At 43.9% G+C, this 143,846-nt stretch overlaps 3 protein-coding genes and 2 long non-coding RNA genes across 12 annotated transcripts; 2 read left to right on the top strand and 3 right to left on the bottom strand.

Annotated features, from left to right (window-relative positions):
- Positions 1 to 6,117: 6,117 nt before the first annotated feature.
- Sst (somatostatin) lies at positions 6,118 to 7,628 on the bottom strand. The gene is made up of 2 exons (XM_004834804.4): positions 7,380 to 7,628; positions 6,118 to 6,641 (listed from the first exon to the last, which is right to left on the bottom strand). Exons 1-2 carry the CDS (start codon positions 7,515 to 7,517, stop codon positions 6,429 to 6,431), a joined length of 351 nt encoding a protein of 116 aa, XP_004834861.2. The 5' UTR covers positions 7,518 to 7,628; the 3' UTR covers positions 6,118 to 6,428.
- Positions 7,629 to 33,159: 25,531 nt separating this feature from the next.
- Positions 33,160 to 36,926, bottom strand: Rtp2 (receptor transporter protein 2). Its single transcript, XM_021259061.2, has 2 exons — positions 36,675 to 36,926; positions 33,160 to 34,281 (listed from the first exon to the last, which is right to left on the bottom strand). Exons 1-2 carry the CDS (start codon positions 36,830 to 36,832, stop codon positions 33,777 to 33,779), a joined length of 663 nt encoding a protein of 220 aa, XP_021114720.1. The 5' UTR covers positions 36,833 to 36,926; the 3' UTR covers positions 33,160 to 33,776.
- Positions 36,927 to 53,989: 17,063 nt separating this feature from the next.
- Bcl6 (BCL6 transcription repressor) lies at positions 53,990 to 76,380 on the bottom strand. 8 transcript variants are annotated; one of them, XM_021255811.2, is made up of 11 exons: positions 68,279 to 68,442; positions 67,270 to 67,529; positions 66,066 to 66,104; positions 65,085 to 65,256; positions 63,293 to 63,514; positions 60,742 to 61,713; positions 60,035 to 60,219; positions 58,526 to 58,693; positions 57,322 to 57,452; positions 57,084 to 57,221; positions 53,990 to 55,193 (listed from the first exon to the last, which is right to left on the bottom strand). In XM_021255811.2, exons 4-11 carry the CDS (start codon positions 65,243 to 65,245, stop codon positions 55,050 to 55,052), a joined length of 2,121 nt encoding a protein of 706 aa, XP_021111470.1. In that variant the 5' UTR covers positions 65,246 to 65,256; positions 66,066 to 66,104; positions 67,270 to 67,529; positions 68,279 to 68,442; the 3' UTR covers positions 53,990 to 55,049. The 8 variants fall into 8 exon arrangements, with proteins under 8 accessions (XP_021111470.1, XP_004834856.1, XP_004834859.1 ...); XM_004834799.4 differs by lacking the exon at positions 68,279 to 68,442 and adding an exon at positions 68,067 to 68,246; XM_004834802.4 differs by lacking the exons at positions 67,270 to 67,529; positions 68,279 to 68,442 and adding an exon at positions 76,230 to 76,380.
- Positions 60,878 to 68,140, top strand: LOC106009376 (uncharacterized). The gene is made up of 4 exons (XR_001183443.3): positions 60,878 to 61,066; positions 64,010 to 64,117; positions 65,077 to 65,235; positions 67,954 to 68,140. It is a non-coding gene; the product is annotated as an uncharacterized LOC106009376 (long non-coding RNA).
- An 81-nt stretch (positions 76,381 to 76,461) lies between the features above and the next one.
- LOC147825404 (uncharacterized) lies at positions 76,462 to 84,089 on the top strand. The gene is made up of 2 exons (XR_015441035.1): positions 76,462 to 82,311; positions 83,859 to 84,089. It is a non-coding gene; the product is annotated as an uncharacterized LOC147825404 (long non-coding RNA).
- Positions 84,090 to 143,846: the final 59,757 nt, after the last annotated feature.

Below are 143,846 nucleotides of genomic sequence, written 5' to 3'. Positions count from 1 at the left end.
TTACGAAACCACCAAAGACCTAAAATTTTATAGCTTTTCACTCTACCTTCTACAACACTGACCTTGCAACTGCATTGCAAGTCTCAATAAGATTAATGAAAGCCCTCAGGAATACCTGCTTCCTCATTAGCAATAAAAAAGAAAGATTTCCCAGCAGTGCCTAATAAAGTCCTTAGGTTACTGTGATTGGTCATGTGACCAGCCTTGAACCAGTCTTTATGACCAGGGAATAATATATCCTAATTGGCTTAATTCATTCTCGTTCTATATCATTCCTAGACTGGAAGTGGAGTCAATCTCGATGCAGCGACATGACACGAAATTCATGGAAGGGCGGTTAACCATGACTAAGTTAGTACTCCACTGCCAAAAGGGGGGAAGGGTTTTAGTAGAGCACTGAGAGGAAAAGCAGAAAGAAGGAGGGCAGCAACAGCAATTTTAGAACTGCTCTTGCTGCAATGACAAATATGTGATCCATAAATAAGTATTTTGACAACTCAGATAAGGCAAAGAGCCTGAGAACCAAAGAATTTCAAAGACTTTGTAAAGGGGCCGGGGATTTAGCTCAGTGGTTTCGCTGCTTCCCTCATGAGTGCAAGGACCTGAGTTTGATCCCCAGTACCAAAAAAAAAAAACTCCAAACAAACAAAAAAATCAAAGACTTTGTGAAGTCTGCAGAACCTGATTAGAGATTTTATTCATGTGTACTTCATGTTGATTCAGGTATAATAACAAAAATGGTGACAAAGAAGAGGATAGTAAGGAATCTTGTAAAATCATTGCTTTCCATCCCAATTTGGGAAGTGAGTGGGTAGGAAGGGATGAAAAATTGGAAGAGAAATAACTCTATGCTTGTTAAGTTTGTAAATCTTGACTCTCATGATATGTACTGTGTAGTCAAATAAATTGCTACCTAAAGATAGTAATTTTAGGGCAGCTTAATGTTTTCCTCTATAAAACATGCCATCTGACCTTAATGTAGCATTAGAACTGAAAATGTACTCTTACATATTTTTATGCAGATAAGATAGAATTAAGCAGCAATTAACTGGGAGTGCATTATTTGAACTCTAATTTAAATGTCTGAATTTCTTTGAGATATAATTTGTTTTAATAATACTATTTAATATCTGGATAACAATCTCAGCAGCTTAAATTCTATTACATATATTCTATTCACATATATGTGAAGCTAATAGAATTGAAGAGACTACTGGCATGATCAAGAATATTTATCTGAGACCCTGAAAGATATATAAACTTTAGTGGCATAAATGCTTACTTTTTTAAAAGTTTACCTCATTTGTAAATGTAAAAGAAATTTCTCAGGCCCCCACATCTCAGCCTCAGGCCAAGTTCCACAGAAAATACCTCCAAAGCCAGAGGGTAGAAGACATGGTACCTTTGTTTGTTTTGTGTTGCTATAACAAAATCCCTGAGGCTGAACATGTTACAAAGAAAAGAAGTTTACTTATATTGGAATACTATGGGTGAAAGACCAATATTAATTGGCCCCCAATATCAATATCAATTTGGCCTCTGGTGAGGGCTTTCTGACTATATCACAACATAGAAAATGCTCTCCATGACCAATGCATGTGAAAGAGAAGTCATATAATGAGACAGGAAGTAGGAGAGACCCAGCTTGTGCAGAACCCACTTTTGCAGGAACTAGTCTATTTGAGATTCAACCTACTCCACAAGAGCAGCATTAATCCCTTCCTAGGGCAGTGCCTCCCTCTTATTCCACTATGTCTTGCCGCTTAAAAATCCACCACCTTTCAATCCTGTTTTATGGGGGAGAAGGAGACCAAGCTTCCAGCATAAGAACCTGTCAGGGATAAACCATAGTACATGGCTACTACCCTGATCATAAATGAGGAAGATGTCATGGCCTGTACTTAGGTCTATGACAGGTAAGTTTGCAACTCCTTCAAACCTAGGTTGCACTAAAACCTGCATGAGAGACTGAGTGGGAAAAGGAGTGCTTAAAACATGAGGTTGTTAATTTTTTGTTTTCATTCATTCATTTAGCAAAGCTAAGACTCTGGAGCTGACTAATGAAGTCACAAAATCAAATCTCAATCCTAGAGCTTAAATCCTTTCCTCCTCTAACAATAATAGAGCAGAAATACCCATTTGTATCATTTATGGAAGAGCTAAGTTAAAATGGTCTGCTTTTAATTTGCCTGTCAAGTTCCTGTCTTCTTTTAACTTCCCCCTCTCCCCAAGACACAGTGGGAAGAGCATTGGATTGAAAATCCGATGGCGTGGTTCCAAATCTACCTCTAATTACCTGGGGACATCTTGGACAAGCTACTTAATCTGATTCTCAGCTTCTACATCTTCAAAAAGAGGAACATCAACACTTTCAAACTAACCTAAATTATATTATAGAAGAGTGCACTACAGCAGACTCATTACATCTAGAATAAAATCACTAGACTTCTAAGCCATGAGCAAATCTAATGAGGAGAATATTTCAGAGAAAAGAAAGAGAGGGAGTTGCTGATGCCTCTCTCCTTTCCCAGTCTTTACTACGCTCTGTGATAGCATTTGGTTATTTCTAATGAATATGCTCCATCTCCAAGTTTGATTTCCAAGTCTGCAATAAGTCCTGATTCAGAGGCACATTTTGGGTAATGCAAAAGCAAACACCTGGAATTAAAGCATTCATCCTCACTTACTAAAAAGCTAGGAAAGGCCATGGAGATATTTTCTCTCCAGTCTTGAAATGAATGAGAACTTCTTCGAAGATCACCTCTCCTCACCATCTCCTTATTGTAAAAATGCATCTGCATTCCAGGGAAGTCTCTTTGTCCCCAATATAGGACGGAGTCATTCTTCACATCTTAGGTTTAATTTAGTGGAAAGCCATCTCCCTTGAGTTTCTTTTCCTCTCAATCAATGCCTTGATCATTTCTTCCTACTCTTTCTCTGAAAGAGAAATTGATACTTTGTGTCAATTGTCCTTTTCGCTCTCAGAAACAGACTGGTTGTCGGTGGAAGGTAAGGAAGCTCAGAGACAAAATCCACATTCTCATCAGACTAATGAAACACACCAGTTATCTAGAAGGGCAGATTCTTCGAGGAGCAGTGTAATAAAATAATAAAAAATAACCTTGAAGATGGATGGGGGAACCTAAGTTTTATCCAAACTCAGCATCAGCTTTCTGTGTATCTTACACAGATGATTTAACAACTCCATGCCTTATTTTGAGAAATTTGGTGATGAGAACAAGAGGGTCGCTGGACCTCCTTCCACGTTGTATATTCTGAATAAAGGGCATCTTTTGTGTCACTATACGACAGAGTTATCTGCATATCAAGAATATTTTCAGCCATAGCCAAGAAAATTAATCCTGTGTTATTACCAAAAAAAGATATGGATGATCTTGAAATAAACTGATGTGAGAAATGAGTCAGTGAATTTGCGAGCCCTGTGATTGGTGGACAGTGAATAGGCCTTCCCAGAGATTTTATAAGAAAGTTCTAGAGAATTGGACTGGCTGGAGTTTCAAAAAGGAGAACATCTGCTAATCACGTGTCTCAGTGGTTATTAAAATCACCATCATGGGCTGTATCCTACTGATGTCACACTAGCATTACATACAGTGGGCACTAATGCCATTTTCCCATGTCAATTAAAGCATTAAGGAAGAATGTTGTCACCTAGTAAATAGAGATTTGTTTCACTTGACACTGTAAGTTTAGAGATCATTCATTCTTACAGTGATGTGAAACACTGAGTGGAGATATATTTATCCAAAAGAAGACCACACACAAACGCCTCATCTCTTATCTGGACTCATATAAACATAAGAAACAGTAGAAAATGAAAAGTACACACTGTGGAAGAGATGCAGATCATTCAGAGAAGGCAGATATTTTAAGTGAGAGCACAAAACAGGAATTTTATGGAGCAAGAAGCATATGAGATGGGTTTTGAAGGCTGATCTAGGTTTGGCCTATGGAAATGGCAAGATATGGAAAAAGCAAAGAAAACACACGACACGTAAGAACAAAATTAACACTAGCATCTAACACTTACTTACCAGTTGCTTACCCTGGACTGAGATCTTTAGGTACATGGTCTTAGTGAATTCTCATAATTCTAAGGCATTGGTTCTTTTGTATCCATTTTCTGAAGGAGAAATTCGAGTTTAGAAAGGAAGACTGCTTTTCCCAAGCTCTCCCATCGAAAGAAAGAGCAGCTTTCTTAGGATTGCTGAAACATGTTGCAAGAAAGAAGGAAAAATGTCTGAAAACTTCAGTTTGGTTTGACAATAAACATGCTAGAATACTAGATTCTCTCAGTGAATCTCAGAAAAGAAGAATTCAAATGAACTACACAAGAAGTAAAAGAATTCAAAAGAACTACATAAGAAGTAAAAGGTAAGATTTTCTTTGTATTTAAAATAAAACAAAATGGGACAAAGCTATGCCTCATATGGTATGTAAGACAGTCCCAAATCAGTGTTCCTCAAACACCTTGGTCAATGTCAAAGCATAAAATGTGAGTCACCATCAGGAAGGGATGTAAATACCCTTCCTAATACAACTCTGCTTAGGGAGATGGAAAAACTGGGGCTGAAAGAAAAGTAACCCTGTTGACATGTTTCTTTCAATGTAAGTTTCAAATGAAGAATAAGTATTATAGGTACTTGTGCTGTATAATTCTTGCCAGATCCCATATACTATTGGGAACTGACAGCTAAACACAATAGTAAATACATAAATCCCCTGGGACTCATACAGTTTATAGATGGCTCAGAAAACAATTAAGTTGTTTTCTCTTCTGCGCTTTAATCATAGTAATGTGATTCTATTACTCCACTGAGTTGGTTGGTAACCAGATGTGCATTAGGCATTTAGCATAGGCAAATCCTTCAAGTGGGCATGCATTAATTCCCCACTAAAGTTTTGTAAATAAAAGATGCACCAGAACCTCAAAGAGTATTCTGTTTTCACAGAAATTATCAATATAGTTTAGATTTTTCTTCTTGTTTGATCAGCTGTTTAGGAATTAATACCCTCAAAGCCACATTCATATTTAAAATGAGCATTAATAAACATGACTATTTTTGAAAAGTATGAATTCCTTTTTATTGTTATTTCTTCCATCAGTAACTTCATGATTGCGTTTGGTTTATTATTCCAGCAACAGCTATGCAGAAACGTAGCTGATAGCTAAAATGTTTCCCAAAGGACATCTATTTCGGATCTCTATTAGTTAAATTATTAATGTTTTTATCCCCATTTTGAGTGATGCCATTTAGTATGTTGATATAATACCAGTACGCTAAAATGCTAGTATGTTGTATAATATTAACACAGCTATAATTTATTATTTTCATTTTTATTTTTGTATTTATACCTGACTCCCATTTTGTTAAAAATTGGAGGAGGATTGGAGATACCTGCTTTAGTTATTCTGTGGTAATTACTTTGAGTTGTAGTGCATTTAACATAGCATATAATTCAGTGAGGCGATCCAATGCCCATGTTTCTTCCAATCTCTGATATTCCCATAATGGAATCTTATAATAAAGGTGATATTTCTCTATGAGAAAAAAAAATTAGAAGCTTACCTTTAAAACAAATGTAGTCATTTTGCCTTTTTCAGTTAGAGAGAATTCTCAAATAAGTTATAGAACCAATGTCATTCCTACAGATAAATTTTCACAAACTAGAAACAAACTCTTTTGGGGCTTTTTGTTTGTTTGCTTTTGGTACTGGGGATCAAACTCGGGACCTTGTGCTTGCGAGGCAGGTGCCGAAGCCACTGAGCTAAATCCCCGGCCCCTAGAAGCAAATTTTAAATGTAAAATATTTATTTTAACAATTTAAGCCAGTTTATTTCCTCAACTTCTAAATGATTTTACCCTTCCATTACTAGCATGTTCTATTTTATTTATCAGCCTATGACATTTCAGTCAGCCTACCCATAAATATTAATCCTCATTTTGATAATCCAACATATAATTTTAAATGTGCTTAGTCTGTAATTGATGTTTATGGAACCCCCTTCCAATAATTACCACTGAATTGAAGTTTGAATTTATATAGAATTATTTGAAAGGATTTCAATATGAAATGATCCAAATTATAAGTTGTACCATTTAAAACATAACGTTTATTGCCACAGGGAATTTTAAACAGACGTCCATGAGAATGAAAGTGTGTATCTCAGATATGTTTCTTGATACCACAATTCAAATTCATCACACATTATTGAAAAGAAATGTTTACTCAATAAAGCCACCACATTCTTGTTTTCCATAATTTCACCATAATTTTATTTGATATTTACAGTCTTCGATTTCTAATACAAGGATCTTGCTGAGGATGTGGGGGATTCGGAAAGAGAAATGGGGTTTGAAGGGAAGGAATCAGAGGTCTGATAGAGACGCCAATCATTAATAAAGCTAGCAGGATGTGAACGTCTTCCAGAAAAAATTCTTGCAGCCGGCTTTGCGCTCTCGAGGCGCCATCGCCGGGTTGGAGTTCGCGGATCTCTGCAGCTCCAGCCTCATCTCGTCCTGCTCCGCAGCCTGCGACAAATCCTCAGGTTCCAGGGCATCATTCTCTGTCTGGTTGGGTTCAGACAGCAGCTCTGCCAAGAAGTATTTGGCCAGTTCCTGTGTGGGGGGGAAGGGAGGGGGAAAGAGAGGAGGAAGAGAAAGATGAAAAGCAGAAATGGAAAAAAAAACCTCCCTTACGAAACACATTCTATCACATCCCAAACCCAGGTCTCAAAGTTGTGCGCTTTGTTCACTTACAATCAGTTCCAATAGAAGAGAATAATAAAGGTAGTTGCTATACTTTAAAAGCTCAAATGTTTCTGCCAGTGTTCCGACTCTGCAAGCTTTAAACACCCAAAGAAACAGACGATAAAAGCAGTTCTGCGAAGATGAAAAGTGTGCCAGAATGTCACCTAATTTCCATATCCTGAGCTACCCAGTGGAATGACTTTTTGCGAAGTAAACGGCGGGGGGCGATACCTCTCACAATGGCAAACACGCCCGTCCTCTGCGGCGAGCCCCTCGGCCCTCGTACCCTGGCGTGGTCGAGGTCCGGGTTTCAGCACCAGGGCCAGCGACTCCCGTGGGCAGCACCGCGGATAGATGCCGTCATCCTTTCCCACTCAGCTCCCCGGGCCTCCTAATTTCTCTGGAGGAACTCACCTGGAGGGTGACCGACTGCCCTGATCGGGCAACATTAGAGGTAAAGGGAATCTAGACTTGGAAAGTTTTCCTGCAAGCTTTGAGAGCTGAGGGAGCTTAAAACCACTAGAACTCTTTAGACCAAACAAACACCTGTTAAGACAAGGCTGAGGGCAGGTGGGGGACCCGGGAAGGAGAAGGGAGATTCCTTACCTGCTTTCCCGCAGCAGCAGCCAGGGACTTCTGCAGAAACTGACGGAGCCGGGGGTCCGAGGGCGCGCCGGTGACGCCACCCAGGGCCAGGATGAGGGAGAGCGCGGCCAGCGCGCACTGAAGGCGGCAGGACAGCATCTCCGCGGAGCCGGGAGCGGGAGCCCAGCCAAGAGCGGCGGTCAAACTCCAAGCGGGGATCTGCAGGCAGAGGGCAGGCGACCGCGGCTAGTGAGCTCTCCACAGGCTCCCCCCTTTTTAAACTCTCTTTCTGACGTCAGGCTCACAGGCGCCCCCAGATCTCTCCAGCGCTTTTACGCACCATTAGCCTTGCAAAATCAATCACCGAAGTGAGGGGAGGCGACATGATCCAAAGTGGTTTACTTAAAGGGAAAAATCTGCACACAGGCACACAGGATTTCACATGCTGCGCTACACAGTCGTTTATTTTCACTCTAGTGCCACCAACATAAGCCTTCCATAATTCCATTCACACGTGCACACTCGGTTGCGCACAAAAAGGTTCAAATATTCTCCCTTTAGGGGGGCAAATGTGCTCTCAAATATGCATAAGTGTATCCAAGGGCTCCGCTTATCCTGCTCACTCATTTTAGGAGACCCACACAAACACACTTGTGCAGTGTACAGCCGGTAAGATTCAAAATAATTCCTCTAGGAACAGATTTCAGAGTGAACCATCTCCTTCCATTACCTCTGAACTGAGGATTCTGGACAGAGCCCCCCAGAAGATGTGCTGAGCTCCAAAACAACTTCACGTTTCTCTGTAGTGAGGGGGAAGATATCTTTGTCCCTCACTCTCTTTCTTTCTCAGTCACTGAGAGATTTCTAATCTACTTGCCTTTTTATTTTGACCAAAAAATAAAATTAAATTAAAAATAAGGACACAAGAAGAGAGATGGGGGGGAGAAATTGACTCCGTTTTGCTCCCTAGAAACTTGGAACTGGCAGTCTCCTATTCTGAATGACTAAGCCTTAGATATAGGCAGCACGGTGCTCTGGCTCACATACTAGATCTACTACATCGTCAGAGCAAAGACCAGAGCCCCATCTTCAAGGCCAGGGTGATTTCTATTCAACTCTGAGATTCCTAACAGAATCCTGGCCAGAAAGAGCAGTTCTAGGTTAGGTCAGGAATCCAAGAATGGATGCATCAAAGTCCAGAAGCCCCCTCCACATATGCAACCATTATTGAGCATGTGGGTGTGGGTGAAGGATCAATGGACTCAGAGAAATCTAGCCCTGTCCTCCCTCAACCAGAGAGAGAGCTTACGAAACACTACTCTAGAATTCTAGGTGTACTTGGGTTGAGTGTTTGCTGTCCAGACCAGAGTTGTGGCAGCTTTGTTCCAAACAGTTCTCTATCAAGGAAAAGTCAGTTCATTTCTTGGCATAGATCAATTGATCCTGGCAGGTGCTTCAAGAGCTAATATTTTATAAGCTTCAAAGAAGCCAATACTAGATTAAAATAATACTACTTCCCCAGAAATCACGTGAGGCAGAAAACTGTCCAATTCTGTCATCATGGATACATCATAAATTCAAATATTCTCAATATTTAGACCCAACCCAGAGTGCTGAGCAGTGGGAAGACTTAGGAGGCAGCCTGCATGGCTTGGATACTTCTCATTCTTTCCTTTTATGTCTGTAAGAAGAGGCAAGGAAAGAATGCACAGTAAGGGGTATGACAGCTTTCAGGGCCTAGAGTTCCAGGCAAGGCTAAGAACAAAGTATGGCACTACAAAGTTACTTTCAGAATAGTCTGAGAGAGCGAGAGAGCCATGAATCTAGTCTTTGACTCCAACCCTGGGGAATACAAGTTATAACTCTATAGATCCTAAAGTCCTCCCTGGCCCCTGACTGGGGATCCAGACTCCAATTATACCAGGCCAGCTGTCCCAAGGCACCTCCAAATGTTCTTCCAGCTCCTCTACCCAAACCTTGGTCCTTGGCAGCTTTGTGGAGTAGAAAAGGAGAGGTTTCCTCAAATGGGAGCCAACCAAAGAACAAACAGCAGCAGTGGGGCCATCTTGTGGGCTGGGATCTCTTCTCCCTCCCCCCCCCCTCCCCTAGGCCCTGCCTTTCTCTTTCTCCTCTGCACCTTCTCCTCTATCTTATCTCTTTCCCCTGACCTTTTCTAAGTTTCTGTCTCAGAATCTTCTCATTCAGTTCTTCTTTTGTCTTCTCCCTCTCCTCATTGCTCTTTTTCCTCCCTGTCGTCAGCCCTGTGCTGACTTCAATCCTGCCTTCTCCCCTCAGCTTCCTCCCTTTCGGGCTTGCTCCACCCTCACCGATCTGGGTCTTTGCTTCTAGGCCTGCCTCCCCTCTTGATGGCCTTCTTTCCTTTCTTCCTCTGCCCTCAGCTTCTGCTCTTGGAGGAGGCTCCTAGTCTCTGGTTGTTTATGTACCTGCTTGGAAGGATGAGTCTCAGTTCTCACGTCCCCTCTGAAGCATTGTGACTGTAGAGTTGACTTCCGGCATCTGTTTTTGTTTTGTTTTATTATCCTTGGATTGCTATGAATCTAAGATCCACTTAAAAGAGAAGAGCAGGACAAAAGAAGACAACAATTGTTCCTTAAACTCTCCCGGGTTTTAAGACTTTTCTACTCAATTTTAGCACATAGCTTGGTTTACGATTAAAGCACTTCAAACATCTCCAACCTGAGCCCTCTGCAGTTAACCCAAGGGCCTCTCTTTCAAAGAGAAAGTTATACTGGGTTGTACTGGGGGCCTTATTTCCCAGACCATGGTGGCCAGAAATCGCCTCCTTCTCCTTCCATCCTGTGCAGCCTTTCAGGGGTCACAAACTATCACAGAAAGCTAAGTTAGTTAGAAATTATTATAAGGCAGTTAGACAAAGCTGGGCTCTCAAGATAGAAAAACAACTGAGGCATATTCACCAGTTAGCATTATAAAAAGAATAGAGGTACTACTTCCCCTAGAGATAAATAGCAGTCATTGATATTCTAAGTGGACATCAATCTCCCTAGCCCATTCCCTTTCCAGAAATTCCTTGTAGGTGACTTATTTTCCTATTTGATCCCCATTTAATCAATATTACCTGGGTGACTATACTTGTAATCTTATTGGCTGATCATAGTTTTGTCCTACCTCATGTCCACCTTGTAATTTTCCATTGGGTCTTATAGTTTTGTCTCACCTTGAACCCATTTCACCTCAAGACTTTGCTCAATAAAATGCCTTTGAAAAGGAAGGTGGGTGAGCAACCCACTTTCTGGTATCCCTCTGTCTCTTTTAGACAGAAGCTATTTTTTTTCTCAATAAATTTTTCCTACTCTTCACCTCCATTGTTCTTAGACTTTATCCTTCAATTTTAGAGAACACAAACCCATAGTTTGAATATCTAGCAGGTTGGGAGCTATAATATTTTTCTTGTTTGGATTGTTTTTGCTTATTTGGATACCATTTTGGGATGACTTGTTACCCTATATCGAAACCACTCTGTCATCCAGCACACTGGGGAGAGATTCTCACCTCACAGGAAGACGCTGAGGTCCTGAAAGGGTAAATGCCTAGTGCCAGGGCAGCTTGGTGGCATCTTGCAGATGGGAAGGGGATCTAGGGATGGAGGGAGAGGGGAGGGAGGGAAAAGGAAGGGGAGGTAAAAGGGACCAAGACGTGCTATGTACGTGTACCAACTCCCCATGATAAATGGACCCATGATGTATCACAGATGTGTACTAATGAAATAAACAAATTCTGATTTGTGGGGAAATAAACAAGGGAACCCTGGCAGGAAGTAGTGTAACCAAAGGAGAATGTCACTCCACCTTAGAACGCTTCATTCAACTCTGACTCAGAGACACCAGAGATGCCTGGCTGAGCAATCTGAGGTGGTGATCTGAGTAGAAACTTACTTTAATAAGAAGCAATAAAAATCTGTGAGCAGACATGTGTGCCCAAAATTAAGAAATCGGAACAGGAGAAAGTATCTACGGAGGAGAAAGGCCTGAATTCTAGCTTGGTCTTGCCACAATCAGCTGTGGGACATCCTCTCCCACTCTGGTTTCCTCCTTTGCAAAAATAAAACCTCAGCAGGTCATCTTTGTGCTTCCTCCCAGCCATGATAATCAACAAGTTTAAAATAAAAGGGCAAATTAGAGTGTACTCTGAAGTTAAATGTCCTCATTTTTCTCTAATTAAGGTCTTTATAGTGGAAAGAGCCTAGTTTTTGTATAACATGGGAGAGAAGACTGGGTACTGAAGGCACTTCACAGGCTTGTGGAAAACTGAGTCTTGCTTCTACCACTCACCTGCCCTCCCCATGGAGACCCTTAGTCTCTCCCTTTGTAGAACTGATTTGCTCAAATTTTGTCGACAAGTAAGTATGGAAAAGCTGTACTAATATTTGAGATGTCAATTATACAGCAGTAAGCTAGGTAGACAAAGTCCTAGGAAGGAAGGCAAACAATAATAATTAATTTTATTAGTGCTCAAATAATAATATATGTTAAATTTTACATGGGCTAGAGCAAAGCACACAGCATGATAGCAGGTGGGGAGATGGCTCTGAGGAGAAACCCATGTGAAGGGAATGACCTGGCCACCCAAATATCTCAATAAAGACTCCAACCCAGGACCTGAAGCAGCATCAAGGCAGGAGAACTGCAACTGAGCAGAGAAGGCTGAGTGAGGCTGGTAGGAAAGCCTTGAAGGTCTTGGTATGGAAACCACTGAAAAATCTGAGCAAGGGACTGACCTACTTTGGTTACTTTTAGATAATGCCTTCTGCTCAGTGGAGAATTCACTGTAGATGGGCAAGAGGAAAAGCAAGGAGGAGATAACTTAAGGGTCTAAAAACCATTGAAGAGAGGAGCGAACGAAGGCCAAAGAAATTTATTCTCCTGTAAACACCACGCCCAAGCAGGTTGGCTGCATAAAGGCACCTCACACTTCCCCACTCTGAGATCTGTACCCAACCTCACCTCCAGGGCCCATCTCATCTCCCAGGTTCCGATGGCTGGGAGAAGGTAGGTGTTTTGTGGTTTTTCCTGGAGATCTATGCTCTGAATTTAGATAAGGTAAGAAAAGATGGCATTTGGGCCTAGAGTGGTGGTCATGAAGAAGATGAAGTTTGCCTAGACTTGAGGTTTATGGTGAAGCAAGGCAGATGAGATGCATTGATAGTTTGCTTGGAAATCAAGTTAAAGAAATGACAAGAACCATCAAAACCTACAGAGTCATCTAGACAATCTCTAAAACACTGCCAAGTTTCACAAATTCCTGAGAGCACAGAAATGGAGTTAAGCCAAAGAATTCTGGAGATTTTCCAAATAAGAAACCCTTTTACTTTCCAGATAGAAAGGTGAGGGATAGGAGCAACAGAGCATAGTAGAAGGAGTCATGGGCTGGATGTCTGAAGCCCTACACTTACAGGCTGTTTTTTCCTGCTTAAAATGGACCTGATAATCCTTGCCTCTTGTAAGACAAGATTTGAGAACCAGAAACATGGCAGGTGAAAGTGCTCAGTAATCCATAAAGCATGAGACTATCAAAGCTGGATTTTATTACTGTGACTCAGACAGAGGCAGCCAGTCCTAAGGCAAGGGGTAACATCCAAGGAGCCACTCAATCATTTTGAGAGCCCAGGTGTCCTGCCCAATGCTCTGATCCAACTGGACAGGTAGGCTTTCCTCCTCCTGAGGACATGGAGCCTGCAGTCTGGGGTCCAGGAAGAATTCTTCTACAGAAAGCAGCAGGTGGGTGCTAAACACCCTTTATTAGGAAATAGTCTCTTCTCTCTCACATATATTTACCTTAGAGACATGACATATTAAGATTTGGCAACTATTAACTTTTTGTGTATTCACTTGTTGAATTGCTTCCTAGATTTACATCTGGCTTAAATCAAGGTAAATGTGGAATAAACAACTCACACAGGGGAGGCCAGACTTAGTGGGACTTGTGGTTGGGATGGGGGCAGGCTATGTGGGCATTCAGGATTTCCTTCCCCAAGGAAGCTCATGGGGACCCTTCCTGCTAAGCATCCCTGCCAACATAGAGTGCGAGAATGAGAACCTGCAGTTCCCTTAGTGCTTCCACCCTGCTGGAAGAGGCCTGTTACTGCCCCTGCAGATGCTGATCACAGAAGAGCCGACTTTCTGGCCAAACTAGCTTTTGCCAATTTCCACAAAGCCTGGGCCATGGTAATAATAGAAAGTGAAGCCCCCGCAGGCTCAACCGATCCCATGAGGAGAGATGGGTGGTGATGCCATAGGCCTAGGCTCTTGCAATAGTCTCCTATCTGGTCTTTACCCTCTCAGCTTCCTGCTCCAAGGTTCGAGTTGCCAGTGGCGCCAGTTCCCACCCAAACACATGGGTCTGATGGCCATGTTTCTGCAGACCTTCACTTTCCTGACGAGTCTCACCCTGTGCTGCTGCTCATCTGCCAGCCTCCGGGCCCCCAGACACATGCCCTTCCTGCACACACCGTCTGCTCGCCCCTCATACACACTGTTCTCTCTTCCCGGAATACCTTTGACCCACCTCTGACTGAAGATCCCTCAGCTTATTCCAAGATGTTTCTAAAGGCCTCTCACTTACAATCAGGGTGGCCCTTTCCTGTCCCCAACAGTGTATCAAATGCACCGGTGATAGAGACCCTCACAGATCACTTTGTATTTCTGCTCTTTTAGCGTCTTTATGTCTCACCCTTAAGCATAGAGGCTCACCAAGGTCAGAAAACTGCCTCCACCGTGTCTGCATCCTCCCCTGAGAGCTGAAAAGTTCTGTGGACACGGTCCCTGTTGAAAAATGGTGGTTGAGCTGATGCCAAATTTCCTTTCTCTCGTGTGAGTTCGTGGGGTCTCTGTGGACTACAAGTAGGACAAGCATCAGGGATCTCTGTGACTGGTGATCACATCACTGGTGTTCCCACCCTGCTGTGACCCCAGTGGCTGATTCCCTCAAAAACACATATCTATGGGTCTCTTAGTCTTCTGAGCTTTGGCAAAATGAATAAATAAGTAGAAAAAAAATTTTTAAACCCAAAACATTGTTCAGTGGGATTGCTCCTCTAAGATAAGAACTAACTGCCATTGTCATATGAATACACTAATATAGTCACCGAAATGTCAGAACCATCCTAGCCACTGGAGGCCTTGGGGAGGAAACTTCACTGACCACCAAACCCAGCCATGTTCCTGGCATACAGAGGGCAGAGGCGAGGCTAACCCGGCTCCATGCAGGGGGCGAGGTTCCTGGGTGTGTCACCACCTCCCAGACCTGGGAGAGGGGGACCCCGGATTTACAACTACATCACAGCTGGGCTGATGTGGCCTCTTTCTGACACCCACCATGCTCTTGCAGGGAAAGGGAGGTAGACAAGTAAGTTCTGTTCTTTGTTCTCCAGTTTCTCCTTCTCTCTGTCTCTCCAGAAACTTCCCATTTTTTTCCCCTATGACTTATGCCTCAGGGACTCCCAAAGAAAATCAACTCAGCCATGTTCTGTCTCTCTGTGTCACCCCAAAATCAACTCCTGGCCTGTATACCTACTTTCCTCCTTACAGCAAGAAGTTAAACCTGAGATTCTCCAAGAGCCTGCCCAGTGCAGTCAGGAAGGGAGGAGAGGGCCGGGATTTAGCTCAGTGGTGCCACTGCCTGCCTCCCAAGCACAAGGTCCTGAGTTCGATCTCCAGTAACTGCCCCCCCCCAAAAAAGGAAGGAAGCAGACACCTTGATCAAACTTTTCAATCCATGGATCTGAGAAATAAGGCCAGAAATCCACGGTTCCCTCCCCAGAGCAGTGCAGAGCAAGGGAGATGGAGCTGCTCTCTGAGATGATTCTGAGAGCTCTGCTTAGAGCCAGTGTGAGAGGAGCCTTATAACACACAGGTGGCCCATGCAGTGAAGTCACCCCCACGAGACCTCTAGCTTCTCCACACCAATCCTACAAGTATCGCTCTTAATCCTGGCTCACACGGACATTGCCTGGGAAACATTTTTAAAGTATAGAGGCTTCGGCCTCAGTGGCAAAGATTCTAATTCAGAGATCTCCACTGGGCTCAGACATGTCTATCTTTTAAGACTTTAATTCCAGTCTACAAGTGGACTTCCACCGCCGTGGAAAACTATGGGGTCACATGATTCCCCTCCTCTCCCAGTCTGCTAGGCCTCTCTTCTCCCCTCTCCTTTTCATCGCTTCCTTCCTTCTCTCTATTTTCTTTTTCTCCTCCTTTCTGCCTCTGTGCTCTTTTCCACTCAGTCTTCTCTCTCATTTTCTCCTTTATTTCCCTCCCTCCCCTTCTCTCTTTTTGCTCAAGCACAGCTCTCCTCCCCCTCTCAGGAACCCCAGGGGTGACAGGCTTGCCTTTGCCTGATTGAGGCCAAAGCACCTGCTTCATTAGCTTTTCTGAAACTTCTCTGCAAGTTGGGGAAAGAGAGAGGGATAGGGTAAAAAATGGGACCATCCTCAGACCAGGGTTTTAAAATTATTGCACCTTTCTCCTCAGTTTAACTTGGAAAACTTGAAACCAAGCAGAGAGAAGGGTCTGCACTAGTAGCACAGTCACAGCCTCTGAATCCCTTGGTTCCGTGTATCCCTTGCGTGATGCAGATGCTCTGTGCAGTTAGATCCTTCCACTCAGGCAGTCGGATCACAGTGTGAGGCTGGCAAGTCCTGTCCTGATCTCTTGTGTCCAGCACTGTGCCCAAACCAAAACCCGGCTCCCTGACAAGGGCACCGTCCTGCAGAGGAAGCCTTGAGGATTTACATGCAGAGATTTGGGGACCGCGAAGTTTGGGATTTCACACCCTGTGTCTCCCTCCTTATCTTAGACAGCAGCCAGACCTGCTCTTCACTGCTGTGTTACTGGGCTACTTCAATCAGCCGGCAGGACCGGGTGCTGCTGTTAAACTGAGCTCTCCTGCCCCCTGCTGGCTCATTGTTAGAAGACAGTTTTATCCAAAATTTAAGGGCAGATTTTACTCATTGTTTGGTTTACTGGCTTTTTAAAAGCACCCACCATGTAGAAACCACTCTGCTTGGTACTGGAATTGAAAAGAAGCACAGAATAATTCTCCCTTCAAACCTGAAAGTTCTTGATCACTTTGTGCCAGAGGCTGCTCTGGGCATTCGGAGCAGATCCAAACATAATCCTGGGCTTCAAAAAGAAGCCATGGTTTGCTTTGGTAAATTTGCTTTTGGACAGACTTTCGTTCCAAGCCATAGAATCAGAGGGGTGCCATCAAGAGGGAAGACAAACATCTTCTAACCCAGGGTTATTCATTGTGGCCAATTGGGTCTAGGAGTTCATGCACACAGTCCTCAGGGCTGCCAACACAAGGAAGTGGTGTGTGGGCCAGGGAAGCTGTCTCGCTGACAAGATGCTGCCATGAAGTTTCATAAGGGAAAGAAAGGGGGACTCAAAAGGGAATCCAAGTTCTAAAGCAGCAGTTCTAGTACAAATTTTCCTTTTGGATGTAATCGGATCGCTGCTAGTATCATGTATTTAAATGGAGGTCCCATCTATAGTTCACGTCAAAATTCACTGATCCAATCACCTTTTTTCACCTAAGGTATCAGTAGAATCTTGCTTCCTTTTCAAGGTCACCCTGTGGCCCTAAGGCTGGGAAAGTTCCCTAAGGAGGTCGTGCATGTGTTGAGAGTGCCCCCCTGTGGCTATTCACGCCGCTGCTGCTGTGCCTGGGCAGGTCCGTCTAGATCAATCCCAATGTAGTAGCAGGACTCTTCCCCGACCTGCTGCTCTATCCACAGTCCCGTGCAGCGCTGGCTCTCAGACTTTGACAGCATCTTGGAGAATCTGGTATGTATTTCACTTATTCTTTTATTTTTATTCATGTTTGTAGTACTGCACGATGATCACGTTCCTTGTAGGAACTCTGCTCATATACACAGCATTTCACAATTTTCCCGCTTTTCTAAGTCTCACTCCGCTCCTCTCTCTCTCCTTTCCCCTAAGTTTCCAAACCACATGCCACAGAGTCATGTCATGATTTCCTATTTTCTGTCCTATTTTCTATCATTTATTTTGAACCTCATTTATACATCAAGTTTCTCACATAAGAGAAACCACGTGATATTTAAATTTGTGTATCTCATTTGTTTCATTTAACATTATGGTGTCAAGACGCATTCATTTTCCTGCAAATCATTCGAGTGTATCCTTCTTTATGGCAGAGTAGTACTCCATCGTGTAGAAATACCTCATTTTTTTTATCCATTCATCATTGATGGACATATGAATTACTGCCAAAATTTAGCTATTGTGTTGCTATAAACATGGGCATGCATGTGTCATTAAAATATGATGTCTTTAACTCTCTGGGGAAGATATCTAGGAGAGAAATATCTGGGTCAAATGGAATTTTTGCTTTCAGGTTGTTGAGGAATATCCATACTGATTTCCACAGTGGTTGTACCAGTTCACACAGCCACAAACAATGAAGAAGCGTTCCTTTCCCACCACAGTCACTCCAGCATTTGTTATTATTTGATTTTTTAAAGACAGCTATTCCTTCTGAACTGAGATGGCATCTCAGTGTTGTTTTAATTTGCATCTTTTGAAAGGCCAGCAATGTTGAAATTCTTTCACATATTTATTGGTGATTTATGCTTCTTTATCTGAAAAGTATCTATTCATTTCAGATACCCATTTTTGATTCGGTCTTTAAATTTTGGGGGTGTAATTTTTTTAGTTTTTAATATGTTCTAATATTAACCCTTTGCTGGGAAATCTTTTCCCATTCTGTGGGTAGTCTCTTTACTCTGTTGGTTGTTTCCCTTGACGTGCAGAAGCAGAATTTGCAGAATTTGCAGATTTTGCAGAATTTGTCCCTTTTGCCAAAAATAAGATAGCTAGGTGTGTCTTGAGTATTTTTCTATATCTAGTGGTGGTGAATCTACGGCATGTGTGCCACAGCTGACTCTTTGTTATCATTGAAAACTCTAAAAGGTTCACCATCACTGCTCTATTTGATTCCACTGATCCACAAGTCTGGGTTTTTTTTGCCAATTCCATGGTGTTTTTATCACTGTAGCTTTGTTGTATAACTTAAAGTATGGAACTGTGAAGCCCTTGTGGCCAAGAATTGCTTTTGCTATTCTAGGTCTCTTCCTGTTCCATACAAATTTTAGGATTGTTTTTTGCTAGTTCTGAGGTGCATATACGTTCATAGTTGTTATCTCTCCCCTCTGAATTGTTCCCTTAACCAATATGTATTGAACATCTTTGTCTCTTCTAATCAGTTTTGGCTTGAAGTACACTTTGTCTGGAATTAGGATAGCTACTCTTGCTTTTTTCCAGGTTCCTGTTACATGGAATATCGTTTTCCATACTTTCATTTTTAATCTGTAAATTTATTTTTAATTAAGTGTGTTTGTTGTATATATACACTGTTGTGTTTTGTTTTTTGATCTACTCTGCCAATCTGTGTCTTTTGATTTGGAGGATTGAGATTATCCACTTTGAGTGTTATTACTGAGAGGGATTGACTTATTCCTGTCATTGCATTCTTTTCCTGATGCTGATTTCCTTATTTTTTTTCCTTTTGCTTGGCTGCTCCTCCCACCAGGTGTATTTATTCTTTCTGACTTATTGGCATTGTTGGCTTCATTGTCTCTTTATAAGAAATCCTTGTGAATTTCTTTTAATGCTGGTTTGGTGGTCTTGAGGTGCTCCTTGTCATGGACATGCCATATATATATATATATATATATATATATATATATATATATATATATATGGGTTAATTGTTATCTTTTACGGCTTGAAACATTTCAAGCCAAGCCCTCCTGGCCTTTAAGGTTTATAGAGAATTCCCACTATAATTCTAATGGGTTTATATGTACACGTGATTCATTGGTTTCCTTAACAACTTCCTTTTCTTTTTACTTTTCTACTTTGGTACCAGGAATTGAACTCAGTCCCTTGTGTTTGCCAGGAAGGAGCTGTGCCACTGAGCTACATCCTTGGCTCTCCCTAACAACTTTTAAGATTCTGTCTCCATGATGAACTTCAGGTATTTGGAGTATAATGTGACATAAAAAGGTCCTCTTTTGGTTGTGGCTGTGGTTCTATATGCCTCCCTTATCTGTATATTTATATCTTTCCTTATATTTGGAAAGTATTCTACCATTATTTCTGTGAACGGGTTTTTTTATGCCATTTGTACTGTCTTTTGATTTTTCACTTATTTCAATTACTCTTAGATTAGTGTTCTTTGTATCATTTAGCAGCTGTTGGGTCCATTTTTCATGTTTGCTTGTTGCTGTTAAGGTGCATTTGAGTAGCTGGTTTTTGAAGGCATCACTGCCTTCTGGCTCTGAAATTCTGTCCTCACATGACTATCCCACCTATACTTTTGATATAATTTCTAATCTCTTGGGTTTCTGATTGAAACCTTTTTTATGAACTCTAATTCTTTGCTAAACTGGTGATTCATATTTTGTATCATTTTGTTTAGATTAGCTAGCTCTTAATTAGTATTTTCTGAAAGCTCCTGGATCATTTTGGTTATTACTTCCATTATCTGTTTAGTAATATCCTCTGTGATCCTACTGAGCACCTCTTTGATCCTCTTATCCTCTTATTTCCTCTCTTATCCTTTGGAGTAATTTGGCTGTGTGGCTTATGCTATACTCCCCTTTGATGCCCTCTGGATTGGCTTTGTGGGGGTTGGAAGTTTTGAGAGGCATTTTCTTATCTCCACTTCTTGTGTTTCTATTATTTTATTTGTTTTGTTTTGTGTGGAGGTTTCTGGATGCTTTGTGAGTCACTTTTCAGTGATATACTTTGGCCGTGGCTAACTATAGTCCTTTGCCTCTGCCCAAAGATCTGACCACCTCAGTGAATTTAGTAAGGAAAGATGTAGTGTAATTGGCCCCATACCCAGTTCTCTGGGAATGTGTCCTAGCATTGTTAATGACACAAATGTAATCTGAGTATTGTCTTACAGAGAAAATCCATTAATTGAAACAATTATGCCACCCAGGTAATATTGCGCTAAACTAGTTTCATCTAAGACAACTGGATATTAACATGTCATAAGAACCAATTATGTATGACCCTTAACCCTAGAGAAGAAATCCACAATTACAGTATAAACATTAAGACAACCCAGATACAGATTTACAGCTAATATGTACTAAATGGGACAGCTATATATCTGCTAATGGTAGAAAACAATCCGCAATAATTTTTATAGAATTAACTAACCATTTGAACATTAATAAAGTTTTATGCTTATACTATTAAAAATACAGGGGATTGGGAATGGAGGAATGTAAGAAGAAAAATTTAGAACCTCAAACTACGTGATGTGAGAAAGAGGAGAGAGAAGTGAGACCAAGAATTCTACTGGGAAGTAGAGGATGTCTTTAGAATTAAGTAAAGTTAACAGAAAAAAAAAATGATAAGAAATTGAAGATAAAAGGGAGAAAAATTATTTAAAGAATAAAAAAGGGAGAAAGAATTAAAGAGAGACAAATTAAAAGGCAGAAGAGGAAAAATAATGGAGAAAAAGAAAAAATGAAGTAAAAAATGAGATAGAAAAAAGAAAGAAGGAAAAAGTACCCCCAGATTCCCCAAACCTCAATAAATGAATGAAGAAGAAAGAAGAAAGGAAAGAAGAAAAAAGAAAATACACGGGGTCGGGGAGGGGGGAGAAATTCCTCTGTGATTTTGTACATGTTGTTTTCTTCCAGGTTCTTCTACAATTTGGGGGCAGTGACCAAGGCAAGATGTGTCCCTGCTGATTCTGGCAAATAAAGAAGGCAGTCAGACCCCCATCTACTCAGGATGCAAGTGAGGAAATAAGTGCTAGAACTTTCCAATCCAGACCAACTCAGGATGGGCCTGGCCTCAGGCTGCAGGACGGGGCCTGTGTCCTTTAGTTCAAACCCCTCAGGGGTCTCTCTCCAGTCTTCTCCCCGACCAAGGCTGTCTCCTGTAGCTGTCTCTCATCCAGTCTCGGTGGGAGAGCAACACTGTGAGTCCTGAAGTGAAGCTGCTCATACCTCAGCCGCTCTGAGTCCTGGGTTCAAACAATCAACCTTTCCCTGGAGAGCCACCTGAGCAAGCACTCTCCCCAGGGATATGGTGTGACCTCGGACTGTAGTCACTCATCTGGTGGGAACAGAATCCCGCGTTGTCCCTGCAGATCACAGCAGCTTCCTGTCTGGCCTCATTTCTCCCTGATGTCACCTGGGGTTCCCAGCACTCACTTTTTCTCTGTAGGTTCTGTCTCCCTTTCCTGTGAGCTGCAAGTCAGAACCAGGGAGGAAGAGCAAACTGTTTCTTCTCTTCTCTGTATTGTGTTCTGTCTCTTCAATTTCTCTGTAGCTTCTAATTTTCCTGTCAGGTCCTTCCTGATTCCTGGAGAGCTATTGCCTTTTCTTCTCCCCCCCCCCCAAAGTATTATTTTTCAGTGTCTGGATTAGGTAAAGTAACAGAAAAATTTTGAATCTCAGACAGGCTGAGTTGTTGTTTCTCAACACTCTATTTTTTTTTTTTTCTTCCTGTAGGATCTGTTCTTGGTTCCTACTGCAAAATCCCACCCTATCCCATTTCCTTTGGACAGACTCCAACTGTGGACATGTGGAAATTTTGTTCTCCAGGAAGTTCCTCAATTACATGTGCATCAGTTGTTAAACTAGAAGCTAGGGTAATCATGGCAGTAAGAGTCTTAGGTTGGGCGTGAGGATGAAAGTCCTCAGGAGTGAAGTAACTGTCCAAATCCACAGAGTGAATTAGTGACATGTGCATGTTTCTCTGAATGCATAATAAATATGAAGAGTTTGGGGAATTCTCCCCACTCCAACACCATTGTGGGAAGCATATTCTCCAGGTAGACAATGTCACACTTATATTCCTTTGGCATATTTTACATCTACTCAGCTGTCAGACTGTTTATATCACCATCTGCCTCACTTGCTTAAGGGGAATCAGTGCTGTCTCTTGCTTACCTTAGCTCTGCATTTTCCTCATCGGAAAAACTTTCTGATAAATTGATGAACCATTGCAATGCCTTAGGGAAAAAAACCAAACCATTGGCTAAGCAACATTGGACAGCAGGAGTCATAGGTAAGCAGATGCCAGCTTTGGATTCCTAACAGAAAGACTGGTTCAGCAGAAAAGGTGTTTTTAAATCCAAGGAGAGGTGAAAGGGGTTGTGACTTGGAAGGGTGTATCTCCCTCCTCAGCTCCTCCCTTCTCTCTTCCCTGGGTGCCCTGAATAGCAGCTTTCCTCTGCTTTGCTCTTCTTTCATTCCTTTTCTGCCCTGGAGCCTGCCGACCTTGAACTGTAACTCTGAGCCAAAATAAACCCTTTCTTTAAGTTGTGGGTGTTGGGTTTTGTGTCTCAGCAACAAGAAAGTGACTAAGACAAGCTTCAAGTCACACCTTTATGTAATTCTTGGGCTAACCTTTCCTCTAATCATCATTTCCCTCTCCTCTTTTGATGTTACGTTATCTGCACATGCCTTGGGAAATCTTGAGATGTGAGTTTCTTCCTAGCTTCTCTCCAGTGTCATAACTGGCCTCCACTGTAATTCAGGATTATACTACACCTCTTGTAAACTTCAGAGTTTCCTAGGTGGCCCTCCCATCATCTCTTGTTCCATTTGGCTACCACCAACTCAGTCCCTTCCAATTGATTCCATGCTCCATGGTCTGACTAACCTTCTAAATACACATCTGATGATACAATCGTCTCCTCTTAAAACTCCAAATAGAAATCATTGACTTCTGAGGGGAGGCACATTCCTAATGCAGGCTCCAGAAGCTCTAGGGAAGATAGTTCCAACTTCTCTTTTGGTTTCCAGTTGACACCTAACCCTTCCAAACATATGTGTGCTCCCTGTCTCTGAAAATGGCCCACACGTGTCAGTTGTTGGTCAGTTTAGCTCTGTCTGCAGCACATTCATGCCCATCTCCTGCTCCCAAAGTTTACTCCTTGCTCTGAGAAAATTTGTGATTTCATATCATCCACAAAGAAATGGAGATTATATTGTTTGGTACAGTGTGTGGGTCTCTCTTAAGAAACAGTAGCACAAAATTCTCTATCATTTGAATAGTTTAATAGGGATTCATAGTACAAAACATTGAAATATATTTAGCAACAAGACTCTGAAATACATGCACAGGAAGACAGTCAAGCAAAGTATTGCAAAGATAAAAAACAAAATGGTGGGCTGGGGATTTAGCTCAGTGGTTCTGGCGCCTGCCTTGCAAGCGCAAGGTCTCGAGTTCGATACCTGGTACCAAAAAAAAAAAAAAAAGAAAAGAAAATGGTTCTTACCTTCAAGAAATTTACAATACAACCAAAGATCACAGGGATGTGTGAACAGGTCTCATACAAGGTAAGATGAGTTCATCAAGGACAAGTTCAAGAAACAGGTTGTGAGCACGTGCTAGAGGAGGTTCTGATGTCCTGAATTCTGGTCTCAGGGTATTGGATACAGCTTCTGAAACAATGGCATTCATTGTTGGAGTTAGAGAAAGAGAGTAAGTCAGCTTTGGTGAAGAATGGGACCAGAGTGGCAGAGTGGGCCGGCGATGTAGCTCAGTGGTGCAGCACCTGCCTGGCAAGCACGAGGCCCTGAGTTCAATTCCCAGTACAAAAAAAAATGAATAAAAGAATGGGACCAGAGAATGACAGGCTTGGAGTCAGAGTGAACAGTGAAAACCCTGTGTGTTTAAGGAACAATACAGAGTGCTATGTGACTACAGCTCAAATAAGCTTATGACCTTGGGGGAGAGCCTGATGTATTAGTTGTGGTTAGGTTCACTTTCAAGTGAAAGAAACAAAAACAAAATTATGTGAGCTTTTGGTCTTTCATAGAAGTTTCTTTATCATTTGCACAAAATTTCAGGTTGAAGGTCCAGGGCTGTAAGGCACTTGGTGACATTAGGTTGGGTACCAGGGTAACTTGCACTTTGTTTTTCTGCCCTGTGTGGTCTGAACGAAATACTCAAAGATGACCATAGCTGATTTGAGACAGCAAGATGGCAGAAGACAATAAAGATGAGGATAGTGGAAGACACATGCCCATTATCTATAGGAGATGGTATGTTTCAAGGATGATTGTAGCAATTTTCCTCTTCCAATGCTACTTTAATGTATCTCCTACAGAAAGGTAAAATCTTAGCCCTCTCTCCTGGAATTGTGAGCAGCTTTTGTGATTGTTCTGATTCATACGGTATATTGGGGTCCACATTATGATTTCTAAACCAGGTCATCAAAGAAGTGTGAACTGTGATTCTTCTTTTTGAAGCCTTCCACAGTGTGACCATCCAGAGAAGGCCACGCGATAAGGAACCCTAGTAGCCCACAAGGAGAAATCTCAAGGTTGCATGAAGGAAGACAGCTACCCAGGCAGCCCTCCCCGTTGCCGGCTCCACCTCCTGTGTGCTGCAACTGCATGAAATTCCCAGAAGAGGAAGCGCCTGCACACATTCTAGAGCCACAGCAACCACAAGAGACAAGAGAACAATTGCTACCCTTTTATGTCACTAAATTGTGGTACAATTTGTTAAACAGCAATAGACAACCTAAAAATTAACCCTGACAGGATTTTCTCCAAACTTCACACATGTAATTTTTGTTTAATTTATATCCCATTGGCTAGAATTTAGTCACATCACCACGCCTAGCTGCAAAGGAATATAGGATACATTATCTTTATTCTGGAAGGTTATGTAGCTCCAATTTTATTTCCGTGAATAAAAAGGACCACATATACCAGGAGACATCTAGTGGCTTGTCATAGTGAGAAAAGGAACTTTGTATCAGAGATGTATGAATACAAAACACTAATTTTTAAAAATGATTATTTAAAGATCATCTAACATGCTTTTAAGTCTATAGCAATTATTTGTAATCATCTTGTTCTAGTGAAATTTTAAATTAGTTTACAGGAGATTTTTAAACGTAAGTTAAAAGTAGCAACATCACGTTCAAGATGCTGAACACAGCCCATTCATCTAATGTTCAAAGCTTCCAAACTTTCCAAATTCCCCATTGCAATAAAGAAATGCAAAGCAGAGAGATTCATATTTTCTAGAAATTACAGATGCTCAATAGCAATATTCCACAGATGTTAGGAAACATAAGATGCAGTACGGTAGCAGTCATGATAGGATGGGGTGTGGACCAATCTGTGGGTCTCCAAAAGCAAAGGGAAATTCCATCTTAGAACTAAGCAACAAAAACCATTTCCTCCACCCTAGGCCAAGAGCCCTAATATTCCGAACCTTGGAGTGGCATGGTGTGATGTTGTGAAATATATATATTTGGACTTCTCTCTTATGTTCTGACAGCTATCTCCTAACATCCTTGAATTTCTAGAGTGTTAAGTGTGTCTTTGATACACTAATGAGATTACTTGTCACTAAGGGATCTTAAATAGCTTCAGGACCAGGCTCCCCACTGAAAACACCAAAGCATGATTAGAGGATGGGAAATTTAAGGCCCACCCTTAAAACATCAAGGAAGAAAAAGGGCCAGTTATTTAACCACTCATGTCTGCAAAAGGAAGCTCCATGAAACCCCAAATAATCAGAGTTCAGAGAGCTATAAACAGTTGAACACAGGGAGATTCCTGAAGGAGGTGTGGAATCTCCATGACTTCCCCAAATGCCTTGCCCTATGAATCTCTTCCATTTGGCTGTTTATCTGTGTCCTTTGTCATACACCTTATACTAAATGAGTAAACATAAGTTAAGAATTTCCCTGAGTTCTGAGAGCCATTCTACAAACAGGCTGTACCCAGCGAAGCCTTGTAGGAACTCCAATTCATGGCAGGTCAATCAGAAGCCCAGACCATGACCTGTTGCTGGTATCTGAGTGGGGCAGCCCTGCAGCACCGAGCTTTTCATCTCTGAGATCTGACACCATCACCAGAGAGACAGTTTCAGAATAGAGGAGCCCCAGCTGCTGTTCCCTAAAGAAATTGCTGCAGAATCTTTCGGAGAAATGATTGGTGGAGAATGATCTCATCACTTGGGAGCAAAAAACAGGAAAAATCTGTATTCATTTCTTTCCCCTAAATCCTCTGATGGGATCTGGAGATGAAGACAGGTAGAAAGACAGTTGCCGGGAACAAACCTTGACCCTATTTCTGAAACTACACCAGGGCCCCACACAGAAAGCATTTGATCACTACATGAATTTCCACATTAAATGTGTAAGAAATAGAAACCATACTGCCAAGATTAACTCCTAATAAGGGTTTTCATGCCAGTCATGAGAGGCCCAGGATCCTACAACCTGATTCACAACAAAGCCTGGAAAAGAAATGATCTGTCCCCTAGCAAAGAATACTTTGGAGAATGAGGGCATTTTACTTCTCCCTGTGTCTGACACGGAGTAATATGAAGAGACATCACAGTCTCTAAAGAAACCCAGTTCCCTTCCTATAAAAATCAGCAGAGAAACGTCATTAAGCACATAAAAAAATTATAGCTCAGACACACAAAAACAATCTGAAGGATCAGTAAATGCCTTCCTGTCTCTTATGAACATGGTTACTGCAGGAAAAAGTAAAATAACAATAACAAAAAACCTTAGAAACTTTCTAGCTTGCATTGTCAACCAGACTCGTGAGGCCACTGCATCAATTTTTTTTTTTTACATTATATAAGGGGATGTCAAAAGAAAAAGGCACTAGGTTGATACTAGAATTTTTCTCTGCCAAAATAAATTCCAGAAGACATTGACATAACATCTTCATACTTTTGAGAGGAAAAAAATTAAAAATCATGGTCATAAAATGCAATAATAGCTAAGCTATTTTTTTTTTTTTATGAGGAAGAACAGTAGAAAACCCTGCCTAGGAGGTGTATCATCTACATACCTCCCTGAAAATACTACCCACCCAAGTGCTTCAAATGAAAGGAAGAAATTAAGTCAAAACAAAGAACTTAAAAGTGAAATGGGCTGGTATAAAAATGACAAGGAAAAAATAAATCTACAGAATGTAAAAAGCTGATTCCTAACTAGGAAAGATGGCAAAGAGCTGAAGTCCCAATTACTTGACAGGCTGAGGTGGGAGGGTCACTTGAGCCTGGGAGTGGAAATTCAGCCTGGGCAATGTCACAAGAGCTTATCTCAAAAAACAATTGCTTAAAAATGTTGGTTCTGAAATTTCTTGTTAATATTAGGAAAAATAATGTGTATGTCTAATAAAATTCTTGAAAAAGAAAGCATAAGTTATATAAAGTATTAGTTTGTGAATGTAATTATAAAATTCTAAGTTATTCTAAATATTGAAAATCCAGGTTGGTGAGGAACAAAGTATGTTACATTTCCTCCCATTTACCCATACCAAAATAATGGTAATAATGATAGCCTAAGAGATGCCTTGAAATAGTAATAAGAATATGGGTGGAAATATACTTTTTTAAAGATGCAAAGACAATCATGAATAGAATCAAAATTTGTTGCATACCTTTCCACAGGAAAATGACTTTTAAAAGTCTAAAAATACTACAAAATTAATTTTTTTAAAATTAAAATAATTCTTTTCCTTTTGACATACTGAAGATAGAACCCAGTGCTTTGGGCATACAAGGTAAGCTCTCCAGCACTGAGCTGCACCCCTAACTCTCATTATCTTTGTAAATTTCATTTGGGGACAAGGTCTTGCAATGTAGTCTAGGTTGGCCTTGAACTCACTCTTGAATTTGCAATCTTCCTGCCCCAGCCTCCCAGGCAGGCAGGATTACAGTATACACCAACATATCCAGCCTGAAATAATTTTTATATGTAAAGTTTTCCTTCTCCTTAATTTCCAATCCATGACAAATACATCTTATTTCATTTTTAATCCAAAGATTGAACACATAATTTTCAAATTTCAGGTACTTGAATTTTATTTTATTTTGATTAATATTTTTGTCTTAATTTCTTAGTTAAATATATACAGCCAGAAGGGAAAAAGAAGTATTTGCATATTTTTGTTTTACTTTGCTTGATTTCTTTGAGGCATCTAAGTGCCTCACAGACGCCAAAAGAAAAGATATGCTATTTGTCAATGTCATTGGTCAAAAGCCACCAGGAACACACCTGGCACTGAACAAAATTCTTTTGATTCTGTAAAGCCCAAGGGTGCACAATGAGAAGCACAAAGAATCTCATTAGGAGGGTGTCAGACAGGATATAATGGGGCATTGGGAAATGTGCGAGGTGATTTGGGGAAGGTTCAGTAACACCCCCCTCTGATGTTAATGGAATAAGGAAGACAATGAGGCTACAGCTGAGCTTGGTAGAGAAGTAGCAGTCACCCACACTGGCCAGCACAGGGGGATTTCTGGTCATTTCTATGGTCTAGACAAGGTTTATGTCTATATTTGGAGATAATTACAGAGTGCTCTGGCCCGGCTCTGCTCTAGCACCATGCCAGATGGCTCTGGGTGAGTTTGGTGTTCCCTGGAATTGTTTATGTTCAGCAAGGGAGCACCATGACTGTGAATGCCAGCTCAGCTCCCAAACTTCAGGGTCCGCTTTCTTCTTTCCCGTCTTGTGCATACACAGCTTGGCAAATGCACACACATGTTTATACGTATGGAACCAAATGCTGTCATCCAATAATAAACTCAACATTTCAAAATAGTGAGAAGAGAGGATTTTGAATGTAGTCAACATAAAGAAATGGTAAGAGTTTAAGGAAATGTGTATGTTAAGTTCTGAGTTGATGGTTACCCAAGATATGCGTGAATCAAAACATCACCTTCCTCATAAATACGTACAAATATTTTCTAACTTTAAAACCATTTTTTAAGTTGTCATTTATTTTGTTTTATTTGGAGCATTTCATGTCTCTTAATGAGTCTATTCTATATAATATGTATGAATATATAGAGATATATTCATTTGAGTCTTTAAAGAAGTAATTCATTTTTTATTGTACAAAGGAAAGTCACATCTAATTTTCTTGGTTAAATTCAACATATGTGAACAATTGAGACCTGAAACAAACTGCCTCGTTGTACTGATTATTAGTTAACTGACCTAATTTTCACCATTAAATAAACAAAGCTTTCTGTGACATTTGACTAAAGTTATTAGCTTTGTTATTTGCAGCCCAAATAATCGTGACTCACACAGCACTTGAAGAGATCATTCTTTTCTATACCTAAAGATGAGAGCTGAGACTATTCTCAGCTACTTGAGAGAAGAACAGAAGCGAGTGGAGAAAGAAGAGGATGAGAGGCAGAACTGAATGCTTCCTTTTGTCCATGCATAGTGCCTACTGCACTATTTACAGGCATTAAAATGTTTGTAGAAGGAATGAGGGTATAGTTGTCCAGTGCTTTTCTGTTTTTAAAGAAAAATTATTAAAATAATACTAATCTATCATAAATCAAAATGCACCCTCCAAACCATAGAACTACCCCTTCCTTAAGCTAAGAAAGCTAACCCCAGCTTACTTCATTCTTCAGCTCTATTTCTAGTCAGCACTCCCAGACCCCCAAAAGCCCCTTCCTCTAACTCCATCTCCTGCCTTCTGGTGCTTGATCACGTTCTGCTTCTTGAACGTGAAACAGGCTTTGCTTCTATGTCCACCATTTTCTTCACTTGTCCTGAGATGCACTTCATTCCCCGTCAGCCCAGCAATGCCTTCCAGACCTACTTCTAGGTGTCTTTCAGAACATACCTTCTTGGCTCTTCTCAAAAACCCACTCCTAACACCAGTCCCCAAGTCAGACTTGGCTTCCCTCCTTCCCTAGAACAGCACTGATTCTCACACTGCAAATCCCCCCCCCCACTTCAGTCCCTCCCTGTCAGGGACTATTTCTAGTTACATTTGCCATCCAGGAACTAGAAAAGGCCAAGTATAAAGCAGAGCAGAGTATACAAATCTTGAATTGTGAACGAGAATGAAAAGAAGACAGTTGTATTCCCCAGAACATATCCCATGCCCTGCTTTTACATGCACGATAATGGTTTCTCCTGACTCATTGTATTGGATTGTGAGACTGGAACTCAGATTTCTGGAGTCTCAGAACAGCACCCCCTCTCGTGCCTTACTTTCCTCTCCATCAGGTACTCTGCAAACCACTGCCAATGAGCAATCAGTGAAGACCACACTCACTTGCTCCATGGAGTGAAAACAGCACAAAGATACACAAGGGTGTTTTCAGAACAGTACCTTCTTCCAAAACCTACAACACAGAGGAAATTACAGGATATATACAGAAATACAAATAGATCACACTGGCCTCATGAAAGACAAGGCACAAATATTCATTCCATTTTCCAGCAACAAAGGTACATGAACAGTGAGTTCATCTCACATCCAGTGTCTGCAAACTTCTTGCTACCTCTTCTGACAGGCAATTTTGGAACGTCTCTCAGACATCTCTATTTCTAGTTTTCTAGAATCCCAACTCCCTCGCTGTCTTTAGACACTGATTTTAAGTTCAGCTGTCATTGAAATGTTGGTAAGTTGACTCTACTCTCTGGTCCTTGCTTAGTATCTGAACTGATTTTCAGTGTATGTCATGTACCTCTGTCTTACTATTTCATTACTGGGCAGTCCGGGCTCCCCTTTTCCTGTCTATCAATGTTAATAATGGAAGTATCTAAACAATGAGCTATTACTATTATTATTATTATTATTATTATTATTATATTTTGGGTTTTTTGAGACAGGCTCTCACTGTGTAGTTCAGGCTGGCCTTGAACTTAAGGTCTTCATCCTGCCTCCACCTCCCAAGTGCTGGGATTACAAGAGTGTCCCACTATGCACAGCTATAATCGGTTATTAAGGAGAAAAAAATCAAGATTTCCTCCAGACTGGGGGACTCAGTACATGAAATGTACATAATCTTGAGGTAAAGGAGTGTGTGGCAAGGAATATTGCATTGAACAAGATAAGAATTTAGCCAGTGAACTACTTCGATTAAACAGTTATTCTGTGTCGGGATGGAAAACTGAAAAGCAGCTGACAGTGATGGGCAGACCCATGCCCTCAAGCACTGGCGATACAAGACAAGGGCAGTAGCAGAGGTGGTCAGCTCTTAACACTGGCTTTGAAGGACAGCGTCACCAGGGAGCTAACGCTCAAGCTTAGACCAAAGGAAAACCAGGTGGAGCTTTGAAAAAGCAGTTGGAGCACAGCAGAGTGGGAAGAACATAGACTTGATCCCAGGGACAAGACAGCACAGTGACTGACTGAGAATTTGAGCTCTAGAGTAAGAAATTCTCTAGATTTTCACCTGAGCACTGTGACTCATTAACTAGGTCACCGTGAACCAGTTTCTCAACCTCTCTATGCCTCAACAACAGAGTGAGGATAATAATACTACCTGCCTCAATGGGTCGCTTTCAGAATTAAATGAGACAAGGCACAGAAAGTGTTTAGGGAAGCATCACATGGAGTGACTAATTATAATAGCCAATACTGATGGAGTTCCTTGTCAGAGTGCAACATACTATTATTATCTGGGAACTGAGGTGTGCTTGGCTCCTGAAGCTATATCTCATCCCTAAGCAGGAGGGAGCTCAGAGGAGTCTAACTAGGGGAGTGTGCTGGTCATATTGTGTTATTACCAGATCACTCCAGGTTGGCAGCAGAAAGCAGGGGGTGTTGTAAGAAGAGAGGCTGTAACCATGAAGGTCAGTAAGGAGCAAGAGACTCCAAATGAGCAAGTCTGAGCAGCAGTAAGTGGGAATGGAAAAAAGGAGATCAATCTCAGAGGTACTTGGGAGGAACATCAGCAGGCCACGGAACCCGGTGCCAGAGGAGTGTGGGAGAGGGCAGGGTGGTGGAGGGGGGTTGGGGATAACATCTGCATTTCTGAGAGGTCGATGGCGGGTATGGACGGCCACATGGGGAGCTCAGCTTCAGCCATGCTGCTTTTGAGAGGAGCGTCAGTGGCCAGATCAATGAGACCTGGAGCTCAGTGTGAATGCCTTGCAGAGATGTGAAGCCCAGGAACTTCCATGCAGTGAAAACCTAAGGCATCAGTGGGTCTGTTCCTCAGGGAAAATGAGCAAAGCAAGAAAAGAATCCCAGAAACCTCCAGCTCCTAACCCGTGGTGAGGAGAAGGTGTGGAGAAAAGAGAAGTCAAAGACAGCGGAGCAGATTCCCGGAATCTTCAAGGAGGAGCATAAACTGCAGCAGATCCATCATGACACAGAAAAACTGCCAACCATTTGGCAGCGGGGCTTGGGGTGGCACTTTGGGGAACACAGAAGTGAGATTTCTGTGGATTAAGGAGGGAATGAGACATGGAGATGAATGTAATCTACTCCTATCTAAGAAACTTGACTTTGAAAGTGTTTTTCTTTACATTACATAGCAATTGTTGGAGGAAAATGCAGAGTCCGGGAAGGGTCTTTCTAGATAAATATGAAAAAGACAGATAAGCTGATAGAGAAGAAGCAGAGCGAGTTTATCTTCTGGAATTTTCCCGGACCCCACCCTCCTCAGCTACTCAGCTCCCCCAGCTTTCAGACTGAGTCACGCGCTTCCCTCGGGGCACAATCTTGGCAGTCTGTCCCCAGGCCCACAACCCACAACTTTAGTAGGAGAAGCTGGCTGGCGGCACTTCGTCGCAGTCCTGTCCCTCCTATTGCCTTGAGAGCCCAGAGTGGACGGAGGCAAAGGGCAGACAGACCTCTGGAGGCCGTGAGGGTCCTCCCGGAGCTCCTCCCACTCATCTTCCCGATGCCACTGCAGTGGAGCAATGGCCCCGTGGGGCATGCGCTCTGTGCGAGCCCGGCTGAGCCTGGCATGACTGAGAAGCTGAATTTCTTATTTTATTTCATTTTCATTCATTTAATTGGAAATAGCCACATATGGCCCGCGGGCAAACGTATTAGACAGTAGGGCCCTGGACAATCCCAGCCAAGCAGGCCCTGATACCAGCGTAAAACTCCAAGCATCTCAGCATGGTGGGAGCAGACTTCCCCAAAGACAGACCAGGTGAGTCCGCCCCTGTGCCCTGGTGGGGCCACTGCTGCCCACCAAAGGGATCCGTGGCGGGACACACAGAGAAGGAGAGCATGAGCCAGGGCCAGGCAGCACCTAACCAAGTATTAACTTGTAACAGGGCAGAGATATGGAAATAAAGAAAAAGGAGGGCTAGGGATGGAAGAGGAGGGAGGGAAGGAAGAAAGTTACCTTCCTGTGCATCTCCTGCTAATGCCGAACTTACAGGTTCCCAAGCCTCCTCCAAGCCTTCTCCCCTTCCTCTCATTACTGTACAGTTTACTCCAGGGACTATTAAATATCGCCTAATGCAGACCTGTCATTCTACAGAGCACAACCTGAGGTCAGGAAAGGTGGCTGAATGGTTTGCGGCGCCACACTGACTCTAACAGCATCAGGACCGGACTGAGTCCTCCCTGGATCTCTGGACCCTGTATCCTCTCCCAACCCCTCACCCGGCCCCCTAAAAGAAGGTGGGGCTGCGGAAGAAGAACTGCAGATAGGCCAAGAGCAGACACAGGGCGCCCCACAAGATGCACCAGCGAAGCGAGAAGAAGTTGTAGCCAAAGGCCTGAGCCTTCTGCTTGGACGCATCGGAGTAGGCGGCCTCCTCCTCCAGCAGCTTCTCGCTGGGCTTCCAGTGCACGATGCCCTCCTGGCAGGCCTCGCAGAACTCGCTGCGGTGCGGCCCGGGGTCCGGGCGGCTGGCCACGTGGATGCGGTACTGGCCGCCGTCCTCTCCGTAGCACTGCTCGCGCAGGCTGGTGATGAGGTTGTCCACCAGGCTCTCGATGTTCTCCTCCAGCATGCTGGACTCGTCCAGCCGCCCCGAGCCGCACTCGTAGCACAGCTGCTTGAAGACACGCATGCGCACCGAGCCTATCCTCAGGGTGCGGTCCAGGTACATGTGGAAGAGGATGACCACGTGGGCCGACTGCCAGGTGTGCCAGCACCAGGAGCAGTGGAACCTGCGGGGAGGAGGAGGATTGGAGAAAGTGCGGCTCCCAGCCATCCTCCCTGAGAAGCCCGAGCAGGAAAGGCTTCTGTTCTTGAGCCCAGAAACAGATATAGCATGTTTATCCCCCTGTGGGTTCATTAGCACTCTGAAGCCCCCAGCTGCAGTCCCCTCCTGGTGAACACCCTTGTGGCCAGGGTAGTGTCCTCAGGAGCCTCCTACTGGAGCCATCCTGCATCCAGCATGCTCTCCTGCAAGCCCCCTGCAGCCTTAGCTTCCAGCAAGTCAGCACCCCTCCAACCCCACTGCCTGCCTGTGGAGGGCAGCGTGGCGGTGTCCCATAGAGGTCCTTCCCTCCGCTCAGACCTCCTGCCACTCTGATGAGAGGGCTGACGTACACTACCTGACTCACACAGCTCCCCTGCTCTTGGAAGAAGAGATGCCAAGCACAGGCCCTGGCACCCTGCAGGTCCTCAATCAACTCCCGAAAATGATGGGATGGACGGGTGGATGGTGATGGACTGGCCCAGGGAGGGACTGCTAAGTTTGGCCCATGCATCTTCACAAAGAGCACTCCCCTGTCCCTTGACAAGTCATCCCAAGAGCCCACTCCAGCCCTGCAGTGAAGACCAGAAGTGTGAATTCTGATCCCTAACACACACGCACATGCACATACGCACAGGCTGCTATGTCTAACCTGGCCCCTGGGGCCCCAGCCCCAGGAAGCACGCACAGAAGGAGCTGGCATGTGGCTCACTTAGCGGAGCTCACCCTCCCAGGTCTGCCCCCATGTTTCCGCACACTTAGTGATGGAGCCCTCGCTGCCTTTTATCCCAGAGGTGAACCTCCCCCAGGCATAGTCAGAGGCAGTTGAGGGTCCACTGGGCTTACTGTACCTTCCTCACTTGCTCTTTCTAGGCCTTGAAGGACTTCTGATGAGGAACTAGAGTGGATCCCATAGCAGCCCTCAGCATTTGCCGAGTGCCAAGCACTACTCAGCCCAGGCTGTGAACAGACCCGAAGCCAAGCCACCCCACCCCACAGAGCCACTGCAATATGTACGAAGAAGTGGACCCAGCACCACCCAGGCAAGACTGGCAGGGCAGAGGCCCTGATGAGTCCTGAGCCACAGCACCAGAGCCTTCAGCACTCTGAAGCAAGAGGAGCCATGAGCCCCGTCACCCTTGGGGCTCAGCCCTTTGCACCTCCTCCTCCGGGCAGCTGAGGTGCTTCCCATGATCAGTCTCCTTCCACACTTCTCTAAATGAGCCAATCCAGAGCTGCTTCCCCTCCCTCCAGCCAGACCTGCTCATCACCCCTTGTTCTACTGGAATGAGAAGGAAGCATACAAAGTGAAGGAGCCATCGTGTGCACACAGCCAGGCAGAAGCATGCCAGTGTCCAGTGCATGGCCGGTGCCCAGCAGATGCTTCCTGAATGAATTTGAGTTGACTTTTGTTAAGACAGGCTCAGTCGACTGTGCAGCTGCCTGTCTGCCTCCGTTTCCCACCCTCAGCAGCGTCCTGTGAGGTACATGAGGGGCTTCACATGCACACGTGTGTCAACAGGGGAGCCTCTGCGTCCAAGTTCTGTCCGCACATCCAAGATACACCTATTGGCTTCCCTTGAATCCAAGATCTAAGGACCCAGACTGTGCTGACCCTGCAGTTGGGCTTGAGGCAGTTTGGGCCAAGAATGTTGTGGTCCCCATCCCAAAGCAGTCTAAAAGGCGGAGGGGTATGAGGCTTCAGAAGGACATGTCCCCTTCCCTTTGATAGGAGACCCCAAGCCTAAGAACCTAGGAGATGTGTTGCCCAAAGCTACACATTTAGGTCACAGACTCAGAGATAAGAGAGGTGGAAGGGATTGGATTGATCATCAAAAGTCAACCTCTTGTTTTGCAAATGTAAAAGCTCAGAGCCAGGAAAAGTTGACAAAAGCAGTTAGGCACAAAGCTAGTTCCTGACACATAAGTCGTGGTTAGTAACTGTCTCTGCATTCAAATCAAGTTGCATTTAATTAACTGAACAGGCAAACCTGGGACCAGAGTATGCCCCACCCTTCCCTCTCCTAGGTTGAGGTCCAGTGGAGCCCCCTGCTGTCTGTTCTAACCACTCTTTAAATGTCAGAGGTTGCAGGGTCAATGGAGATATTATTGCTCCTCATTTAATGTGGAATCTGGAGACTGACACAGAGAACAGAGCTTCCCAGTCACCCCGGGGGTCTGTGGTATAGCTGTGGTTAGAACAAAGGCCTCTGTGACCCACCTGGCTGTCCTTTCTCTGCTCTCCCATTTGATCTGACACAGAGTAGGACCTAACAGAGCCAGACTCTGTCTCTTCTTGCAAGGTGCTCCGTGGCTGTGACCCAAGGCTACCTGCAGGGCCCTCTTCACTGGATCACTCACCTGCCTGAGGCATGCTGCTCCACATACTGCTTCCAGCCGGGAGCCAGCTCACTGGGCTTGAGGTTGGGGTCCACGATGAGTTCCCAGCTGTCGGCTGGCTTTGCCACCTCCATCTTCTCATAGAACACTTTTTTCCACTCACACGTGGTCAGGCTCATGCTCCTGCTGGCAGGGATAGAAGTCTGAACTCTGCCAAGTGAGAACACAGAAAGATTCAGGGAGTGCAGGGCAGATCTATCTCTATGAGTCTGAAAATCCTCATGGACAAGACTCAGCTAACCTCCTTTGTCACCTTGGAACCTGTTGCCATAGCAGCCAGGCAAGGCTCTAAGAGTCAGGGCTGGGTAAGAGGGAAGCCCCAAGGGGCCATTAAGGGCCCTGAGCTAGGCTTCAGCAGCAGGGTTGGGTAGTGACACTGGCTAAGTGGAGCAAGCAGGGCGGGAAGCCCAGCCCCTGGCTATACTCCCCCAAACCTCCAGCCTCTGGGAGGCAAGGACGATGGAGTGGCCTTGCTTTGCTCTACTGCTTTTCTAGGCTTTCTCCATGCCATGTGCAATGGTAGCCATGACACCCTAGGCAGTCAAGGAGAAACAAGGACAGACAGCCACAGAGCCTGCCACTCCCACACCCTCTAATGTGCTGTGACCCCCACTTATGTGGCAAGCACAGGCTGCCTGGCCTGCCTGCTGGCCAAGCCCTATGTGGCTCATCCATGACTCAGATCTAAATCCATTGGTTGGTTTATCCCTGTGCTATTGAAGTCCTAACCCATGCAGACTGAGCGACAGGTAACATGTGGTCCTTTTGCTCTAGACCTCAGGTAGGTGAGATACAAAGTAATTTAATACACCCTAAAAAGCGCAGCAATACCATTCCCAACTCATAGAGTCACAGAGTTGTTAGTGCTCATATTCACTTCCTGGTCCCAAGCCTTGGGAAGGTGGCTGCTGGAGAAATAAGTTTGCTCTGAGCTGCAGGCTTCTGCAGCCTCAGCTGCTGCAGATGGCACGGTGGGGTATCACAGCTCCCCGATGCCCAATTTAAATACTTCAGAGACTACAGGCAACTTCCAATCCAAATTTGCATGCTGCAGGGAAAAACAGTTCCCTGGAGGGAGACAGTTTCAGGCAGGGAAAAGACTAGCCCTTGTGGCTGCTTACTCAGTCTCTGCCTGCCGGCTGCGAGGCCCCTCTGCCAGCTCTCATCATCTTAGGCTTCCCCAGATCTGGAGATGCATCCAGATGCAGAGTGATCCCCGGATCTGGAGATGCATGCAGATGCAGAGTGAAGAGTACGCAGAGTGGACAAGGGTTGCTAGGAGCCAGAAGTTTTCCGTGCTGTGTTCCAGACGTGACGCTTGCTTCCAAGTGGTTTTTGCATGGGCTGAAATCAGGGACAATGTCATTGAATCCTTACTGGAAAGGGAGCAGTGTTCTTCCACTAAAGAGCTGAGAAAGGACAAAAGTATGTACTAGAGCCATTAACAGATAGCTCTAGAAAGGAACTCTTATTTTTGTACATCTGACTTCTTCATGTGGATGTAGCTCAGTGGTAGAGAGCTTGCCTGCCACCGTAGGAGCACCGGCTTTGATCTACAGCATCACACACACAAAATTATTTCTTTATTGAATTCTTTATTTCTAAATCAAAATCTCTTGACACTAATTTAAGGCAATGGAGGCTCGGAAATGGGAAGTAGTCATCCAAGGCCTCAGGCCACACATCATGGCGGACTGTCTCAGAAGTCTGGTTATCAGGCCAGGGGGATGGCGGCTCTTGAGTTCCTAGCAATTCAGCAAAGCCCAGAGCAGACTGGGCCCGGCCTAGAGCTATGTGGCAGAGTGAAACAGAGATTTCAGAACGCTGTTCCCAGAACAAATAACAATGAAAGCAAAACAAAAAGACAGTGAGAATTATCAGGGTTTATCGGCTTTGTTTTGTTGTGTTTTCTCTCAAATGATGCAATCCCCTTAGGGTTAGTATCGGGTTTAATTTAGAGTAGGAACCCTCTAAGCAGAAACTGGTACAATTCATCTTTCTGTACAACAGCACTGTTTTCACTCAAGAAAAAACTTTGTTGAAATACAATGAATGAGCACAATTAGCTTAATTTTCTGGAAATGGCATGAGATTGTTCCAGAACTCACAATTCAGGAGCTAATATATGAGTCTAGCTGCGGCCCCATTACACACTGGCAGTTTTATCATACATTGCTGCCTTATTTTGAATCTAGGTGGTATTTTTAAAAACAACCAAATTTGTATTCTTTTATAAAACAAAATACTGTTTCCTGTATCCTACAAACAAAATTGGCAGGAGTAGAGGGTATGTGACAGCTACTCCTCCCTCCAATATAGATTGTGGGTTAGTAAATACTTTTGTAAACTCTTCATTATTCAAATTTTACTTGTTAGAAGAACATAAGAAACATCAATGTGGAGGCTAAAGTGACAAAGTAATGGACAGCTGGAAAAATGGGTAAATCAAAATCACCTGAGAACTTTTAGAAACAACCTATATTTACCTCTATCCCAGAGATGTCAGTGCCTGCTCTTGTTCTTGAGGGAACATATCCACCCACCCACCCACGCCAATCCTGGGAAAAGATCTCTGCCATTGCCAGACACTGTTACTGTTGTGAGAAATATAAAATATGAAATATTATATGTCCCAACCTGTTAACTACAGGATATGCCAAGTTTTTGTTCTCTAGAAATCAAACGATCAGTTCTAGGAATGAAGGAGGTTAAAATTAGGAAGATATTTATTGATAGGAAAGCTCCCGAGGGGTAGGAGGGGTCCCGAGTGGGCAGCCTGGGGATCCCACTTTACAGAGAAGTTTTATAGGGTGAAACTCACATGGGTACAACGTGGGCCACAGCCATGAACATCCAATAAGGTTGCAGTATAGTCACTTAGGCAATGACGCTCCAATGGGGAAGGAAGCCGTGTACCAAGCATGGATGTAAAGAACAAGGATTCTCCTAGGAGGCGGTGGGTCCAGAGGTCTCTGATCACCCCAGGGTGGCCGATGCCTATTTATTCTTCACTAAGCCCAGTTCTCTGCAGAAGTATGTGGGTCTACTCATCTTGTCTCCATCTTGAGGCCTGGTTTTCAGCCGATGTGTAGCTGTGGTGTGGTTCACCTTTGTCCTGGCCCTCTTGAGGATTTAGCTCTATCTGACTGCCTGTAATATTTTTACCTAGCTCATCTATCTATAATATTACTAGTGGGAAATTTGTCCCACAGGTTACCAGAGGCAAATTTTTTTTAAAAAGTAAAATATGTTAATGGCTAATGATGTTTCATTATTAAGAAACAAATCCAGGGAAATAAAAGTTATTTTCTACTGTCACTATATCTCCACAATTCAAAGAACCATAGAAAGTGCTATACGAAAACACAGTATCTCCTGAAAAAATCTTTTTCAAGAGATGTTACAAGGTGGCATGGTCCAAGCCCCACTCTTTGGGTGAGTGGAGATATCTGAGTCTCAGGGAGAGTTACACGGCAGAACAGTCCACAGCTCTCCAACGGTGCTGCCTAAGCTTCCAGGGAAGAGTTCATGGAGCCCTTTTACAAGGGGCGGCCAGAGCAAATGCAAGCAAGTAACCTGCTATTCCTACTAGTGTTCCAGGGCCAAAATTCCACGTACTCTGCTTCCCAACACCCCAAAGGCTCTGGGTCCTGCCCTGAGAGTGGTCATTATCATAATAAGCTATGGTTGGACAGGAGCAATTAGACTCCTGGGTATACGTATCCTACAGAACGCTTTCACTTTAGCACCTGATTACATGTATGGTAAAAGTCATAGTGCCTAGCAATGGCTCTTCCGAACTCCTTCGTCAAGATGGTCAGAATTTAAAACTGAAAGAGGCCTAAAGAAACCATCAGCCCAGACCCTGGTAAAGTCATGAGGAGAGAAGCAAAGGAGCAACCAGGAAGGAAACCCCAAGAGACAGAGCCTGACAAATAGAAAGCATTCCATAAATATCCTGGTATTTTCTGTCACCAATGATTTGCTGTTGAACTCCAAGTATTATTGATGGTCTTTAAATAAATACAAACACTTATGAATTTACCATTGTTTTGAATTCTGTTCCAAGAGAAGTTCATAAAAGATAAATAAATTATTGCTATCAAATTATCACACAATTAACATTAGGAATTACTAGAGAATTATTACAGTTATAAAATTATATCTATGAAGAGAAAATAAACATAAGAAAACATCCAAAATATTATTAGTCATCAGCTGTATTCAAATTAAATCTACAATGACTAAAAAACAAGAATCAAGATGTGCTATATACATACACCTGTTCCCTAAGATGATTGTAAACTTCATGTACAGTAAGCATGTACTACTAATAAAAAACCTACAATGACATATCAGTGCACATCCACCAGGACTGCAATTAAAAAGACTGATAATCCCAATGGATGGCAAAGATGTAGAAAACTAGAACTCTCAGACACTACTGGAGGGAATTCACAACACCAGTTTGCTGGTTTCTTGCAAAGTTACACACTTAGCATATGATGTAGCAATTCTAGATATTTACACAAGAGAAAAAATAAGGTGTGTCCACACAAGTATTCACAAAAAAATTACAGCAGCTCTATTCATAATAGCCCCAAACTGGAAACAAGCCAGACACCAATTGACAGATGAACAGATAAACCAATTGTGTCAAATCCATTCAGTCTCTTACTATTTAGAAATAAAAAGGTTAAGTCTTAGAAGGGATGTGGAATCACTGAATTGGTTTAAGTCTGTACTGCATGATCAGACTCATATATTGATGCCATTTTAGTGCTTTGAATTCTCTGTTCCCATGAACTGACTAGTCCCAAACAAGGCTGTTCCCATGGCACAGTAGCCTTGGCTTCTGGTCTGCCCTTCTCCTTGCAAATCTGTACTCCTTGAAGAAGTGTAGCAAGCACCTTCACTTCATTATCCAAAAAGATTCCATAGGGTGCTCTGCTGTACACTCCCAGTTGAGACCTATCACATTAAATGTCCTGAGAAAATGGAGAAATAAAGTTTATAATATTTATATTAAAAATAATACTCATTATTTAGATTGTTAAATTTTAGAAAATTAAATAGATCATTAACATTAAATTAAGATTTAGAATATAAAATTTTCTTAATGAGCTTATGTTGTCAATACAGCTGCTGTGGACCTTTTTTCCCAGTGGAAGAAGATGTGAACACGAAATGGATACACTGATGCTTATAAAGCAAATGAACACAAACACTGGTTTTTGAACTTTCCCAGAGTTCATGCATGGGAAACTTCATCTTCAACACAACAAATTTGGGAGGTGCAGCTTAGTAAGAGGTGATTGGGTGGGGTGGGTCTGGGCCTCATGACGGAATGCACATTGTTTCCATGGGGGTGGGTTAGCTATCATGAGAGTAGTAGGTTTGCTATAAAAGCAAGTTCAGCCCCTTGTTCTCTGGCCTTCACTTTCACTCTTCCACTTTCTACCATGGGATGAACAGCTTAAAGGCCTTACAGATGCAGGCATCATGTTCTTGGACTTCCCAGCTTCTAGAACTAGGACCTAGATCAACTTTTATTGTTTATAAATCACCTAGTCTCTGGTATTCTGTTGTAGCAACACACTAGAACAATCACCTGCAGAATGTACCCACCAAACCATCTTAAATCTCTTAAGTAGTTTTTTAAAAAAATTATATCAAAGAAGAGGACAACCTTAAAGTGAATCTTTCCTTGAAAGGGGAAGAGGAAGTTTGAAAATAATTTGGAAAGTAATTCTTTTAGAGTAAACTTGGTGATGATAACATAGAACCTCCAGGTAGGCACATGAGCCATAGCAGTTACTTAATCTCTGACATTCGATAAAAAGCAAATAGGCAAGTCCTGGTGGGTGAGGAAACTCTAAGATTCAGTGCAGAATGATTTCAATGTCCAGAGGGACATACTGGTGGAAACTGGTCAGGACACAGCATCACACTCGTTGGTAGCTGCAGCTTCCACAAGGGAGTCCAGGTCATTCTTGCTTTTTTTTTTTTTTTTGGTACTGGGGATCGAACTCTGGTCCTTGTGCTTGCACAGCAGGCAGCGAAACCACTGAGCTAAATCCCTGGCCCAGTCCAGGTCGTTCTTGCAAAAGACTTCGTATGATGCAAGACACAGCAGAAGCTGCAACATGACTGGACCTCAGGACCAGGAACTGGGGAAGGATCCAGCAGACTAAAATACTAGTGTGTGTGTCTGGGGGTTCAGTTTACCTCAATTAGAATAAAAGTTAATAGTGATAGAGTGCTTCCCAGGTACCATGAGTTTTTCTCAGTACTTTAAATATATTGACTCATTTAGCCCACAAGAACTCTTTGAGGTAGTGTGCAGTATAATTATAATCTCTGTTTACATAGGAAGAAGCTGAGGCTCAGAAAGTCTAAGTAATTTCCTAGAAGCCACAGAGTTAATAAGTGATAGTTCCAAGATTTGGACCCACACAATCTGGTTTACCAACCCTCTATGTTTATCCACTAAGCCCTTCCCTAGGCCCAGTTTTAATGTTAATAAATTCATTGTAAAATTTCAGACAATATAGAAATATATTGACTACTACATGGAAGTTCCACATTCTCTTTATCCCATCTCTCCCTACCCTTCATTTTTTATTATGTTATCATTAAAAATTCAGAATCTATTTGATTATTGAATATATTTAATTTTTAAATGGATCGCACTATTTTATAGTATCTACAATGTTTTAACAGGTTTGTAGCAGTGGTATCATCCCACTTTGGTACACAATGGTCTGGGAAACACAGATCTGCACCTTGTTTGTGAGGTTGTGTTAGCTGGTGATGCCTCCATAAAAGCCAGATCAGCACCTCCCTTTTCAATGTCACCGTGCCCTACAGACTCTGCTGCACAAGGACTCAAGCACCTTACAAAGCTATTAAAATACTGCCTTTGTATCAGAGATGATTGCCAAAACAGGCATTAAAATGGCTAAAGTGATAGGAGGACATGCTTTGGCAGCCGTGTGTGATGCCAGTTTCCTGGTCAGTGTGATGGGGCCACAGGCTGCTGAGATGTGGATTAGACTCTGTTTCTGGGTGTGTCCATGACGGCACTTCTGCCAAAGATTAGCATGGGGATTCATGAGTTGAGGGAGCACACAGCTCTCCCCATTTCGGATGGTGGGCCCTGAACAGACCAAAGACACAGCGGAGGAAGGCTAAATTCACTCTCTGCCTGTTGAGTGGGACTTAGGGTAGGATTTAGATCTTTCTTCTGCCTCTGGCTCTCTGGCTCACACTGCACTCTACATCACAAGCTTTCCTAGGTCTCACAACGATAGTGTGAGGCTTTTCTCCCTCTGGGATTACATGAGCCAGTTCCTCAAAATCAATTTCTCTCTTTCACACACACACACACACACACACACACACACACATACACACACACACACACACAGATGCACATGCCTCTAGTTCTGTTTCTCTGCAAAATCCTAGCTAATGCACTATGATTCTCTTTAAATGTGATTCCAGTAAAAGCCGGTCTTTACAAACATTTCTGTTTTTACTTGGAGGATTCCTAGATGGCTAGGCAAAAATTCTGCACAATGTCAAGAGGCTACTCTGTTGACTTACAGCTCTCCTGGGAGCTGGAGGCGTCGGTTCTCAGCTCCAACTCCTGACAACCCTGGGTGACTCACTTTAGTTCCTGAGCACTCGTTTCCAAGTTTTGAAATTCCATGCACTGCTGCAATTTGGGTGTCTAAAGGAACCGTGAGGACCAAAGTACTCTCACTGATCCTGACACAGCCAGTCATTCTTTCACAATTCCCATGTGTCCCTGTCCTGCTTTTGAGTCCTTTTGTTTTCAGTTGCCAGCTTTGCTGCACTGAAGGATACATGGAAATCTAGGCAGCATTCCCTAGGGAGTCTATTTTTAAATCCACTGGGTTCCATTTGTTACTCCCCTCCACCCGGGTAGTACTCAGGGTTAGAGGAGGCTCTGGGGGTATCAGGGTGCTTGAAACATGGTCCTCCCTGCAGGGTTCAGCCTGGGGCTGGGCTAGCATGACCTTCATCTGAGTTCAGCCGTGAGGCACTAGACACCCACATGCACACCAAACCGTCAGTGCCACATGGCTCTCCAGCCAGAGCTGAACTCCCTGTTCTCTTCTGACCTATGAGCTGTTTAGAGATAAAATTTTGTAAAAAATTAAAAAACAGGTGGAGTTGCTCTAGTTCCTTTTTAATGATCGTATTTAACTTAATTGCATTGTTCTTGGAGAAGGTAGTTTGCATGGTACCAACCCAGTGAAATTTTCTGAAGCTACTACTAATCTTTCTTAACCATGATGTTCTTTATTTTTTAAAAAACCCATGTTGTTTCCGTTTAGAGAGACACTATTTTATAATTAAAACCTCAGAGTCTAGGGTCAGATCTATACGTTAATCCTAGATTTGTTAGTTTCTGCATAAAATTAGGTGATAACTTCAGTCTCCACACCTGTAAAGCAGTGTAGCTAATAATAGAGGCAATTGCAGTGGATTGTGGAAAGTATCTCATACTTACATGAAGCTAAAAACAGTTCCCGGCATTCAGTTAGTGCTCAATAAATGATATTCAATATTATATTTCACAGTTACTTCATTTACAGAACATTCTCAAAAAGAAAAACAAATACACAAATGGAGAACAGATTAGTGGTTGCCAGAAGTCAGGGATGAAGAGGGAGAAAAGGATGACTGTGTAGTGAGAGAAATGCTGCAGGATTTATGGGTAGAGAGATGGGACACGAGGTCTTTTCCCCAGGAAGCAGCTTTACTCCTGGCGGCCCTGACTCAGCAGATTCGTGTCCAAAGGCTGAGTCCCGAACATGGCTTAGCTGCACCCTTTTACACAGTTTTTATGTCTTGGTCTCCCTTATATGGGCACACACTAACATTCTACAGTCTGGTTGGGTATGATTTATGTTACAGAGTTACATCAGAACTACATGGGAGGACACAGAGGCTGATATTGCTACACTGTAAAACGTTCCTGTTCAGTCTGGGAGAGAACCTACCAGGCCCAAGAGATCTCAGGGGTGATAGAACAATAGTGCATCTTGATCGTGGTGGTGGCTATACCATGGGAACTAAAATTGCATAGGTACACACACACACAAGTGCATGTAAAACTGATGAAATCTGAATAGGGTCCGTGAATTATACCAATTATTTCAACTACCTGGTTTTGATATTGTGCTATAGTTATATAAAATATCACCACAGGGAGAACCAGGAGAAGGAATGCATGAGGCCTCTCTGCACTAGGTTTGTAACTTCCTCTGAATCTAGAATTATTTCTAAATTTTGCAAAAACTGTTTAAATCCTTCTGGAACATTATAGTTGTTCAATAAATGCTGTCTGTATGATTGTTTTTATCATGGTTGTTCTTCAAATTTTTCTACATTTAATATATATTAATTTTAAAGTTAAACAGATACAAAATGTAATTTTAAAAAATAAAGAATGTCGGTGAACAAAGCCATGTATGTAAGAACTTGGAGTCTCTTGTGAACTGTAAAGGAATTTCATCCTGATAACTGGCGTCACTCATAAGCCCCCTCTGAATTGTGATTTGATAGGAAGCCAGGGAAATCTCCAATACTGGGCACAGAAATGTTGGTCTACTGGATGCAGGAAGCGCTGGGACTAGCAGACGAGAAGGGCTGGCCTCCAGGAATTAGAACTCTGTAGTCTCCTTGAGTGGTTCCTATTTCCAGAACCCCCTTGGGAGTGCAGTGTCCTTTCTGTCTCCCAGTTACTTAGACTGCAAAAGGGAGGGTCACCAGCTCAGAAGGGGGTCCTGGAGACCAGCCTGTGAGGTTGTTTCATCTACAATTAGAAGCCAATCCCAGGGAGACTAAGTTTCCTGGCCAAGGCCAGTAGCTGCTCAGCAGTCTGACCAGCCTCACAGTGTGCCCAGGCAGGACTGGGGAATGCTTCCCCCACACGCCCCTGGTCACTGAGTATGATCTGGAGGTCACGTCTCCTGCCTCTGGGCTGGAACAGTGAGGGTCTCTAGGTGCGCTGGGGTGGTGAGCACCAAGGCAGGCCCTGGTGGCTTCCTCTCTGTCTCCATGCAAAGTTTGCAATTTCGACCCTAAGAGAATTCCCATTCTGAAAGCCTCAATTCTCCTCCTCCTGGACGATGGCTGTGCCATGGGGAAACCTATGCCCGGAGTGCACTGGACAGGGGCACAGTACACAGCCCCGTCTGTGCCTGCTGGACCCTGGGCTGCAAGTCAGGACGCGAAAGTTCCATGCCCACTTCCAAGCCGTGTGTCCTTAGGCTCTGCTGTCTCACCTGGGTTTCTTCATCCCCCAACCGGGATTTTTTTTTCTTCCTTAAAACCAGAAAGGTTGGTGTGAGGATTAGGAAGCATTTGGATATCATAGCCTTTTGTGACTTGTAAATTTCGTTATATTTATCATTAGTATCATCTCATAAGTCCCTGCCTGCCTCCTTTCAGGGTTCTGTTAAGGACTGGCCTCTTTTGCCTGAGAGCTGAGATATGACCTCCTGGTTTCAAGGACAAGTAGAAACCTGAAACTCAAAGGAATGACTTGCAATGGAAATTTACACACCTAAGTAGGTCTCCAGAGGAGAGATTTTGGAGCTAGAGAACCTCAAATCATACCCCACCAGCCTATCTGTTGGACAGAAAACAGACACACACAGGAGATCAGCAATGGCCCACTTCTTTGTCCCCTGCCGCTAACGAAGTAGCTCCTGCAGCCTTCACTTTTTGCCCTACACTGCCACCTGCTGGTTACCTGTTAGACTGCAATAGTAAATTCAGGCGCCAAAGGCTCCAGGCAGACGAACTGGACCGCTTAATGAGGCATTCCTCTCCCGCTCCACCATTCAACAAACCTGTACCCATGTTCAGGGTTTTCCAGGCTAAGAAAATTCGCAGTCTGAAGGAGATGGGGTAGAAAGGGGTAAGTGGAGAAAGGGCAGAGGGCGGGAGGTATACAGACACAAGCCCTACAGGTTTGGAAAGGGCATGTGTTTCCCTGTGACGAAGGGGGAGGACTTAGTGGGCAGAAGTACCCAGAGATGAGGCCGTCTCTCACTACCAAAAAATGATATGCATGAGACCCTGAGCCAGGGTATGCCTGGAAAACAAACAACATGGCCTCAGCATGCCGCTCTGTGCAGCCCTCCTCGTGCGAGCCGACCTCGGTGGTGCTGGTGCCTCTCTCCCGAGACTCACGCGCCTTGCCGGTGCAACTAATCTCGTCGCAGGATCGGCTCCAGTCTCAGGGCTCCTGCACAGCCCGAAGCAATGAGGTCAGCTGCTCATCACGGAAGCTTCTCACTGTTGTCCCTAGTAAACCCTTTCTCTCTCCAAGCAGATTATCTAGGGTATTTATTGGAGTCACAAAGAGCTGACCAACAAAGCGTCACCTGGAGCACAGTGCACCTTTAGACATCTGCTTGGAAATCCTCTGCCCTGTCAGGCGAAGTCTTGCCTTTGTATCATTCCTGCCCTTTTCTCCTTCCCATTCCTGAGCTTTTCCCCTTCAGGGCCACACCTGTGTGAAAGTATATGAAGAAGGCAGGCATTGAGGGGAGGCATGAGGCTGCAGAAACAGGAAATCGTGGCAGTGTAAGGAAGTGATTTTAATGGAAATAATGTTGGCACGGGAACTAATACTGTGTCCCAGCTCTTAGATGATATCTTTGGTTAAGGTCACGGGACTTCCTGTTCTGAAGAAACAAAAGAGTTGGGTGAGATTGGAGATTTTCACCTGTAGCTATACCTAAAAATCCCCTGGGGAGCATCAGCAATGTATCTAACAGCCCTCCTACAATGGCAAACTACTGGAGAAGATCCTAGCAAATGTAAATTCTCCGTTGTACTGCTAAATGCAATGAACTAGTCTCAGTTGGTGCTAAGAGCTTTTTATCAAGGCTGTGATGCCCTGATATAGAAGTTTCTGGTGGTTCTGCTGTCATAGAGACCTACCTGGATCTAGTTTTTCAGCTGTCTAACCAAAGTGTGGTCGCTCACTGAGCACAATTATTATGACCTCTAATGGTCTTTTGGGGTGAGACCCATGAGTGACATTAAAAAACAAAACAAAACTGAACTTGTTAGAGGATGAGGAAGAAAAGCAGCCCTTGCCTTGGCTGAGTGCCACAGCCATTCTGCTTCTCCTTCTGCTCCCGGGGAGGAGGTGAGGCCAACCGACCTGGGTGAGCTTCTGAGAAGCCTGTGAGGGGCCTGGGGGACACGCCTAGTCACACCTCTCATCCTCCAGGGCAGAGGGAGGACACGGCAAAGAGCAAGGGTAGCAGGGCTGTTTCAGAGAGCGTTTCAGGGTCCCTCCCCCATACACACCCGCTCTTATGAGTTGGCTTCTGTCTTCTCAAAAATGTACATGTTTAAGTCTTGATCCCTGTCACAGTGCTAGAACATGACATTGTTTGGAAATAGGGTTGTCACACATGATGAGGGTGGTGCTTAGCCCAAGATGTCTGGTATGTCCTTATTTTTTAAATTTTATTTTAATGTCATTTTATTTATTTATTTTTGCTTACATTCTTTTATTGGTACATTTTAGGTATACAATACGTTGACATTTATCACTGGGTGCTTGCACCTGTACATGATGTATCTTGGTTCTTAATTTTTCCCCCTTCCCCTGCCCTCCCTTCACCCTCTCCTCCCTTCCCTATTTACAAAGGCTTTGTTTCCATTTTTTCCTTTCCAGTCCTTATTCCTGATGTGATCTAAGAGTCACTTTGCAAACCAGTTCCAGGCACTGTGTTGCCTCTCCTGAAGTGTGGGCGACAAGTGTCTGTCTGAGGGTCGTCTTGAGGGCTTACTAGAGTCCTGTGTGGTGGTCTTGGGTTACTCTGTAGATGTTGGCGCTTACTGGTATAGAAGTGGGGGCTCCTTTGCTTATCTAAATCTACAGTGCCGGATCTGTTTCGCCAGCCTTTGCCCTTTGTCCTGAAGTTGTTCCTGGTATGTCCTTATTTAAAATGCTTTTCTTCAACATTTTTATTTTGGCTTTTAATTGGCACAAATATTTTATACATTTATAGGATACAGTGTGATGCTTCAATGTATATGTTATATAGTAATCAAATCGGGGTGCTTGGCATATCTTTCACCTTATTCATCATTTCTTTGTGTCAAGAGCATTCAAAAATTTCTCTTGTAGCTACTTTGAAATATTCAATATAATATTGTTAACTATAGTCACCCCCATTGAACCATAGAACACTGGAATTTATTCCTCTGATCTTTCTGTGCTTGGACCTATTGATCATTCTCTCCCTATTCCATCTCCCCCTACTCAGTAGGAGGTAACCACTATTCTATGCTTTACTTTCATAAGATCAACTTCTTCAGATCCCACGTATGAATGAGATCATGCAGTATTGGTTTTTGTGTTCCCAGCTTATTTTACTTAACATAACAATCTCCAGATTCATCTGTATTGCTGCAAATGACAGGATTCCATGTTTTTAAAGGCCTAACTAGCATACCACTGTATACACATACCACGTTTTCTTTACCCATTCCTCAGTTGATAGTCACTTGGGTTGTTTCCATTTCTTGGAAATTTCTTGCTGCAGTAGATCTTGGAGTGCACAGGACTCTTCATCATGCTGATTTCATTTCTTTTGAATACATATACCCAGCAGTGAAACTGCTAGATCACATGGTAGTTATATTTATGATTTACTGAGGAAACTCCCTACTGTTTTCCATAATGGCTATACTAATTTACATTCCCCAAAACAGTGCATAAGACTTCCCCTTTCTCTTCATCCATGCCAGTGTTTGTTATTTTTGGCCTGTCTGATCATAGCCATTCTAATTGGGGTGAAAGGTCATTGTGGTTTGAATTTGCATTTCCCTGATGATTAGTGATACTGTATATTTTTTTCATGTATCGTTGACCATTTGAATATCTTCGAGAAATGTCTATTTGGATTTTAGACCATTTTTTAATCAGATCATTTTTCTTCCTTTCTTTCCCCTGCCCCCTGCTACTGAGTTGAGTTCCTTATGTATTCTAGATAGTAACCCTAGCCATATGCATAGCTTTCAAATATTTTTCCCCATTCCACAGGTTGTCTTTCACTGTGTTGATAGTTTTGTTGGCTATACAAAAATTTTGTAGTGTTCCTATAAAAGGGAGCTACGTTTGTGTACAGATGTAGAAAACGTCATGTGAAGCAAGAGAGATGATGCTTCCACAAGCCAAGGAACTACCCAAACCTAGGGAGGAAGCCGGAAGCAGACACTTCCTCACAGCTGTCAGAAGAAAGCAGCGCTCCGAACACCTTGTCTCAGAACTGCACCCATCCAAACCGTGAGGCCATACATTCCTGTTGTTGGAACACTCTGTTTGCGGTACGTTGTTACAGTGGCCCCAGGAAACCGATATCCCTCCAGAGATGAGACCTGTTGGCGCCATTGAGGAAGACAGCTCTGTGCAGACAGGAGGTACTGCAGTTCCACAGAAAGTGTGCGAGACACCAACTCACTGAAACTGCTTCTCCACGGGCTACCAACTCAGTGAGATGCAACCCTTTGAGGGCTGGGGCTATGTTACCAACCTAGCTAGGAGTTAAATATTCTCTGATAGAAATTCTTTGTGGCACCTTGAAGATGTCAACTTTACTTTCTGGGACTGGTGTCTTTGACTGTTGGGATCCCTAAATTCACATTCCAGTATTCTGTGGTTCTGGCTCCATATATGCATATTCCACCTCCTTGCCTGGAAAGCAAAAGGGAAGGAGAAGCCTCACTCTCCCTATAAGTACGCAGTCAACTGTGGTTATTTGAGTCATTTAGTAGGAGGTAGGCCCCAAAGCCTTGGGGATAACATGGTATGTTAGAGGTCTCCAAACTGGGACTCCAAGGTCCTCCTGCCTCGGCATCTGCCTTCCTAGAAGCCCACTGTCCTAAGGATTGCTGAAGCTTTCTCTTGTTTTCAGGAAGGTACCATGCATGCCCCTGGCTGTCAAACTGGATGTGCTAGGTACCTAGGTTTAGAACCCTTCTGTCACTGCTTTGGGAATTGGAGGGACATTGTCTTTCCAAGTCACCACAGTATTTTGGGTACACTTTTTTTTGGTTTACTTTAGATGGATGCTCAGCCTTTCACTATTAAGAACTTTAATCTAGTCAAAGAATATTTAAGTGTCCTCCCAATGGCCACTCACACACACACACACACACACACACACACACACACACACACCAGACCAGAATGCCCATAAAGTACACTTTTCTGGATCCAGGAAATAGATTCACACAGACCAGTCCAAGCCATCAAGGTAAGAATGAGGGTTGGAGTCTGGGGCTTTACTGTAAAGTGATTTAAGAGAGGTGGAATCTCTGAGAAATTTAAGATGAGAAGTCCCCCAAATAATGATGACCTTCATGGAACCTGGTACTGGGAGATCACCCCAGTCCCGGGGAGCCTCATTCTGTTATGCTGTTAATGTGACCCTGCCCCTCTCTAGGGCTCAGCTTCTCTCTGCTTTTCTTCCCCATTCCAGTTCTCCTAGTGTTTTCCAAAGAATGACTCTGGTAGAACATGAGACAACCTATTATTAATCTTACTCTGAGTGATACAAAGAGAAAAATGGAAACTCAGATTCCAGGGAAAATAACCCATGTTTCCCAAGAAACCTAAGACTTAATGACTGAACTAAACTGGTTAAAGTTCTACCAACAAACAGTTGTGTGGATTCAGCCTTGCTAGACACTGTTGGCTGTGTGACTTTAGACAAGTCCTTGCCTCCGTCTCCTCATTCCTGACATAGAATATTTGTGTGTGTTCTTTCTTAGGGTTGGAGTAAGCGACAGGACCCTGCTGTCCACTCTGGCTCCAGCGCTGGGTGGCAGGAGGTGGTCTCCTGCCTGTCCTGTCTCAGTCCCTTCATGGCTAAGATGAGACTTCTAGGCTAAGGATCCCTTTCACTCCATCCCTTCCAACTCCTAAATGGCTCTGCTTGCTTCTACTCCCATCCCGATCAGAGCCTATGTCCAATGTACACTTCTTCCTGAGCCCTTGAAAACCTTTCCTCCAAAGTCTCCACATGTTTTTGTGCAAATTTGTGCTCTAGTCTGCTTTTATAGTAAAAGTCTAAGTTCCCTCTGCCCAGGGTTATCTGATTTGAGATGTGTTCTTTTCACTTCTTATTGATCATTCATTGGCTGCTGTCACTCTTTGATCTTCTCTTTTCTTGGAATGCCACCCACAGCATCTCCCAGCCCCTGTCTGTCTATTAAACAGCAATGACACATAAACAGGCTCAGAGGTGCTCTGGCAGCAAAGGGACCCTGGGGCCAGCCTCCCTGAGCCCGGCGACTGTCATTCCTGAAGCTGTCTGTTCTGTAAGTTCTTCTGCCAAGTTTCTATGGGAGCAGAGGGATCATTTTCTCCTTTTTCAAAGAGCAGGGTGAGGTGAGGCCTCAAGCTTGCAAGTCCTTTAAAGTCACTTTCAAAAGAAACCTGAGCTGAAAGGCCATGCAGCTGGCAGAGGGTGGTGACTTTCTGAAGCTCTCTCTGGGGTTTTGGGTGGTCAGCTCTCCTAGGCCTCCTAGCACGTGCTTGGAGCCTGTTGCACCACCAGTGCCAAGGGAAGACACTGTCCAGCTGGGCCCATGGGCCCAGGAAAGGCTCCGCCTCTTCCCCCTCCCTCCTGCCACCCAGGAACAGGAAGGGGGTGTAGACTTTCTGCACTGGGCTGGTGACCAGAACCGAACTTGTCCTCCCTGTCCCCAGGCCCTGTCAATCAAACTTGATCCTTGGGGTTTTCTGAGGTAAAATACAAATCAGTGCCAAAATAAGCCACGGTCTGAGAACTTACGTCTGAGTCATGGGATCATTAGTGGCCTGGTTAACCCAAGCTTCTCACGAACAGGTTGGGAGGGGGAACCAGAAAGGACACGGTTGTGCCAAGTCACACAGGAGGAGGTGACTGAGTTGTACCTCAGGGCCCTTTGGACAAAGCACCTCTGCAGGGGTCAGAGTTTGGTGGGCCATTCATAAAGCTCCTGAGGCTACAGGTGTCTGCCAGTCACCGAAAGCCTTCAGAAAGTCTCCAAAGGACCTGAATGAAGGACCAGCACCTGAAAGCTGCAATGGGTGCAGGCCAAGGTCCCTGGAACACCACCACCTCCTCTCAGAGTGCCTCTCGTGACAGTGAGAGCCAAGGAAGCCAGACCACTTGCGTTCTTGCCCCCCACCCCCCCAGGAAAGACCCTCTGGACAAGCCAACTTTTCAAAGTTTTATTCTGATATTTATACAGCTATATTTTACAACACGGTAATGCAGTTTAGACACAGCCAAACCCTGTCTCCGGAGTAGTTATAACACAAGCATGACGCAGAATGGGATGAGACAAACACTCCCAAAGAGAGTTTAGTTAGTGACAACTTCAAGTCCCTGTGTCTGCCTACACTTCAAAGAGGGATGGCACACTCTCGTCCAGCGTTAAAAACTTCCGTGAAAAAAGGCACCGTGAGGACACATCGTACAGGTATATACAAACTGAAAGCTAGAACAAAATTACACATTTCTCCTTCTTCAGCTTTTTTTTGTTCTTTGCATTTTTTTAATACACACTTTGTAAATTGTAAACCTTCACTTGCAAAAAAATACAAATACACTGAGGCATTTTAGACAAAATATTTTCTTACTTATACAGAGGCAATACTTAAAATATTCTCTTAAGTGCTCTTTCTCAATAAAGATTCTCAGATCCGTGTCTGCCTGCAGATACAAAATCGAGCCTTTAACGCGGTTTTATATTTTAATATATCTTTTTAGGTTTATATATATTTATATTATATATATATTTATATATTTACAACTCTGCCATATATTCCTTCACCTTTGGTTAAAAAAATTAAAGCCCTCTCTTTGATAACATACTGAAGTCCTGTCTTTTAAAAGAATGCTCATTTACATACAAAAGAGACATCTGTTCCCACAAAACATATACATTCCTCCTTCTGCAGACTAAGTCAAGTCAGAACCTGTGCATACTCCCCTGTTTTGATCTATAAAATGATTTTGCTTTTTGCGGACGTGGTTTGCCGTACACATAGGAGAAGAAGCAATATTATTTTCTTAACGTTTTATGGCAGTGGGGAAGGGACGCTGCCCCAGCTCCCAGCCCCCAGGTCCCACCCCCCCACCCCACCCCAGCTAGGATTCGCACTAGTGGATGAAAGAGGCACTACATCATGGGATGAACGCTGTAAAGTGTCACAGTACCCTTTGGGTCGATGCTGACAAGGGGCTGGAGAGGGAAGCGTCAACACTCCATGCTTCAGCAGGCTTTGGGGAGCTCCGGAGGCAGGTCGGTGGTCGACACACGGTATTGCACCTTGGTGTTGGTGATGGCGCCATGCTTCTGGCGCAGGTGAAGTCGCAGCTGGCTTTTGTGGCGGAAATGCAGGTTACACTTCTCGCACTGGAGAGGCAGCAGAAGCAGACTGTTAGCTGTCATCAACCCAAGCCCCGGAGAAGGCGAGTCTCCCTGTGAGAGACTCACGAGGCTCTTCGGGTGCCAATTCCCCTAAGCACTGAGGCATTTCTGAATCTCTCTAGGATAAAAAGAATCCCTTTTTCCTTCAGATTCCAGATTTATAGCCTAGCCACGTGGCCATCCTTGCGTATTAACAGCCCTATCACTAAACTTTATAATCAATCTTTCTAGGCCTAGGAGAAAAGTACACAATGAATCTGAATGCATTTAGACAAATGTACTAGACCAGTCTGAATTCATGGATAGTCTAGACTCTAGGATATTTTTATCGTGGTTATATTCCTTGCTGGGACATATCTCTTAGATAAGCCAGAAAAGCATTAGCAAGTAGAGCTGCTTTTTACTTTGATTCAATGAATGCGTGGTAATACTGCTAGTGGAAAAAGTTACTTAAAAGTAAATTGGACTAAATGTAATGGAGTGACTCAGATTTGATCCCGGCTCCACAAACAGGCATTTTTAGGTAAAAACTGGGCAAATCCAAATACAGTACGGACTTTATTACTTTATTACTTGTAACAAATGTATCAAATGTGGAAGATGTCAATAATATGGGAATTTTCTGTATAACCCTTGCAAACTTTGTCTAAATCTAAAACTATTCTAAAATATTAGGTTTTGTAAACTATATTCAGATGCAGAATATGTTTTAAGGTAAAAAGAGAAATAGATTTAGAAAATTAATAAATAAAATGGGCAAGTCAGTGAGTAAAGAGCCCTGGTATTAGGAGACCCTGGTCCGTTGTTTGTATTGCCACCTACTGTTTTGGGTTCTAACCATGCTATTTCTCTGAGTCTTGACTCTCCCTTCTATAAAGGACTGGGTCGATAAATGCTGAAGGTCATTTTTCAACTCTGATATCTTCTGCATCTAAAATTCTAGCAAATCACGATATAGAAGATACTTGTTGCATGCTTATTGTATGCATGAGCTATCCTGAAGTGCTTAATATCACCATTCTATAAGGGAAGTACTATTTTCAGGTTCATTTTATAAATGAGGACATTAAGGCACTACAAGGATAAATAATTCGCCCAAGAACAAACAGCAAGCAAGCAGATATTCACTCAAAGCCTTATAAATAAGTGAACAACTAGATTTTGCAGGGTAACCTCTGAGATGTGGGTGAACCATTCACTCACTATTCTTGTGCTCATTCCCACCTACAGTTATGTGAAAGCAGCCACAGACAATATGTAAACAAATCGGTGTGGCTGTATTCCTGTAATATTTATGTTCACTGAAATTTAAATTGCATATAATAGATAATCTCACAAAATGCTATTTTTTATATTAAAACTCACTTTTAGCTCATAGAATATTAAAAAGCTAACCTGCAGGCCATAATTTCTGCTGTCGGACACAGTTCCAATGGCCTGGTTATAGCACTATGCTCTACAGCTGGCCCTCTCTACTTGCTTAAAGTTGCCTTTCTCTGTTTTTTTCTGTTTTTCTCTTAATAACATCACATTTTCCCGATTCTCCGCTGTAAGGCAGTTCCTTTTCAAACACTTCAGCTGCTCTCCAATGTACCTCTCACTCAGGGTACAGCTGTGCTGTAGGCACCCAGTAAGTATTTGTGGAATGAATGAATGCACGGCCTCTCAATCTGTGCAACCCTGACTGGACTGCTCTCCTAAAGCCAGTGCCTCTGCATTAACGAGACCTAGGCTGAAGTCAAGCAGGCTGTTTGATAATCAGCCCCCGGCCCATCCTGGTCCCCCAAACCTCACTGTGTGCCTGAGATTGGAGCCAACAGTCCTGCTGCTGCCCCAGGCCCCCGCTCCCCGGCCAGCCGCATGAGGCTTACGTACGTGGTAAGGTTTCTCTCCCGTGTGGATTCGCAAGTGGCTCTTCAGAGTCTGAAGGTGCCGGAAGCGGGTCCCACAGATTTCACAGGGATAGGGCTTCTCCCCGGTGTGGATGAGCACATGGGCCCGGAGGTGGGCCACCTACGGAGGAACACAGCATGGAAGGCTCTGCTGGGCTGCAGACCCTCCGCCCGCTCACTGGCAGAGCCCCCAGGCCCGTTCACCACGCTGCTCCGCTCACCTGCACGAATCTGGCTCCGCAGGTTTCGCATTTATAGGGCTTCTCTCCAGAGTGAATCCGAGTGTGGGTTTTCAGGTTGGCTGGCCGGTTAAACTGGGCCCCACAGATGTTGCAACGGTAGGGTTTCTCACCTATTATCAAAAAAATAGAGGAAAAAGGAAAGGCATGTCAACAGGAAAGGTCTCTGATGGATTTCAGGCAAACTCCCACCCTCTGAGGCTGCCTGCGCTTTTCTTCCTCTTAGGAGATGTCTGACAGCAGACAGTCCAGGCATCTGCTCCTGGCTGGCCACCTTCCTCACACACATACTGGCCCCACCTGCAGGGGACCAGGCCCAAGGAATAAGCAGTGGCACGATGGGGAGGAATGAGGCTGGGCATGGGATGAGAGGGGGCAGACTCCAGGGATCCCGGGCTTCAGAACCGGTGCCGTCACCAGGGTCACCTGCCTGCAGGACTTGGGCAAGATACTGCCTTTCTCTGGGCCTCAGTGTCCCTCTCTGGATGTGCGAGGTGAATTCCGATGACTGGGAAGGCTCTTCTGCCCCCTCCATGGGATAAGACTGATGCCACAGCCCACTCACTCAGCAGGGAGATGCACTCAGCCTGCTCTAGTTTCTCCCTTTCAGAACAAACGTGCTTTTCTGCCTGTGGCGACTACAGCTGTATTCCATTTGCAAGTGGGGTGGGCTCTGGGTCTGAGGAGAGGCTCAGGCAGAGGAAACCAACCAGAGACCTGAGCCTTCCTCTATGGAAAGTTTCTGGGATGAGGAGACCCCTGAAAGATCGAAGACAGTAAACTGTGGACAGCAATCAGGTGGTAAGGAGTTACTGGGTAAGGAATGTGAATTGATACGAAACAAGTCCCTGGAAGACATTAAAGGGACTTTCACTTTTTCCTGGCTTTCCAAAAGCACACCACTTAGTCTCTGTCGGCCTCAGTTTCTTCTCCTGTACGACGGGAATAACCCTTCTGACCCCAGCAAAGGCAGAGAAGCAGGACAGAATCTCAGAGGAAAGACAGACTATGGGGAGTGGACAATGCCCTCAGCAAAATGGGACAGGTCTGAGCCTCTCATTTGGGCCAGGGCCGGGCCTGCTCCCTGCCTTACCCAAGCAGGCCCAAGGCCCCATGCTGCTGGCTCTAGGAAGCTCTGGCATCCTCCCCTAAGGACCCTGGAGCACTCAGATGGAGCGGGCCATACCCGTGTGGACGGTCTTGTGGCTGGCGAGGTTGCCCTTGTAGCGGAAGGAGGCCTGGCAGCGGTCACACTTGTAGGGTTTGTCACTGTGGGTCTGCAGCGTGTGCCTCTTGAGCGAGGCTTCCTCAGAGAAGCGGCAGTCACATTCATTGCAGAAGAAGGCCCCGTTCTCTGTCGGGGGGCAGAGGGACACCACTTCAGTATGAGGTAAGGAGGGAGGTCATAAGGCTCCTTCCCCTGGAGCTGCCCTAGTGCCAAGCAGAGCCCCAGAGCTCCCAACTAATGCTCATGGGCTCTCAGAGAAAAGGGCCAATGGAATTTTATATTTTTCTTAGCATTAAGATTCTCATGCATGGAGGAGAAAGGAGGCAGCCTGAACATTAAGGCCGAGAAGAGCAGTGCAAACCAATGATGTTCAGATGGCCTATGCCAGTTTGCCGGAGGCTCAACAGCTTTTCCTTCTCCCAGGACCTCTGAGAGCTCACTTTTCTTATCAGCGCAGAGTTTGTTCACCTTCCAACTCAGAAGCTCTGGGCCAAGGCCCTTGACTTCTCTGAGCCTCTCTGGGCTCTCTGTCTCCAAAGTCAGAGTAATAAATCCCTCCCCTGCCTGCCTCACAGGAACATATTATGTAGCACAAAATAAAACACAAAGCATTACGGGGATGTGAGGTATAGGTCAAATCCTGGTGTACTCTGAGGTCACTGAAGTAGGAGTCAATGAGGAAGACTCCACGGTCATCCTTACACCTATCTGGATTTTATGTCTCCAAAACACTTCTGTGACACTGGGAGACTAAAGATGACAGTGGAAGTAAAAAGAGGCTCAGAGAAAAAGGAACTGGAATGCAGAGCAAGGCACAAGGCTGGGGGACAGAAGGGGACAGTCCCTGCCCCCCCCCCCGACTGAAGATCTGTAATCTGGGGCCAAATCTCTCTGAATAAGCAACTGATTTCTATTTTTTCTTGCTAGAAATATTTGAAAATGGCATGCCATGGTGAATTAACCCTGATGATGTCTGACTGGGCCATAACGCAACAGCCAGTGTGGGAGAAGAGTTAAACCCAAACTGAGGACCACCAACTGTCCAGAACCATTAATTTAACCATTTGGTTCAACTAACTTCACTCAGCTGCCTCCTGCACCCGAGGGACTCACTAGGACCCGCAGAGAATGCCGGAAGGACTGAGGTCAGATGCTTCTCCTCAGAGAACCCAGAGCCTAGCATGGCAGACAGGGCAAGCTCTGGAAGCAAGAGCCAGCTTCCCAGCTGCCTCTGCTTTTTCTTTTGTTTTGATCACACCAGAGTCACTCCAATGCCCCATCCCCGGCTCTGGCCAACCATTTCCTGAGAGGGGAGGAGCAGGGTCACCCACTGGGGATGTTATGTGCCAACGGATTTCTATTCCAGCACTTCTCCCGGTTAGGGAAAGCAACACATATAAAATGGAAACACAAAACCCCGGGCGTTTCCTTCTCCCCGACAAGCAGAGGTGGGGGAAAGGGACTCACCGCAGCTGGAATCCGAGTACTCGGACTGCGTCTCTCCCATCTCCTCGGGGAACGTGGGGCCGGCAGTGTGGAGGCACATCTCTGCGTGCTGTGGGGACTGAGAGCCGCAGGACGTGCACTTGGGGGGGTGCAGGTAGAGCGGCGAGTGGCCCTCACTGCTGCTGCGCGGAGAGCCTGTCAGGGACCTGCGGGCAGGAGGGAAGACAGCCTCAGCACCCCGGCAGGGTGAGCCCACCCACCTCTCCTCCCTGCACCCTTCCCTCTCTGCGTCAGGCAAGCCCAAGGCCCTGGGGCTCCCAGCCACCCTCCAGCCTGCCTCCAAATAGCATCTGCAGGGTCAAACTGGGCCCAAACCCTTCTCTTGGGCCCAGTTTCTTCACCGAGGTACTGCAGCCAACACCTCGCTCAGGATAAGGGAAGCAGGAAGATCCCTGGTCATTATCAAGACCACAGGAAGTGCCTTTGGAATTTGTGGAAGGCTCTTATACCACAGAAGGGAATGATCTCTTGCTGTAAAAACATACTTAAGTGTAACATACTTCCTTACTTAGGCTAATTCATCCGGTAGGCACTGATTGCACTGCTTCAGGAGGCTCAGTGTTTTAGGCAGAAGAACACACGCAGTCCCTGTACCCATCACAAGCTCTAAGCCCAGACCTCTGCCTGGGTAATTGCTGAGCTCAGTCCCTACCAGCCTGTGAAGTCACCTGTTCACGATGTTATTGAGCCGGCTGGCTTGGGGGATGGTGGAGTCTTCCCCGCTGGCACTGAGCTTGGTTGGGGACTGGAGGTCAAGGTTCTCAGGCTCCATGGGTGGCTGGCAGACAGATGGGGCAGTGTAGGCTCTCGGGGAGAGGTGGCCCAGCTCAGCCTGCTCAGGCCCCTCTGGCTTGGCATTCTGGTTGAGACTGTTGAGCACAATGAACTTGTATTTCTTCCAGTTGCAGGCTTTGGGGTCAGTGGGACTCTTGGCTGGAGGGGAACCAGAGGCCTGAAGGATACAGGCATTCTTGCTGCTGCAGGACTCCGTGGGTGAGTTGGGCTGGCAGTCGGATTTCTGCGGGCTCTGGGGACTGACCAGGCCCTTCCGGTTCAGGGGTGCACTGGGGGGCTCAAAATGCAGACCAATCTCATCCTCTGAAGAGGGTCTCTCTTCTTCTTTGCTGGCCTTGTCACAGGAAAAGTATGGGGCATTCCGGGCCGAGGGGGCAGCAGGCTTGGGGCCCTCAGCCACACTGTAGTGCACGTCGCCTCGTGCCTCCTCTGGCACTGCCTCCTTGGGCGAGTAGAGGCTGCTGTGGCACATGCTGGGGGACGCCTCCAGCGCCGGCCGGCTGTACTCACTAGGGACTGGCCTGGCACTATCGCAGGGGAGGGCACGCTCCTTGGGGAAGGGGTTGGCCACAGGCATCCGAGCATCTCGAAGCTCCTCATCAGAAAAGAGGAAGGGGCTGACTGGGAGGTGGCTGTACATGGCGTAGGAGGCTGGTGGTGTGGACAGGCCACCATACAGGCTGGGAGCAAAAGCTCTGCCCTCACACCCAGTGGGGTTCCTCAGTGGCAGGCTGTTCTCCACCACTTCCCGACCCCGATAGGCCATGATGTCTTGGGGCATCAGCATCCGGCTGTTCAGGAACTCTTCACGAGAAGGCTTGATGGCAGAAACCATCTCGGCTTCACTGTGGGAGAAAAACACCGGGCACAAAATCAGCACCATTAAGCAAATGACCTCCCACTGACACTGTTGTGTAATCACATCTGTGCCTGAGTCAGGGAGAAGTAGGGGATGTGGCTCTGGACTAGGAAACGCAAATAGAAGACACAAACATCTACCCTACAGTGGGGGGGAACTGAGGCCTAGGGAAGGGAGTAAGTTATCCAATCTGTGCTGATGAGACATGGTTTTTGAGTTTAAGGTACATCTATGCTCATGTCTGTGAACCTGTAACTCTTCTGATGTTACAGAATTCAAGGGCTTTCAGACCCCTTATCTTACTCAGTTCATGCGTGCAAAATCCTGCAAGGAAGGAAAGGCAGGAATTTTACACACATAGAAACAAGGAGGGAAGAATTTACACAGTATACTTTCAGAGGGTCATAAACAAACTAGTTCCCTATTAAAGAAAGAACCTGCCCCATATGTTAGACAGCTTTGTGGGGAAGTTTATGATGGAGAACAGGCAGGAAATGCCAGTGCAAGAAGCCCTGGTCTGCAAACCCTCCTGTGCTATTTAGTAGCTGTGGGACCCGGAGCGTGTTACTTAACCATTCTCAGCACAGGCCTGACCTGTAGAAAGTACCCATAAATGACAGCCACAATGACCTCACTACCATTATCATCCACAGGAGACAAAAGACTCTGCGTGTAGACACTTGAAGGGACATTATTATGTGGGGGAAAAAATAGGCCAGCTCAACAGGCTCACAGTTAACAGAGCTAGAACGGGGGAGCAAAAGTTAAGGGAGGCAGATTTTAACCTGCGACAAAGAGGAGCTTTCCGACTCTCCAAGGGCGCTGTGCATCCCTGGGAACACTGAGTTCTGGACTCAGATCAAACTAGGCTGGAAAACCCTTCTGTGGAGTAAGGGTGCACGCTCCCCAGGGCAGCTGGGTCAAATGGTTCAGAAGAAATTAAGCCCCCAATCTCTGTTCCACTCAGCAAAGCTCTTCACTTCTTTGTACTTGAGGTTCCTCACCTTCCAACGAGGATTATGTCTTACCTTCCCTTGGGTAGGAGCTTGGACCCAGTGAACCCAATTTAATTCCCTATGTGTCCTCCCTAAGTAGCAGCTGGGACGTAAAAGATGAGTAAGGCAGCCCCAGAGTGTGGTAGGGAACTAAGGACTAAGGTACGTGTATAAATAGTTGTGACAGAAATCTAAATGAGAACTAAAATATATATGCAGATAGTAAAAGAGAAAAACGGTGTAAGAACAAGCAGAGTGCTTCAGACCACAGAGGGAGAGCTGACAGAGGAAAAGTGGTAATCAGAAAAACATGGAGGAGCAAGTATCCAACCTTGGTCTTGCAGGATGGAAGAGAAGAAAAGGCATATTAAATGATTTGAAGGGAACAAAGGGGGCAATGCACAGGACATATCTCGACAGCTGTGGGGGAGTTAAGTCTGCCTAGAAGGCAAGAGTTAAGAAGGGCAGAAGTGTGCAATAATAGTGGAATGTAGGCTGTGGCATAGCATGGAGAACTGTGTTTTTGCACATGCAAGAGGTATCAAGGCTTCTGCCTAGGTGGCAGCTTACCTGGCCTTGATAAACTTCCGGCAAGTGTCCACGACGTGCTCCATCTGCAGGTACATAGCGGTAGCCATTACAGCCATGATGTTGCCTTCCCGCAGGTTGAGCCGAGATGTGTACATGAAGTCCAGGAGGATGCAGAACCCCTCGGGGTTGATCTCGGGATCCAGATTGATCACACTGAGGTTGCACTTCAGCTGGTCTGTGAAAATGCTGTAGAACAGGCCGCTGTAAAACAAACACATGATCCGCTCTTGTGGACATGGTAAATCTGTGATCATCCATAGCTACTCAGTTCGTGTCCCAGGGCTTCACTGCAGCACTTTCACAGCAATTAGTAGTAACTTGCATTTATGGAGCACATACCAAATGCCAGGAATTCCGTAAGTCTTTTGCGTATGTCATTATCCTGTGTTCCTGTAAGGTGGGCGCTACCGCTCTCTGCCTTTTTGTGTGGGACAACTAAGATCTCAGAGGCTAAGTAATAGGCTCAAAGTCACAGAGCTTGTTTTCATTTTAGTCTTCACTGCGTGGATTGGCAGAGTTAAATTTAGTACACATTCGCAGTAACTATTCTTAGTCTGTATCTTTGGTGTAAGTATTTCCCTTCTTGTTGTACTGCATTATCTTTCATTTTAAAAAATCTATTTTTTAGGAGTCAGTTGGATATAGATGTCAAATAAATAAAATGCCTAGAACTACACTTTACCACTTTTCTCCAAGTCCACAGACAATCAGAAGAAGGTCAATTATTCCCAGCAGATTCCAGTAGAAACCTCAAGCCAGGTACCAAGCTTTCGAGTGGAGACACCTGGTACTCAGCTGAAGAAGGTACTGAACTGAAAGCTAAAATTCTAGGTCGTCCTCTCATCTGTACCCCTTCTAGATGGGTTACTAAGATGAGGTGGACTTTCACCAATAAATAGCTGTACAACCCTGGCTAAGACCCTTAACTTCTCTGCATCTTGGTTTCCTTACCTGCAGATAAGCAGGAATAATAGCGCCTGCCTTACAGGCTTGTGGCAATAATGAAAATGTTACAGGGATAGAAGGATGCCTGGGCCGAACTGAGCACTCGCCAAACATTAGCTATTATTTTTATATCCCTGCAATCCTCCATTCTCTCCATTACTTAAAAGAAAGTATTCATAAAAGTTGGATAAGTTTTTCAACCACAATAGGGATCTCTTGATCTACATCATTCTACCTGTACCTTGCTTTTGTCATCTGTAAAACGGAGATATAGTGCACCTACAGCAAAGAAAGCTACCAGGAAGGTGTAGGGAGACGATTTAACATAATGTTGCTCTGAAAACTTGAACGACTTGTCAAATATGAAAAATTAACTTTCTCTAACTCCTAATGTATTCTGAACACCCATGGAGATACAGTTACAGTATAAAATATATATAGTTACAGCATGAAAGAGCAAGAAATCTCAGATTAATGTGCTTACTCTAGTTCAAGATTCTTTTTTTCTTTTTTCTTTCTTTCTTTTTTTTTTTTACTGGCCAACTGAAGTCATTCTCCCTGTTTGTCCCAAACACATTCTTTCTTGAGGCGGTCTATGATCTCTTCCCCTGTCCTGCCCACAGAATAGAAACTCTTTTCCTTTCTAAAAGTGTATTCAGTCATTAGCTTCCTGGGAGTTACAAAGCCAGACCATGGTGGGCTTCGATCTGGAGACAGAGGGACATCACCCCAGACGTAGTAGAAGGCCTGCCTGTTCCACTCACTGGCTGCCAGCACCTTTGTTCTCGTGTTAGTAGTTACCCTTCCTTCCTTTGCAGACCCTCACCTGCAGGCCATAAGCACTGTCTTATGCGCTCTAAACTGTTCACGGCCAACCACAATGACAACATCAGTCAAGATGTCGCGGCTCCGGAGGCGATTAAGGTTGAGAAGAACATCACTGGCATGGCGGGTGAACTGGATACAGCTGTCAGCCGGTGAGGCCATCTTGTCTTCACCTGAACAAAAGAAGTCAAAATCCTATTAGTCCTCAGGAACTGTCCTTACCAGGGGGACCAGGCAGGTAGCTTAGCCTGATAAGGTATGGCAGCAATTCAGGTCACGTGTGTTTGATTGTTGAAAAACTCATAACCTATCTCTGGGTATTACTTTTCAGAGCTATAAAATATAGGGAGCTCTGTTGGGGAAAGGGGAAGGGAAAGATTCTGTGGAATGTTTTTCCCACATACTAAATACTCTGCCAAGCACCGAGAGCCAGTGAGTGTGCTTCGATGGAGAGAAACTTCATTTTGAGGGCTACCAGGCTAGCTCTGCCTTTGGCCAGCTGCGTGGCTTGGGCCAGGTTATTTACTCTTTCCAGGCTTTGGTTTGGTTATAGCTATACTTGTTGTTTTAAAAGTTAGAGATAGATGCCTAGACTATAGTAGGTTCTCCCCCCAAAATTATAGCTATTTTCATCGAAATCTAATTTCATTATCCCAGCCACACTCCGACTCTCTCCGTCATTGGGGCTGCAGAGTTGTTTTGCTTTGTACTTGAAATACCTGGCACCAGTACATCCTTAAGGCATGGTAGCAGCAAAGTTAGTCTGAATAAAGAAATGAGTCAGGGAATAACTGAGCATAAAACAGTGTTAAAATAGTGTGCAGGGAAAAGGGGACAGGGCTGGAAGAAATATAGAGGGACTTGTTTATCTTTGTCTCTTCAAACAAAAGATGTCAAAGTTCACAGAAATGCATGCATTAGCAAAATTAAAAAGGAACAGTTTGTCCACAAAATTTTAAAGCATATAATTACATCTACTTACCCAATGCCTTGCTTCACAGTGCAAAACTTTGCTTAAAAACTGCAAAGAAGAAACAGAAATTGATTTAATGAATGTAAGATTGTCCACTATAGTCTTATTTTAAGACACACGTATTTCGTTTTGCTTTGATAGTTGCAGCCTGCCAGCTGGTGCGGTTTCACCACAAGCTAGCAAACATATTCCAGTTCTGCTCTTACAGAAACAACAAGCACCCAAAGCTATGTGATATTAATGTCTTCACCCAGAGTACTGGCAATACTATTGCGCACATTAATTACATGGACATACAGATTTCCTTTCTCAAGGTAAAATGTTTATACCATCCAAAGGCCACTTGAGTTTCTGGGAAAGAAACAATAAGAAAAGTATTCCTTTCAATATCAATGATAATGATCCTTCAGAGGTTAAAAACACTGGACACTACTCAAAACCTGCTAAAATGTTATCTTTCGAGTCTTAGAATGATTCTACAAGGCTGATAGACTCAGTATCTTCGTCCTTATTTCACTAGTGACGAAACTGACCCAGGGGTTCAAGTAGCTTGCCTAGGACAAACAAGTAGGCAGTATTTCCTGACTCTCTGGAACACTTGAAGACAGAATACAGAGTCTACAGAATACAACCTGGGATGGCATGTCTTCACATTCCCGGGGTATCTTTGCCCTCTTTTTCAGAGTTTCCTCTCCCTTCCCTCCCGGGTCTATGACCAGTCAGAGTGCTACAGCTTCCCAGTTTGTGCTTCTGCCTCCTGGTGAAAGATTTAACTGTGCGGTTTAGCTGAGAACTAACTGGCCGGGGAGCACTAAACCTTAAAGAGATTTAATGAAATGTGTACTCTTTTCAAATTGGTTTCTCCAAAACAAAAAGCATGCAAGGCATAGGTGTAAGACTCCCGTTTATGATCGAATGTGAGCTGTAAAGGAAAACCATATCATATCGGAACTCTCTTGCCCCATTTGAAAAAGCATAGCTCTTTAGAGCTATTTTCCTGGGAAAAGGGCCTGAGGCCAGCGAGGTCATGTCGGGTCCTGTAGATGGTTGACGGCGGGGCCCTAGGTCTCCTAGCTCAAATTCCTGTCCTCTATCCAAATTGGCCTACGTGCTGTGGAACACACAAGGCAGCACCCTGAGGTGGGTGAATCTCATTTTTAAGTTCCTTCCCCCACACAGATACTTTGCTCCATTCCAGGATGCTGAGTCTTACCCAGTGTACACTCTAAAATGAGGTTTCCTTGAGTCTGTAACCAGACACACCAACATTTCTCTGTGGTTCCAAATGCCAGTCACTCAATCTCATGGGCTTCAAGGTTAGGGTGTGTATGTGAGTGAATCAGGATGGGGGAAGGACACACAGGAAGGCAGAGGACAGAAAAAGAAGCTATTTCCTCCTCTCCCCATCCTAACTCAAGATGGGCAAAGAGAGAGACACTAACGTGGTCCTAGCCAGAGTTCCTCGGTCATCTCCTTGGAAAAAGAAAGTTGAAGACACATGAAGTTTATTTAGCAATTCCTCTTCCTTCATGGAAGAGGTCCTCAAACATTTCTGGAATACTCGGGCTGTCCTTCAAACAGCTTTCAACCGCCAGCTGTTTTGTGGATTTCCAGTCCCAGACTTTGGGAACCACAGGAAGCCGAGATTTGCCATTTCACCATGACAAGTGGCAATGACTCATTCCAGATGCCGATTGAAACAAACAAAACAGTTCCCCCGTGTCCACTGCTAGCTCAGACTTGGGTTTTTCACTTTAAGCCTTTGCTTGGCCTGAACAAAAGGAAATGCAGCACAGTGGGCTGCATCCTTATGAAGTTCACGACTTTGTAAATTCCCTTTAGGTGTTGCAGATGTGGAAGCACCCCTGGAATTTGGTTTGGGCTTTTTCTTTTACAGATCACTGGCCTTTCTCACCCGTGACTGTATCTTGATAACAGCCCCGGTTTACTGTAGAGGAAACTGGGAATAAACTTCACCCAAGATTTCAAAGCCAATCCTCTAAGACAAACCTCGTTGTCTCCGGGCAGCAGCCACACCGATGCCACACACAAGACTCAGCCCATAGAAACAACCACCACGAGAAAAGAGCCATCCCCGGAACTACAAACTGCAGTGGTCAGGCTTGGACACGACTCCCCCGCCCCCACCAAGGAAGAGCTAAAGCGGTCTAGTGGAGTTCCACACCCTTTCCTCCTCCATCGAGCTTTCCTTGGGTATATACCATTAAAGGAGCTCCTCACGGGAGAAGAAAAAGGGGAGTCTCCCCGCCTCTCCAAAATAGGCAAAGAGAGAAAACAGCAGAAGTGGAAAGGAGCGAGGCCAGAGCAGAGAGGCGAGACTACGAGCAAGCAAGCCGTCCTTCTCCTCCCTCCTCCCCTGGGCTGGGACCAGGCAGCGCTCTGCGCCTGCTCGCTCCTCACGGCCACGGCCCGGACGCAGCGCGCAGATTCGCCCACCCCAACGCACCGTACCTGTCTTCCAGGCACCGCCCACCCCCGGGCGCTCGGCGGGCACCGCAGGCACCGCAGCCCAGCCGCCTCACAGCCCCCGAAGGCGCGGCGAAGGCCGGGTGGTACGACCGTGGCAGCCCTTAATTTAGCTGCCCTCAAATAAAGGTTGTCCTGCACTCCGGCAGCTAACATTGTGTGCCCCCCTCCCCGACGCCGTCAAGGCAGGGGCAGTGAGGGGGACGGCACAGCCCTCTCATTCCCGGAACGGAGTCGATCTCGGCTCAGCGGATTTCACAGAACACTCTCTGCCTAGCGCCCGCTCCAGCGAGAAGCAACTTTCCAGGAAGCCGGCGGCCCGACGGCAGCCAGGACCGCTGCCTGCCGCGGCGCGGGCCCCGGGGGTTCACCGGGAGAGGGCAGGCTCTCGGGGAATTTGGTCCCCTTTCCCCTCGATCACTCGGCCCGCGAGGGCCAGGATCGGGGCTCCGGGTTCACCTAGTGCGCTCCCCTCCCCTCAGGCGCACACACAAGCAATTTATAGACGGGGAAGTCAGAGTTAGTAGCAGAGCCTAATATAGAACCCCGGAGTTTGGATGCGATCCGAGGCTCAGTCAAGGACCGGGTTGCCCAACTCTGGGTTTGCCGGGTGCCTCCTCTCCCTCCTCTCTCCTCTCTCCTCTCTCATCCTTTGCTACCCTCTCCCTCGCTCTTCAAGGCGATGGGTTAGGCTAGACGTCAAGGTCAGAGCTGGAATTCCTGAGGCTCAGCTCTCCGTCCCGTGCAACGCGGCCGAGTCGGAGCAAAACTAAACCGAAAGCCCCTTCCGCCTACGTCGGCAAAACCGGAGAACCCAGATCGGCTCGGTTTCCGCCCAAAGTCTTTAGAATCCGAGCTACCAGGCGGAACCTGGCCAGGTCTCGGTATTTCTGAATCCTATTTCCTGGAAACCGTAGAGATAGGGTTCTGACTCGGGAGGGGCCGGGGCGCCGACCCCAGCGCGCGCGCGTGCGCACTGGCGCGCTCCGAAGTTACACGGCCTTTCCCAGGAATGAAACTCCTGAGTGCCAATTCCCAGCTCCAGGAGACGATGGGGGGGTGGGGGTGGGGGGTCTAAGAGCGGGACAGTCTCAGCTTCAGAGGCCTCAGTCCAGTCCTAAAACTAGGGGGTGACGCACGCACGGCGCCGCGCACCCCTTCTGCAGCGGAGGCGGGGTCAGGGTTTGTTCTCAAAGGCTGGGGCTTCGGGCCACGAAATGCTGTTTTGTGGCTTTCTCATCCCTCCTCCCGGTAGGATAAAGGCGGAAAAGGAGGCTGAGATTCTAATACGGGACAGGGGTGACACTCGGGGCAGTTAAAATGAAGTAAAAGGCACTTATTGTAAATTAGGCAACCCGCGGTTGGGGAGCGCAAACCTAAGTGTGTTTTTACCACTGCCTAACACTAGAGAGAGCCGTGCATCAAGGCCTGAAACCCGCAATTCCCCTTTCGCCCCGCCCCTGCTCCTCATTGACCTAGTTTGGCGGCAGTCTCCCGATTTGGAGAACGGCTTTACCCCTTCCCCCTCTCCTCTCTCTTCAGGCCGGCCATCCGATTATAGGTGCAATCTAATAACTCCGAAATCTCGCTGAGAAGTCCGAAGGGGCATCTGAAACCAAAGCACTCCTCAGGGGCAGGGGCAGGACTTTTAACAAGGCTGGGGCTGCCGCAGTGAACGGGCATCCATCCGGGCGCCTGCCGGGCCGTCCTAGGGTCCGGCACCCCGCTCTGGCGGTGAGGGTGAGGGCCAGCCCGCGGGGTGGAAAGGGGACACTCTTCGTGCTTTTGGCTAGAGGCTGGAGGAGGCGACAGTAGATAAAACGCGTTTGATAGCACGATGGCCTCAGCAACTGCCTTGGGTAACCGAGGTGTTCGAGGACATCGTGTCCTGACTTTCATTTCTATCACGGATCCTGTCAACAGCGCTGCTCTCGCAAGCCTGTAAGCTTCTAGGAAATGCAATAAAATAGAGGAATGTGTTTTATCACACAGATCTGAGGAGGACCAGCGAAGGGACGATCCCCGGACGCCCAGAAGGCCGGAAGACACTGCCAGAAAACAACATCCCCAGACACTTCTCTCCGGGCCTTGCGGATTGGACTGGGCTCGGCTTCTGCAAAAAAGGCTGGCGGGGGAGGAGAGAGGCATGATCTCCCCAAGCAAACAATGCCTTTTAAAATCTGATCTGGACCGAAATCAGGCAAAGTCTTAATTCACGTTAATGAAGATGGAAGGCACTAATTGTCCTTGGAAAGCGATGAGTCAACCTCACCGCACTTCAAACGCGTCCCCAAATTTGTTTCCAACACGGACAGAGGCGCATTTCTCTGACGTCCTCCGACAGCTCCCGCAGTGGGAGAGGCAGAACTGGATTCCGGCGGACTGGGGCGCCGAGAGCGCTGCATCCCTGCCGGGTGAGCGCGCCGGCCGCCGCTAGAGGTCGCCAGCACGCGGACGCGCGTCTGCCGTCTGCAAAGAGCTCTGAGTATGAAAACTTTACTGAGATGTGGCACAAATTCTGGAGGATTATCCTCTGCCTATCCATGTGACGCTCCTGCTGCTCCGCTCACACAATAGATGCCCACACTAGGCTTCTCGTCAGGCCCCTGAGCACAGGACAGAGGGAATTTTCGGAACCAAATGTGAGGCTCAGGATCAGTGTTATGCCCTGCCACAACTCTTAGGCACCTCGGAGCTTGGAGACACCCCACTCCTCAGCACCACCGTAAGCCTTTCATGTCTGTTACCAAAAATCTTGGGCTAATCTTTCTAAACAAATTTCTCCAAAACTGCTTGGAGCTCTTTTCCAGTATGCACTGGTCACTATGGTAACCTAAGAGGTTAAAAATCGGAGCTAGGACTGCTGCTTCTTTCTCTTGGAGACTTAAAGGAGCAGATATAAACTCGCGTTTGGCCATAAGTCATTTGCAAGTTTATAACCTGGTTCTGGCTAGGGCACTAGCAGCACTAACATGCCCCCTAATCGTTCCTGTTTCCTCAACTGCAAAAGAGTTTAAGTCCTAAAGACCCTGGGCTTTGGATGGCATCCTTCGACCACTATCCTAAGGCTGGGGGCACGGCGACAGGTACAAGATATTCTCAAAGAGGGCTGTTGTTTCTCTTAGCTGAGACAGCTGGGGATTGCTGAGCAACTGCGTGCGGGGGCAGGCATCCAGGACCTTTCAAATTTTCATCCGTCTCGTCCAAACTTTGGTGGTTGGATGCCATCCCAAAGTCTGATGAGTAGAAGGGGAGACCCAGAGGTGAAAAGATCCGGCCCACCCCAGACCGGGATCTTGACCACGACCCACCACTAGGTGGCAGACTCAGTCCGTCCGAGAATCAACGCCTGGCCAGAGCCTCCGCACCCGAACCCCAGCTTTTTTCATCTTCTGTGTTGGGGTGGGGGCGGGGTTGCTTCCCAAACCAAAGCTTGAAAACATTTACTTTAGTGGATAGCAGTCCCTTCTTCCCGGTGCTCACGTCTCTGGTCTCTGGCAACCACAACGCAGTATCTGGAGCTGCCTTCATGTATTTTACGGGATTTTTTGTTGTTTTTCCTCTCAAGAGCTGAAGGTAGAGGTAAGAGAAAGCGTGCACTTGTCTTCAAAAAGCAGAACAACAGCACTGGAAGGTATGAGAGGAGATTTTTTGCCAGACATTGGTTGGCTGGCAAAAGAAGAAAAAAAAAGTCGGGAATGAACTCTTGGTCCCCACGGAAGAAAGCAGCGCGGGCCGGGGAGGGGGGGCAAGAACCGAGTCCCACCCGGACTGACTGCGCCCGCCACGGCGCAGGGCTGCAGGACCGGGAGGGTCTTGCGGAGGCCGCTGGCTCGGGCTCAGGCCGGGAGGGTTGGCAGCGGCATCAGCTCCGGCTTCCGCGGGGGCGCGGAGAACCCGACTGCTCGGCCCCTGCGCAGCACGCGCGGGCCCACTTGTTGCGCAGTGCAGGAAAACCCGGCACGCACTGCGCTCTCCTGACTCCCAGGGAGGTGCAGGCCATGCGCTGTATGCCGTCCACAGACCTGACCCCCACCACCGCGGAAGGTGAAATTACTGCACTTCCAGCCAGGACTTTTTTTTTTTTTTAGACACCAAAACATTCCTCCTTATCTCAAAGTCAGACAGCGGCAGTATCCAGAAGCCCAGAGAAGTCAAGTCCAAAGGGAAGGGTGCTACCACGACCTGGAGAACTGTCTACTCAAGTCCAAGGGGCACCGCATCTTGCGCCCCTGCCCCTAAAGCATGGGACCTGCGTTGCCTACTGTGACACCATCCCTAGCTGGAAGGCAACGTTTTCTTCCCTCTTGGAGAGATCAACTGCGAAGTATTTCTTTTAAAAGTTGGTTTTATCTCCCCTAGATTTAAGAAAAAAATTTTCCCCGGGGGAAAAATGTCTCATTAAGGTCATTACACAGTTATTTTTCAAATATTTAACTTTTTCCAATAGTTTCACTCACCGAGGGGTGGCGCTGCCGCACCACCTCCTCTGAAACTCCTAATGGTTTTTTGCACAGCAAAGTGGGTTGTGAGTGTGGCTACTCAGCAGGAGATAGAGGGAAGGAAGGATTTTGACATCTAGTCATGGCTACCATTTACTCAACTCAAGAACTCTTCAAGGACTCAGCAAATGACAGCTCAAGAATTGAAGAGTTCCATCCCTGTCCACCAAACCCAGAATAAATTAGACAGTCTTTTCAAGAAAGCATTAGAGATTACAAAACCCTTCAAAACTGAGCAAGAGAAGAAAAGACAATTGGAGAATTCCTGCTTTGTCTGGCTGTCTCCTCCTTTAAATCACCTATTTTACAGAACAGCATCTGGCTTTATTGTCACTATCAACAGAATCTTAAAATCAGCCAGTGCTCAAGCCTACAGTATTGGAAAGTCTTCCAAATAGGATACTAGAAACTTCTATTTATAAACTTGTGGGGGGGGGTTCCCATCTACAGGTTTCTATTTTGGCCTAAAGACTCAATTATAGTTATTTTAGCAAGAGAATATCCAACTCCTGGTGCTCTCTCTCCATTTCCTCCTCCCCTAGAGACAAACAGCATTTCTTCTTTTTTTGAAAAACAGCATATATTTTAAAGCAAAAATGGGATTTCACCTTGCTCTTTTGAGCTCATATTTGCTACCTCCAGGAATAGCATGTGGACGAAGGCCAGATGAACTTCAATTTGGGCTGCAGATTTACGAGGTTCTGTTTCAGTGCCAAAGGCTCTTGGTAGTAAATAGTGAGCAAAATAGATACCTGTCTCTTGACAGATTCATTCTCTCTCCCTCTTTCTCTCTCTCTCTCTCTCCCTCCCTCCTTCCCTCCCTCCCTCCCTGCCTCTCCTATTATTTATGAAAACCGCACACACCTTGCAAAGAAAAAGGGAAACTGGCTGTCTCTGTAGAGGAAGCCAGTGGCATTACTCAGAGCCACAAACTGTATTTCTAAACAGCCCTTTCTCTGGTTTCGTCTCTCCTGCTCCACTTTTCTTTCTTTTCTGGACAGTGAAAAAACCTACCTACTGACATTCACTTAGAATTTTTTGTGAAGTAAAGCATCATAGGATTTCCCTCCTGGAAACTATAAACTGATTGAAACACAACAACAACAACAACGACAACGACAACCACCATAAAAGATGACATGGCTTTCCTAGGAGAGATGACGGGTCTGGGAGGTGGTCAGACAGCTTTCAACACCAGGTCTGGGGTCATCCTCCCAGCTCAACTGTCAGGATCTCCACTATGCCCACCACTAAGTCTTATCCTTTGTGGTAGGGGGCACAACATAGAAGATCTTTTTACAAAAATCTGTTGGGTTATGTTCTTGTTTTCCATGGGGGAGTTTTAAAACTCATTATTGCAACACGAGTTCCATTTTTCTTTCGCCAGCGTTCCAATAACATGCTAGCATAAAGGTAACGAGGCCCATCGTTCTCCAAGACATTTACAGTACCTAGGTCACTACCTCCGGGACTGGAGTGGCCCCTCGCTCCCCCCGGCTCCAGCGCAGCCGATTTCAGAAGCTCCAACTCGCTACCCACTCCCGCCCTGGGCCGCCGCCGCCGCTGCCTTCCCCCACTTCTACTCCCTCGAGGGGAGCTACAGGTTGCAAATCCAACCAACCTCGCAATCTTTTCTTTTCCTCTTTTGCAAAATCACTCGCAGGGCTCTCCCTTTCCCTCACCCACTCCTCCCGCGCCGGGTCCCCCAGTCTGAGCCACCCAGTCCCCTTCTCTCCTCCCGGGTCTTGTACAGTAAGGCCCCGCGGCTTGGGGCTCTGTTTGTCTTTCCCTTCGCCCGGTGCAAGGACCCTGAGAATCCGAAGCCTGGAGTCCGCTATTCTCAGGCCCACAGTTTGCCTTTTTTTTTTTTTTTTTTAACAGACCTTGCACCATGGGAAAAATAAAATAAAATTTAGGAAAGGGAGGGAACAACCACGGAGAGCCAACACGGTCACGCAGCGCCCAAAATACAAACACCGCCGCTGCCAGCAATCCCGCCAGCTTCTCCCTCTCCTGGGCTGTCCTGTCAAGGTTCCCCGGGTCCCTGCAAGCCGAAAGGCGCCGCAGGTGCAGCCGCGCACCCCTTTCCCGCCCCCACACCCCCAAATCCCTGTCCCGCCACCAGCCTCTCTGCATGGGTTAGGCAGAGGGAGCGTGCGGGGCGCCCAGAATCCCTCGACTACAACGAAGAAAGAATCATTTTCAAAAAGTATTCAACACTCCCCCCATCCAAGCTAAAAACCTCCCCAAAACACAAAAGGAAGGGAACACCAAAAACATTCGTCTCTCATTTAGGAAGATCACGGCTCTGAAAGGAAAAGAGTAGACACAGTACTTCATCTGGGTTTATGACCAAAAAGGAAACAAACAAACAAACAAACAAACAAACAAAAAACACCAGCGGAGCTCGGTTGCATTTTTCCTTCCAAATCTCAGCTCGGCTGGAAGACAGGGAATCTAAGGGACCAAGGCCGGGGGAAGGGAGCCACCCCGGCGAGCCAGCAATTGAGCGGGCAGCCTCGCGGAGTTGCCCAGGAGGACCGGATCAGGGAAGGAAGGAGAGGCCGGGAGAGAAGGGAGGGAGGAAAGGGGAGACGGCAGCCGGGGAGCAAGGAAGGCGGTTTGCAAGCGAGCAGAGAGGGAAAGAACAGCCGCACGAATCCAGCGCGATCGCAAGCCATACGCAAGCAGCAGCAGAAAGCGAGCGCGCGTCCTCTCCGCGGTCCGAGGCCAGACAGCCCCCAGACTGGCCCGGATCACCCCTTAAACACTGCCTCGTCCTCTCCGCTCCGGCCGCCCTCTAACTCCCCTCCTTCTCTCCTCCACCTCCTTTTCAAAAACCAAAACAATCTAAGGGAGGGTGGCAAAAGCCTCCCCAAACCGGCCGATTCACTCAAAGACAACAAAAATAATACTAATAAATATATATAAATCTATGTCCTAGAGTGGGAGAGACGTGGGACTAATCTTCGGCATTTATTTTAACACCTGACAGCTAGAATAAATAAATATATACATTTATATCAATAGATACATATAGGAAACTTGGAGCCAAAGCATTTGGCAAAAGCGGAAAAAAAAAGAATTAAAAGGTAAAATAATGATCATGAGCAGCGGCGGCGACAGCAGCGGCAACGGCGGCGACGGCAGCGGCAGCGGCGGCGGCAGCAACAGCAATAATCACCTGGTGTCCGGCCTTTCCTAGAAACTTCTTGCATCACCACTTCTAAGAACCCCAGTTCTAAGAATCAACAGAGCTCAATTCTCGGAATTTGAGCTGCAGACTTTACCACTGCTACGTAGCAGGGGAGGACTCTGTGTCAGCTCCCCGCAGTTTTTACCTTCCTTGGCCCATAAAATTCCTCCAAGCCACAATATTTTCTCACTGTTCGGCATGTTTTGAGTTTCTCATAGGACAAGCGCCTTAGATGTGAAAGTTGCCTTCCGAGGGTCGAGGGAACAGAAAGTGGCTCTCCCTCCCTGAGCCCTGCATAATGGTATGGTCTGCTCCGCCACCGTCACGTGGGCTCCTCCTCTGTGACGTCACGTCTTCACTGTAGCAAAGCACGGCCTCTGGAATTCTGAGAACTAATTTGCTATTCTGTGACATAAGAGGGGAGTGCGCTTTGCTTTCCCGGGGTCTGAGGCTAATTCTTCCCCTCTTACCCATAAACTCAGCTCCTCAAGCTAAATGCACAAAAGGGAGCGAGAATTTTGAACCATTGGAACAATGATGTTACGTACAGGAGGTTTAGAGAGGCGAGTGTAAGAGGAAAAAAAAAAAACCAACAATAAACACTACAGCTCTTTCCAGCTAGAATATTAGGCACCACGAGAAAAATATTTGCCAAGCAGTTTTCGGTGGGTTCATTTGCTTTATTTTTATTTGGGACTGGGCGGGGAGAGGTGCGGAATGTGTTTGGTTTTTGACTTTTTGTTTTTGGCTTGGTGGCTTGGGATTGCTGGTGGTTATATTTTGATGATTTTCGGATTTTTGCCTTTTGCAAGTTTGTGGTGTTACGTAAATCATAGGATCCGTCATCAGCTGGGTTTTGTTTTGTGTGTTTTCTTTCCCTATCTAATCGCTCAATCCTTTTTTAAAGATGTATATTTCAATACTGGTACTATTGGAAGAAGCTTACATTTTTGGTTATTTGTGACCATCCCAACCCCTGCTTTTTTTCTTCCTTCGGTGCAATTTCCTTTTTCACTTGGACTTTTACTGAAGGGAGCCTCTCCTGCACTTAAGAGAATTGTTCAAAAGATTTGTTTTAATTTGGTTTGTTTCTTCCCAGGACAGCGATCAGTGGATTTGCTCTGTTATTGTTGACTCTTAGGAAATTTTTTGTTGTTGCAAGAAATGTGGCATTTGGGTATGTGTGTGCGTGTGTCCTACAGAATTCTTAGCCAAATACATGTTTGTGTTTTGCCTTTCCTTAAGGTCTTGAATTTTTTTTCTCAAGCTCAGTTTCAAGGTCGTTGTAAAAAAATCTCTTCAGTCTGTTGAAGAGGGAATTCTAAAGGCCTGGCGTGGCTGTATCTCAGATACTGCGTGTATTTAGAACAGACTGTGCTACAACTCAGGCGCACTGCTTGGAGCACAGTCCTCTCAGCTTTGAGCTGAGATGAGGGGAAGAGGAGAGGAGGAAATCTCTTTCTCTTTTTCTTTATTCCCTTCCTTTAAAAAGCATACACAGTGCAGAATCATTTCACTGTGGGCCCTGGTTTGTTTGTTCAGAGATGCCAGTTTCCCTATTTAAATGTTGGTTGGGTTTTTTTCCCCCTCCTACTCATCCTTGAATGAGGGAGCCTCTTGTTTCCTTTATATCTCTCTGTTAAAAGAAGGATGTGAGGGGAAAATAATATTTCAGATTCCTCAAGAATTAACCCAAAATGTTTGGACCAGAAGCAGCTTTCAAAGATCAGGCTGTTCTGAGCTTTGGCTAGGAGAGAGTCCTTCAGGCAACTCATTAAATCGAAGATGAGTGCTTAAAGGTTCCAGAAAATTTCTTCACATATTAATTTCTAGTAAAGGTATCTCCCGAAATAGTCTGCCTATTGCAACCCAAAATGTGGGTTTATAATGGGAAGAAGATTGCTGCTTGTTTGCTGAAATGTTGGGAACCTCTTAGGCTGACAGCCGCTTAAGAAGTTTCACCTATCCCAGAGAATGCTGTTATCAGTATACCTCTACACACACACACACACACACACACACACACACACGCTTCTCAAGAGGCTGTGTGTTGCAGGTTTTAGAACCAGGGGAAGTCCAAAAGGGTTGATTATTTTCCACAAGGGCTAGAGCTGAAGAAATATGCATAAGCGCCTGTCCCTGTGAAATCTGAATATTTTAATACTTATTGACAGATGGATTACTGCAGCTTCTGCAGAAAAACCCGTCTTGTGAAGGATTTCTGAAAAATATACTAGGCCTAATCCTGTCACTGTTGTTGCAATGAACATTTTACCCCCAAAGACACATGACTTTGTCCACTGCAGATTTGCTCTGCCAGGTGGCAGAATACCTGCCTTTTTATTTGAGTCCCCTTCCCCCTAGTTTTGAAGAGTTTTAAATGAATCCACTGGACCCAAAATGATATCCTGATTTTGCTGAGGTGGTTTTCTTTGTGTATTTATATATGTCTGATTTCTACCTTTTGTAAGGAATAAGCACTTTAGAATTTCTCAGATGCTCCTATATGGTTTGGCATGTGAATTACATGGCTCTGCTATATTATTGGTCCTATAATAGGATTACTTTTGTGATCTTTGGCCACTTTTCTTGTCAAAACTGCCATCTATTTCATCCCACTCCCAACTTTAAACACACACAGCGGGTGCCTCTTGTGTTCCCGTTGCCGCTCCACTCTTAGCCCCATGGGGGCGCTGCCGAGCAAAGGGAAATCTGCTCCCTCAGGCAGTAGAAGAAGCCTACGTGGGGGCTGGGCAGGAATTCTCCCTTCTCTGGCCTCAGCCCTCTTAAATTTTCTGCGGGGAGACTCTGCAGGGAGAGAAAACCCACCAGGCTCGCTCGCTTTACAGATAGTTAACCCCATTACTAGACCCTCAAACCTTAGCATTTTGTTTCTGGTACCAAGTGCCAGAGCCCCACGCTTTTACTACTCCCCGCAAGTCAATGTGTTTACATGCAAAGAAATTGACCAGAACAGGACATGCATTGAAAAGAGACTGGGTAACGGGGAGAAAGATCATTGAGAATGTTCTAGACACTTACTTTTGGCTGAGCCTCTTTTTCTCTCAACTGAATAACTGGTGAGGAAGATTACGCACCCCGGACGCTACCTCCTCAATCCCTAGGAAAGTAACTTCATCGAATTCATATCGATTGAATTCCTTCCCGAATGTCCTTCCTGCCACTGTGGGTGGTCTCGGCCCACTCAGTTCCCATTGGCATCGTGATGTGGGCCTCCCTCCCTCAACAGCGTTATGTTGTGGCAGCAGAGAAAGGACTGACTTGAATATATTCAAATTCTTTTAAATCATCTTCAGAAGCCCTGAAGAGTGGTTCCGTGTCTGGGGTCTTGTGAGTGCTTCCTGCAGACTTGGAGACACTGTGTATCAACTAATGTCATCATTTAACGGTCCCTGGTTGTTAGTACTCTGAGGACCAGGCCAGCTACTTGGCCTCATGGATTGAGCCCAGGAATAGGTCCCTGATTACAGCTGCTGGATAAATACGAACTTTATTACAAAATTAAACACCCTGGTCCTAATATTACAGCTATTTAAGGAAAGGGACACATTTTACATCCAGTTCCCTTCACAAAACCTTCCCCATTATTCAGTTCTAGCTGAAAAGGAACCTATCCTTGGAATAAACATGGTCTGGTCTGTCCTTCCTCTTTCTCTTCTCTTTTCTTTTTCTTTCTTCTGGTGCTGAGATTGAACCCAGGGCTTTTGCACTGAGCTACCACCACAGCCCGTCGGGATTTTTGTTTGGTTTGTTTTTGTTTTTTGAGACAAAGTCCTGCTAAGTTGCCTAGGCTAGGCTTGAACTTGCAACCTTCCTGCCTCAGCCTTCCTCCCCTCTACGGAGCTCAAAACGGGAAGTGGGTTTTACCTGTCAGGAACCTCTAGTACCTTGGCAGGCCTTTAAATGAACAAATCACAGGATTATAGATTTGGGTGCTGGAAGGAAATCTCATAGATCAATCCCTCCTCCAAGCTTCCCTCTTTCAAGAGAGTGAAGTGAGCCTTCACAAGAGTTGTGTACAGCCCTCGGAACACAACTGAAAATAGACCCGTGTGGCTTGAGAGTCTTGTGTTATTTTAGAAAATCAGGTTGAGCCGATGTCTGGCTTTGGAGACAGGTATCTTGTTTTTTTTTTTTTTCAAGAGTAAGGAAAGCAAGGCCGCATTGAACCCTGTGTAAACTCCAAACGGTTCTCAGAAGCAGCTCCTGCTAACAATGAGTATGGGAGTCTCCATGGTGTTCCGGCTTGGTTATGCTTGTGACTTATGCTGCAGTACTCGACACTGTACTTTTGATGAATACTAAAGATATTATCTATCTGACTTGTTAAATTTTACCTCTTTATTTCAAATCCTTCATTTAGAACTGTTTTAAAACAAGCTCTGTGTATTATCCTTGGATAAAAAAAGAGTTTCTTCGTAAGTTGTAAAGAAATTGAGGAGACTGAGGATGTAGATTAGTGGTAAAGCACCTGTCTAGCCTACTTGAGGCCTTGAGTTCGATTCCCAGCACCTCCAACAAATTAAGATTAAAAATAAATTGAGCAGAAAGTTCGGAGACATTTAAAAAGATAAAGAGGATGATTTCCAACTACTGAGTTCTGAGAAGGAGCCACGGATGTTTAATTTTGATGCATATGTTGCCAGCCAGCGTTCAGCCTTTATTATTCTGAGATATTTTTTCCCCTTTCGCAAACTTTTTCATCCTGGTTCAGAGCCCCCCCCAGCATTGCTTTTCCCCACTCCTCTCACCTATTTAAAGTGGAAATAAATATCTGCAGCTTAAAATAGAGAAGCGAGGGGGTTGGGGGCACACGTAATCATTTGTTTATTGCATTTGATCACTGTTTTGAATAACAAGGTTTTCACTTCCTATGAAACTTTAGCATGAGGGAAAGCAGCAGCTGGACTCTGAGAGAGAAGAGGGGCAGGAAGGGACTGGAGTGTTTGTAAACAGGAGAGTGGCCCTCTGCTGCCTGCTGCTCCTAGCTCTCTCTACTACCTAAGGCTAGAAGTGGAAAAACTTGATTTGCATGTTGTGCCTGCATTTTTTTCCCTTTCTTCTTCCCCACACCGCCCTCTGTACACCTGACCGTGCACAAGCCTATCTGGTACTGGCTCCATGGCAGGGAGCGCTGGAGAGAGGAAGAATGTGCCCAGGGAGGGAGCACTCGGTACTTTTCCATTCACATCTCCACAGTGGCTTTTCTTGTTTATTTCAACCTCCACCCGCAGAAACCTTTCAGCTGCCTGAAATTCGAGTCATTAAACTGTTCCCTGAGGTCAGACTACAGAGGCTGGTGCATGTTTCCTACATGTCAGGGTCCAGTAACCTATGTACATACAGAGACGCAATCCTAACTCCGAGGGAGTGCGGTGTGACAGAGGAGAATAAAACTGGACGCGTTGCCAAAAAACCCTTGGTTTCTAATTACAGCTCTGCCTGGAACTTTTTATGGGACATTGAGCAAAGTCACTTGTGAGGACTCAGTTTTCTCAACTGTACTAGGTGTGACCTAGATGAGCGCATTTCTGCTCTGAGTCCTATACCTGAGCATCTAGACACACATTTACATAATTTAGGGTGAGGAGGAAGAGTTGTGTGTATCTGTGTACAGGGGGTGGGGAAAGGGGTTGAAATATAAACTTCTAAGGAGGCAGTCCTGGAATCCCTCGCTCTATCAATTTTTAACCAATTATAGACCAAAGTCTGGGATTATGCAGACTGCAAAACCGATTGAAGATTTTAAAGGTTAAGAGTTGAAGGAGGCAGGTTTTTAAGACCTTGTACTTTTGATCTCCAGTATTCATAATCAGAAGTGACACTTCCGGGTGCCTTTTCCACCCCATAATAGTTCTTCTCCTTCTCCCTTTTTTCTTTTTCTTTTGGGCAACTGTCCCAGTCAGTGATAGGAAGGAGGTGATCCTTGTGAACTGGGTAGTCTTTAAGCCACTAGGCTCTATGTGGATGTGGAAAATATTTCATAACATCCTGAAGAAGGGACGGAAGGAGGAAGGAAGAAAGGGAAGGACTTAAAGAGATTTTCCAGGTAAGAAATACAGAACTGGCTCAAGCATCACTGCATAAAAAGTAATTATTTGAAGTCAGAGGAAATAACAGATGAGGAGTTTGCCCTTAAAATATAAAGAAGAGAAATAAAAAGAAGCCGTTTTGATCTACCAGACGAAACTTGAAAGCAATGAAATAATAGTTTCTATCAATATTTCCTATACATTTTCAATTTCCATTCTTTATAAAAAAAAAGGTCTAAATGTTTTCAGGTCTGATTGTGGATGACATAAGAAGGTTAAGAAATCTCATCATCCTCAGAAAACAACATCGTGAGCTTCCTCCCCTTAGACTGCCTGGGATATTATACCTATGAGTAAGCAGGGGTAAAGCCAACTGCCTTGCCACAGTGTAAAACCACTGAGAGGCTAGAACCAGGAGGGTCCTTAGCTTTATGTAACCCAATACTACTGATGTTATATCTTTGGAAACTGAGCCCCAGTCAGAACACATTTGCCACAAGGACTGTCGTTCACAGAGCTGTATCCAGAACTTTGATGGCTGGGTTCTAAATCCACTATGCTTTTTAAACAGTATATTATGGAAAGAGGATTACAATGGGCAGTCTCACATAAGAGTATAAGAGTCGTGTGCTGTAGAATCACATTCAGAGAAGGCCTCAAATTTAGACCCTTGACATTATCTCCACTGGGTTCGCACATCAATCCAAGCGGTCCATCAACAGGACTGAAAAAAGACCTATGAGTCCCAGTGCAGGACCATAGTGTCCTATAGTACTGTGATCTAATGCTGCTCATAAATCTTATGTGTATGCTGGTGTTAAAAATGTAAGATTTGAAATGTATTTGGCCTAGAAGAGACAATAAGCAGCAAGCATGGCTAATGCTCAGATCTGGGTGTCCAATGCCATTCCCTGGTAACAGGAACCAAGGCCTCCTGGGAGAAATGGCTCAGTAGACTGGGCAGGGAGTATACAAAATAAGACTGGAACATCACACAGTACCATACAGAAGGGAATTACTGGAACCAAAATGACATTGTAGGAGATGTTTCAAGGACACAAGAGAGCCTCTTGAAGCACTCCCAGGGCCAAAGGTGGAATAACTGAGCAACAAAATAATTCTATGTTTGGATTATAACCCAGAGTATAAAATAAATATCCACAAGTCCACAGTGATATAAATATATCATAGGATAAATTAATAAATAGGCAAGATGAGACCAATATCCCATGCAGAAGCATGCCAAGTAATTTATATAGATACACTGTCTTCTAAGAAGGGAAGCATAAATCCTTACTCTCAGCTGTGAGCTGGATATAGTAATGTCCTTCCAAAGAGTTCAGTGTAGAAAAAGAGTAAGAGCAGAGCAACTTAACAAACAAAAACCTGACAAACCCCATCTCAGCCAGCCAATCAAAGTCAACGGTGATAAATCATATTGATAGTAAATCCCACTGACAGTCTTCTAATAATACTTAAGCTAATCATAAGAGAAACTTCAGACAAATACTAGTAAAGGGGCATCCTACAAAATGGTTGACTAACAATCCTGAAAACCATCAAGGTCATCAGAAACAAGCAAAGTCTGAGAATCTGCCACAGCCAACAATAGCTGAAGGAGACGTGACAACTTGATGTAATGCAATGCCCCGGATGCAGTCACAGACCACGAAAAGACACAAGATAAACTTCAACAAAACTGAATCAATGATGGATTTTAGTTAATAATAATGCCTCAATATTTTTCACTGTTATAAATGTACTAATTTCAGATGTTAATAAAGGGGAAACTGGCTGCAGTGTTGTTCTCGGTACCATTTTATCAATTTTCATGTTAACCTAAAACTTTTAAAACGAAGTCAGTAAGTTGGAAAAATATATACTTATAAAGTTTTGGAATTTTTTTTCAATAGTAGAAACCTCCTAAAAGTGACTTAGACCTCTGAAAGGCTCACTTCCCACTCAGTCATTTTCCTAACACAGAGTCAGGAAAGTGGGGGTACCATACTCATTCTTTGAGTTTACTAAATTGAAAGCAATTTAGTTTCTGAATGCCACCATCTGTATAATGAACCATCAGAAAAACACTAGGGCGGCTGGGCATTTAGCTCAGTGGTTTCTCTGCCTGCTGCGCAAGCTCAAGGATCCAAGTTTGATCCCCGGTAACCTCTCCCCCCCCCAACAAAACCCACTAGGGAGGCACCAAAGACCAAATGTCATTTTGGGAGTAGATGACTTAAGCTACCTCTTCAATCCACATAATCAAGATTTCTCTATGGAAAAGGTCCGGTGAAAGCAAGGCCCTAAAAGATCTTGCCGTCAGTCCACATGGAACATAGGGATTCATTGCTGAGGTTACAGGAGACCCAAGTGCTCCCCAGAGTGTCTGCTATTCCATTCAATAGAACTTGGGTCTTATCCGAATTGTAACTCAAGATGTCTAGAGAGGAAGCATGGATCAGACCCCATAACATTACAAATTTGTCTTCATTATCTGCATAAAACCTCATAGTCTGAATTCTGAAAGCCTCTATCCTCATCTTTCAATTCACTGGTTCTACAGTTGAGAAAGGTCCTGAGAGGGAAATGATTTATGAAGACCACTGACAAATTAATAGTGGAGTTGATTCCCATCAAGTCTACCTTGAATCATTTATTTCACTGCAGTATCTACTTGAGTACAACTGAGAACTGCTACTACATTGATATACATTATAATTTGAAAAATGCTTCATTAATTTCTAACATAGTCTAATGCTGAACCGGAGTTTTAAGTGTCTTTTTCCTTGTGCCTTTCACCTTCACCACCCCTACCAGCTTCTCTGCCAAGTATTTATGAGATCTTTGAACCATCACGTATATTGGTGAAATTCAGAGAGATGGAGTCCTGCTACTATGTCAATTAACATGACTATTTTAGAGATCTACTTGGCCCGTGTATCAAGAATCACAAGTGTGGTCATTCTGTTTGACCCAATAATTCTACTTCTAGGAACGTAGCTTCAAGGTACAGTTCCACATTACAGGGAAAAAGATATGCATCCTAGCATTCTAACAAAAAATTTGAACAATGCACGTGTCCCATTAGGACTGGGTTGTGAGAAGGGGTGTCAGGAGATAAATGATTAAGTAAAGTCCAATAAAATTAATTCTGAAAAATATAATTGAAAAATATGTGTGACCTATAAGTAAATAGGAATAGGATGTGTATATATACACATATGCCTACTATATGTACATATATATGTGTGTGTGTGTGTATAGGATATTCACAACTATGTTCAAAAATACTCTTCATAGAAAATAGGCTAGATATAATAAGAGTGCATAATAAAAATATTCACATTGACTGTCTGAGGGTAGTACGAACATAGATACTTATCTCCTTTATTTTTGTATCTGCCAAAATGTTTAATATCTATCTATTGTCTATCTCATGTGCACACACTTAAGACATGAAAAACCTGCAAACAGTTATTCACAGTTACGAATATTTGACTTAAAGTTGGAGCCACCCACAAGTGTAGGGCCCACAGCAAAAATAAGAGCGTCCCACACATTCTTGAAGAGTCTCTTTCAATCTGGGTTACACTTGTCTCTACAATAACAAAACAAACAACAAAATGTGACCCTTTTTGTGTGCATTGACAATAACAAAATGAAGTAGACTCTATCCCTTTGATCTGACTCTCACCCCCTTGGTGGTAGTGTGATTATCTTGTTTGTTGGTGTCTCATGGCATTTAGAAATGTCAAAGAGTTTCCTGGTTACTGTGCTATCTCTATGAGGCCACTCATATGCTATCCTGGGAGACAGACCTTATTTGGGGTAGTCTTAGGCCAACAAGTCATTTAAAAAAATTTTATAACATATTTGGCTAGTGAATGCAGAGGAAAAACATAAAAAATAATAATCTCAGTGTTTCATCATCAAAGAATCACCAAGTTGTTAAGAACTTTAGGGGATATACCATTATTTGGGTTGCTGGCTCTCAACCAGGAGCATAGGCATAAACATCAAAATCCAGGGGTGAAGGAAAGGAATACAGGTCCAAGAAGCCTTTTTTCCCTTAACCCACTGAGGTGTTTTCTCATTCTGTTCAGACGTGAACCTCCTTGTTCAAACACATAACTGTCTTTTGTGGGGCAGACACTGTGCAAGATGCAACAGATATGACTAAACATAGACTCTTGAGCCCCAGGGGATACACCATCTACCGAGGAAATAAAGATTGGGAAAGCTTCTGAAATTTGCTGTAAATTACACAAAAGATGGTGTCGGAGCCAGGATTACTGGCCAGATGTCATGATTCTGAGCCTAGTAAAATCTCCACAGCGTCTTTGCAGAGACTGTTCTCTGACCCCAGAAGCATCAAGTCCCTCCCAGAGCAGGTTCAACCTCTTTAAGTGATCTAGTATCGATTAGAACAAAGTGTAACCCAGCCACCTCAATGTACCATCCAGGAAAAACCAATACCCAATGTGGGAAGATCTGCAAAGACTTTGCACATACAGCCTCAGCTTTCTACACCATCGCTGCCATGTTAGCTCAGCCTTCAGGTGAGAGATTCCCAGCCAGGCATGAACACAGGGTTGAGTCCATGCCTAGACTCCCACTTAACTCTTGACAGCCCATCCTCTTCTTGGAGAATCTTAGCCCTGATTTTTATATCTTCTTGCATTCAGGATCTATTAGGCAGCCCTATAGACAGACCACTCAGCATTATGCTCCTCTAAAACATACCACCTCAAGTGACAACCAGAGTGTGGGCTCCAGAACCCAACACTGCCTTTAGCAGGAATTGGGCGCCTGGTAGATCTTGATGCCTATTCAACCAAGGCCATACTCACTTTAGCCCTATGGGCTCCCCAGACCTTTGGGTCATCAACTCCTAGGTAGTATCTTCAGGTTCCAGCCCTGCATCCAGACCAATTTCAGTGACACCCTGGACAGCAAGACCCAGCCTGCCTCAGGGTTGGGCCCATCTGCCAGGAGTTGGTCAGGCAAAGACAAGTTGGATATTGTGTTAGTCAGCTTTCTGTTCTTATAAAAATACCTGTGACAATCACTTTATAAAGAAAGAAGGTTTGTTCTGGCTCACAGTTTTAGAGATTTCAGCCATCATTGATTGCCCCTATTGCTTTGGGTCTGCAATGAGCCAGTATATCCTGGCAGAAGTGTGTGATGAAGCAAAAAACTATTTATGCCATGGCTGGGAAGCCAAAAGGGACAGGAAGTGGAAGGGGCTGGAGTGCTCCTATGTTCTTCAAGGGTACACCATGAAGACCTCCAAGTAGGGTCTACCTCTTGGAGATTTCACCACTAGTGCTAAGCTGAAGTTCAACTCTTTAATACACAGGCCTTCAGGGGACTTTCTGGAACCAAACTGTCAGATACAATGATACACGCATCATGCTGCCCAACAAAATTTAGCAATATTAGAATTAGTTGGAAGTTCAGCAGTTTTCAGTGTCTAAACATGAAATCATTAACACCAACCTTGCCTTTTGGAGGCACAAGGACTAAAAATGCTCAATAGAAACTGGTACAGAAAAAGATTAATGATGATGTTAATAGAGGCCATAAGAAGACTTGATGCCATGTGAACCAAGTGAAGCACAGCAAGTCTCTGACTTCTTCCCACACTCATTTCCTACCACAATCCTCCACACCACACTCCTAAGCATTTTCCCTGGGACTCGTGCACGTTCTGCTACTCCATACCCATGCCTGATTTCTGCCTTTCCCTGAGAAGCTATACCCTCAAGGATAGGGTTACTTCGCTTTTATTTTCTTAGAATTGTGTCCAACACATGATGCTCATTTAGAAAATGTTGACTGGGTGAAAGTAGGTAAAACTGAGAAAAAAAATTTGATGTGAAATCTGAGGATCTGAGTTCCAGTTAAAGTTCCACAACTGACTAAATTCTGTGGGTCTCAGTTTCTTGTTCTCTAAAATGGTAATTTCTGTTCAGGGAGTGCATCAGAAGATTCCCATGAGAGTTAAGTACAGTAAAGGGAAAAGTGCTTTGAAAATTGGAATGCACAGTACAAAGTGGTTGTTGAATGACTGAATGGATCATCAAATGAGTGAATTATTGCAGTTGTGTAGTCATCAGGTTATTTGGTAACACATTTGAAGACTCAGATTATATCTGAGGAACAATGTCATTGAAGAAGTACCTTGTCTTGCCTTTGTAACCATTCTTAAATATGATGATTCCACTTCCCCAAATATGTTAACTCTTTAGGCACTGGAAGACATAAATGGCAGCTAAGGATTCATACTGAACCAAAGAGAATACAAAAGATCATCAGAAAGTCGTCTTGTTCTTGAAATGCAGAATTGGAAATGAACCATTTTTCAGTAGTGGGAACTGAAATCCAGTATTAGATCCTCCTTTTTGGTACCTTCTTCCTCTTTCTTTCTCCTCATTTTACCTTAGCTCTTCCCCACCCCTCTCCTGCACCCAAATGGGGGAAAAAAATTAGTTACTTTGAGCTAACTTCAGTCTTAGAAAAAAGTACAAGCAAAATCCTAATTTATTAGGGCTGTTTTCTAGGATCAACAAGATGACTCTTTGTAAGATATTTTTTAAGCAACTGAGATGATAGATGAATTATCAAAATAAGGACTTAGGATAACTGTCCACCATAAAAAAGCCTGAATGACAGGAAGAGTCCTGGTCTAATTGCATCCTGATTCTCTAAAGAATCCCTGAATTTATCCTTCCTACCTCTGCAACAAATGCAGAGTGGGTCCCATGAACATTGAGGTGAATCTAAAAAGCCATTAAGAGTAAGCTGGCCTTCAGAGGAAGGAAAGAAAAAAGGAGCATACGTGCTGGAAGGAGCGAGGCAACAAACAAGCACACGAAACAGTAGATGTTTGTTAGGGTTAAAAAGATAAAAGAATAACTACGTACAAGCTCATCTCCCGCTCTCAGTCTGTGTCAACAGGCACCTAAATGGAACAGAGGATGCAGCGTCCTCTGCAGGTGTAGGTGCACAGCAAGTTCTACGGGAGCTGGCGGTGGGTTGTGGTGGCATCGGAACTCCCAGAACTGGGAGCCCACCCACTCATCCTTGCCAGTTTTTCCAACTCCAAGCTCATTTAGTTTTGGATTTCTGCAGGGGGCAGAGAGAGAATACTGACATACATGTCATTAAAACTGCAATCTTGGTAATGTGAAATAGGAAGAAAAGGGGCAAAGGGGAAGGGGAAGTGGGAGGGGTAGGGGAAAGGAAAGAAAGGAATGGAATTAATATGAGAAAATATAAAAAGGAACCAAGTCTCTGTAAATAGGGAGGGATGGAGGGGTTGAAGGGAGGGCAGGGGAAGGGGGAAAAATAAGAACCAAGAGAGATTATGTAAAGGTGCAAATTTCCAATGATGAATGTCATTATATTGTATACCCAAAATGTACCAATAAAATGATATTTTTAAAAAACCCTCCAATCTTGGACTCAACTGCAGAGTGGGTGAGCTAGGAAAAAACCAAGAATCCCAAGCAATGTCCATGCAAAGTGAGGACAGCCATCTCCCCTACACGGTTAAACACCCGACCTTTTCCTTTTTTCCTTCCTTTCCTCTTTTCCTTTTCACTCATCCTGCTTCCAATACCTCTCATCCAACAACACCTATGGAAGCCACATTCCTGCACAAAGCTAAGTATCTCTGGAAGGAACAAAGCAAAGGAAATAGCATACCAGGATGCTTCCCTTTGTAACCCTGAGCACTGGCACAGTTCAGTAAGAGAAATGAGGAGAGCTATAAGATTCAAGGATGTAGAACTGAAAAATGTGGAGAACCAGGACATATTCAACTATATTTCCTTATTTTATCACTCATTAGGATGTATTTTTTTCAGCACAAAGTAAACATGTTTTCATATTTTCAGGTCTTACTAATATGCAACCACAAAGGTCATAAACTTAATTACCAATTATGAATTGAGGACTTAGCTGGGGCTAAGCTAAGTTCTGAGCTAGACTTTGCATATATAAAAAAACGATACAGGCCCATTCCTAAAGGAGCTTGTACTTCTAGATGAGTAGACAAGCATTGCACAAGTACATCCACAGAGAGGCATATTATCATGAATGATGATAACTGAAATACACATGATAAATGAGGTGTGATGAAACTGGTAAAGGACATAATTTACCCAGAAGTATAGAGTAAACTTTAAGCTGAGATTTAAGAGAAGAGGATGGGTTAGTCAGGCTAAGAGTGTGAGGGAATGTGTGGCAGGCAGAGGGCACAGAGGTCAAAAGTGAATAAAACTATGGAATGTTCAATGACCTGAAAGAGGCCAGCACAGTAGAAGACAAAGTTGGAATGAGAACAAGGAGCTAGATCACATAGCTCTTCATAGAGCAGGGGCAGAGGCATCATGAAACCATTTAAGGTTTTTATACAGGGTGGTGACATGAGCTGATTTATGTTTTAAGGAAACCATCCTACCTGTTACGTGGAAGAAAGGGGCAAGAGGAGGTTCTTTAAGAGACTATTATAGAAGAGCTGGTGAGAGATAAAGTAGTTTGGGCCAGGGAGGTGGCAGTGTAGGTGGTAGGTGTAGAAAGACTTGAGACACGCTTCAAAGTTAGAATTGACAAGCTGTGACAGTAGGTCAAGCTGGGCAAGGTGATGCATGCCTGTAATCCCACCACTCTGGGAAGCTGATGCAGGAGGGTCACAGCAAGTTGGAGCCCATCCTGGGCAATTTAGCAACTTATCAAGACCTTCTCTCAAAAAGAAAAAAAATCTAGGAATGTAGCTCAGTATAAACACCCTGCGTTCAATTCCCAGTACCAAAAAACAAAGAAACAAAAACACACACACAGTAATCAGATTGAACAGCAGTAGACGGAGGAGAGAGAGAGAGATATCAAACATGAGTCCCAAGTTTCTACATTGGGAAGCTAGATGGATGTGTTTTCTCATTCACTGAGTTAGAAACAGAGCAAAAGAAAATCTTTCCTCTGTAGAAGGTAATTGTTCAAACTCAGTTTTGAACATGGTACATTTGAGACAGATGCCACTGAGGTAAGTATGCATTAAGGTACCTCTTGGGTGGATATTTGAGTCCTGAATTCAAGAGATGTCAGTTTGGAGACATAAATGTGGAATTCATCAACATAGGGGAAGTATTTGAAGAACTGAAAAACAGTAAAGGTGAAATTGTCCTTAGAAATGCTCAAGTTCAAACTTGTTTTTCAATTTACAGTGCAAATGGGACCTAAACAAGTAAAGTCACTGATGGAAGTGGTGCTGGTCAGAGTGGGTCTCTTGTTACCAAGAGCACTGCTTTTTCATTTCATAATGCATTCTTGATGTTCGACCTCAAAACGGTTGAGACTGATAAGCCCTTTGTGTGAGATATAACTCTGTAGATGTAGGTCATAGTACTACCCTATCCCCTATTTCATAGTCTCTCTCTCTCTCTCTCTCTCTCACACACACACACACACACACACACACACACACACACACACACACATGGTACTGGAGGTTGAACCCAGGAACTTCTCACTGAGTTACATCCTCAGCCCTTTTTTACTTTTTTGAGATACAGTCTTGCTAAGTTACCCAGGCTAGGCTTGAACTTGTGATTCTCCTCCTGCCTCAGCCACCCAGAGCGCTGTGATTACAGGCGTGCGCCACCACACCCAAAAGGTTGTGATTTTTGTTCAGTGAAAATATAGTTATGATATAGAAGGTATTATTAGTTTATGTACGTCCAACATGCGTAGGTTTATTTATAGGTATACACTTGCATACCTTTCATCCAATTCAACAAATATTTAATGTATACAGAGATAAAAGGCGAAGTGTCTGTCCTGCAGTAACCCAAGGCTACTGCGAAGGAAGGTATAAGCACACACACAAGCAGTGTCTAGTACTGTTACTAAGCTACAACCAATATACTTTGGTTGACTATAAGAGCATAATTGCTTTAAACTAAGAGTTTTCAGAAGGTGTGGGATTTGAATAAAATAATAAAGTAACATCAAATAGTGAACATACTCCTGAAATCATAGATATCAAAAAGATAGGCATAGCGTTGAAACAATAAGAACTCACAATTTATGTATACTTAGTGTATCCTGTTCTAAGTACTTTATATTTGTTGATCTATTTAATTATTACAACAATCTCATAATATGGGTGTGTTATAAAATAAGACATTCAAATATGGATCTCCATTTTACAGACTGTAAAGTGAAGCACAGAACGTATCAAGATCAAACAGCTAAGAGCAGCTAAGAGTTGGGATTTGAATCCTAGCCATCTAGGCATTGTTCTTAGCCAGTATCCTCTACCACCTTAGGAATGGAGGGCACAGCTTCAAGACAGGGTAAGGAGAGGGAGTGTGTGGAGGGAGGGTGTTTCAGAGAGAAGAGCTGAGAAAATCATGCAGAGACTGGGCATGTATGGTTAAAGCTTTAGACTTTTATTGAGAACAGTGAGCTATTTAGCTGTGGAGGATCAAAACCTGGGCATTTGACTTTGTTTAACTTCCTGCAAGTGTCTTTTCTGACATCATGATACTAACAAGTAAGTGTACTCCCTGGTCGCTAATCTGAGCAAAGCCCAGTGCTGTCCTTCTCATAGGTATTATAATTTCATCCCCACATGGCCCTGATAAGTAGGTGGTATGGCATTTCAAAAGGAGAAATAGCTCCAATTCTGCCTCCACTTGACCTCTTTTTTGAGAATGCTAGTGATTTCCTATGAGACTTGTCAGTTTCAGCTTGGTGCTTTGCCCACTCTGTGATGCCCAGGAACCCCCAGGATTGGAGTGTACCTGTGCATCAGCACATGTAGCCTCTTTGACAGTGGAAAATAGCAATTCATATCTTTGCCAAAATCTTCCAGTCACCCTTGCAGTTGGCTAAACCTTTGCCTCATGGTGAAAGTCAACATTTAAATAAAAACAGGCTTCTGTTTCCAAAAATTTAATTGCATTATTAGGAATTAGTTGAAACTGGGCTTTGTTTTATGTGGAGAAAGCTAGGAATAGGCCTGGCGGTAATACCCAAGCCTGGCTTGAAACTCAGAGCAATTGCTAAAACGCTTGATGCAATCCCAGACTGCACTGGCAGCAAGACCTGGTCCAGCTCTGTGAGTACCCATTGTGTAGGGCACAGTTCCACGTCCTCCGGGGAGATGATAAGTCCCTGTCTACAGAAAAGGACCAGCTCTGTCATGGATCCAGTGGCAAGTACGTCAAATGTAAAGAATGACAATCAAGTAAGAGCTGGGTAAAAATTCACAGCCAGCCCCAGGGGCAGCCAGGGCTGAATTCCTAAGCATCAGCTTTGTTTATGCATGTTAAATCTGGGAAGAAGGTAGACTCTGTGTTCAGTCCTGTTGTCTTCCAGATTGGATTAGGCCTCTTGGGAGAGTCACGACCCCAGCCCAGAACAACATTTAAGAGAGACAACAAAAACGAAAGATAAGATAACTGAAGCTTTCTTTTAGCACAGGAGGAGGGAGAGTGGATGGAGTGAAAACTGGGATATTTACTCATCATTTTCAAGGCCAGGGGCATAATGAAGTACATTCTCGAGTGCTGTTTGGAAAGAGTTCTTCCCTACATGCCAGTTACTAAACCATAGGAGTGTGATTATTTCTCTCTGTGCCTCTTGCCTTGGTTTGTCCATCTGTAAGAGGCAAGAGCAACTGCTACCTTGCAGATATTCTTCTGAGGATTAATGTAGTGAAGTACAGTGAATGGTTTGTAAATACCAGTGTGCAGAGACTGCACTGTTTTCTATACTGCCCAGCTAGCCTGGTCTTTGGGTAAAGAATAAGCCTAGACAGATTCATTTAATGGAAACTTCAAGATCATCTGGCCAACACCTGAAAGTGACAGATGAGGAGAAGAGAACAGGCAATGTGAGTCTTACCCAAGGGCTCTCATACCGCTCAAGAGTGCTCAGGAACTGAGACGCCCAATATTGGAATATTGGGGGGATGGATGAAACGCTGAGAAATACTGTGACTGGGAACTCACTCTGCTAAGCCTTTCCAACACAATCTCATTTTACTCTGACAAGAGACATATGAAGCACATATCTTCATTTTATAAGTCAGGAGCCAGAGCTTTCAAATGTGAATTGCTTCCCTGGGTCAAAGGGCCAATAAGCAGAAGTGGGGCATTCAAACTCAGGTTAAACAAAATCCAAGCCTATGTCCTTGACCCTATACCATCTCACCCAAGTTATCTGCCTCCTCGCAAAGACCTATATCTGAGCGTTTCCATAGCACCTACTGAAAATAGTGGTGGCTAGAGAGGGAATGTTTTTGTTTTTTGGTTTTTTTAAAAGTCTGCCTCTGAGTCACTGTATAACCGTCCCTTGTGCTGCTAGTTTCTGTAATCTAAAATGGCTAACTGCACCCATGACCAAGTCCTCTTTCACCCCTAGCACTCTATAATTGGTGAGTCACTCAAAAGGAAAATTGTTCTCCTTTGCTCTGATTCTATGTGGTTCTTAACTACAAAAATCACTTCTTTAAGATTGCCCATATGTGTTTCTTAGGGTTATCTGAGCTTGGAGTATCCCTCCATCTGTACATCCATCATCCCTCCAAATGAACTCATGTGATTACCAAGCCATACCATTATCACACATATCAGATATAGGTACATGTATACTTTCAGTGAACCTTCATCATGTGACAGGCACCCAGTAAGTAACTGTAAAAGTATCTCCAGTAATTTAAAATCCTGGGATTACCAGTCATTTAAAAAAAAATCTTCTCCTTTGTTATACCACTGGTTAAAAAAATCTGATGCTCAGAAAGATCAGTGGACATTGCTCCACGCTATATTAGTCTTATTCTTTTACTGAAAATTTAAGTTGAAATCCTGGTTTCTCCTAAATTGTTTCCATGCACTGCTAAGAGAAAATACTCATGGTACAAGTCAGTGGCCTAGAGAGGTTGGATTCACAGGTTTGAGTGTACACTGAGTTCCTTTCACTTTTAGAATTATATCTAATAGCCCAGTCTGTTGTCTGCCTGGGTCCTCACTTTAGACATGTGTGTTGCCCAAATATGGGGAACTGAGCTATCCCATTGGTGTTTGATTGTTTTACCAATGTCTCTGAAAAGGCAACACAGTGCAAAAGCATCAGACCTTGAAACAAAGATGATTTCTTCTCACTCTGACACCAAATCACCGTGTGACTGTGGGCAAGTTATGTAACCTGTCTCAGCCGGGGTCGTCCTATCTCTAAATTACAAATTACTAATATCTAAATTACAAATGTACATAGGGGTGAAAGGAGAAGAAATAATCCCCAGAATTTGTGCACAGGTAATAACTATTACCTCGTTTAGGCACTAGTCTCATCCTCTGGAAGATCTGTCTTCCAGTCTCTCTTCCCAGGTCACTCCCATATTCAAAAGCCAAATAAAGACTTTTTAAATTAGTCACTGGTTTGGTGCCTCTCACCCCTTTTCTTACCATTGAGGTAGATAATCTGCATATGAGTCTGAGCAATGATTTCATCGCCACGCTCATGGTTTCACTAATCTCCACTACCATCGTCCAACTCAGAGAGTGACGCACTTGTCCATTTGTTGCCTCATTTGATCTTGACAACAGGCTCTTGAGAACTGCGAGCTGGTGTGGCTTTCCTTCTTTCAAAGATGAGCGAGCTGAGGGTTGGAGGGGTTAAGTAGACGGTCCAGGGTCTCAATTCTCTGTCTATGAGCTTTCTAGTGTATCAACAGCCATGGGATTTTTGTCACATACTAAGTGAGTCAATGCTATTGTGGAAGAAATCAAATCTGGCCATAAACACCAATGGAGAATGGGTCAGTGAGTCTATTCTGCTCATCTCCACTGGGCCCCACTGTCCTCTATGTCCCTCTCTCCCCAGCCCTCCTATCCCAGCTTTTCTGTTTGCTCAGAGCTTCTTGGTGCCCAGGAGCTTAGATCAAACCCATGTTTCTCCATGAGACCTTCTGCCAAACACTCCACTCATTTCTTCAACTGAACATTCACTAACTGCCTGGTGTTGTGCTCCACTTGCTCTTGTGGAATTTTCTTCTAGGAAGGAGAAGTAGTGATAAATTTAATAATAAATATGTATGGTATTCTTGATGGTAATAAATGCTGAAATGGAAAAAAAAACACAAGGAAGAGGGATGGGACATTTCTGAAGGGAAAGTTGCAACATGGGTTAGGATTTGATTAAAGACTAAAGAATGGTGGAGGAGGAAACAGTTTGGACATCTGGGGTAAAAACATTGGGCAGAGGGAACTGCACGCACCCAGGCCCTGAGCCAGAGCATGCTTGGAGTGCTTGAGGAAGGGCAAGGAGACTGGTTGGAGCAGAAGAGGGCAGGGTAGTGGATGATCAGGACAGAGAGGACTTCATTATGTACACTTCATAGGGTACTGGAAGCCCTTCCTGTTAGTGAGTTGGGGCAGGATCTAAATTTTGTTTTCACAGATGCCTTGACCTTCTTAACAGAGTTAACTTTGGATCCAGAGCATGAACTCTGGAATCAAATTGCTTATGTTTGAATCATGATTTTGCCACTTATTAGCTAGTGACTTTGGCCCAAGGAACTAGCCTAAACCCCAGTTTCCTCATCCGTAAATGGGAACAATGATATAGTTACCCCTAGGCAGTTAGGATTAAGTAATACTATTATGCCTGTAAATTATTTGCGTGGTTTCCAACATGTCTAGTGTATGTTCAATTAATATTAAGTGTAATAATAAATGAATGAATTTTTTTAAAACCCTGAAACTGTTTTGGAACATTTCATCCTGGGATATCTAGATGGAGAGGCCAATACCAAAACTCAGACCTCGCAGGCCTTAGGAGATTCAGGAATGCTTTTTGCACTAGTGGGAGCTCAAGCAGGAAAGTAGAACCACAAGTGATATGGAATTAGGGACTCATTACAGGAATTAGATCTTACATAACTGATACAAGGTCAAAGATATGTAGGGATAAATTCTACAAAATTCATTGAAATACCAATGGAAAAATATTAATAAATGTGTGTATATGTGAAGTGCTGGAATGAAACTCACAGAACTGTTCATAGTGGACAGCTCTGAATGATGAGATCGTAAGAGACTGTATTTTTACTTTCACTTACTTGCTTTCTAACTTTGTATATCGAACAGGTATTTAAACCAGAAATGTATCTGTTAATATTTATTATTCATTTATTTCTGACTTTACCTGGTATATATTTCCTCTTAAAAAATAAACTCCTGTATTAGAGACACTGCAGTTATAAAGTTAATCATGAAGAAGAAACAAGAATGATGAAATCAGAGAATATCAAGCTCTGAAGTGTCAAAGACTATGTAGTCTGCTCCTCATCTGATAAACAACGTGGACAGAGTCCGAGATCACACAGAGCCTGGAGGAAAGGAACACAGGACTTCACACTCCTAGCTGTGTGCTCCCCACCGTACCTTGTTCTCTCTGAGGCTGCACTCATGGTTGATTTTACGACCCAGATAATGATCAAGAAAGGAGGAAAGGGGCAAAATAGCCCTTAATCTTAGCCTTATTTGGTAGGAACTAGAAAATTTCTCTCATAGGCACATACAGTAAATCAATCCACTTTCTTCAAAACCCTGGAGTGCCCAGAGCATTGTTCCGGTCCCCAACCATCCCTTTTCTCTTCAGGATTCCAGTGGCAACTCAGGAGGCGATCAAAGAGTAGACTGTGCCAAGCAACTGGACCGTGGGCTTGGTACACACTCTATCTCTTCTCACTCCTGCTGGTAGCAGAGATGAGTTTGCCTGAAGTCACTCTCCAGATCTCAATAGAAAGCTCAGAAAACTGGCCATTGCTCCAGAAAACCTTCCTAGCTGTCAAGCTTGCACATAACTGGCCACTCAGCTAAAATAAGTAATGAACCAAGAAATACCTTTTAAAGAATAGTTATGATACACGGGATTTTATTACTGGCATTAGCCAAGTAATTGTGAGCCAGTGAATTTTCAAAGCTGTCTTTAAAAAAATCCTTTCTCTCAATACTCAGATATAATAGAGAAAGAAAGATGAGGCCACGACCTTTTAAAGTACCTATTTTTCTTAGCTTTTTAGTAACTTCAAGGACACCTACAAGCTGAAGATTTACTTTTAAAAGATTATTGCATGGGAAGTGATAGCAAAGTCTGGATAAAAACACAGTAAGTCAAAAAAGTGAAGACTATATTTTGATGCTTTTATCTATCTCGTTTATGGCTTTAGGCAAGACATTTTGCTTTTTGCCTCTGATTTCTTCCATAAAAAGATTGGGCTGATATTCACACTTGTACTTTCAAACCCTACTGTATTATCTGGAGGCCAATAGAGTGAATATAAAACCATTTGAATACTATTATTTTAATTATATGTCTAGAATTAATTCTCAATGAAATTAGTCTTCTCCCCATAATGAAATTGGTCACCAGGTATCCAATATTTGTATTTCTGAATGGTTTGAAAAAGAAGGTGGGAGGAGGAAAAAAGTTATTCTTTTCCTGGAAAGCTCTGTTATTTAATCCTCTCCTTAGAATAAAAAAAAAAAAATCCTACCACACTGTAAGGAACAGAACACAGATTTCTCTTTGATGTCACCACTCAACCAGTGGTCAGTATCACTTCCTTTTCTTCACCAACAGATCCAGAGAGTTTATGTTTGGGCTTGTTTAGTGACTACCTCAAACATTTAAGTCCCCTGCTTGGACATGCACTGTAGCCTAAACACCAAAAGAAAGAACAGAGGAACAGGAAAGAGGGTGGAAAGAGAGAGATAACCCTGTATTCTTTGGAAGGGTAATGGTTAAAGAGACTTACTTCAGTTTAGAGCCAAATAGTTTTCTTCAAAGAGAGAAGAAGGTCATAACAGCCTCAGACAGGAGCAAGCAGAAGCAGAGACGTGTGCACTGCGCTCCAACTAGTGATGATGTTACCACCCATTTGTGGTTCCCGAGAGAGAACACTAGAGCAAGCCAGGCTTTCACACCCCGCCTTGCATTAACAAGCAGGGACCTGGCCTTTCAGGCACAATCCTTCTAGGGATGGGCCTCTCTTCCCCATCGTGGGTTCAGCCTGAAGCCAGGGCGAGTCCTATAAAGATTCTGAACCCTTCTTGATCCACACACATTCTGCTACCAGGCCTGCCAATGCTACTCCTTAATCCAGCCAGCAAATCAACACCTACCCAGGGAAGGTGTGGGAATCCAGGGGGGGCATATGACCTTTTAAAGAGCCAAAGAAGCAAGAGCTAGGGCAGGAAGCCTCATCAGTAGTTCCTTCACTGTGCCATTCTTGAACTCCTGAGTCATTCTCCACACCCCACAAGTTCAAAGTGAGACTCCACAGCCTTTCCAGATGCGGAGAGGTGCTGCGAATGCTGCCTCTTGGACAGCTATGGTGATTTGCCACAACGTTGTCCCTGTTGCATTTCAGATGTACTCATGAAACTCCTTTCTCATCATTGATTCTCAGCTGGCTCAAGGGAAGCCCAGTCTTATACAAAACAAAGCCGGAGATCATTAACCACCCAGTGTTGAGCCCTGAGCAGTGCAGGTGTAATTATACGAATTGGTTGATTGATCCAGTTTCTGTTAGGAAACACTGTATTTTGAGGAAGTGCAACCTTTTAACGTCTGAGTTGGACCAGGAAGCACGCCAACAAAAGAACTGGATTAAGACATAGAACAATCTGGTGAGCTGCGGGCACTGAGCTGGGCACAAACCAAGCAGGATACAGAGAGGCTCAGAGGATCCAGGGGGAAGTGAGCAGGCAGGTAATGGCCAGGTACCACAGCAAATACCAAGAAGATGATCCTTTCCTCCCTATTTGCCAAATCCATGTTTGGGCATGTCAGTTGCCTCTGAACTCTTTCTCCCCGACAATGCTGCCATCTATATTTAATCCGGTTGCATTACCCAGACCTTCATGGCTCAGAATCTTTGAATTTTGGTGTCATTAGTCTGAAAGACCCAGTTAGCCCATGTGCAGAGTTGGCTTCTCTCCAACAGGTTTAGACAACTCATTTTTAGAAAATCTAAATATAAAACCCATTATCTACGTCCTTAGAATTGGTCTGGTAAGAGAGAGCCATAAAATTGTTGAGTTTAGAGGGAAATAAGAGATTACTTCATATTGAAGTCTCCAACACAGCCCTTCTACCAAAGAGTTCATTGAGCCTTTTCTCCAATATCTGTACAACAGAGGACTTTCAGCGCCCCCCCCCCCCCGCCCAAGGTGGCCCATTTGATGGTTGGCCATATTTAGAAGTGGGACAGTTTAAATTTGGGCTTACTTACTGGCTTAATTATAGGAAAGGATTCATCACAGTGAGAAATCACTTACCAAAGATATTTGGGGCTATGTGTGGTTGGTGACTTCAGTGGATGCAAATAGGGTCCATGACTAAAGACTCTACCCTGACTCCCAACCTGTACGTACGTCTCTGGTCAGCAGAATGAATACACAAAACAATCTGCTCCTCTATTGCCAGGACTAGACAAGTATTTACAAAAGAAGATAATGAATCCTCATGTGGCAAGCTAATCATGGTCATAGGGAAAGGAGCTATATCTGACTTGCTTTGATTTTGGCTTTTAAAGTTTCATGAGCAAATCAGGCCAAATGTATACATTTTGGGACATGAGATGCACAATTAACAACTCCCAGCACCTCCCAGAATTTTTACTGGGTTTCTTTCCTCTCTCTTGTCTTGAACCTATCTTTAAGTCAGAAAACCATAGAATTTGTTTCCAAATAGAGTTTTGGAACTAAAAGTCTCCCAGAAGAAATTGTAACTGATTTCCTCCTCTTAGTACTAGAAAACTGAAATTCGAAAAGGGTTGGCAGTTGGTCCAAAGTCACAGAGCCCTTCTGAGATGAAGCCACAACTGAAGCACAGAGCCTAGCTCTGTTCTTCATTCCCTACCCTAAGGTGCCAGAGTAAGGTGTGATGGGCTCACTAATGTGCCTTAGAGCAGGATCTGTAGGAAGTTTCATGAAGTAGAAAACTGAGCCACTTTTTTTTTGGCTCCTCAGGTGGAAACCTTACAAAGTATGGATTGCCAGCATGCCTCTTAAAATATCAATAAGCAACAAATAAATAGCCAACACTGTATATCTGCATGCAAGTGTAGAAAAGCCATCCCCATCATAAGAACTGCTAGTTATTGAGCACGTACTATGCTTCAGGGATTTCCCACGCATGACTAGCTCTCATCTTCCTAATGGTCTGTACGTAAGCTTCACATATCGTGATTGCTTTCTAGGTGAATAAGCTGAGGGTCAGAAAGCACATGACCAATGTGGCAGCGCTAAAGTTGGAGCTGTCTTTTCCAGCTCCAGAGCTTCTCCTATTTTCACCATGGCTACCTGCCTTTTCTAGATGATCCCAAACCTCTTCTGTGCCCCGCTCACCAACAAGCCCCATACATTTTATATGGTTGTTGCTGTGGGTGGCATAATCTCGTGATGCCTTTTTCAAATTACGTGACTTAGATGTCTTATCAGCCAATTTTGGTAGCGTCTCCCATGTTTATTGTTGTGTTCTTTATATTTAATGCATCTTATAGAAAATAAGGCAAACTAAGATCCTAGCGTCTGGTGGTGAGATGAAGTGTATGATGTAAGAATATAAATAAATAGAGTAATGTTCTGAAAGTATTTGTTCATAATTTGAAAAAAATATTGCTTGTATTAACATGTTTATATTAAACAACTATCTGCAGAATTTAAAATCAGAACATTTTTATGTTTTTGCAGCAGAGCTAGGTCCAGCATTTGGTTATAAATTCTTTGAATAAAAATCAGTTTTTTCTTTAATGCACATATCTTTAAAATATACATTTTGATGTTTTAAACAGGAATCAGATCTGAATTCCCTTAATAAAAAATATCTACTGTTGAGGTTAGAGTAGTATTTTTATATAACAAAAGTAGATCATGTTCTGATAGGTTCAGTGGTCTTACAAGTAAAATAAAATATGTGTGTGTGTGTGTGTGATTTTAATAGAATAATTCTATGGCTGCTGTTAAAGTCTGGGGTAGAAGTCCATAAACACAGAACATACTGGTCCACTTGGAGTTCTGCTGCAGAGGGCAATTATATTATACGGCAGTTCAGAGTAGCTCCTCTCCAGGTTGACGGAACAACTCTCATCTTGTCGATAAAGTTGCTATAAAATGTAATGTGTGTGAGTTATACTCTTACTTTATATCCAAAGGAAATGTAAACTATTTTTCCTAAAATTCACTAAGGATACTTGATTTTAAAAATACAGTTTCAGGGATAGAAGCAAAAGAAAAGTAGCTTACTTTGTTTGTTTGAGACAACGTCTCACTGTATAATCTAGACTGGCCTTGAACTCTTTGATGCTCCTATTCCAGTCTCCCAAATGCTGGGATTACAGGCATGTACCAACACTGTCAGCTTTCAAGTAGATAACTTTTAATGAGTGTTTACTATAAGCCAGGCAATTCGTAGGTATTAACTCTTTGGTTAGCACAACAGCTCTGTGAAAGAGAAACTTACTGTTTCCATTTTTACAAGTGCCCAAGTTTATCCAGCTGCTACCTTAGATTGAGGTAGTGACTCCAGGGCCTGGGATCTCCTAAGACAATGCAGCTTCTAATGATCCTGGCCAGTAGGCAGGTCACACCCAGAGAGTAGCCCACGGATCAAGTCCACTGTGCCAATTGTTCGAGCAGGATCTTTGTGGTTTCTGCCCCCTCACTGCCACCATCTTCTTTACCAGATAGAGCTTCCTATTTTGATAGGTGAGTCATCTAGTTATTCTTCATGATCTTCAGATCAATTTCCTCTTTTGGGGGAAGCTTATTCATGCTCAAAATTGCACTTCCTTTACTGGTCACCTCTGAATGTTTTGTTCATCATTCCCTGAGCTGGAATAATATTTACTATGCCAACAACATCTACTCTTTCCTAGACTTGAAAAGCACTGATTAATTCCCATCTTGCAGAAATGTAAGGCCCCCAAAGAACAAGACTCTTGGACGATTTATTCTTTATTCCTATACCATCTGTCCAGTACATAGCAGCCTGTTAATAAATATGGAGTGGATGACTCCCCTTTGAGGACTTTCTGGATTCTGTGGTTTCCCAGACATCTGCTCTAGTACCAATTCCTTCTGTCATGAACTCAGCAAGTATTTGGTGAGCGGCCACTACTTGGAAAGGGATATGAGCTTCTGTGTGTGGGGTGAGAACATCTGTCCTTGAAGACTCACACTTTCTTCATTCATCTCTTTGACCACGCATTCAGCTAACAAACATTTGTTGATAGCTTCCGATGCTGAACACATATACTAAGTGGAGACATGAGTGTTAAGATTTAAGAATCGGGACTGGAAATCCCTGGCTTCCAACTTGATTTCACCACCTAACAACTGTGAACTTGGGCAACTTTCTTAACCTCTTTGAGCCCCTGTTTCCTCATTGGTGAATGTGAGGATTAAAGATCCCACATGTCGAGTGCTCACTAAATGTTATCAATTAGCTGCTCTCATTTATTGGTAAGTGAAACCAAGACAAATCAGACATAATCCTCATTCCCAAGGAACCAATAGACTCATGAGCAAATAAATTATGAGAATATGAGATAGAAATAAAAATGCCAGAAGAGCTCAGACCAAGGTAGAGATGAAGTACAATGGGGGAAATCAGGAAAAGCTCCCTCTTTTGGAGGAGGCTGCATTTGAGCAGGTTGGGACATGCAGACGTGTAGAGGACAGGTATTCCAGAAAGTAGAAATAGGCAACAAACCAATGGAGGGATTAATGAGCAAGCCCATATTCTGGGCTTCTGAGCCACTGGGCAATTAAAGTGACAGGAATACAAGAGACACAAATGGTTAGACTGAGAAATTGCTAGAGAAAAGGTTGAATATATGTTAGAGAGTCCTGTGAAAACCAGGCAAGGAATTTGGATTCCATTGCACATGGGCCAGGAGTGTTTCCATGGGATTTGTGTGCATCATTCTCTAGTTTCATTTTGCTTTCCACTGTAGGTGGGTATGTATATTTGCATTCTCACCTTTCAGATTTTAAGTCATTTATTCTTTCATGTTTGGGGAACTTGACTGCCTCCCAACTTGTTTTAACATCCATCATATCTCTTGAGTGAATGAGTAGCCCTATGAATAAGGCTTCCTGGTATAGAAGAGGCCCGTGATACTAGAGAAGAAATTCACATGCAAAGATCAGATAACTTGGCTAATACTTTGATGGTCTGGGATGTGAATTTTGTATCTTCTTATTCCAAGAGTCTTTCTGTGTTCTGAGGTTGGGGTAGGGGGACACAGGTGTGCAGCAAGAGGGACGTTGACACTTGTGGCCTGAGTGGTAGAGAAGTGACATCTTGGTCTTGGGGCCCTCCAGTTTGGGTTGCTTCTGCTGCTACTGGCAACTCCCCTTTGCTGTGATTTGCAGCAGTACATGCTGTACAAAATGAAATCACTGTAGATATTTTTCTACTCTTCTGGCTCGGGTACCATTTTGCTGGCCTCATCCAAGGTTTCTTAAAGGCCTTCAAAAGAAATTGTTATTGACCAAACTCTGGGCTTATGTATAATGGAAATCCAGTCTCTCGATCCTCCTCCACGGAAGAGTTGGGCTCTTACGCTGAACCTTGGGGAATCAGAGGCCCAGTTTGCTTTATTTAGCTATCAGGACATTGGATTTTTTTTTTTTTTTTTTTTTTTGTAAAAAGCGCAAAGTTCCACTGAAGACGAAAGTATTCTATGTCCCAAAGTCTTGACCACTTTAAGTAACTCGTCTTCTTCTGCTCCAACCCTATTCTCATATTCCCCCAAATTGCACACTCTTCTTGATCCCTTTCCTTAAGGAGTTGCATAAAAGGGCACTTTGGATAAAGGCCAATTTTTTAGCACACACCAGTGGCAATTTACTGCAGTGTTAATTATTTACACAAAATAATTTAAGTATATTTATCTAAAAATTTCTCCAGATTTTGTGAGGTCCAAGAGGGAGGCTCTGTGACTATGTGTTCCATGTTGTCTAAAGCTGAGCATCTGTCCTTGCACATAATAAGTAGTCAGTCATTTTGGTAAATGAATTCAGTTAGTAACTATGCAAACAGCTCTCTTAAAGGAGGGCAGAGCTATGTTATCTCTTCCACTTTAGTGGTTTCCATTAGATTAAATTTTCATCTCTCTCTCTCTCTCTCTCTCTCTCTCTCTCTCTCTCTGTCTCTCTTACACAAACACACACATTCACCAATTCATTTGTGCCGGACATCTTGACTGTGAGTCCCTCAAAACCTTTTGGAAGTTTTATTTTGGTATAAGACAATATCAAATAGTGATTTATTCATCTAAAATTTGTCTTTTTCACTCAACAGTAATGTGACCTTGGTCAAGACACTCAGACATTTTGGGCTTTGGTTGCCTCATCTATAAAACGGAGATAACAATGGTATCTACCTCTTGGAGAACAAATGAGATGGTGGGAAATTGAGCTATCCCTGTCCCTCACATGTGGCCAATGGTCTCACTATGTAGTCCAGGCTGGCCTTGAACTCACTATGAGTCCCAGGATAGCCTCAAACTTGCAGCAATCCTTCTGCCACAGCCTGCTGGATGCTAAGATTATAGGCATGTGTCATCATGCCCAGCCTTCAATAAATGTTTTTTAAAAATCAATAATATTTTTGTCTAGATAAACCAATGAGATGATAACATTATAAGCTATAAATCAACTTTCCTTTGTAAAAGTTCAGATGTAAAGATCCAATAAAATATTTTAATCATTTATGCATTTATTATGCACAGGCAACCCATTTGATTAATGCATTTGAAAAAGCTTCCTATAAAATAATGTAAATACTATCATAATTAACATTTGCATTAAGAAAAGGATGAGTCACTTATTGAAACCTAATATGTGTAGTCATACAGTCCTTGACAGACTACTTGGTGCATGCTCAAGTCTTATCTAGCCTCATTGTTAATTTTCACAGCTCTGTTCCGGAGGCATTATCATTTATCCTATCTGAGGGGGTGTAAAGTGATTTGGCCTAGTTCTCACCATTTAGTATGTAGTTCAGGTTTGTAGAAATGTTCAGTAGTCTAGGATCACAGTGTCATCTCCTCCAGTAGAGGAGCCAGGAATAAATTAGCCCTTGGGATTAACTTCATTGTCACATTCCCTTTCCCAAGGTCAGGGCTATGCTGAAGGGGCAGTAAGGCAATAACTCACTCTGGTACTAGATAGATTTAATTTAAATCCTGGCCAGCCAGGGATTTAGCTCAGTGGTTTCACCACTTGCTGCACAAGCACAAGGACCCAAGTTCGATCCCCAGTACCCCCAAAAAAAATAAAAAAGAAAGGACAATATTAATTCTTCCCCATCCATGAACATGGCAGTCTTTGGGCCGGAGATTTAGCTCAGTGGTTTTGATGCCTGCCTCGCAAGCCCAAGGTCCCAAGTTCCATCCCTGGTACCAAAAAAAAAAAAAAGTCCTGGCCCTCCTGCTTTCTAGTCATGTGACCTAGGAAAGGAACACAGTTCTCTAAGCTTCAGTTGGTTTGTCTGTAAGATAAAATAATGACACCTTGCTGGTTTTTGGTGAAGATTCAAAGAGATGGTGCTTATGGTGGGTACAGCAGTGTAGAGCACTGGGCACTTGGGTAAGCTGGCTTAGACATAAATCCAGCCTTGTGGCAGGAGAGTCTTGATGGCCTGTGGCAGGAGAGTATTGACCATCAGGAACTGATTCACAAAGAAAGCTGTGTGTGTTAGGGGAGAGGAGAAGTCAAATAGGGGCAAACATGATAAAGAGAAAGGAGGGCTTATAGAAACATTGCCCAGCCCTTTGAGCTGGAGGCTTGCCCATGGAGTATGGGAAAAGAATAAAACAGGAATGAAGAGATCTGAAATCTGTACTTCTTATCATTAATTCAATCATATATTGTCAGAATTCTCTACTTTCTGGTATTCTGTTTACTGTCTGAAAAGAAAAAAGACATCAGAGAATCTGATCTCTAAGCTTCCTTTTGCAGTGATATTCGATCACAAGTTCCAGGAAACCAGTTTGCCTGGAAACATGAAATTATGGGTGTGTCTATTTTGATTCATAAGTGCTAATTAATTTGAAATTTGGGCACTTTATATTTTGGTTCTAAACAATGATTTTCCCTTGGTTATATTCACACTTTTAGGAAATAAAAGGTAATTATTCACCTGATTGCATCCTCTATCCTTTGTATCCCAATAAACTGGAAAAAAATAATACCCTGTAAATCAGGCAAGAGTTGGATCTACCAGCAGCTCTAAGCCATCCTGTGATATGATAAGGAAACATACTGGATCATCACCTTAATGATCAATACAGAACATCCAGGCATAGAGCCTTCCTCTTGGACCTCACAAACTTCTGGACAAATTTTTAGATAAATACACTTACTGTACTGTTACTTTAACGGTCAGTAGATCACCTAATTATGAGACTGTCTCGGTGATAGACCGCAGAGCTATGGAGAGAATTGGGAAAAGGAGAAGTAGCAAGAGGGGAAAAGTAGGAAGCAGAGGAAAAGAAGCTGCAGGGAAGACAAAACGGAAGAAGGAGCTTTTTGTTGGATGACAATTCACAGTTTATGAAGTCCGGAAACAAGGTAGTATCCTATCTCCGGGGTGTGTGTGTGTGTGTGTGTGTGTGTGTGTGTGTGTGCGCGCGCGAGTGTGTGTGTCTTCCACAGTATTCTACTAGTACTTTGAGGACATGACTTGGGCAATATGTAGGCCTAATATCTCCTTCAGAATCTGCTGTTCAACATCTTGCTCAATAGATGTGTGGTTGGATTAATGAACAAATCTCCCAGAATAGCTCCTGAAATCAGATGTTATAAAACCAGATTTCTTCCTTCCCTGGTCTCAATCTCTTGGTAATAGGAAGACTCAGCTGAGACTGTCTGCCAGACATGAGCACTAATCTTTCCAGGAATCAGTTGAAGGACCAGGTTAATGGAGTTTAGTCACTCGTTGAGCAGTTTGCATGGGGTCTTACATGCTTTGAGAAACTCTCACACTGCTTATTTTATGCTGTGAGGTGGCTAGGCATGGATTTTTGTGACTCATACTTTGCAGAAGAAGAGACTGTGGTCTTGGGGCAGTTAAGTGGCATGTTTAAGCTTCCCCAGCACATAGTGGTTGAGCATGGATTTGAAATCTACCAGGACTCTGGGCCCTGTTCCCAGAGCTCTTATTTTGTGTGCCACTTTGACACCTTCGATATCTCAGCCAGCTAACCAGGAATACTGCCTGCCTGAGCCAAGCCATCCAATAATGTAACACTCATAAAATTAAGATAATGTAGCATGATGCCCTTATAATCTAAAAACAGTTCATATCCATACAGTGACTGTTTCGGATGACACAGTAGCATCTGTGTCTGTGAAACTGATGAAGTTACCCAGAAAAGAAGCACTGGTGATCTAGACTCCACAACTTGGTAGAAGTAGCCCCATGAGAGGGTGGGCAGGACAGGACTTCTGGGGCCTCAGGTCTCCTGGACACTGTCCTGTGGACTACTTTGTGGACCTTCAGTAGTGCTCTGGAATTTGCCATGCTTTGGTGGTGGTCTCAGAGAGACAGGATTTTTTTTTTTTTTTGAGACAGGTTTTCTATTCATTCCAGGCTGGCTTTGAACTCATTATGTAACCCAGGTTGGCCTCAAACCCATGGCAATCCTGCCTCAGCCTGGGATTACAGGTATGTACCACCAGGCCCAGCGAGACTGAACTTTTTAATGATCATTGTTTTCACATCCGAGAAAAGTACACAAAATAATACAATTATATATGAATTATTTATAATTTTTAAAGGTCTTTTTGTATGTGTATGTGCAGTGGGCCTTGGGATTGAAACCAGAGAACACTGAGCTACATCTCCGGCCATTCTTTTTAAGACAGTATCTCACTAAGTTGCCCAGACTGGCTTAGAATTTGGGTCCTTTGCCCCAGCCTCCCAAGTAGTTGGGATTACAGGGATGGGTCACCATAGTTGGCAAAAAAAAAAAAAAAAAAAAAGATACCAAAAAGTAAGACAATATATTAAAAAAGTAGTTCACTCCAAATATTCCCTCAATAAATATTTATTGAGTGCTTACTATATGCCACACATGTACTTCTAAGCACTAGAGACACAAGAATTGAATGAGTAAAACAGATAAAGATCGCTGAACTTGTATTTTAGTGGGAGAAAACGAAAGACAGCAATGGAAAATTGAATGGGGGGGATAAACATTCTGCAAAAGACAAGGGAGTTAAAAAGCATGGGGCAGAGGAGGTGCTGCTCTGTGGAGGTGGTATTTGTGCTGTGGTGTGCAGGAGGTGACCCCGAAGCCACCAGAGGAAGAGGGGCCCTAAGAGAGGAGTCGCCGCAGTCCCCTGAGGGAGTACACTTGGGTGTCTTGGGAACAGCAAAGAGGCTGGGGTGGCTGGAGCAGAGCATGAAATGAGGCCAAAGTGTCAGCAGGGGAACCGCTCCGCATGGCAGGGACTGTGTCTCTGAGTCTGGGTCGGAGGACCGGTCCCGGGAGGGTTCAGAGCAGAGATGTCACGTGATCTGACTTGGTTTCCAAAGGATCATAGGGAAAATCTGACCACTCTGTGGAGGGGGGAGTGAGAAAGATAATGGAGTGTGGAGAGGGACGGATTAATAGGCTGTTCCAGGAGTTTAAGACTAAAACAACTGTGTTTGAACCATAGCAGTCTACAGTGATGGTTCCAAATGACAAGAAACCTACAGGCCAAGTTAGACATAGCTTACTGAATGATAGGAGAGCAAGCTCAGAAAACTGAAACTCGATTTTAATTGAATGACCATTTCTAGAGTAGTGCAAGCACATTTTATTTTTGAGAGGCATGTAGGCAATTTTTCCTTCCAACTGTGGGAAATAAAGTCATATTCCATAACACTTCTCTTGGTTGTTGTATGACTTGACTCATTAAATGGGTATGAACTGAATAATTTGCCCAATTCCTAAGTCTTAAAAGAGGCAAAAGAAAACAGAGACCCTCAGGATTGTAAAGAAGTTACTGGTAGAGTATTTTGCAATTAGAAAAGTTGAAATTCCCTCAGAAATATATACTATCATCTTAACACTTTTAGAGAAAGGCACAAGTTGCTAGCCTTGCCAGATGCCTCGCATTGTAGATAAAGAAACTGAGGCCCAGAAGGGAGATAACTGTCTCAGTTCCATGAAAGTTACTGACTTGGGACCAGAACAAGATTCTCAGTGCAGTATTTTGCTTCCACTGTCCAAAGTTTTCCTCGAGGAGGGTAAGATGGGGAAGTTGGGAGGGTGAAAACAATCAAAGCACAACATATACACGTATGGAAATGTCACACTGAAACACATTACTATGTGCAATCGGGACACAGTAGTCACTCTAATAAGACATTCATTTTTAAAAGTTTTCCTAATAATTATACTTGGTTTCTAATATATTAGAGAGTTTTAAGTTGGCCATTTAGAGCTGCTGGCATTAGTATCAGTATCACCCAACAAGAACCCTTGATCCATGCTGGTCTGGACTCACAATCTTGCTTCCTCCGTTTCCCTCTTTATTCCTGACCCAGCTGCACACAGCCCATGGGACCTGTAGCTCTTCTGCTCTGACTGCTCTTCCTGTGGGATTCTGCCTGGCTGCCTTTTATCCCCTCAATCTCCTGAGAGGGAGAAGCTAAGCAGATCGTATCTGGATGTTCTGAGAAAGTTCAGAGAACCCCAAACTGGAATGGTTTTGTTCCTTTACAAAGAGGATTTACATTTTCAAGCCTTGGAATTTCGAAATGTGACTTTGTTCCCATTACTTTATATTTTCATGCATTTAGTTCCTGAGGTAGGAACACAGTATGAATTTGAGTATCGAAAGATGCATAGGATTCTTTTGTACTTATGATAACACAAAAAAAACAAAAACAAAAATTGGAAGCAAGAATCCGCTGACTTGGAAAAGCACTAGAGAGCTATAGCCAGCTCTAGGACCCAGTGGGCTTGTCCCCTCTGTCGAGGGCACTTTCCTTCGGGTCTCTACTTCTTTCCTGGGGTGGAGGTGGCACGGAAAGGTTGGGGCTCTCCTGTCAGGATCTGGTGGACCGCCCCAAAGGTTCACGTATAGCCATACCAACCCCACACTGGTCTTTTCCTCAAGCCCCTGGCTCCTTGTGCAGGCCCTCCCTTACCCCACAACCCCACTGTCCTCTCCATCCTAGTCACAAATTTTACAATCCTAGAAATGCAGTTGAAATGATTTCTCAAATTCCACAGCACAAAAGAGCAACAATGGTTGACAACAAATTGTATATTTCCAGATAACGACTCTGAGTTAATCGATACAGGTTGTGTACATGTATCACAACGTCACACTCTACTCCATATGTATGCATAATTATTGCTATGTGTGAATTCAAACTATTTACATGTTTTTAAAAACAATTCTTGTGTTTCTGTTCCAATCCATACTTACCGAGAGCTCCTCCTGGCCTCACTGCTTACTAGGCACTGTGAAGCAATGAAAGAGAAAACATAAGATTCACTTCTTCCCTCAAGGAAAGCTAACTGGAAGAGAGGCCTGTTTGCATTAGTAAAAAGTCTGCATATAGATATTTTTAAAAGCAGTGCAGCTTCGGTGCCTTTATGTGCTTTTAGTCATTCAAAATAAGCTCAGAAAGCACTGCTTAGAAACTCACTTAGCAGAAATGCTTTAATTAATCCATCAAAAGCTTTGAATGAACAAATCAAGGGCCTCTTTGTAAATGGGGGGGATCATAGACTTGGAAAACAAATGATTCTCTAAAATATTTGAAATATTTTTGTCATATTTTCCCAATATTAATTTGTCCTATTAAAGAGAGGAGAGAAAAGCCCAGAAATTTTTTGAAAGATCATATTTTCAGAATGATTGGAATCTAAAATCTGAATGAAAAGTAGAATCCTCTAAAAGATTCTGATATCCATTTCTCTGTGCAGAAAGTTTAGCCATCTTTGAAGGCTGAGTTCAAATATTGACTCTTTTATAATAATAATAATAATAAGGACTCTCTCCTGTGAGTCTGAATGACTGGCCATCTGCTTACCTTAGAGCCCGCAGTCCCATTTCTTGTATCATAGAAATTTGCACCTGTCATCTTTTGCCCTGGACTGGGCTCCTTGAGACCAAGATCATGTCTAATTCACCCACTCACTGTGCCTTGTCAGTAGCAGGTTTTGGCACAACATTAGATCGGAAGCCTGGTTGTCTCTATCACTTAGGTTGCAGGTTAGCCGTTCTAACAGAGACCCAAAATAATAATGTCAGAAACAAGTTAGAGACTTCTTTCTTGTTTAGATTTTTCAAAACCACTGTGAGAAGACCAGGCCTAGTGCAGTAGCTCTAAGATGGTGGGAAGCCAGCCTTCTGGTCTCTGGGTTAATGACAGTCTCCTCAACTAACCTGCAAGAAAAGCAACTGTGCTGTTTACTCACCAAAGTGCGTGTCACTCAGCTGCATGGAGGATGGTGCTGAGCCACCAAGTGAGAAAGTCCTTGTGAAGTGCTCCCAATAATTATTATTTAGAAACAAGACACAGAGGAGCTATAAAACAGAACAGAAAGCAGGTGAAGGAAGTGGTAGTAAATACTACCAGTCATCTGGGGGGAACTGAATTTGATTCTAAGCTTCTTGGAAACTAAGTTAAAAAAAAAAAAGAACAGGTTGGGTTACTGAATTTCTTTTTCTAAAGAGACAAAATTTATGAAGTTTTCTGCAGAAGCCAAGTTTTCCTGGTGATTTATTAAAATTAAAATATCATTTCCTCCCAGTTTAAGCATAATCAAATGTCTCTTAACTTGAGAGAGCTAGCAAGGGACCTGGAGGGAAGAGAAGAAGGAGAGGAGAGGAGAGGAGAGGAGAGGAGAGGGGGGAATAAACTTTCCTCTACCTGCCTCCAACAATTGTCCTCCATTCCCAGTATCCTTCATAAGCCTGTGTTTACTCTGCCCTCCTTCTCGCTCCTTCCATTCTTGTTTTGGTCTTCTGTACCTCGCTTTGGGCTCTCACTGTTCTGTCAGATCTGCTATCGTGAAGGTCAATGACAAACCCATTCTGACTCTACCTCTGCTCTGATCTTTATTGCACTAGATGTTCCTTGGTCATTTGAAACACTTCACCTGGATGATTGTGTCACACACTTCTTTCACACCAAATTTGACTGGTTTGCTTCCTATCTTCCTGGGTGCTCTTTCTTGAGTGTTGACATTCTTCTGAATTTTACTTTCCTTCTTTGAGCTTTTCCTTTTTTCACTCAATATTGTCTCTCTAGAAAACATTTTCTACTCTTTAGGCTTTAATTTATTGTCTGGATTCAAATGACTCCCAGTTTTAGATCTTTAGACTTGATTATATATCTGAGTTTTTTTAACCCAAATAATGAAACTCCTACTGAATATACCATACATACCTTGAATTCAGTGTGCCTCAAATGGAGCCAATTTTCCCTTTACCCTTTCATTTGTCATGCATCCCTCAACTCAGTGAAGATCCCTGCCTTCTGCTAGTTTCTCAAGACTGAAACCTTCGCATTATCTTTAACCCTCACTTTCTCTGATCCCTCATCCACCAACATTCAGTTGCCAACTCCAGACAATTCTACTTCTACTTCTGCTTCTCTCAAATAAGTCTATCAATCCTGTTCCCGATATCACTATCTAAATGTGGTACCTCACATTTCTGCCAGAGCTCGTAGCCAGACTCCTTGGCCCAGGCCAGGATAGTCCAAGTAGCTATTCTAAACTAGTATTTGTCCTGCCCCAAAACCTACCATTGGGCCTCCATGGCCTTCCAAATAGTCTTCACTTAATAGTGAGGCTTAAGTGGCCAGGCTTGACCCAACTCCTACTTCCAATCTTATCTCCTTCTTCCTTTCAAATACTCCTCCTAAACTCCACACTCCTGCCAGCTGAGTTTCTCCTGCTCTCCAGGGTCCAAATCTGTCTTGCCTCAGAGTCATTGAATGTATTGTAGCCACTCAAGACAATCTCCCTTTCACTCTCACTTCAAAGGGAATCTCGTTGTTTATTTGTTTGACAAATATTTACCGAGCACTTACCATGTTTCAGGCACCATTCAAGCATTGGTAACACAACAGCAGATGAGAGATTTCTGGTCTCTGCCTCCATGGTCCTAGCCAAAGAGGCCTTTTTTGACTTTCTAAGAATGAGTTATCTTCCACGGAACTCTGCCTTTACCTCACACTGTCTCCAGTGTATTTTGGTGACTTTTAAATCAAAGTCAAATTTTTTCATAGAAAGGTGACACTAGTCAGTCTTTTGGCTTTGCAAGACTTATAGTCTCTGCCAGAACTTCTAAACCCTCTTTGTAGAGGAGAACGAGCCACAGACATATTGGAATTGGCATTGGAATTGGCCTGGCTGTGTCTCAATAAAACTTTATTTTTAAAAAACAGATGTCAAGTCGGAGTTGTTCCTTTGGCCATAGTTTGCTGACTTCTGGGCTAGAAAGCTAAACTAGGACATTTTTATTTACTTTTGTATCCACAGTGCAAACATAATGTTAGACATTGAGGCTTATCAATAAAAGTTCATCAGATAAATACAGTGAATGGTAAATGAACAAATTATCATGGACATGCTTACTCATTTTTATGGCCATATCTCCTTAGTCATCATAGGTTCCACATTCATTCTGTACAGTCAGTGATTACTCCTTCCAGCCCTAAAGGATCAATTTCTTACTTTGTGTTCATCTAAACATTTTGTGTTAAGCAAATGCCATATCAGAAATTTGGGTTCCTCTGGTAGTAATGATTCAATTTTAAATCCTTTGTCACTATACTCAATCACCCCCTCCAGCATCATTTTAATTTTTATAGGTATGGTAGTTAAACTTTATATTACCAAAATATGTGTCATGTATCCATTATAGACTTTTGGTCATTTCACTTGTGTGTGTGTAGAGGTACACGTACCTCAGAGATACAGCAAGTTCAGTTCCAGACTACCAATATAAGGTAAATATAATAAAGCAAATCACATGAATTTAAGTACATATAAAAATCGTATTTACACTCTGGTCTATAAAGTGTGTAATAGCAGTATGTCTAAAACATGCCTTAATTTAAAAGTATTTTATTGCTAAAAATTCTAAGGTTTGTCTGAGACTTCAGTGAGCTGTAATTTTTTTCAGGTCAAAGGTTTTGCTTCCATGTCTGTGGCTGCTGGATGATCAGGGTGGTTCCTGAAGGTTGTGGTGGCTGGGGCAATTTCTTACAATAAGACTGTACTAAGTTTACTGCATTGACTGACTCTTTCTTTCACAAATCATTTCTCTGTAGCAATTGAAATTGCTTGATAACACTTTACCCACAGTAGGACCGCCTCCAAATTTAGTCAATCCTCTCAAACTCTGCCACTGCTTTTCAGTGAAGTTTATGTAATATTCTAGATCCTTTGTTGCCATTGCAACAGTGTTCATTTTTATCAGGAGTAGTTTCTATCTCAAGAAACCACTTTCTTGGCTATAAGAAACTCCTTACTTGTTAAAATTTTATAGTGAGATTATAGCAATTCAGTCACATGTTCTCCCTCCACTTCTAATTCTACTTCTGTTGCTTTTCCTACCAGTTCTGCTGTCACTTCCTCTACTGAAGTCTTGAACCCCTCAAAGTCATCCATGTACTGTAGATTGGAATAAAATTTTCCAAACTCCTGTGAATGGTGATATTTTGACACCCTCCCATATATCACAAATATTCTTTACTTTTTAACTTTCCTATAGTTTTTTTACTTCCTCTTCCCTTCCCTTCTCTTTTACCTCAGGGATGCCTTCCCCATTCCCAGAGCATCTTCCCCTCTTGTCAAAGTCTAGTTCTTAAGAGCATCTAGAATGGTGAATCTTTTCTAAGTTTTTTATTCACCCAGACTCCTTAGAGGAATCGCTATCTATGGTAGCTATAGTGTTATGAAATACTCTCCTTCTCCTTCTCCTCCTTCCTCTTCCTTCTCCTCTTTCCTCTTCCTCTTCCCCTTCTCTTCCTCCTCTCTTCTTCTTCTCTTCCTTCTTTTTCTTCTTCCTCTTCCTCTCCTCCCCCTCTCTCTCCCCTCCTCTTCCTCTTCCTCCTCCTCCTCCCCTTCCTCCTCTTCTTCTTCTTCTTCTTCTTCTTCTTCTTCTTCTTCTTCTTCTTCTTCTTCTTCTTCTTCTTCTTCTTCTTCTCCTTCTCCTTCTCCTTCTCCTTCTCCTCCTTCTCTTCTTCTTCTTCTTCTTCTTCTTCTTCTTCTTCTTCCCCTTCTTCTTTTTTTTGGCAGTACTAAACATAAAACCCAGGGTCTTCACATTGAGATATATCCCTAGTCCATAAAAAAAATCTTCTTTTGAGACAGAGTTCACCAAATTCTCCAGGCTGGACTCAAACTTGCAGTCCTCCTGCCTCACTTTTCCAAAGATACCCTGAGATAATCTCCAGGATTATAGCCATGCACCATCATCCCTAGTTTGAAACATATTTCTTAAATACTAAAACTTAGAAGTCAAAATTATTTCTGGGGTACAGAATGGATGTTGTATTAGCATACAAAAAACATTCAAGTCATTGTACATCTCTGTCACAACTCTTGAGCAACCAGCTCTATTGTCAATAAGTAATAATAACTTGAAAGAAATCATTTTTGCAAGCAGTAGATCTCAAAAGTGAGTGCAAATAATCTGTCAATCACCAAACACATTGTAAATAAATATGTTGTCATCCAAGCTTTATTGTTATATATATAAAGAGCACAGGCAGAGTAGACAGTGTAATTCTTAAGGGCTCTAGAACCTTCAGTATAATTCTTGAGGACCCTGGGATATTCTGGTGGTAAATAAATATTGGCTTCAACTTCAAGTCATCAACTATATTAGCCCCTAGCAAGAAAGACAGCCTGTCATTTGAAGCTTTAAAGCCTGGCATTGACTTCTCCTTGGTATCTATCTAGTGGCATTTTCTTCCAATATTAGCTTGCTTCGTCTACAATGAACATTTGCTGTTTAGGATAGTGTCATCATTTATATCTAGATGTCCCCTCAAAGCCTCATGCACTCATGGGGGGGGGCTTTGGGGACATGATTGGATCATAGATTAGTCCACTGATGTGTTTATAGCTAAATGTGATGTTGGGAAATGAAGCTTGGTTGGAGGAGGCGGATCACTGGTGACATGGCCTGGAAGGGTCCATCTCCCTCCCACCTCCTTGATCTCTCTCTGCTTTCTGCTGCTATGCTATGAGCTCCTTCTCTTCTAGTCCCCTCTGCCTTGTCACTCTGCCTTGGAGCCAGCAGACTACAGACTGAAACCTCTACGAACTGTGAGCCAAAATAAAACTCTCCTCCTTTAATTTGTGGGTGTTGGGTATCATTGTGTCACAGCAATAAGAAAAGTAAGTAGGACAAATTTTGGTATGATGGAAGTATGGTTGTTGCTGTGACTACCTGACTATATGGTTCAGAAGCCTTTGGAACTTGTGCTAGGGAAATGTTTGGAGAGGTTTGAAGATGCTGGCTGGAGAAGCAGCGCTACAATGGTAAAAGCCAAGCTGGATGGGAGACTGTGGTTGGAGTTCAGAAGAGTGGAATTCTGATAGAAAAGCAGACAGTCAAGAGCTGGCTCCAGAGGTTTCAGTTGGGTACAAGGATTCCACTGGCAGTTGGACTCCAGAACACATGTGTTTCATTGTGGTGAAAACTTTGTCCACATTTTGCTCATGTGCTGAGATTTTGCGGAAGACTGAAATTAAAGAAGGTGAACAAATTAATTTGGTGGAGGAAATTTCAAGGCGGCTGAACATCCAGGCTGTGGTATGGCTAATATGCTGGTGGCAGTGGGGCTGGGGTAGGGGGACAGCTATCCCTTGAGAATCAAGAGCAATGCCCCACCTGAATGATTTAAAAACTTTTGAGTTTAGGCAGAAAGGGAATTCCAGTAAAGTTAAGGCCTGGAAACTGAGAAGGAGAAGATCTTGGTCTGAAAAGATTAGCATTAAAAAGAAGCCAAGTACTTTACAAGAGGACAATAGGAAAAACGGCTTGAAGTCATGTGTAAGACCTCACTCTTCCAGGCTCAAGGGTCTAAAAGTGAAGGATTTTGGTTTGAGAAGATAGTCCCTCGGCCCTCTCTTCAAGAAGGGCTGCCTAGGGAATTGGTTTCCCTGCATTTAATTCACCATCCTCAGCCTTCCAGACATTCCTAGGCCTCTGCAACCACTGGCAGGATGCAGAAGGGCCAAACTGCTACTCCAGCTGGCGGCAGACCTTAGGGTCATGCACATGGTGCAGGTTTTACATACATAGAGACTGAAAGAGTTGTGGAATCAGGGAGGCCCGCATCCAGCTTTCAGAAGGCCTGTGAGGACAGGGTAGTGTGCTCCCCTCGAGGCCAGTGTGTGGAGCTGTGAAAGTGAAGCCAAAGTTGCAGTGCATACCCCAGAAGTCTGGAGAAGCCAGGAATGTGGAACACATGAGGAAAGCTACGTGAAGTAAGCAAAGCCAGCCCAGGAGAGAAGCCATGAGGGCTACAACCATCAGCAGTGCTATAGAGCTGTGTGAGCTCACATCTTGCCACATCTTGTCTTGGGTGCTGACATGGAGCTACAGGACTTCACGTTTGCCCTGCTGTGTTTCAGTCTTGCTTTGGTCTCATTTCTTTCTATTTCCCTATTTAGCCCTTTTGGATTGGGGATGTTTATTTTGTGCTTCTGTACATTAGAGATGTTTAATTCTCTTTTGATTTTTACAAGGGCTCACGGGTATGTCTTAAATCTCAGAGGAGACTTTGAACTTGGATTTTTCAGCAATGCTGAAACTGTTAGGACTTTTGGAACTCTTAGGGATGAGCTGAATGCATTTTGCATAAAGGGATGCTCATGAGTCTTTCAGCATTCAGGGGCAGAATGTTATGGTTTATATCTAGATGTTCCCCCAAAAGTCTCATGTGCTGATAGTTAGAGCTCTTGGAAGGTGATTGGATCATGGAGGTATGATACTTATTAATAGCTTAATCCATTGATGAGTTTATAGATAAATGTGATATTTGGAGGTGAAGCCTGGTTAGATGAGGTGGGGTACATGGCCTGGAAGGGTCTCTCTCTCCCTCCTCCTCCCTTGATCTCTCTCTCTGCTTCCTGTCTGCCATGCCATGAGCTGCTTCTCCTCTGCCAGGCTTTTCTGCCGTGCTGCCCTGTTTTGGATCCAGTGGACTATGGACTGACATCTTTACAAACTGTGAGCCAAAATAAACCTCTCCTCCTTTAATTTGCAAGTACTAGGTATTTTTTATCAGTCATGAGAAAAGTAACTAAGGTAGCTACCTTTGCCAATTATCTAAGATAGACTTTCTGGCTAACTTGCTGCAGCTTTTTCAATCAGTACATGCTGCTCCATCTTGCACTTTTATGTTATGGAGATGGCTTCTTTCCTGAAGAAAACCTCATGAATCAACTTCTGATGGCTTCAGATTTTTCTTCTGCAGCTTCCTTACCTCTCTAGCCATTATAGAACTGAAGAGTTAGGGCCTCTCTCTGTGGATTAAGCTTTGGTTTAAGAGAATCTTTGTACAAACCACTAAACCACTGTCCATATCAGCAATAAGGAGTAGCACTTTTAATTTCCTTCGAAAACTTTCCCTTGGTGGGCTAGGAATGTAGATTAGCGGTAGAATACTTGCCTAGCAGGAGTGAGGCCCTGGGTTCAATCCTTAGTACACACATACACACAGAAAACAAACAAAAAGAAATCCCTCAAAGCTTTTCTTCTTTGCATTCATAACTTGGTACACTATTATCTTAAGAACCCCCACTTTTCACCTATCTTGGCTTTTAAAGTTTATTTTATATACAATTTTTTTTCATTAATTCTATTAGTACATTTTAGGTACACAGTATGATGACATTCATCATTGGTAATTTGTACCTTTACATGATGTATCTTGGTTCTTATTTTTTTCCCCCATTCCCCTGCCCTCCCTTCAACCCCTCCCCCCCTCCCTATTTATGAAGCCTTGGTTTCCATTTTCTTCTTTTCTCATATTTATTCCTTTCCCTTCATGACTTCCTCACTAAAACAGACATGTAAATTTCCTTTTCACTAGAACCCTTTCAGGAACCACTACAGGGTTTTTAATTGGCCCTGTTCTGTATTGTTGTGTCTCAGGGAATAAGGGGGCCAAGAGAGGGAGAGAAATGGGAGCAGCCATTTGGTGGAGCAGTGATCATACACACATCTATCAATTAAGCTTGTGGTCTTTTATAGGTGCAGTTCATGCAACACTGAACATTTGCAATAGTTAACATCAAAGATCACTTGATCATGAATTGATAATAATGAGAAAGCCTGAAATATTGAGAGATGACCTACATGAGACACAGAGACACAAAGCAAGCACATGCTGCTGGACAAATAGCATCGAAAGACTTGTCTGTGGTAGGGTTGCACAAAATAATTTGTAACAAATAAAAGCAGTATCTGCAAAGCACAATACAGCAAAGTGTGATAAAACCAGGTATGTTGTATTTTTCCATTTGGTCCATGGATATTTATTCAAACTTACCTTGAAATTTGTCTGGAGCAGGTAGGATATTAGAAAAAAAACCTCAGTTAAATCAGTGTACAAAGCACTTATGGCACACAGAGCACCAGCAGAAGTTTCAGTGTGCAGCAGGGATAAAGGTCACTCAGATAAAGTATTGTCACTAAGGGGCTTAGATTGTAGAAAGAAGATAAGAATGTAAATGATTATAATGTGCAGAAAGTTGTAAGTCCTTTGAGAAGGGAATCAGCAAAGTGCTCTATGTTTTGCACAGGAAGTAAAAATTTATCTTGGACGACCAGAGATTAAAGAAGGCTTTAGAGGAGAAGAATTCGACTGGAAATTGAAAGGTAGCTATTTGGAATGATAACAGGACAATAAAGGGCCTCAGAGTGGGAGAAACGAACAGGTACACCAACAAGTTACTAGAAAGCAAGTTTTAATGAAGTTATGTCCAGGGACTGGCTGATAAAACGGAAGCCAATCCTTTCAAGAAGGTGCCAAGTCCATTCTAGTCTGGAATGCATTGATAATTGGTACATTATGCTCAGAGACTGCAAATTGACATTCTGTTGTCATCCCCCTTGGAATAGAAACTCCGATCCTTTAAAGTAATTAGCACCAATTTGGAGCATGTGTGCAAAAATAAATCACCAGTGTCCAAAACAGATACATTAAGTTCAATGATCACAAAGCAAACTTTTTTATTAGCCCCACCTACATAAACAAAATCAGATGTAATTAGCATTTAAAAATAGAAGAGACAAGGAGAGATCACAGTTCCCACTAGAAAATTATTATTTATATAAAGGTCCATAATGATGACTGTCCACTTGCCCTTCCTAGTCTTAGTCATGTTATTTCAATGGCTAAAGGATCAGCTTTCTTTCCTGAGGGCTAGGAGGAAGAATTGTGATTCTGTGCCTGCTAAGTGTCCTGGTTGAAATCGAAAGGTGTACATCCTCTGCAAATAAGCGACCATCCTTGCTCTATCTCTTCCTCCTTCTCTCTTCGTCATGTCTCATCCCATCCTCTTCATGTGTCAGAAGAGAACCTGCCATGTCTCAAGGCTGTCAGTAGATTCTGCCCTAGGAGCTCCCTTGTATCCGGTACTGCTGGCGTTGGCCAATGAGACATCTACCTGCTGGAGAAAGTCTCAGGACCTACACTGCAGAAAGGTAGTGGTCGCTATGTCAGATGTGGCTGCCCCGCTAAGGGCCCATGAATTGGAGGTCTTGTCCTCAGTGTTGAGGTGGTGGGACTTAAAGAGGTGAAAGGTCCTTAGGACACTGGAGCTGTTGCCTTTGGAAAGGACTAAAGTAGTTCTCACAGAATCCTGAGTTTTTCTCATGAGTGTCAGTATAAATGCTTAAACTTGACACCTGCATCTGTCTCTGGCTTCCTGTCTGGCCATGTGATCTCTCTTTCTCTCATCATTATGATACTCTTTGCTAGGAGGCCTTCTCAGGAGCTGAGCTGAGCCTGGTGCGATGCACTTGGGCCTTCAGAACTGTGAGCTAAATAGACCCTCTTTTTTCATAAAGTGACTTTGCCTCCGGTATTTTAGTGTAGAAAACAGACTAATGCAGCAGTTCTCAGGAACTCACCGGTGCATATTTTGAAGTGGCTCTTGATGCCTTCTCTAAAGCATGCTACACCTTGCTGAAGGATTGAACCTCACTCTTGGCATTGAGTGTTAGAACAGCTAGGCAAACTGGACTTGGAGCTGAGATGGGGATGTGGGAATGTATGTGGCCGTAAAAGGTGTGCTGACTGCTGGTTCAGTAGGATTCTGAATACCAGCTGTGTCTATGACCTGCTCTGGAAACATGCCCAAGTCACTTGCTCTTCCTGGCTTCAGTTTTCTTACCCTTAAAATTAAGGATTCCGTTAGGTGGTCTTACTGCTCTAGGATCCTGTATAGAGTTGTATTTTTGTTTGCTTTTCATTTGATTTGGTTTGGTTTTATCATTTTAAAGGTATAACTCACATCTTTTATTTGCCTCTTTCTATCCACTGGCTTGGAAAAGTGCTGGGGAGGAGAGAATAGAGGAGGGTGTAGGACTCAAACCTTTTCTATTTCTCATTTGTAGTGTTTCAAAGTGCTTTAAATATCTGACCATTTGTTTTGGTCAGTGCTTCGCTCATTGTTTACACTTTCTCCAAGTTATTTATTGTTGTTACTTTTCCTCATAATTAATATAATTTCCTCTGCTTGCATCCAGATGATTGGGGGTTTTGTGCACCTACTAAGACTCAACTCAAATGTCTCTTGCTCTGGGTATCTTTCCATTGGCCACAGTCAGTCTAAATTCCCTGCCACTTCATTCTTTTCTTAGCAGTGACCTCAAGTGTTTCTAGTTTTCCTGTGTACAGGTCCATCTCCTCTATGATCTTGTAAGCTCTCTGAGAACAAGAAACAGCTTCAAATCCTTGCTTCCAAAGCTCAGAAGTGCTGCCCATGTATGCTTATTGGATAATGAATGGAAGAAAGAACTGCATCTGTACCCTAATTGTGCCCTTGTGGCCCTCAGAGTCAACAAAGCTTAGCAGTGTTTCGTTCTTTATGAGGAAATAGCACAGGTACAGCATGGGCTGTCGGTGCTGGTCATATGAGATCCTGGGTTCAACCCCAGAACTGAAAAAAAGAGAAAGAAAAAGAGAAAAAGACTACTTTTCTCCTGGTCTTACAAACTTCCTGACTTAAAAATTTTGTATATTATGAGAAAGTAGCTTGGGGGTGTAACTCAGTGATAGAGTGCTTGCCTAGCATGTGCAAAGCTCTGGGTTTGACCTCTAGCACCAAAGAAAACAAACAAACAAAAAAGACAGATCTGTCCCGGCCATATCCCATCTCTTCTCTTATGTCCTCTTGGCTGTGAATTCAAGATCACTCATGGGTGGCTTGAGAACACAAAGTGACGCTACCCAAGCTCATGAAAGGGGGGAAAGGGCAACACAACTCATAAACTTTGGGTTGCCAGTCTCAGCATGAGGGCGTCCCAAAATCAACCAACCCCCTGCTGGCTTTGGCCAGGGTCCCAGATCTGTTCTCTGTACATCAGCATGTGGCAGTTTGGGCACAGGGAGGGGAACGTGGCAAAGGTCAGGGACAAGCAATGGTGCCCGAAATGGTTTGGACAAGACTAGGAGACTGTAGCCTCTTTGCTCAGACACATGGAGGATGAGAGAAGAGAGAGAGTAGACAGAAAACCACTAGACTTCTGTCCAGCATTTCAGGCAGGAAAGCAAAGGGGAGGGCTCTTAAATGTTGGCAAAGGATAACCTGGCATGGGGCTAGGGAGTGACAGAAAGTCCTTGTGTACAGGAAAGAGAGGAAGGTATGGGTGGAGGATATGGGAGCAAGACCGACACGGAGAGAAAGGGGAGAACAAATAAACACGGGAAGTAGGGATGGAAAGAAAGAAAATCGGTTAGAATGAGAGAAACGCACAGACACCAGGGAGAAAAGCTGCAGTGGGGTGGAAGAAAGGTTTGGAGAGAAAGGAGGACAGGCAATGAGCACCAGAAGCGGGACATCTGAATGCATGCCTGACCTGCTTTGTTCAGGGAAATTTCTGTAGGCCTGGCACTGGCACGGGGAGTGTGTGTCTGCAGAGAGAAATGTGCTGACTCCTGCCCAGGGCCGGGTAGAGGACAGAAACAGATCAATTAACCCGGGTGGAGCTCTCCTGCCAGTGTTCAGCGGTTAGCCAGGCCAGGTCAAGGACTCTCACAAGATCATTAAGCTGTTAAAGGGCCATCAGCTGGAGGCCAGGATCAGCCTTTTACCTTGAGAAAAGGCTTCCTGTGCCCACATCCCCCGCACCGGCCACTACCTCTCTTCCAGGCCCAACGTGGGACCAGGTAAACCTCGCCATTTGGAATCTGAACAGGCCGTACCACACGAGGACACTCTGGAAGTCAGCACACCCAGTACAACAGATCATGGCATGATCCTGGGGCAGATCTGAGGCCAGAGCAGCAGTGCTTTGGAGCAGAATATTCCCATGGATCTGAGACTTCTAGTGCAAGTTAGAGGGGGAAAGGTTTCAACGCCAGGTGGGCCTCTGAAATCAAAGCTAAGCAAAAACTGGCTTTATAATTCATACATTCATTATTTTTTGAAGAGGTTTGAGCATCTACAAGGCCCAGGGCACTGTGCTGGAGGCTGAAGCTACAGAGAGAAGTAAACACACTCACTCAGTGTCCTTAAGGGAGAGCGATTGCAACACAGCTTCCTCTACCCAACTTAACAGAACCCCTTAGGGAGCTCAGGAGGGAATGTGGCAATTCTGTGTTGAGGATAAACAAGATATCTAGGAAGGGGACATTTGGGCACAGCAGTAAAGGCTGAGTAGGAGCCACCAGGCAGAGAGAGCAGAGACCTAAGGTAAAGACGGGTACAGGTAAAAGTAGAAAGCTGTGAAAGAGCACAGGAAGGCTCACTTGGAGGGTGGACTATAGCAGATGGGGCAGGCCAGGTAAGACAAATGGGTTGAATGGAAATAGGGTCACATAAGGACAGGCACAAAGGAAGGCTAAGACATCCAAGGTTTTAGTTAGAAGGAAGCTTAGAGATGACATAGTCACCTTTGACATTTAAAAAAATATTTATGTGTGTAAAGTAGACTTTATGGAAGAGTGCCTGGGTTTGAGCACAGAGGAAAGAGACATCATAGTAAGGTAAACATCTCAAATCAATCACCTCATTCCTCTTCTCCAAAAGAACTCTAATAGGAATATTTTGTTGGTCTTTTTACCTTAATTTTCTTTTGTCTCAAGTCGTTGCCCGTCCTTCTCAAACTGCCTCACGCTTGGCAAAAATCTCTCAGCCCTGGCCTTCAGACTCATATAGGTAGTGGTAGGCTCTCAGAGAACAGAGAACATGCGCCTCCTTTTCATACAGATCCATCTTCCTTAGAAGGCAGGCATTAGGTTTGAAAAGTTCTAAAAAGTAAACATTACCTTTAGCCAGCTCTTTTTAAAAAACCAGAGAAAGGGCTGGGGATTTAGCTCAGTGGTTCCACCACCTGCCTCACAAGTGCAAGGTCCCAAGTTTGATCCCTGGTACCATTATATATATATAAAAAAAAAGTAGGCTTTCTCTTCCAGTCTGTTAGCAGTTACCAATCAGTTCATTTCCTAAGCTGAATCAAATATATCGATAAATAGATTACATTATATACATATCTGTTTATAGTAAATTAAAATATGTATTAAACTTTATTTTAAGACATATTGGAAAATCATTTCCAATTCCAGACCTCATTTTCAGTTCGGTATTCCATAGACTAGATAAGGAGTCACCTGTTTCCTGTTGTAGACGTTTAAGATGATTTCACTAGGTTGCTTTTACAAATGATGCTGTCACACACATCCTTGCATGTGAATCCTTGTGTACGCTTCCTGCTTCCTACTGACTCTGTAGGATAGATTTCTAGAGGTCCAGTTGTCAAAAGCCAATGCACGTTTTAAATCTTTCTGAGACTCACATCATTCCTTTTAAAAAGATTGGACTGGGTCATTCTCCAACTTACAATTGCACAAATTCTTCCACACTCAGCCCCCAGCACTGGAGCTACCTCTGGGTGTAACAGGTGAGGAAATGGCAACGGGGAAGTTAATTAACTGTCTCTTAACACACATCCAGGCAGTGCTGGGAACAAGAGTCCAGGACTGTTGTCACTGTACATTAAGATAATGCAGTGAGAATATTAAGTGAGTGCTTAGAAAATGTTTCTTATTGCTATTATTAAAGCACACTGCCACAGCAGCGACTCTTGGCTAGCTGTTACTGGTAACTGCTGGTTGAGTAGGGAAGATGACTTGGGAAGGCGGCTCTAGGTAGGAGTCCCCAGGCTCCCTCTCCTCTCTGAGCTCTCTGCCTGTCTCCTCCAGGGCAAATTTTCACTGTGTTGATTCACTGCTCACCATGGCGGTGTCCCTGGAAGACAAGTAAGTGAGAAAGTGTGCTCTCTGGCATCAGGGACTGCTGGGTATCAGAAAGGAGGCTCCAGTCGTGCTCAGGTACCCAAAAGGGACTAGAAGTTCCTCCCTCAGCTAAAGTTTACTTCCTGAAAGTTTCCCAGGAAAGAGACAGATATTGCTCTTACATTATGCCACAATTTTGTTTCATGTGAGACTCTGCTCCTCAGTTAGGGTAGAACTTCTTTAAAGGAGGGCCTGGACCTTCAACTCTTTTTTTTTTTTTCATCATTCCCCCCCACCAAGACAACCAGTTGAAGAGCACACAGCAGGAGCCTGGTGCACAGGAAGTAGGAGTAAGATGGAGGAAGGACTGGTTTTAGGTGTGATTTAAGGAAATCACTCCTTTTGGATTTCCGGCTCCTAAGAACTGATTGATTAAATTACCACGTGTCTATTTTAAACTCAACACCATCTTTGCAAAGTGATGAACTGTCCTCAAAACTGTCCCCAGGCCAGAACAAGAACAGTTCCCCGGAGCAGGTCCTGCAGTCTTCAGCTGCAAGCAGGGATCTGAGTAGGTCAGAGAGAAATGTCTGGGGAAATGGGATTAAAGAAGGTAACAGCCACTGGAAGAATTTGGCCCCAAAGCTGAGGACTCCTCAATCAATATGCATGACTTTAAGAATTCCTATTTTAATCAGCTAAACGGAAATGAAATTCCCAATGTAGCTTTTAGTTATAAAAAAATAAATTACAAGTAGTATATGATATTCATGCATGCCATTTCCTCTGAAATTCTTTTTAAGAATTGAAGAAAATAGCCGTTTAACATACTGGAAAGAACACTAGCTTAGGAGTTCAGAGATTTAGTTTCATGCCCTAAATTTATCACCTAGTAGCTGTGTGATCAAAAGCAGCCAGTTGCCCTGTTTTACCTCATTTCACTCATGCAAGAATAAGAGAGTTGGTGCGCCAGGAATTTAGCTCAGTGGTGCTGCTGACTGACTCGAAGCACAAGGTCCCGAGTTCAATCCCTGGTACCAAAAAAAAGAATGAGAGAGTTGGTGATATGTAAACTCTCCCCGACCTCAATAAAAATGAGCTAGTAATTCCCTGATTCGTGAGAAAGATTCACCCATCTGTCCATTCTCTCTGCAAATGTGTAGTGAATTCCAGCATGGACAATGGCCCTGGATTTGAGCCCTTATAGTCTGATGGTGGATGATGCTGACGGCATCCGAAGGCTTCCAAGCACCCAGCCTCAATGCTTCTGTGAATTTCAAGCCCTCATCCTTCTCATCCTCCTAACCTTCCAAGAAGTCCCTGGCATCTGCTCTTACCCTGTGTCCTTCTCTGGTCCATCCTAACCCTTCCATGCTCATCACACTGCTCTTTCAATCACAACAGTTCTCATGTGAATGACGGCAAAAAATCCCAAGGAGGCCCTCAGCCTCCATTCTTCCTCCCAAATCCATGATACATGCTATGCCCACAGCTGTCTACATTTTTTAAAAAATTTTTAACATTTTCTTAAGGTTCGCTGAGTGTCAGACACTTAGTCCTGGGCCTTGAGGAATTCACGGTCCAGGAAGACAGACACATTCATAGATAAGCACGTGGCATGGGGCTGTGGTGATGGACACTCAGGATGTCTGGTTTCTTCCACTCCTCTCCTGAGCCTTCCTCTTTGATTGTTCCCTCCTTCCTGCTTCCTGCATCTTACTCATCACATCCCTTTATACTTCATTCTTCACCTGTTTCTCCTCTTGACCAGACCGAGTAACTTGATGGCCGGGATCTGATAAATTCAAGCCACTCTTCCACATCAGAAAACTCGAGGGGCTCCCTACCAGCCTCGGGAAGAGATCCAAACCTTTGTACTGGACACTTAAGCATCTGATGCTATCTTTCCAATTAACTTCACTAATAAACACATGTTCAATTCCACCTTCTTCCTCTCACCCTCAGTCCATATCTGAAATCTCACCCTTCAGCTGCTCAACAGCATGGCCTCGCTGGGCACTCTCACACTGCACTCACTGCCTTGGAGTGTCAGCAGGTCCTTCTCCTGGAAACACTGCTCTTCCACTCCAGGGCTTGTCTAAGTAGGGTCCTATACTCTTCTCAAGGTCCAGATTAAATTCTATTCTTTCTAAGAACTTTACAGAGACAAGACCCAGATCCAACCATTCAGAACTAGTTTCATCTGCTCCCTAATATTTCTTATGGTAAATGTTCTAGTTCATTGTGGTCTCTTTTGCAAAGGTTTTGTGAGCTTTCCATTTGGTACATCATGAGATTCCAGGGATAAGTGCCTGTATCATTTGAATTTTTGGATCCTCTGCAGCAGAGAGCTTAGTGCCTGACACTTGGGCTGATAATTCTGCACTGAGGCAGGAGGATCACAACTTTAAGCACAACCCAGGCAACTTAGCAAGACCATCTTTCAAAATGAAAAACAAACAAAACTTAGCAACAAAAGGCTGAGGATGTAGCTCAGTGTAAAGGCCCCGGGTTCCTACAAACAGCCGTAGTATCTGCTGAATGATTTTGTAGCCATTTAGAGAAGAGATTGACGATAAACTTAAGCAACATTTCCTGAACCTAGGGGGATTTCTAAAAGATGTTTCAAAAGTTAGCATCTGATCTTTTCCCGGGTGACTAAATAGGAATTTGACAAAGAAAAAAAAGTAAGGGTATTCTAATAAGAGAATAAAATTTGAGGTAAATTTCACCGAGAGTGAATAAAGGATGCTTTTAAGGAGAAGATGGGAGCTATTTGCTGATTCACTCCCCCAGCCAGACTATAAGTAATTGAGGGAAGGAAACGTCTTCCTCTTGCTAGGGGCTGTATCTATTGCCCACGGCCCAGAACACATGTTGGATAAATATCTTGTAGGAATTCATCTACTCAATAAATACCACCTAAGCATTTTTTGTGCGTGTGTAACTTGAAACTCACTTTTGGCCTAGAATACTGAACACCCTGATTGCCTTTATGAAGGCTTGAAAAGCCCAAACCAAAACTTTTAGACCCTGAAAGTGAAACCTCCAGTCCTAGAAAGTTTCACTGACCAACTCAGTTTCACTGACTGGCTGAGTAAAAAAACTAAACCAGCAGAACAACCTATGAAAAATCAAATAAGAAAAAAAACCTTTTAGTTCCAAGAAACTTCATTATTTTCAGTAATGTGCCTCCTGCAAGGGCTTTGATGGTGTCAGTTTCACTTCCAGTAGAGAATTTTACCTCCTCTCTCCATAAAGACAGGCCAGGCCCTCTGATGGGCAGCCGAGCCATGGTGTGGGTCTGAGACCGGGTCAATGAGGCTCTTCTCTTGTTGTGTGGTTTGTTTCCCATCTCCTCCATCTGTGTTAGAATAAGCTATAAGCAAGTTTGCATCTGTGAGAACATTCAGATCACAGCAGTTGTTGAATCCGTGAGTCACAAAACGGCTCACAGAGGAGCTGGTGAGCAGGGACGTAGGGATGTGAAGTAGAAAATGTACTTGCTTGTGGCAGTTGAATGGTCCTGCTCCTTCTCAACCAGGAGGCGCTGTGTGGTGGCCCTGGGTGGATCTTGTCCATCACCTTTTTTCTCTGGGCCTAAATTTCTCTTTCTAGCTCTGACATATTCGGCAGATCCTCATTACGGTAGGAGGAAAAAAGTGCTTGCAGAGTAGCGAGAACTGTTTTTAAAAAGGAGATACTCCTGGAGACTTCCTCTGTGCATGGGAGTCTGGGAATGGGAGTTTTATTTTTATTTTTTAAATTTCATCCAACCCAGGGTTTTTCAATCTTGGCACTGTTGATAGTTTTGTTACGGGGGGCTGCCTTGTGCGTTGTCAGGTATTTCACAACATCGCTGATATTTATCCACTAGATGCCAATGACTTCCACTCCCTTCTCCCCGACTGTGGTACTCCAATATGTCTCCTGACATTGCCAACTCTTTCCTGTGGACAAAACCACCCTCAGTGAGGAATCCTAGCTCCTCTGCTATACTCCATTTCTCATGGAACTCTTAGAATAATGTAACTGAGAGCATAGAAAGCAGCACTGAGGTTCTTCCTCTCTCCTCACCTAAGCCTGAGGTGGCCCAGGCAGTGCAGGAAACTTAGAAGCACTCGAGACCTGGAGGCAGGAAAGCAGCATCCCATCTGAGTCTCCACAGTATCGTTGATTATCTATGTGACCTCCAGCATTCTGAGCCTTGGACTCCTCACCAATCTAAGAGACATACTACTTCTCTTCCATGAACTTTCTTTCTTCCATCCTCCTTTGTGTTTGTACACTCATGGCCACAAGGTTGTTAGGGGGGTGAAAAGTCATGGATGTGAAAGACACTGCGGGATAAAAAACACAGGATGTGCTATTGTTCTAAAGTATTTTTTTTTCTTGAGCATAAAGAAAAAGAACTTTCATTCCTGGATAACTTTCTGCTGAGAGTAGTAATGGGACAAGCATCATGGCTCATGCCTGTAATCCCAGCACTTGGGAGACTGAGGCAGAAGATTGCGAATCTGAGACCTGCCTGGAACACATAGTGAGACTCTGTTTCAAACAAGGAACAACCTGGAACAACCTTTCAACCTGGAAGAGGTCTCAGTGGTTCCTGTCTTTAGTACCTGAGACCTTCAGACCCCAGAGAGGCTGCTGACGGGGGCTGGCCCTGTCCCCAGATTGGGCATCATGGGCTTGGTTACAGCCCATGACTGGTCACAGTGAGGCTGAGGGTACATGGTTCTCCTTATTCCTCTGGCCAGGTTCAGATCAGACTGGGCCCTTTGGTTTGAATCACCCGGTGAAATTCTGGGAATGCCCACACCTAAGCAGCATCCTAGCAAACAGATGAGGCACTAGGTCAGCAGGCTGGTGACTGCCCCCAAAGCTCACTTAGCTCAGAATTTAACTAGAATTCTTGATCTAAAACTTCTAAGGTCCAAAGAGTAGGTTTAGAGTCAAAGGAACCATGTAACTCAGGCATAGATGCTTTGGTTTCTGGACCACTTGTTCATCCTTTCATGCTCTTTTGAATAGTGATCCAGGGTGCTCACCTTGGCTTGAGGGTACCCTGGCCCTGCTCCTTGCTATCTTGGGGCTGTGGGCAGCCAGTGATTGCAATGTAAATGTGAGCTGTGCTGCTCAGTGCACCACTTGAAGCTCACAGCCCCCTCTGAGCCTGGCGGTGAGATCACCTTCACATTACAGACATGGAGGTTCAGACAAGCACATCCCCATGCAGCATGTCCACAAGCCTTTGCTCTGTGTATCCTTTTAGGTCACTTTGCTTCTCTTTCTGCTACCTAAATGCCATCTGTACCTCAAAGTCTGTTCAAATGCTACCTCCTCTGTGAATTCTGCCTCCAGAGTAGAATTAACCTTAGCTCTAAATCCCCTTTCTTTCTTTCCTTCTTTCTTTCTTTCTTTCTTTCTTTCTCTCTCTCTCTCTCTCTTTCTTTCTTTCTTCCTTTCTTTCTTCCTTTTCCTGAGTGTGTGTCTGTTACACTGCAGTGCCTACTTGAGCCACAGTGGACAAGAAAAGCCCCAAGATAAAGACAGAACACATGGAAAAGTGTGATAAAGGTTGTAAAGAGAAGTCAGGTGAGTTCAAAGGAAGGAAAGCTTCCTTCTAGTTTCTCCTCTCTGACAGTCTATGTCACCTTTGTAAGCTCTCGCCACTTTTGGCTACAAGGAAAGCTAACTCTATTCTGATCCTGGGCATAAGGGGAAGGAACTGTTCAAATTTACCTCTGCATCCCCCGTAACACCTGGCACATGGAGGAGCTAAAGGTTACAAGAGCTTAAGAACCACTTATGACACTGGACTGAGGATAGCTTGCTGATGGGGTGACGGTCATGGATGAGAGCAGAAATGATGTTGATAACAAGGAGGTTATCTGAACCGAAACTCAGCCATCATGAAGGGTGAGGTGCTTACTGTGTTTCACTATGACTGAGAGAATGGTGGGAGAGCCACGAATCAGAGCTAGAAACATAGCCTACTTGTTGGCAGACTGAGAAGAAACCAGGATGGGAGAAGGCACCTGGCTGGAGATCACCTTGACACCTGGAGCCCGAGCAATGGCACACAGGGACACTGTCTTCTATGTTTACAAAACTGTAATTTTAGAAATCACCGAAAAAGCTCATTTTATTATTATTCTTTAGTGAGGATGATGTGGAAAATATCCAAATGTTATGGATAAGAGAAACAATCTTGTTACAAGGAGTTGATTATTAGCCAATTTTCACATTTTCACTGTAGTTTTCTGCTCTGTCTGATTTTATCTAGTTGAGATTGTATTGATTTTGTGTATTAAAATGTATTTAATTTTTATATATAGCATATATTTAAAAGTACAAAACTCAACAGGTATAAAAGGGTAAATAGAAGGAAGTCTCTGGCCTGCCCTTGACTTACTATCCAGCACTCTCTAAAGTCTTGCATAAATCCTTCCAGAGGAGTCCTTTGCCTGCCACTGCACATTTTTAGGGTGAGTTAATAGCTTAAATCCTTCAGTGTTCTCAGGAACTGAAAACTGCTTGTAAGAAGAAAATTTATCCCAAATGTAATATATCTGTGCTGATAAAACTACAATCATGTTACCTTCGTGCCGCTCACCTGAGCAAAATTATATAATGCACCTCTTTCTAAAGACTGTTCCCAACTGGAAAGCAGCAGTTGGAGGTGCCCAATCAAGACAAGCTCCCTTGATAGGCCTTGTCCTGATGATTTCTCACAGGTTTCCAATACCCAGCAATGGTTCAGAAAGCCCTGGAACATAGAGATCAAAGCCTGCAGCTCTGTGGGTCATTGTCACTGGACCTTCACCCCAGCCCAGGCCCCTAAAGTCAGGGCTCCTTTCTTCCAAGAGCTGACCAGGCAAGGACATCTTCCTCTTGTCTGCGTGAGGGTGTGTGGGAAGTTGGGTGGTGGGGGAATTCCAGTTCAAATGAGGCAGCATAAAGAGAGTCATTTCCATAAAATCGTGCTCAAAATAGAGAAAGCCACTCTGCACTTACCCAAACTCTGTCATCTCCAAACTTATCTCCTTCCAGAGAAGGTGGGGGGTACAGGGGTGGGGCCTGGGATACTGTGTATATTGTCACAAACGCTGCCACCTCACTACTCATCATCCCCATCTCACTGGGGATCCCCCTCAACACCAAGCATTTCCAAAAGGTTTTCAGGAACTGCTGCAGTTGAGAAGTTTATTTGTCAATGAAGTGAGGCTCCCCTCCCCGCTCTCCTCTCCTCCCAGTCCCCATCTGATAAACTTGCAGAAGGCATATCCCATTCACCACAACCTCCACCAGCCCCCCACAGAATAACACATCGTCTGGCAACAGGAGGCGTTTGATTACATTTGGAAGGAGCGCCTGCAACAACTCCAGTTGTCCCTGCACTCAACTGATGGGCCTCACGTGCTGCAGCCAACAGTTTGCCTTCACCCACTCCCCTCTCCTAAATGAACCTTTCTCTAGGAAAACAAGAAACCTACGTGCCACCCTGAGTAAGAGACAAGCCGGAACTGTGTCCTAGTATCACATCACAGGCGTGGCAGGAGGATGTCTGTGCGGAAGGGTTTGCAGCAGCAAGCCGTGTTTCCGGCATCTCCCCATCGAAGCTCTAGGCTAAGAGCTATAATACCCCAGTGCCTCCTCCTTAGTGCCTTCGCCCTGTGTTCATTTCAGCACACAGGTGTTGAGTTATTTCTTACTGTGGAAGGAACCATGCTCCTGGCTCCTTTAGCAAACCTTTGTAACCTCCTTCCCACCATTCTGGCTGATTTACTCAGCCCTATGCACTAGGCAGGATTAGGGTTCCCCAAAGATGTCCATGTGCTAATCCACAGAACCTGCGAACATGTCATTTTACATGGCAAGGGGCAATTAAAGTTGCCGGTGAAATTAAGCTTGCTGCAGCTGATTTTGGTACAGAGAATCAGTGGATCATCTGTGTGGGAAAAGCAGAGTCAGACTCAGAGCAGTAGCATCTTAGGAAAGAGTCCACCTGCTGTCACTGGCTTTAAAGTTGAGGGAATGGGTCCATAAGCCAAGGTAGCAGGCAGCCTTTAGTCTGCAAAAGAGAAGAAAACAGGGGCTGGAGATGTAGATCAGCAGTGGACCACCTGTCTAGCACACACAAGGCCCTGGGTTCAAGCCCCAGCTTCGAAAAAGAAAACAGCTTCTTTCCTAAAGCTTCCTAGGTTTTAGCCCTGTGAGACCCATTTCAGACTTCTGACCTCCAGAATGATAAAATAATACATTTGTATGGTTACAGTAGCAATACGAAACCAATATAATTACCGTGGATCTGCTACATGCAGGGCCCGGGTATTCCCACAACATTTGCTTTGTACTTTATATCAGCCATCAGGATCCAAAGAAGGAAACTGAAGCTACTTCAAAAGCATAGGGGCTTTAATGCAGATCATTAGCTACACAGGTAATGGAGAAAATTGAGATGCCAACCCAGACATTGGCAAGAGCTGAGATTGTTCCTTTGGTGCTGCTAGGCTAGGCTGTGCAGAAGCCGGGATACCCATGGTGGAAGCTAGATATGGCAGGCCAGGTCAGCAGATGCTGGAGCCGTGGAGAGGATAGAGCTCAGCTGGAAGAGCCTGTTGAGGCAGAAAGGGAAGGAGAAATTTATCTTGGCTTGTGTCCTCCTGTCCTCCAGGGTCCTGCCAGTGCTTCCCACTGGCTGCGTAGCTGAAGGCAGCTGATGTGGGAGCCAGGATCTGCAGGGACGAGCCCTGGGCAGTGCCTAGCAAAGCTGGGATAGGACCATAAATAGGTTAATGGATGTGAAGATGAAGACACACACCCCTCTTTTCTATATCTCTCACCATCATCTAGAAGCATCATTTATTGTTTAAAATCTAAATTCTTTACCAAGGCTTTTAAGATCCTCCCTAACTTCCTTGCCCTCGTCCTGTGCTCTCCCCTCATTTACAGCACTGCCTCCCTGGCCTTTGCAAGTGAGCTCCCGCTCAGGATCCTGTACTTGTGGCAGCCTCTGTTGAACTCCTGTCCTCCTATCTGTGCTTTAACTGGCAATGATTCCTCATGTTGATCTCAGCTTGGCTGACTTTGGTGAGATGACTCCTTTCTCCATGTAAAGCAGGCCCCTCCCACCTAATATCATTATCTCTCCCTACCTTATTGTTGTCCTATTATCTGAAACGACTTGGATATGTGTTCACTTGTGTAGTATAACCTGTCCTAGCCCACATACTCCTGGAGGCTAAGGGTATTCTTCCCATTACTTGCGATGTCCTTGTAATTGGCATCGGCTAGATCTTTACAGAAATCCATTCCTTCCTGTAGACTGAGCAGGTTCATTTCAGATTTCTTCTAGTTCGATGTGACTGAGCTCTAGGTAATAGAACATGAGTGGAAATCTATGGTACAACTTCCAGACCTGACTGTGAAAACCTCCTGCACACACTCCTGCAAGTGTCTCTCCTCCTGGCAGAAAATGACAAGACCCTAGAGAATGATGGAGGTGTAAGATGAAGAAATCCAGGCTCTCCAACGACCAAGTGCAGGAGAATCACCCCAGGAACCTACAAGCCCATCCTGGAATGTTATGTGAATAAGAGGTAGGGTGAGCGTTGACTTGTGACATCATCCTATCATATCTGAAATAATTCCCAGTGCCAAGAGTAGTGCCTTGTCCCTAGTTGGAGCTCAATGAGCAGTGATTGAACGGCTGACTATGAGACACTCTGTAGTGAGGTGTTCAGTGATGCCTCAGTGTCTACTAAGCACCCTGCAGACAGGGAAGTGTTATTAACAATCTTCACACACTTGGTGACTTCCACTGTACCTAAACTCCAGTAGCTGCTCAACAAATGTGTGCCTCCCAGGTTCTAGGCAGTATAAGGGAAACAAAGACCAGCAAAGCACGCACTTAAGTTTTCTTAATAAGGTATTCTCTATGGTTGTACCTACCAAAGTTTGTGCAGCTCTTTAGAGTTTACAAAGGGCTCTTCACTTGAGCCTTTCTCGCAACAATGCTGAAAGATAATTACTATTACGTTTCCCATTTTGCAGATCATGAATCTGAGCTCACAGGGGTTAAGTGTCTGGCTCAAGAGCTTACATTTTTAAGGCTGAAATTAATCTATGGTGTTCTATAATGAGGTAGCCCCTGGCTGAAACTTCTGCACCTAGTAAGGGCTCAGGAAATTTGAGCATCCGAAGTTCTGAAGGAATTGGAATTACTTCCCAGAAGATCAATGGCAGGTCTCTGACTGCAGCCGGGACAGAGAGAATTGCCTGTGTCTGCAGCAACTGGTTCAGCTGACATGCTGCCTCTGTGGCCGTGTGGCTTTCTACATGTTTCTGGGTGGTCTACCAGATAGCCTGACATTGACAGCATCTCAGTACCCCTCTGTGGTGCTCCCACTTGCCCAGCATAACGGCCCTGGAGCGACAGGCCTGCCCTTTTCCATACATTCTTTCTTCCTTCCCATGCCAAGATTTCAGTAGACGATGTAGAGTGGGTTCCAGGCCATTTAGCTTGGGCAGAGATTTGGGTGAAAGTTTCCTCCCACTCACCCCAGACCTCAGATAACCCATCAGGGTGTGACCAGCCTATGTGAAGGAGGGGGCAAGAAAAGCTCGTGGAGATTTCCAGGCACAGGATTGGACCACAAGGGTCTGCAGCTGCTGTGTTTAGCCACACTAATCTTGCTGAACAAAGTATGTCAGTAAGAGGTTGTTTGGAAAGCTTAGCACAAAAAGCCAAGGGGGACATAACTTGTCTAAACAGGGACCGCAAAGGCCCCTGGAGGGTGGCCAGCAGCCTGCAGTATTTGCCAGAGCGCAGAGGGGAGAAAGCTGGTGTCTGATGGTTGGGGGTGATGGATGAAGAGAAGGAGGAGGGTGAGACGACCAGGACTGAGCCAGGCTCAGCCTTTCCCAGCCCAGAGACGCTCCTCTGTGTACAGGCCCGGGTGCCTCACTATGTAAATAAATCCCAGCTGCTTCATCGTGCAGGCCGTTCCACATACCGTGCATCTGAGGTGGGGTGAAATACAAATATGCCTTTTCATAATAGCTTTACACCTGGAGCAGCAGAGGACCGGTTTATTACCTTGGTAAACAAAAGTTAGAATTCAAGCAAAGTACAAACTTTGCCCAAGGCACTTCTGACAGTGCACCTTGTGTTTGTGAAATGAACTCGAGATACATGAATGTGAAGCCATGGTAGGCTGGGTTGCTGCTTTCTCCTCTTTTCTGTTTTCTTCCCTTGTCTGATTTCCAAGGTTTAAAAGTTCACGTGTGTGCATGTGTTCGTGTGTGTGTGCGCGCGCGCACGAGCGCGCAGGGTATTAAAGGAATTTACTTTGGCTCTGGCTTTTTCCAGCTTTTTGAAATCACACTGTTTAGTGTGAAAAAAAATACACCAGCCAATTTATATTTTTTTCCTGAGACAATGCTCCCTGACCATTCTCAGGGAAAATTAAGGTTGGTGAGTGGGAGACAGGGTAAGCCACTTTGGGGGACACACAAAGGAAAGAGGGTTTGGACAAAATGTTTACTTAAGTCAAACATTTAAAAAATGAGAAATACTGATCCAACGCCTAGTTTGTGCCGAGCACAGAACCATGAATTTTTCTCTAGACATCATTTCATTCAGTCTTCCCACCGCATGATCATAACGTCCAAAGGTGAGGAAACTGAGGCAGTGGCTGCGAAGTGACTCAGATGGCAGTTTTCTCATTCTAAGCCCAAGCTCTTATTTGCTGTCTTCTAACCTCATCTTGGGACCACACACTTGGTGGTTTCCTGTCACGTTTCTTACCTTTCCCTTTCTGCCTTGATCTCTGCCAACACTTGGGGGAAATGATTGATTTTTCTCTGTTCTTTGGTGCACTCCTGCCCATCGATTTTCCTTATTCTTCACAGCCCCTGGCTATCTGGACCACCCTCTCACCAACCACCATGCCATGCAGTCCCGTGCAAAGGATCTCGAGCATGTGGAACAGATTTCTCTCCAAAACACAGGCAAGCTTTGGAGCAAAGGCAGAGATACCAAACCAAGAGCGCATTTCATCTTCAGTAGTCTCCACCAAGGCTTCTACACCCTCCTGTTTCCCAGCTTGAATACATCAGATAAGCTATAGCAAAAGCATCTGAACTTTTGGGACTCTTCCGGAGTAAGCCTTTGAACCCAAAGAACTGTAGCCATCTCTTCGGGTTCCCTCCTTAACCATTAGGCTGGGACTTGCCCATAGTGCAGCTCAAGCAGGTGAAACTTTAACTCTTTCATTTGTAGATTAATTCCCAAACATTCTAAAATGAGACTGAACTCATTAGGCTTATTTTTTTAAAGAAATCTCATTGAATGTGCCAGCTTGTACCTGTCTTCACACATGAAGGATTCCTTGAGGGAACACATTAAACTGAAGTTAGAGAGAGGCGGTATCACCGAGGAATTGTCAACTCAGCAGTTTCAGGACACCAGCCTCGTGTCTGCCCCGGCTTTGCAGGACTTCCAGAGAAAACCCAGTTTGCCTCTTCCAGCTCCCTTTCCACCTCCATCCCCTACCACTGATACATCTTTAATTGTAGTCCTTGAGGATTGGCCGTGACTTTATTTATTGCAAGTTTTAAAAATTATTGGAACACAAATACTTATTGCAGTGGGACAGACTTAATTTGCAAATGGATTAAGCACAATTCCTGGGCTAGAGCCCTGGAGGGAGAAGACATGGAGACCTCCGGGCTGTGAGATGAAGCTTGGTCAAGGGTGCTTGCTTTGGAGGCCATGCTCAGCAAACCCAGGGGAGGCAACGGCAGAATGTTAGCCCGCAAGTGAGCAACTAGAGTCCTAGACCAACCTCTTTTCTCTATGACAGAGGAGGAAACCAAGGCTCAGACTGGAAGAAGCAAGGCCAAGGCTTATACCACCAGCCGGCAACAGGCCTCTGCAACTCCCTGGCCAGGGTTCCTCGCTCTCCTGCACTGTCTATCAGACCTGGGCAAAATGACACAAGAAAAAGACAAAATGGCCATCCATCTTGGCCTGGATTCACTTGTCCTGGCTTTTCATCACTGCTTGTCAGGGAAAGATGTTAATCCTGAGGGGGCAAAAAGAGACAAGAAACATGGAATATTTCCAAAACGTTGACTGGAAAACTTACTCAAGGTTAAGAGATCTTAGTGTATTTTTACAAGGTATGATTCTAGATGAGATAAGCAATGCTTAAAGAGAAATCTATGTTTCTTTCCTACTTTTGACTTCACTGTTATTAGCTCGTAAATTTCTTTGTCTGTGACTCTCAGGTGCTATGGGTCTCTGCCCCTGGGAAATCCAGTTAGCTCATGACTGGGTTCTTCTAAACTATAATTGAGAGAACACTGGAATTGTTATTAGGGCTAAAGGAAGCTTACTGGTATTCTGGGCCATATTCCTCAGTTTACAGATGAGTAGCATGGGGCTGAGAGGGGTTAAGTCCTGAATCCACATCATTAAGTACATTCATAGATGTCTAACTGTGCAAGTCATCCATTTGGCCAAACGTGTGTGAGGATGTTTCTACAAAGTGTCTCACTTTGTAATACATAGGTGATTTTCATGAATAATAAATGGACTGTGGCCAACACTGGGAGGCTGAATGCTTATTGTAACCTGGGCTTAAAGAATCCACGAGCATCTACATGATGGATGGATCATAGCTCGTCCTCACCATCTTTGTTTCATGGAAAGACTGGTACACCGAAGTCAGGGGAATTTCCCAAGATTTCATGATGAGTCAGCAAAGGCACGAAGACAACATGCTGCTCCAGATGACGTGAAAGACAGGAATCCCAGTCCTAACCCTGTCTCTAACCATGTGGAAGACCTTGGGCAGAAGCCACCTCCTTTCTGAGTCTGAGTTTCCCCACCTATGGAGGGATTTACTAGACAAGTTCTAAGAATATTTCAGCTCTCATGGTCTCAAGATCTAGAATCCAAGGTTCAGGGCTATTTCATGACTAAAATATAATTGTGTGAAGCCAGAAATCAATTGCCACAGTGATATACCTCCCCAAGATTTTAAAACTGTAAAGAATAAATGAGTTCTGCTTCCAAAACACAAAGACAGAAATTGTCACTAGCTAATTGTATGTAAAATAATAGTGATTATAAATTTGATTTTATTTTTCCCTATATCATTTTTCTCAACCTCTTGATATCTACAATCACTTGCCTGCTTTCAAGGACAAATACATAAAACAACAAATAAACTAATAGAAAACTCAGAAATGATATTTTTCTCAGTTTTTCTCTTTTTTTGAGATATAAGAAAAAGAAATAATACATATCAAACATTTACATCATATAGTGGAATTGATACACTTCCATGTAAGATCAGTAAACAATCAATGTTCTAATGTTCCTCTTACAGAAGGCAAAACTGAAGTCCAGAGATGAAATAATTTCCTTAGTTCATATAAAAGTGTTAAGCAATAAAGTTTAGGTTTGAAGTCAGTTTTCCTGATGCGGATTTCCTCCGATTCAAAGTTACATACATAAAATACAGCCATATGGTTGTTTAGAAAAATTGATTTTCTATATGTGAGAGAATTAAAATATACATACACTTTTTTGATTTCCACAAAGAACAACACCATGGCTTTCTCGGGCTGCAACATCTGAACATCTCTGAAAATAGACCAATGAATATAAGACATTAGTCTGACTTTCCTTCAGAATTTAGGAGGGACCAGATACTTTATCCAAAGTTATTCCAATCAGAAATATTTACTGGACAGGGACCGTGGTACTTTATGCACATACAAGGCTGTTGTCTTGACCCCTTCCAAGTTATCCAATCCTGTGATTTTCCTAGAAATATAAACCAACACAAGACTATGCTTGAAGAACCAGTTTGTGATTCAGTCTCGTCTAAGCCTGGGGACCAACTTGGAATGAAACCCCACCAGTTCAGCCATCCATTTCTTGGCAGCCTTGGGCACGTTCATCACACTTCAAGGCTAGCACTATGAAGACAAATAAGATTTATCCCTCAACTAATTTTGAACCCCTAGCCCAGACCAGGCCTCGACTCCAGGAAAACAAATGGGAGGCTACATTTTGCTGTGCCTGATTCCAGGGTCAAAGGGATAAAAGTCAAATGATATAGCAAAACACAATGCATTTTCTGTTTTAATTTTCTGCAGAATGAAAGCTATAGTGCCCATTTTGCCATTCTATAATTGCTAGAAAATTAGAAAATACTAAAGTTTGAAGTGTTAGTTCAATCTCTTCTTCTTTTAGAGAAGTTACTGAGGTTCAGAGGATGGATTCTTATCTATGGTCATCAGTAGAGTGCAGGGCAAGGCTGGGACTGAAAACCAGGTCTCCTGGCTTTAGGTTCAATGTTGTCTCATTGCCTTGGTTGTGAAAAAGATGCTAGCCTAGAAGGCAAAGAAGGCAGTTTTGGTTAAGTGAAAAAGTAGAACCTAACAGTTAGATAGATCTGCATTTTCTCAAACTACAGTGTCTCGTGGCTACATTGGGCTGGTTCCATGGCCTTTTGATAAGACACCTGTGTTACAGTCACTGCTAGTGTCACTAATGCCTTTTACTTTGTCTGCACTTCACCTGCCCTGAGTCCCTGAGTCCGGAAGATCCGTCTTATTCTCAGGACAAATTAGTACTCTTGCAGGACCCAATTCCATGGTCACTGTGTGTCCTTCCATTGCCTGGGCCATCACTGCTTCCCTTACTCTACCTCCATTTCTGTTTCTTGACTTTCTGTCTTTCTGACTTCAACTCCAGGACCAAACTCAAAGCAACTGCCTCACGCAGAGTGCCTGGACAGCACCTACTATTGTATGGAGTAAGCCTCAATAATAAATAATAAATCTGTATCTGTCTCACTTTCCTCCCTGATGGAATACTACCTGGATAAGAATTCTCTGTGAATTGCCCCACTTCCCTGCCTTGTACTTCTGTGAAAACGTGTTCCACACCATGCTGTGCTTCCATGACCAACAAGCCTCTCCCATAGCTGAGGTCAGCTGTGTATTGTGTGCTTATTCTGTGTCTGGCACAATTCTGAGCACTATTTAATCTTTTCAACAACCCAATGAGGTAAGAGTTGTTATGATTCTCATGTTAGAGACAAAAGCAATGAGGAGCAGGAAAGTGAAATGCGTTGCTCATGCTTTCACTACTAGGAAGGCAGAATCCAAGGGTCAAAACCATGCAGCCTGGCCCCAGAGCTGGCCCTGTTCCTCTTCCTGTGGGTGCGGTTCAAGGAACAAGTCTCACCGATGAAGGAATGAATGACTTCTCCACTTGACTTCAGGGGAAAATGACTTTTCTATGAAGATGAAGAAGGGCTGATGAACATGGAAGCTTAAGGGCCTAAGATCCTGCTGTACTTTGAATGCAATTCTTCCCAGACTGGAAGTTGACATTGTAAAATGATCCATAATCAAGATCTTGTAGTGGGCAAGAGACTGCAAAGTATGTATCACCTGAAAGCTATCAGCACACTTCCTGGGAGCAGTAAATACTCACCATGCAACACAGCCCTGGACAAGCCAGCTTTTCTGCCCAGTCCAGGCAGATGCCCCACCCTGGGTGGAGCGCCCTCTCTCCCTCTCTCTCTCTCTCTCCTCTGTTCTGTGGGGCTCCCTTCGTGGAGGGCTGAATCTGGCTGGAGGAAAGAGTTCCCACATAGGTGCCAGGCAGGCAATTAGTGTTTAACACTTCCCTTTTTTATAAGAACAATGAAGTATGACTTTAAAACTACAGTTTTGTGTGTAGTAAACATGGACTATGACTCATTTACTTTTTAATGTGGTTGTTAACTTCTAGGTATCAAACTGGAAAATTAAAATTGGGATTTCAAATCAGAGACAGTATCTAGGGCTATGGAGTTTACTTGTTACTGAATATGCAGCTGGATTTGCTCTATTCTTTATGCATAAGGGCAATAAGAAATTTAAGGCCTTTATTTGTGACACAGCAAACATAACCATGCACACACACACAAGGAAT

This window comes from Heterocephalus glaber, unplaced genomic scaffold, assembly GCF_053883595.1.
Source record: "Heterocephalus glaber isolate CG9 unplaced genomic scaffold, H.glaber_assembly_v1.0 deba00001504, whole genome shotgun sequence".
In the NCBI taxonomy this organism is placed as follows: domain Eukaryota; kingdom Metazoa; phylum Chordata; class Mammalia; order Rodentia; family Bathyergidae; genus Heterocephalus; species Heterocephalus glaber.
This window is presented reverse-complemented; position numbering and strand designations above follow the sequence as displayed.

What these genes read in the sequence shown, in the direction of transcription:
- Bcl6 (XM_004834802.4), bottom strand. Translation starts at nt 65,245, where the DNA reads ATGGCCTCACCGGCTGACAGCTGTATCCAGTTCACCCGCCATGCCAGT. An exon ending in CGGAAGTTTATCAAGGCCAG is followed by an intron (nt 61,714 to 63,292) that starts GTAAGCTGCCAC and finishes TTTCTCCCACAG; the next exon opens with TGAAGCCGAGATGGTTTCTG. An exon ending in CTCAATAACATCGTGAACAG is followed by an intron (nt 60,220 to 60,741) that starts GTGACTTCACAG and finishes TCCTGCCCGCAG; the next exon opens with GTCCCTGACAGGCTCTCCGC.
- Rtp2 (XM_021259061.2), bottom strand. Translation starts at nt 36,832, where the DNA reads ATGAGCCTGACCACGTGTGAGTGGAAAAAAGTGTTCTATGAGAAGATG. An exon ending in GAGCAGCATGCCTCAGGCAG is followed by an intron (nt 34,282 to 36,674) that starts GTGAGTGATCCA and finishes TCCTCCCCGCAG; the next exon opens with GTTCCACTGCTCCTGGTGCT.
- Sst (XM_004834804.4), bottom strand. Translation starts at nt 7,517, where the DNA reads ATGCTGTCCTGCCGCCTTCAGTGCGCGCTGGCCGCGCTCTCCCTCATC. An exon ending in CTGCTGCTGCGGGAAAGCAG is followed by an intron (nt 6,642 to 7,379) that starts GTAAGGAATCTC and finishes CCCCCCACACAG; the next exon opens with GAACTGGCCAAATACTTCTT.